At 37.4% G+C, this 144,179-nt stretch overlaps 2 protein-coding genes across 5 annotated transcripts; one reads left to right on the forward strand and one right to left on the reverse strand.

Annotated features, from left to right (window-relative positions):
• Window positions 1–1,840: 1,840 nt before the first annotated feature.
• On the reverse strand, window positions 1,841–54,425 carry ano10a (anoctamin 10a). Of its 2 annotated transcripts, XM_048152776.1 has the most exons (15): window positions 54,034–54,425; window positions 50,425–50,575; window positions 45,824–46,021; window positions 45,531–45,665; window positions 42,505–42,624; window positions 41,832–42,165; window positions 41,337–41,572; window positions 38,322–38,377; window positions 37,916–37,990; window positions 37,588–37,770; window positions 35,629–35,820; window positions 32,285–32,413; window positions 14,926–15,042; window positions 12,611–12,627; window positions 1,841–2,740 (listed from the first exon to the last, which is right to left on the reverse strand). In XM_048152776.1, exons 2-15 carry the CDS (start codon window positions 50,561–50,563, stop codon window positions 2,689–2,691), a joined length of 1,983 nt encoding a protein of 660 aa, XP_048008733.1. In that variant the 5' UTR covers window positions 50,564–50,575; window positions 54,034–54,425; the 3' UTR covers window positions 1,841–2,688. The 2 variants fall into 2 exon arrangements, with proteins under 2 accessions (XP_048008733.1, XP_048008734.1); XM_048152777.1 differs by lacking the exon at window positions 12,611–12,627 and having other exon boundaries at window positions 54,034–54,420.
• Window positions 54,426–55,225: 800 nt separating this feature from the next.
• Window positions 55,226–78,526, forward strand: abhd5a (abhydrolase domain containing 5a). 3 transcript variants are annotated; one of them, XM_048153062.1, is made up of 10 exons: window positions 55,226–55,342; window positions 55,740–55,820; window positions 58,343–58,428; window positions 66,489–66,861; window positions 67,914–68,068; window positions 72,001–72,112; window positions 72,427–72,613; window positions 75,578–75,682; window positions 77,470–77,498; window positions 77,605–78,526. In XM_048153062.1, exons 1-8 carry the CDS (start codon window positions 55,311–55,313, stop codon window positions 75,665–75,667), a joined length of 1,116 nt encoding a protein of 371 aa, XP_048009019.1. In that variant the 5' UTR covers window positions 55,226–55,310; the 3' UTR covers window positions 75,668–75,682; window positions 77,470–77,498; window positions 77,605–78,526. The 3 variants fall into 3 exon arrangements, with proteins under 3 accessions (XP_048009019.1, XP_048009018.1, XP_048009020.1); XM_048153061.1 differs by lacking the exons at window positions 77,470–77,498; window positions 77,605–78,526 and having other exon boundaries at window positions 75,578–75,730; XM_048153063.1 differs by lacking the exons at window positions 55,740–55,820; window positions 77,470–77,498; window positions 77,605–78,526 and having other exon boundaries at window positions 55,292–55,342; window positions 75,578–75,730.
• Window positions 78,527–144,179: the final 65,653 nt, after the last annotated feature.

Consider the following 144,179-nt stretch of genomic DNA (forward strand, 5'->3'; position numbering starts at 1 on the left):
CCTAATTTACTGCCTGCTTGTGCTGCCAAGGAGTTTCCAATAACCAAGAGCTTTTCAGGGGTGTCTCAAGTACACACTTCTCATCCAAGAACATGTCCAGCTTCAGCTTAATGGTCAAACACACTATGTGTTGTCAGTTGAGCACCTTGTGAGCACACAGACACGTTCTGCATATTGTCAGTGTCATTGCTGCTCAGTGGAAACTGCTGAGACTGCATCAGTCTCAGAAAGTGACAAGCTGTTCTTTAATTAGACTGAGTTGTAAGTTGGCTAGTCACACTGCCCTCAGTCCTCAGCTTTAGAAAACATCAAGTTATTTGGCTCCCAAAAACCTTGTCTTTTTAAATACATTTCTGTAATGTCAAATACAATTTTAAATAGCAGTCTCTATCAAGACAAGATGATAAATGACATGGCATAACACAATTCCCATATAATGGGATTCTTTCAGTTAAGTAAATGCATATATTTTGCAAGATATCTCATCATTTCCGCATGGCACTAACTGATTGGCCTCTGCTGATCCTGCAGCCAATGTGATTGCTCAACATTTAAGTAGTCTCGGTCACTGTTTGATGTAAGCTAGTTCTGCAGAGTTTCTCTGAAACTCTCCAGCTTCCCCAGCTCCACCTGTCTAGATCTGCTACGGGATTTATGTATGACACTGCAGCAGCGTGTCTGTACCTATTAACAGTAGCAAATCCATACTCGCTCTGCAGCAGCAGCGATAATCTACAACAGCAGCGTATGTTAATGACCAAATACATTAACACTGCCGTATAGAGGGTATGCATGTGGCGTCACCGTCGGCCAGAGTGACTGCGGTTACGCACACGTTTTCAACGTGAATGCCGCAAAATAACACACAAAACCCATCTTTGCAATTGACTGTACAAATACATTTGACAAGAAATCGGAGGTATATTTTTACAGACTGCCGAAAGCTAGAGACGAGAGAAGCAAATAGATCTCCAGGCAGCGAAATGTGGATTTGCAGACATTTTGTGTCAGTATGTTGAATTTTGAGGTAAAATCATACCCTATATATATTGTAGTTATATATTGTATTGACAGCTCTCAGTTAAAATTTTACCATCTTAAATAAACACTGACAAAAACTATACAGTATATACTATATAGTTTTAGGGCTGGCCGATATATATATATATATGTATGTGTGTGTGTGTGTATAACATTAATATAAGTGATCATCTAGATTTGTCTATATTGTATATAAAGAGTTCACGGGCAGATTTTATTTATGATTTTCCCTGACGTCGAAATCAGGCACATATAAATGTCAGGAAAAGTGATTCCTGGCTCTGTCAATATCCATGGACTACTAGATCTTTGGTAAGTGGAAAGGAACACAAACGAGTCCATCCTTTAGTTTAAACTGATAATCATTTGTTTTACTGTTTTATACTGATTCTCTCTCTCTCTCTCTATATATATATATATATAGAGAGAGAGAGAGAGAGAGAGAGAGAATTACTGTATATATATATATATATATATATATATATATATATATATATATATATATATATATATATATATATATAGAATTACTGTATATATAAAAAATTTTATTAAGTAAATGTGTGGAGAGAAAAAGGGAATAATCCAGAAATAATGTATAATTTTATGATACCGTACTTCAAAACCCACAGTCAGTAAAATCTAACTTTTTTTGATTAAACAACTGAAATTAGCGTAAATCAATATACAGATGGGAAAAGAATTTCAGGCCCTACATGTTATGCTGTTATTGTGAAGGACATGATTGAAAATGGACTAAATATGCTGTGTAATGGCAAGTATGAGCATAAGAGGAAAATAGCGAGAAAAGAACATGCTTTATTCAGAATATGCAGCTAATCATATACAGATAAACTGCAACAGCTGTTAAACATAAAACTTTTTCAGAATGACCTTAACCAGAATATGGGCTTCAAATCATAAAATGATGTGCTGAAATGTCAAAGAATAAATGGACAAGCAACACAATATTCCCACAATATTTCAGTGTTTTTCGGTAAGGCAGCTTCTGGGTTTATGACTGGTAGAGGACATCTTCTAAACACAAACCTCTCATCCCAAGTTCTTCAAGGATGAAGAACATGTTTCAATATTTAAAATGTTTATTTTCAGAGAGAGAATATTGAATATGGTTAATTCAAGTACAGCACAGGGTGCAGTGGCCGGACTCTGTAAACAAAAGCCATAACAGTGATGCTAAAAGGCACTGCTCTATCTTTGGTAGAACTCGGAGTCAATGAAACCAGTCAATTTCAATTCCTCAGAAAATTACAATACCTCTTTTTGTTTGGGATTTTTAGGCCCAAGGTGTGAAAATAACTTATAACCACCTCTTTACAATTTATTTTTTACAGATTCAGACATTAAAACAGGAATAAAAATGACCAACTTGGATTAACTTGGTAATTTGACCATATCATACATGCAGTGGATTCCCATCTTCGCCTTTCATGTCAGTTACCATTTTATTAACAAAACAATGTGTGCAACTGCAATGTCTGGAAAATATAATAAAAACCCTGTCGTATTCAATAAACCATTTTATGAATAGCCATGGCAAGGAGTGCATATTTAAAGTCAGTGAAATATGTAATACTAGATAGTTTACAGCATGTGTACACCTTGAGTACTTTCGTTGTGTTGCTGTCACATGTCACTCTTTCCTTGTATCTCCGGTCTCCGCAACTTCCAGTATTTTCTGAAAAGACAAACAAAATCAAAAATTAATTGTGGAACTTATTAGGACCCCAGACCAATATAAAATAAGTTTAAAGAGTTTACACTTTCTGATCTCAGATGAACACTAAAAACAAAAGTTCTCTATTAGCATCAAGAGTCCTATGAAGAACATTAATGCATCCTTTCCATTCCACAAAATTATTATTATTATTATTTTTTTTTTAGATTTTTAAAATGTTCTTCACACTAAGAAAAAAAAAAACAGTTACTTTAAGAACTGTTCTCTGGAAGGCTCTTTGAGGAACCAAATAAGGTTCTTCTACTGCATCGCTGTGAAAACCCAGTTTTGTAACCTTTATTTTTTAAGAGTGCAGAGGGTGAAAATAAAATCTAGGATGTTTGTGCACAAAAAAAAATATCAGAATATGATGTACAAATCTGGGGTATGTTCCCCTTTATCCATATAATCTCTTCTGAGAGATTTCACACAAATAACCAAGGCTTATATTCATAATCTTTCAGGTTTCATAATGTGAGAGAACTGATTTAGGCTGATTTAGCATCAGTTCTCCCTGGTCTAAACAAGTCTTACATGTTGGGATATAAAAGGCAAAAGCTGATCTTAGTTCAGCATACATACAGCCTCAGGCAGGACTGCGCTTCAAATGAGTCACGCTGGGTTTTCATTGATGGAGAGGAGCAGGGATGCTGCTATAGGACTATTTTGAAAGCTTTTTAACAATAAAAGAACATTACAGAAAGCTACTAAATCTTCTTAAAAAGACGATTAAAATGAACCCATCTACCCATAACGGATGTTTCTCTCTCTCTGCAGCATACACACCTCCCAGACTATGGCCTATACTGAGTTTCATTTAATCAATTAATTTCACTGCCTGCAGCAAACCAGAGCAAATTACATTCTCAGTGAAAAAGTGTTAGATGCAATTAACTTTTCAATCCAAAAGAGAGATCAATAGGGCCGGAGATGCTGACGCTGTGATTTTGTACGTGTAGGTTCAGTGAGTCCGAGCTCTGGTCTCCTCTGAGGAAACTGCAAAATAGCTAGACACCAGATTTAACGTCCCTCTGAATGTGGTGAAAGAAAAACTTCTTTCAATAATTAAAGAGGTCTACAAAACAGTTTTCACACCGTGGCCTCCAAGTCATATTTCACCGGAAAAACAAAATTAAATGTCAATTAAATATTTAAATAATGCCATCAAATCTCCTTCCAGTCTTTTCCAGTAATGTAAATAATAACAATAAGGATGGATGGATGGATGGATGGATGGATGGATGGATGGATGGATGGATGGATGGATGGATGGATGGATGGATGGATGGATGGATGGATGGATGGATGGATGGATGGATGGATGGATGGACGGACAGACAGACGGACAGACGGACAGACATTTGTACCTACAAGTAGTTTTATTAATGGTTTGTTATTATGTTAAAAGCATGCAAATTCCACAAATCCGATTAACTCTGGTAATTCACGATTTATTATGAGTGCAATGGATTTCAATCCAATCAATGTTTTACTCTAAAAGGGTAGTACTTCTTCTAAAACAATCTAATACTGAAAATGAGAATCGCCTCTTCCAAATTTCCCCTTTCTCTCAGATGCTGTATCTTTCTCGGATGCTCAAGGAGGCCGATTTTTCAGAAGCTCATCTCAGGAGACACTTTCCTTCAGGGCTGGATTAGCATTAACAACAGTGAGAACTGAAGTTCAAATAAAGGTGGTTGACACGCACCTAACTGGAGCAAATATTCTGGATTTCAAGGGAGGTCCTGATGGGCGTACTGGGATAATTGACGGGACATGTCAGTATTGATTATGTTAGAAGGAGGCAGGGTGGGTTAAAAGCTTTAAAGCTTCTACAACACCACCATACTATCACTCATGTTAACAACTGTGCTCAAATGCAAGTGCAAACTCGGGGTCAATGAATCATTGAACAGCTGTGAAGAATCCCTTCACCCTGATAAGATATTGTCTATATAGCCTAATCATTTATGAAAAAACCGTCAAGGTGCTCTCAGTTCCCTCTGTTCCAACACTGGCTATATTGAAAGAGTTGTATTGACTCAATTTTCCCCAACACCATGAAAGGTTAACAAGGGACATGTCACATTCTCATGGACTTCAGCAAGTTGACAGATTCCCTCAGATGACTGGCTTGTTCCACTCCCTGTGACGTGGTCAGGCAATGATGTGAAAACAGACTGAATCTGATGAGGTCCATCACGCAACTAACATTCTTTGACACCGGGGCTGGGCCAGTGCCCCAGGGCCTCAAACTATCAAGACTTCTAAAAGACACTAGTGCACAAACTATTGCCCTAGCATACACTGCACAAATGGGCCTGAAAACTATTTTACTTTAATGCTGGCAACTAAAAAATCGATTTTCTATAACTTTTTTCCTATTAATTTAACTGTCACTGTCACTTCCTGGGCTTGATCAGGCCTCGTCTGGGCTTCCTCTGGGCCAACGTCCAGGGACTTTACCTGAAAGGCGGAGTTTACCTGAGTCCGGAGAGGGTCAACACTGCTGCTTATTTCGCATGTTACATAACATCATACCAGGCTACCAGCTAACTTCAACATTTATAACATTTAAAACAATTTTCAGCTCAAAACTCACTTTCAGACACCAGCAAGTGTTTGAAATCCAATGGGGATCCTGATCACCTTATGAGGCAGAAATATATTTATATGTGATGCTAAAGGCTACTTATGCTAACCATTGGTTAACTATTGGCCCCACCCGGCACACTGTTAGCCCTGGCTCGCGCTGGCCCGACTAATGATTATTAATCGCCTTCTGCGTGTTCAATCCTGCTCCTGTAAAGAGCCCTTAGCTCCAACCCCAAATAAACAAACCTGAACCAAGGTAATCAAGGTCTTCAGGATTTCTAAAATCTTCCAGGGTATGTTGGGTCAAGTTGGAGCTAAACTCTGCAGGATGTGTGGTACAGTATGGTGTGATGTGTTGCATGTAGCCAGTCCCTCCAGGGGACTTCTTTATGATTTTCCGGCCTAAAATGGCTTTTCTCAAAAACTGTGCAATATTTGCTGCATTTTTTGTTGTTGTTTTGCAGTGAAAACCCAACAATAATCATAATGTACTTATAATTAGTGTTAGTGACAGCAATTACTGTAAATACTGTTTTGCATATTTACTGAAATTGTGGTTCAGATCTCCCATGCATAAGGCAATGATGACACCAGCATAGAAATACTCATTATTCCACTTTGCTGAAAATACACAATTGTGTTAGACTCAATTCCTGAATCATTATGTAATCAGACTACTGTTGATTTTATATAAATATTATATATATGTATATATATATATACACAGTACAGTCCAAAAGTTTGGAACCACTAAGATTTTTAATGTTTTTAAAAGAAGTTTCGTCTGCTCACCAAGGCTACATTTATTTAATTAAAAATACAGTAAAAAACAGTAATATTGTGAAATATTATTACAATTTAAAATAACTGTTTTCTATTTGAATATATTTCACAAAGTAATTTATTCCTGTGATGGCAAAGCTGAATTTTCAGCATCATTACTCCAGTCTTCAGTGTCACATGATCCTTCAGAAATCATTCTAATATGCTGATCTGCTGCTCAAGAAACATTTAATGTGTACAACTGTACAAAATATTTGTGTACAATATTTTTTTCAGGATTATTTGATGAATAGAAAGTTCAAAAGAACAGTGTTTATCTGAAATCTAATCTTTTGTAACATTATAAATGTCTTTACTGCCACTTTTGATTGATTTAATGCATCCTTGCTGAATAAAAGTATTCATTTCTTTAATTTCTTTTCAAAAAAATTAAAAATAAAAATTCTTACTGACCCCAAACTTTTGAACGGTAGTGTATAATGCTACAGAAGCTTTGTATTTCAGATAAATGCTGTTCTTTTGAACTTTCTATTCATCAAAAAAAAAAAAAAAAAATGGAAAAAAAAGTACACAACTGTTTTCAACATTGAAAATAATCATAAATGTTTATTGAGCAGCAAATCAGCATATTAGAATGATTTCTGAAGGATCATGTGACACTGAAGACTGGAGTAACGATGCTGAAAATTCAGCTTTGCATCACAGGAATAAATTACTTTGTCAAATATATTTAAATAGTACACAGTTATTTTAAATTGTAATAATATTTCACAATATTACTGTTTTTTACTGTATTTTTAATTAAATAAATGTAGCCTTGGTGAGCAGACGAAACTTCTTTTAAAAACATTAAAAATCTTAGTGATTCCAAACTTTTGGACTGTACTGTATATATATGTTCTGAAATGAGGCACATTTTTTATTTATTTATGAATCAATGTAAATTCATGCATTACTCTTAACGTTGACACATCTTCCTTGTTAAATGAACATTACTTTACATTACATCAAAAAAGAAACCAAATACAATTCTATTTTGTAACTTTACATTAACAATGTAATGTTCTATTTATCAAAACCAAGTCATCAAGTTAGTGTTTTAAGCATTTCTACATTCATACCAAAATAATATCTAAAGGCAATAATAATTTAAACAATATATTTTATTTGTGTATTGATGTTTTTCTTTTTAATAGTCAAGGCTATTTTGGATCATCGGTCATGCTCCGTAAACACTGTCTGTCACAGACACGAAGATGTATTTTTAATTTCACCAAGCTGATTGCACTAAACCCCGCAGTCAGAATGCTTTCAGTCCATTTCGAGTTTAATTTTGACGTGACATAAAGAGGTGATATCTAACTGGATGATCTGTTTACTTACTTTTCAATTAGTCTTCCCATTGATGCCATCATTTGTTCAGTCAAACTGATGCGCGGAACGCACACGTCAAAAAGAGGCGGGATTTATCGCACAAACCAACCATATCCAATAATAACCAATTACATCCAATCATAGCACGATGGAGACACTGCCTCCTCTCACGTGACTTTCTTTTTATAAGAGCATTGTCAGTGATTGCATTAACTTTTAAAATATATATAACCGGATGTCTTGGTGCTCCGTATTCTGTATTACTTTACAATGGAATTCACTGCAATGCAGAGAGATAGAATGCATGACACTTGAACACATATTGATTAATTTGTTTGGACTCTAAATTATGGATTTTTATTACCTAATTTGCTTTACCCCTCTCAGGTTAACAGTTTTTGTGGAAAAAAGACAAAAATGCGAGCTTGCTTGCGAAAAATTATGTGGAGTTTGCTTGATTTTGTATTAAATATTGTGATCGCAGAATCGCGAAATCCTGGAGGGACTGAGTAGCAGCTGGATTGCGCTGAATACGGATTTGCAAAAGGTGGCCATTGAAGCTTGAATTGCTCCAAAGGTAGGAAAATTCCTTATTGTGGAATTTACATAAGGGTCAGGAGGCATGATTAATTGCACTAATTTGTATCACATTATTTATTTTTATAATTACTCACATTAAATTAATGTGTTAAACTGACAGCCCTGGTTCTAAGATAAATGGCCTCCATCAATTAACAAATTGACATCGGTTGGAATAAAAACAAACCATTAACTCTCAGTACTGAAACGAAGCAGATCAAAACCCGGGACACAATATGCATGCATAACACAGGCTGCCTTTTAACAGGAGAAATGGATCTTATCAGAGCTTTCTGATTATGGATTACCCATGGATGGGAGCTGTAGACACCAACATCTTTTCAAGATGACCACATCTTTCCACTGCCACCTTGTCCAACCCATCTCCATAGGAGCACTTCGATTGACCTTAAGTATTGATGTAAAGTGAGATAATATACAAATGTGAATCAACACACAGTTGTTTCCGACTCCTTTCCCTCCGTCTTTGGAGATAGCGGGATGTTTAGTAGGAAAATCAGACAGCGCCCACGTTTCACTTATCTAATCACCTGTGACCAACACTTATCACAGGGGTGTCCAGTCCTACTCCTGGAGGGCCACTGTCTCTGTCTATTCCTATCAGCCAATCATACAGCTGTTATTGGTTAAACAGATCTCATTCAACAGAGCAAGAAGGCTAAAATCCGCAGTTTCCGTAATGGTTCCATGCTAGTGTTGGCAGCTTGGCCTTTTCCTGGAGTTCACCCCGGATCCTTTCCAAACACTGGCCACTAACAGGGGGTTTCCATTGCTGCCGCAAGTGCCGGCTATTTTCAGAGTCCCTTTGCCCTAGAGCAGTGGGAGCTTTTCTCCTGACAGCTGTCTTCACCCTCTCAAGCTGCTGAACACATGGAAATACAGCTAAATGGCGTCATGTGCTGCTTGCTCAACACTAGCACTCTCAAACCACTGGACCAAGTACCTCCCTGAAGTCCAGTAGTCTTATATCACCAACCAAACGCGCCGTTTAACTGCAGTCGGCACTTTTGAACTCTAACAGATCAGGACGAGGCCGCTGAAACGATTAGCTACCGTCCATCATCCTGATGGAGAGACTCTGGTGAAGACGCAGCGCCAGCACTGGCAGAGGGATGAGCTGGTGTCAGGTGAAGTCTGTGAGAGAGAATCGGAGGGGCAGAAGCCCAGAAACATCACGTCTTCAGTCATCCTGAAACATAATCGATATGTGTTTTACGACCTACGCTTCTCTGCTAAATTAAAAGAAATGTTAGACGGATGAAACTTCGATGGAGTCCCGCCTTCATCGCAGCTCGTCAGCCAAGTGCTCCATCATATCATTAAATGTGCTGTCTTGATTTCGCTGTGAGAATGGTCTTCCCTTTTCAGTACATTCCCACAGATCTTTGAATACACAGTCTTCATGAATCAAGATGGCCATCAAGATGCTTTCATGGCTTCCTTCTTGAATAAATTTCTAGGTATATTAATGAACGACCAGTCATTCCAATCAAATAGTTGAACACTGAATCCATCCATCCATTTTCCAAACCATTTATCCTATGGAGGGTCAAAGGTTGAAAACAGAATCATATTTTTTATTTTTCTGTTAGTTACTGCAGATGGAGAATCTCAATATTAGCTTACATATATTATAAATAATATTCAACAAGCTTCAGATTCATTCTGTGCATTGATGAACTTTCAAAAATCCATCACTCAGTTGTTTTGTTGTTAGCATAGAAACAATTTTTACATTTATCAGCTTTTGGAAAATTATCTTTTTATTTTAAGAATTCCACCCCCGGTTTCACAGCCTAGTCCCAGAATAAAATGAATGCTTGAGATGTCTTAACTGAAAGCCACTTGCACTGACTTATCTTAAAATATCTCCGTGCCATTGTTTTGTCTCAAGATGTACACCAGAAATTATTATTATTATTTTTTTTTTTTTTCTAAGGCATGTTTATAAAAGCTACCTAAATATCCTAATTGAACTAAGGCCTAATTCTGGCTTAATCTAAGCCGTGTCTGTGAAACCAGGCCTTAATGTTGGATGCTTGGTCACAGTGGGAAATTGCATCTTTAGCTGTGTTTCCACCGCAGGAACTTTCCCCAGGAACTAGGGACTTTGGGTGGAACTCGGTGTGTTAGGTTTATGCCAAGTTTATACTACAGGACTTTAAATGTCAGCAGATCACTGTGCTGTTCAGACTACATGACTTGCTGTGGAGTCTTGAAGTTGTTGTGGTGTTCACACTACGTAAATGATCTGGAACGGGGGATTACACACTACACGAGCTGACGACAACTGTCACCCAACGACTTTATTTGAAAATGGACATTAGAAAGAAATGAGATTAAATTTTGAATTAAATTTAAATAAAATTAAAATTAACCCTTTCACACATAAATTTAACATTAACATTGTTTCCTCCTTATGTAAATTTGATTTGTGCAAAAGACCTCTGAAGAACAGGCAAATCTCAACATAACACCGACTGTGACGCAACAGTCGGGATCATTAATATGTACGCCCGCAATTTTTGCATATATCAGCCCATGTTCAAGGCATTAGACAAGCCAGTATTAACGTCTGGAGCTGCACAGCTGAATCAACAGACTTTATGCAGGTAAGCAAGCAAGGACAATAGCGAAAAATGGCAGCTGGAGCGATAATAACTGACATGATCCATGATATCATGATATTTTTAGTGATATTTGTAAATTGTCTTTCTAAATGTTTGGTTAGCATGTTGCTAATGTATTGTTTAATGTGGTTAAAGTTACCATTGTTTCTTACTATATTCATGGAGACCAAAGCCATGTCATTATTTTCATTATTAAACACTTGCAGTCTGTATAATTCATAAACACAACTTCATTCTTTATAAATCTCTCCAACAGTGTGTAATGTTAGCATTAGCCCCGTTAGCCACAGAGCACTATCAAACTCATTCAGAATCAAATGTAAACATCCAAATAAATACTATACTTACATGATCTGATATGCTGCATGATGAACACTTTGTAAAGATCCATTTTGAGGGTTATATTAGCTGTGTAAACTTTGTTTATGCAATGTATTATAGAGTTGTGAGCTTGGTGGCAGGGAGCACGAGCATTTAAAGGGGACACGCACAGAATCGGCGCATTTTCAATTATGCCCCAAAATAGGCAGTTAAAAAATTGAATAAAAAAAAAATCTATGAGGTATTTTGAGCTGAAACTTCACAGACACATTCAGGAGACACCTTAGACTTATATTACATCGTGTGTAAAGGGTTCTAGGGCACATTTAATCTATAATGCGAGATGGACGCTGCCATGTTTGTTTGTGCTTTAGTTCAGAGAGTACTGTCAGTCAGATTTATAGGCTACAGCACGTGAATTCATCCATTTGTACCAAAATACATGTGTATCTGATATGAACAGACGTCGGCAAATTACAGGCTATTTGAATGGATTGTTATTACTGCTTCCATAGACATCAGTGTATATTTCATTGGCTGTAGCTCGTCGCGACACGTCACACCGCAGGATATCGAGTCGGCCGGCAGCTCCAGATATTTAGCATGCATAATTATTGTCTGGCATCGGTGAGGTGTTGGCGAGGCGGTGTTATAAGGGGGAGGGATATTTTCATATAGAGGACATTTGATTGGATGAAAATCTGTATAGTACAGGCTAAGTCTTTAATATCTTTTGGTCTGTTGGAAGAAAAAAGCTGTAATAGATAATACATATGAACTAAATGTCATTAAACCTTTTTTTTCATAGTGTTATTAAAAGCATACAGTAAAACTGTCTTATATTGCTACCTTTCACTTCACATAATGCTATTATAGCTATTGAAGGGCTTTGGGAGTTTTCACCTTCAGCCGTCAGCCTGATGTCAGGATGTCCCTTTTCATCGGCTAAAGATTAACAAGTCACATGGCATTTACAGCTTAGTCGATTGCCTTAAAAAAACCTATCTGGAACTGAGTGCATATGAGCGAAATGGCATAATTCAATTCAGATACTTCAGAGGGGTCCTGCACCAGCCGAGCAACTGCCATTGAGATAAATGAGAATGCTAATAGCACTCTCCAGGTATTATAAACCTCCTTGGCTTACATATTTATCAATGTCTGCTTTTCAGCAAATAAAGCAGAACCAATTGATATTCATAAGCCAGCTGATTTTATAATCTGCCCCCCACTATTTTTATCCCTACGCCAGTGCACACCAGTGTTGCGATTTGCTAAAACCAACACATAAAAATGCAAAACTATTAGAGTACTGCTCATAATGTACCAAAATTAATTGGAAACATTATAATCCACAGCATTAAGTGGCAAAGTGGGGCTGTATCGCACACATCTTATCTGCTGTTAGTGAAGGGTGGAAACACAAGGCCACATTAAGGATAGCACTGGATGCCAACAGCACACGCCAGCTCATTGTCATTCACAATCCAACTGTGCCATATCACTAGAGCCATGGCAACGGACTTACCGACCGAGGGCTCGTCTCTGCAGAAATAAAGCCATTGAATCCTGTTAAAGCGTGTCGATGCTGCCGCTTTTACAGACATTGTGTGGAATCATTATTAATACTTTAGACAATATATCATGCCTTTTCCTTTTTCAGAATAGGGACAGTGGTCTGAATTGTGAATCACTCTTTCAATATAATTGAGGCTGGCTAAGGTTCATATCCATAAACAATAAATTACTGACACCACCTACCTTGACCTTTGAATAACAATAAAAATCCATTTACGGATATGTACGACATCTAGCAAGGATAGTTAAAATTATTTACCCTTATCCTCATGTCATTCCAAACCTCTATGATTTTCTTTCTTTTGCGAAGCAGTAAATTTGATATTTTGATGCACGTTCCAACTGTTCGTGTCCAGATAATCAATCCTTGTAAGGCTTTGTTCAGAATACTACTTGTACTACAGTAGTTTGTTCAAAATCCTTCTTTGGTCTGAGTTTTTTTTTTAATCCAATGTACAGTACTATTCAAAAGATTGGGATCAGTATGTTTTTTAAAGAAAATAATGGGTAACGCTTTACAATAAGGTTCATTAGTTAAACATTAACATGAACTTACCATGAGCAATACATTTTGTTACTGTATTTAATAATCTTCGTTAACATTAGTTAATGAAAATAGAGTTGTTCTTTGTTTGTTCATCTTAGTTCACAGTGCATTAACTAATGTTAACAAGATTTTAATAATATATTAGTAAATGTTCATTATTAGTTCATGATAACTAATGTAGTTAACTAATGTTAGCTAATGAACCTTATTGTAAAGTGTTACCAAATAATATTTTTATTCAGCAAGGACAAATTAAATTTTACATGGTTAAAGAATGAATCAAATAAATGCCACACTGGTAAGCATAAGATACTTCTTTTAAAAACATTTTTAAAAATCTTACCGAACTCAAACTTTTGAATCGTAGTGTTCATTTATAAATTGTCATTCTCACCATACACTGTTTTTGAATGAAATTCATAGGGAACACAATTTACCTGTAAAAATGATTGCTGGGATTAGTTATCACAACTTAAAATTCAACATTAGAATAAGTAATAATGTGTTTTTTCAACTTAAAAAAGTAAGTATTAGTGCTTGAATTAAAATTTTAAGTTTAGTTAACTTTAGTTTAGTTAAGTTAAATATTTAAGTTATCTCAACAAATTTTAAGTTGTTATAACTAACTGCAGCAACATTTTTTACACTAACAAACAACAAATACTATAATATTACTGTATATGTATATTAAACATAATTATAATATGTGTATGTTGAACTAAGTCTCATAATTTACATTAGTGAGATGAGACGTGAGTGTAAGTAGATGTTTAAAAGGCTGTTGACTTTTATTTATTGCAATATTGAAGTGTTCTGTTTTATTTCAATTTTAGAAAATAAACATGCTTGCTTTCCTCACAAATTAACTATTTCTTGTTTTTCACTGGCATATCTCTTAGGTGTTGAGGACTAGTCCATCTTTGAGCCTACAGTCAGTACGAGTATAATACTTAAGTACTGTTAAAATCAGATAACTCTAAGACTTTTACTCAAGCCATATTGGAAATGGACACTTGAAACTTGTAATGGAGTCATTTTCGCAGCAAGGTATCTGTACTTTTACTCAAGTATGGTTTGCAGGTACACTTTACAACTCTGGTCATCAGTGTCAGGGTTTTTTTGTATAAGAAATTTACTACAATTATGTGTGCGAGTTCCTCTCCTACTGTTTGAAAAATTTATCACTGCATAATACATTCTGTCTCAATGCTATTTTTAAAAATAGTAGGCAGTTTGCTGTAAGCAGTATGTAAGTATTTCATTCCAAACATTTTTTTCTTCCCCCTCATTATTAATTCTGCTTGTCTGCTAAGGGGCAGACTGCAGTGTGTGTTTCTTTGTGAGTGACCTACTTCTTATTCCGCATACAAGGTGATAAACATCTGCCCAAATAGCTAAACCTCATTAGCAAAACACTACCTGAACACACACTGTATGTCAACAGAGCATCTCAGCATGTACAAAGGGCTCTCTGGATCATTTAATGATCAGAGAGCATGTTAATGTTGCTCTCTGCCTCTCTGAGCAGATAAATAATGGTTGCTGCATAACCACTTATGTTGATACAGACATGTGTTGTTGACTCTGCAAAGTCCACAGAGGCATGTACGCATGTCACTATTTGCACTGAAGTTACTTCCTGATGGGGATTGTCAAATGGATGGTCACATTTCCTGTTTACATGCTGCAAATACGTGCACATGTACAAATTTACTCACCCTTTTCTTTAGAGCTTCTAGGGAGTCAAACTCCAGCTTGGCTAGTTTGACTTGGATGTGTTTAGGAACATCTGGAATGACGAATGCCAGGATGAACTTGAAGGCCAGGAGAATATGCTGCAATAAACAGAAAAAGACAAGTTTTAAACACAGCTTTCAATTTCGTATGTAATTATAAGTGCTAATTACACCTATGATTTGTTTAACACATTCCAGACAGATCAAAGGCATTTAATGGAAAGGCTTTTTTATAAAGTGAAACCTCTTTTGACAAACAGAGACACAAGAAATCAAAAGGGAACATATTTCAGTCATACTGAATGGCTGGATGAACTTTATGGCTCTCTATGTGTTCAAAGGCCATATTAGTGAGATGAATGCTGCTGGCGGAGTGTCAACTGTCATTGCAGCTCCAGTGTATTAAATTGATCACCAGATGCCCACTGCCTCTGAAACTGGCTCACTATTCACCTTTGTGTGATTTAAAGAGATCTAAAGAACTATTGACAGTTTAAGCAAAGGTATAAATAAGAATTGCATACTTCAACCTCTTTTAATAGAAGAATGTCAAAGTTAACATGAAATGTTGATATTGCAGTGCACTGAATACATACATTTAAGGAAGTAGATGGGTTGCGAACAGGTTTCCTGTTGACTTACAAAAACAGGGTCATTTTATGTTGTCATTAAAGGGATAGTTCACCCAAAAATGAAAATTCTTTCACTATTTATTTATCCTCATGTCCACAGGAGTTTCATTCATCTTTGAAACACATTCCCCCAAAACTTTGATGCTTCAAAAAGTTCATAAAGACTTCGTAAAAGTAATTAATATTAATCAAGTGGTGTAATCTAAGTCTTCTAAAGAGACACGAATGCTTTATATAAATAATGAACACATTTAATTTTGGTTATTATTAATATATAAACATTGATTAATGCACATACACAGCACATCAAATGTTGCACAACTGTGCTTGTTTGATGCAACAATCCTCATTGGTTCTTGCAGAAGGTCAAATGTGCCCATTTGTTCTTGTATGTCAAGCAAGCATGTTTGACCCTCCATTTACCACATTTGATGTGCTCTGTATGTGTGCTGATCAATGTTTATATGTGAATTAAAGCCTAAATTAAATCTGCTCATCATATTATCGTGTCTCGAAAGTGTTGATTGTGTGGAATTTGTAGGGACAGAAATCTCTCAGGTTTCAGTAAAAATATCTTTATTTGGGTTTCAAAAATGAATGAAAGTATCATCAATTGAAAACAACATGAAGGCAGTGGTGTAAAGTATTTGAGTAAATGTAATTAGTTACTGTACTTAAGTACACTGCCCTACAAAAGTTTGGAAATGCCCTAGAAAAGTGGGGTTTTGGACAATATTGGCATGAATCCTTTTTAATTTGTGATAATTTTGCACTGATAAGGGACAACACAAACTAAAAAAACATATTTATTACATAAACAGTTTATACATAGAAAAAAATTAAATTTTTGATTCATCAAAATATCCACCATTACCAGTTATCTGACCTAAACTGGGTTCTAACTGGTTCATTGTATTCTAAACTTTATTGGCAATCAATTGTTGAAGCTATTAAGGTGTGCTGACCCAAAAATCTTTTACAAACCTGGGCCAAGTTTAAACCAGTAACCAGGCAACACAACTGGCAAAGGGGCATATGTATATATTGCCATTATTATGTAATCAAAATGAAAATTATTATTGCTGGTCTTCAATGATAATGTCAAGTTACTTTAATGTATTTGCACCAAAAAATGATAAGGATTTATGCTGATATCGTCCAAAACCACACTTTGCCAGGGGTGTTTCCAAACTTTTGGAGGGCAGTGTATATTTTTGAGCATTGAAGATATTAGCAATTTGTACTCTCTACTTGACTACATTTTTGAATATGTAAATGTACTTTTTACTCAAATACATTTGGATGAGTAATGCAATTACTTGTTACATTTTTAACTAACTTTTTCTGCAGCACTTTATTTCTGCTACAAAAGAAGTGATATCACCATCTACAGGGCATTTAAGGTACTATATACGCCTACGCCTTCCCTATTCAAGTTACGGAAAAAAACGAAACTGGCGCCGCGTTCGTTCCGTAAGTAGAATAGGGAAGGCGTAGAACATTCAGCGTAAGCGTTATGAAGAATGCGGAAGCGGAAAGTACGTTCAAGGCGATATTTTGTTTATAAAGCATAAACGGTTGTATTTTTTTCGAAAATGACCGATCGATTCGCTAGATAAGACCCTTATTACTCATCTGGTATCGTTTAAAGCCCTTGAAGCTGCACTGAAACTGTAATTTTGACCTTCAATCTGTTGGTAGCCATTAAAATCCACTGTAAGGAGAAAAATCCTGGAATGTTTTCCTCAAAAACCTTCATTTCTTTTCGACTGACGAAAGAAAGACATGAACATCTTGGATGGCATGGGGGTGAGTAAATTTATCAGGAAAAGTGTATTTAAAAGTGGACTAATCCTTTAAGTACTGTTAAAATCAGAGACTTTTACTCAAGTCATATTGGAATTGGTGACTTTTAATTTGTAATGGAGTTATTTCGGCTGTAAGGTAATACTTTTACTCAAGTATGGTTTTCAGGTACTCTTTACACCTCTGCATGAAGGTAAGTAATTGAGGTTGAGTAAAATCCTTTAAACATTTCTTAAACTTAGCATAGCTCTCATATAAATAAAAATAATACAAGTGATGATGGTCTACAAAATTCAATATAAAACCGCATCTGTCTTAAACTCTCTGTTAGTCAGCCATTGTTGACTAATGTGGAAATTGTACCAGCTCTGCTTTGGATGGAGCAGTTTAGCTCATATATCAATGAAAGTCAGAGAAAAGACATTAGCTAAAGCTGTGACTAATGGAGACAAAAGAACCCCTGGGACTCATGGAAGCAGATTTCGGAGAAAACCAAAACAAAAATCTGCTTTTCTTGTATGTGGATGACATAAAATTATGTCATTATATTATGTAGTGAAAGGCTGAATATTTTGATATTGGTTGGGAAATACACCAAAAGCTAAAGCGTTCTTTGAGACCCTTACCGTAACAAGCACATACATAAATATATAACGCGATTAAGGCTCTGAATTATAACACCAATTATCCATAAGTATGACAGCAACTTTAGCTTTATTGTGGTAGCAAACCACCCTTTCACCTCATTTTCATTCATATTTACCAGCCTAAATGTGTTCTCTCCACAGCTAATAACATGTTGAATATTTAATTTTAATATTCTAGACTTCATGAAATACAAAAGTAGTCACAGCATAATTAAACCAATCATATTTCGTAGAATGAAAATGATATGTTGACTAAATGAACTCAACAAACCTTGCCTCATCCTGTGCTCGACAAAAGTACGATAATTATTAAAGAGCAGAGTAACCCAGATCCAGAAATGGCTCTCTAAGAGCTGAGGATACAGTCTTAGGGCATCAGGTTCAGTGTTACTGCTGTGGTGGCAGAGGAAACCTCAGGACAACTGAACACAAGCGACTCGTCCTGGAAAAGTCTAAATCGGGGTAAATCTTATGGAGTCATGGCAAAGACCTTAAGAAACAAAGAAACTCGTAGAAATCAAATAATAATGGTGACATAAAACAAATTTTGTAGGCCTAAATGAAAGAAAAATCAAATAAAAATGTTTCACTTGTTGACAAATATCAAATATTTGCATATTAATTTGCATGAACTGAAAACTTTTACTTCTGAGAAATAATTTGAACGTCAATTAATATCAAAAACCTGCTGTTCCAAAACCTAGTGAGTTTGGCTTGCTGCCTACATAAGCCTTCTAAAGCAGCATTATAACTGAATCCTCATAAAACCTCGTAATTACCGCTGTAATTAGAGCACTTAATAATTTGAAATGCTTTACATAAGCAGCAATTTGTATGTGTACCACAAAAACATCATTCCTCAGTTAAGTTTTAATTTACACTGCTTCCATTTTGATGTTAGCATATTGCTAAGCTAATATTTGGATACGCTAATAAATAAATAAATAAAAATAACAGCATCTGCAAATATTGAGAGAAATTGTCAGCTTTAATGAAACTATGTATTTCTGTACTTTTTTTTAGTTTTTAATTAAATGTATTTAGAGTCAAAATCAAATTGAGTAAAAAAAAAAATATATTTTTAAGTGGTTGTGGCAATTTTTCTGGTAAATCTGTGTGACCAACTTGAACCTGATGCAAAATCTGCAAGCGGAAATGTTTCGGTAAATGTTCCCAAATCTTTAGAAAGTGGTTAAATGTCTAGGTAGGTAGCTCACTAGGCTTTGTAATAAAAATACTGTGTTTATATAAAATTTAAAGCAAATCTCCATCAGAAGCCTAAAAAAGCACTCTACGCTCAGTATTGCAGTCAGAGGTTTGAGAGCACTGACTGAATGATTCATCAGTGATTTATCACAACAGTACATCAGTAACAGACAAGCACAGTCTCCTGCAGGGCTCTGCCTAAAACAAGCTGAGAGTGTGACTCAAAATGATGTTGCATTTGAGCATGAACTGTGGAAAATGCCACCCTCTCTTCAGTCTGATTGCTGTCTGGGGGGGGATGTGTGATGCAGAGACTGAGAATCTCAGATCTGATATAATGAGAGAACAAAGCCCAGAATATTTTTGTAGTCACATTTTTCTCCAAGGTCTTTAACAAACAAATGTATAATGACTGCAGATGCACTTCAAAGTGCAGCAACAATACAAATACAGACGAATCCAAATACAAACCCGATTCCAAAAAAGTTGGGACACTGTACAAATTGTGAATAAAAACAGAATGCAATGATGTGGAAGTTTCAAATTTCAATATTTCATTCAGAATACAACATAGATGACATATCAAATGTTTAAACTGAGAAAATGCCATGTTTACCACTGTGTGACATCCCCTCTTCTTTTTATAACAATCTGCAAACGTCTGGGGACTGAGGAGACAAGTTGCTCAAGTTTGGGAATAGGAATGTTGTCCCATTCTTGTCTAATACAGGCTTCTAGTTGCTCAACTGTCTTAGGTCTTCTTTGTCGCATCTTCCTCTTTATGATGCGCCAAATGTTTTCTATGGGTGAAAGATCTGGACTGCAGGCTGGCCATTTCAGTACCCGGATTCTTCTTCTACGCAGCCATGATGTTGTAATTGATGCAGTATGTGATCTGGCATTGTCATGTTGGCATTGTCATGTCCTCTGTCTTCCCTGAAAGAGACGACATCTGGATGGGAGCATATGTTGTTCTAGAACTTGGATATACCTTCCAGCATTGATGGTGCCTTTCCAGATGTGTAAGCTGCCCATGCAACACGCACTCATGCAACCCCATACCATCAGAGATGCAGGCTTCTGAACTGAGCGCTGATAACAACTTGGGTTGTCCTTGTCCTATTTAGTCCAGATGACATGGTGTCCCAGTTTTCCAAGAAAAATTTTGATTCGTCTGACCACAGAACAGTTTTCCACTTTGCCACAGTCCATTTTAAATGAGCCTTGGCCCAGAGAAAATGCCTGCGCTTCTGGATCATGTTTAGATATGGCTTTTTTTTTTTGACCTATAGAGTTTTAGCCGGCAACGGCGAATGGCACGGTGGATTGTGTTCACTGACAATGTTTTCTGGCAGTATTCCTGAGCCCATGTTGTGATTTCCATTACAGTAGCATTCCTGTATGTGATGCAGTGAAGTCTAAGGGCCGGAAGATCACGGGCATCCAGTATGGTTTTCCGGCCTTGACCCTTATGCACAGAGATTGTTCCAGATTCTCTGAATCTTTGGATGATATTATGCACTGTAGATGATGATAACTTCAAACTCTGCAATTTTTCTCTGAGAAACTCCTTTCTGATATTGCTCCACTATTTTTCGCCGCAGCATTGGGGGAATTGGTGATCCTCTGCCCATCTTGACTTCTGAGAGACACTGCCACTCTGAGAGGCTCTTTTTATACCCAATCATGTTGCCAATTGACCTAAAAAGTTACAAATTGGTCCTCCAGCTGTTCCTTATACATACATTCCTTATACATACATACATACATACATACGGCCTCTTATTGCTACCTGTCCCAACTTTTTTGGAATGTGTAGCTCTCATGAAATCCAAAATGAGCCAATATTTGGCATGACATTTCAAAATGTCTCACTTTCAACATTTGATATGTTATCTATATTCTATTGTGAATAAAATATAAGTTTATGATATTTGAAAATTATTGCATTCCTTTTTTATTCACAATTTGTACAGTGTCCCAACTTTTTTGGAATCGGGTTTGTACAACAGCAAAATCCTATTATTAAAGGAGCTATAATATTAAAATCAACCAGAGAATCATTGAGAGTGCAAAATATGGAATAGAATAGAATAGAATAGAATAGAATAGAATAGAATAGAATAGAATAGGTAAACAGAACCCTAATAATAAAATCATATTATTAAAGGAGATATAATATCAAAAGCAACCAGAGACTCATTAGGAGTACACTGGAATAGAATAGAATAGAATAGAATAGAATAGAATAGAATAGAATAGAATAGAATAGAATAGAATAGAATAGGGAAACAGAACCTTAGTAATAAAATCCTATTATTAAGGGGGCTATACTTATCAAAAGCAACCAGAGACTCATTAGGAGTACACTGGAATAGAATAGAATAGAATAGAATAGAATAGAATAGAATAGAATAGAATAGAATAGAATAGAATAGAATAGGTAAACAGAACCCTAGTAATAAAATCATATTATTAATGGAGCTATACTATCAAAAGCAACCAGAGACTCATTAGGAGTACACTGGAATAGAATAGAATAGAATAGAATAGAATAGAATAGAATAGAATAGAATAGAATAGAATAGAATAGAATAGAATAGAATAGGTAAACAGAACCCTAGTAATAAAATCATATTATTAATGGAGCTATACTATCAAAAGCAACCAGAGACTCATTAGGAGTACACTGGAATAGAATAGAACAGAACAGAACAGAACAGAACAGAACAGAACAGAACAGAATAGAATAGAATAGAATAGAATAGAATAGAATAGAATAGAATAGAATAGAATAGAATAGAATAGAATGGAATGGAATGGAATGGAATTGAATAGAATAGAATAGAATAGAATAGAATAGAATAGAATAGGTAAACAGAACCCTAGTAATAAAATCATATTATTAATGGGAGCTATACTTATCAAAAGCAACCAGAGACTCATTAGGAGTACACTGGAATAGAATAGAACAGAACAGAACAGAACAGAACAGAACAGAACAGAATAGAATAGAATAGAATGGAATGGAATAGAATAGAATAGAATAGAATAGGTAAACAGAACCCTAGTAATAAAATCCTATTATTAATGGAGCTATACTTATCAAAAGCAACCAGAGACTCATTAGGAGTGCACTGGAATAGAATAGAATAGAATAGAATAGAATAGAATAGAATAGAATAGAATAGAATAGAATAGAATAGAATAGAATAGGTAAACAGAACCCTAGTAATAAAATCCTATTATTAAAGGAGCTATACTATCAAAAGCAACCAGAGACTCATTAGGAGTGCACTGGAATAGAATAGAATAGAATAGAATAGAATAGAATAGAATAGAATAGAATAGAATCCTATTATTATTAAAGGAGCTATACTATCAAAAGCAACCAGAGACTCATTAATACACTGGACTGGACTAGACTGGACTATACTGGACTATACTAGACTAGACTAGACATGTAAGAATTAGACTAAAGGTTTGGTCACATTTACCACTTTTCTGTAAATTTTCACAGGCTACATTCAGTAATTTCAATTGGAATCATACATTTCACAAGAGATTCATGTTGGTCACACATATTCAGCGCATTGACCAACAGAAAGCTGCTTGGCTTCTGTGTGAGCTGTGCTTCATGCATTGCTTCACTATTGACAATGGACAGTGGACCTTTTTTGCACATGAAATTTCACCGAAATTTTGCTAATATGAATACACAATATTATATTGCAATGTAATATATAACTAAATCATTCTGAGAAAGGAAAGGGTACAGCTATTGATTTGTTCAGCCTGTTGGTGACCAATATCATGTGTGACCAGTGAACTGGAGGAAAATGAGTGTCAGAGAGGTGTCAGAGTGTTTCCAGGCTAGCCGTCATCCTCTTTAAGACGTGAGTGGAACGGAGAGAGAGAGAGACAGAGAGAGAAAGCAAGGCAGCCAGTCACATCTGATCTTGCAGCATGTCAGACATGGTTAGGGAGTCATGGAACAGAACAGTCTTCAGTTAAACAGCTCTGGAAGAGCCTGTTAACATGAACACTCACTGGGTGGGGTGTACACAAATACACACACTCTCATTTTGACCGATTGCTAATTTAACCACTGACATCAAGACAGTTGCAGTCAAATCAGATTATATGAATTTGTTCTTTGAAACAGTCCCGTAGAAAGCTGTGCTGCAGACACTGGCAAATTTCACAATGAGAGATTCTTAGCTATAGTATAGTACAACAATAATGTCACACAATGTCAGATTACAAAAAACATGTGCCTAATAGTGTGCTGCAGGATGATGTATTTTTGTAGGCCAAAACCTGGAAATGAGTTAGCAATTTAGCACTTCTGGTTCCATCATCCTGACGTCAATGGGTTTTTGAATGGGTTTTTGGTCAAATACCTGAAATAAGGTCTGTGGTGAACACAAGCTCAAGATATTTTCATGTTTTATTCTATTACATAAAATACATTAGTAATGTGAATTTGTTTTAAAGCTTTTACTTGTATTGAAAAAGGTGGTTGCTAACAAGTGGCTAAATGAGATTACAGATTACCTATATTATATATATATATATATATATATATATATATATATATATATATATATATATATATATATATATATATATATATATATATATATATGAAGAGTTTGGTTCCAAAACGCAAAATCAGTATTGTATCAAAATCAGTATTGTATCTGGTCAGTATAGAAAAGTCATTTATTTAATTTTGCGCAAAATGCGATATCCGTCGTGTTATTCTGTCATGTTTTCTCACTTTCTTTCCAAAACGCGACAAACGCCATTCTCCTTTTTCTGCAGAACACGATATATCCGCTCATCCAATCACAGTGCACCATTCCATGCACTGTAAACAGTAATGGCGGCGCTCTGAATACACCCGGCATCCTAGTTTTCCTCATCTACTTTGTGCTTTGTGATCAACAAAAACAGAAAAATGAATAATTTTGACGGCATTGATGAACCTGTAGTGGTTTCTGCGGTGGGGAAGAAACATAAGTCATCGAAATGTAATCATTTACATGAGGAGATAAAAAAGATGAGGCACTCAAGCAGGGAGGAGGAAAAATGCCGGCTGCCGTGCGTTGGCGCCAGATACTCTTTAATCGGTAATGACAAATGGAGACATAATTAATTTATAACATTAACAAGATGACCTGTCATATGTGAATCAACTTACTTTGTTGTGTATTTTCAATATGAAAAATAACTTCTATATTGATGGATTTATTGCATTTTGGGGGAAAAAATTATCCATTTTTATAATAAACCTTTTAAAATCAAAATCTAGATTTGAATTTTTAATGTTTTTATAACCAAAAGATGCTATGTGAAAGTTTGAAAATATGAATGCCATTTCATCACCCTAGCTGGACTCTTGAACATTATATTGACGTGGCATAACAGCTGAGCGGCTCTGCATTTACTGTCGGGGTTGTGGAGGAGGAAACTCCAGCTATCATGGCCGCTATTCTAGAGTCTCGTCCCGTCATGGCCGCCATTCCTGAGTCTTGTCCTGTCATGGCCGCCATTCCTGAGTCTTGTCCTGTCATGGCCGCCATTTCAGATTCTCATCCCGTCACGGTCGCCATTCCAGAGTCTCGCCCTTTCATGGCTGCCATTCTAGAGTCTTCACCCAAGATGGATGCCATGCCAGAGTCCTGAGCCAAGATGGCCACCACACCAGAACCTTCAGCCATCACGGCCGCTACACCAGAGCTTCCAGCCTTCACAGACACCATGCCAGAGTCTCCAGCCTTCATGGGAGTCTTTAGCCGTCATGGACACCACGTAAGGATTCCTGGTCATCATGAGCGTTGCGCATGAAGCCATTAAGGCAACCCCTAGGTTTTTGAGACTGGCTTCAAGTCTGCAGGAAACACCGCTGATGTCGATGCGAGCAGCTGGTATCTCCACTCTATGGTATTTCTATGGAGGTCATCCCAGAGGTCATCCCAGAGTTTCCTCTGAACTTCGTGTCAGCACTGATGCGACCACTGAGGACATCCCTGAATTTCCTGTCTGCCCTGATGCGACCACAAAGGCCATTCCTGAACTTCCTGTTTGCCTCCACACGACCAAAGAGGTCGTTCTTGAACTGCCAGTCTGCCCTTAAATGACCATACAGGGCCAACTTGGAACATCCTGCTGATTCCTCTATGATAATCAAGGATCCCTTGAGCCCCCTGCCTGTTCTGACACGGCCCTTGTGGCCAACGTTAACCTCTCTGTGTTTGTTTCATTTGCACCTGATCAGCCATGGTGGTTTCCAGTTTCACCAGATCTACTGTAGTGGTCGTCCGATCCGCCATGGGGGTCTTCAAGCCCTTCTGCACTGCTGTGGTGGTCACCTGCTCCGATGTGGGGGTCTTCAGCCCTTCCTGCCCAGCCCACACCGCCCTGGCCGCCTGCTCTGCCTGCTATACCCAGCCACTTTTATTGCCTGCTCTGCCCTGGCCACTCTGCCCTGCCCCAAGGGGTGGGGCTATGTCATGATCCTGGTTTTGTGGCTTGTGTTTTGTAAGCACTTTTATGTTGAAGTGTATTCTTAGTTCCCATTGTTTCTGTGTTCACTTCCTGTTTTTGGTTCCTGTTTTGCCTTGTACCTTGCTATAGTTACCCTCATTAGTTCCCATGACATCAAATCACCAACACCTGTCTCTTGTCAGCCCCTTGTTAACCTGTCTATTTTAACCTCTGTGCTTCAGTTGTTGTTTGTCGGTCATTGATCCTGTATATGTCTTCCTGCCATTGCTCTCCTGCCTGCTCTTTGTGGATTACTCTTGTTTTTGGATTATCTGTGTTTGTTTTTGTTATTAAACGTTTGTGCTTGCATTTGGATTCTCACTCTGTCTCATGCCTGCTCACACGTTATAGGTAATGTGTGTATAAATAAATAAAAAAACTACAGTATAACTAATAAAAAGCTAAAAAAAAAAAAAAAAAAAGCAGTTAAAGGTGTTGTATGTGATTTCTCTAATGCGTTGTTGAACACTGTTGATATTTGAAATCAACCCAAACAAACATTGCTCCACCTCCAAAACTCACACACCAATACTAACCACCCTGTTCCGTGTCGGTCTCGAAACCTGGCCCAATCGCTGCTGGCATGTGAGGCAAATGCACTACCAATGACGCTAAACACCGCATTCTCAAGCGGGAGTCAGTGTGCAGTAGTTTAACTGCAAAACTCTCACTATCTGGCCACTGTTACACACACAATGCGAGTGGATGTCTGTTTATCACAGCTGACGCGCAACAAAATGCTTCACAAAAAATAAAGCGCAGATGATAAACGAATGACAAAGAAGCATAAAAAATGAACGCACAGTACACAAGAGTTACTACAAACAAGAGTTTGTTGTTAATTGCCAACAGAACAGCAGCTCCAGACAATCAAAACCCAGTGTTACTTACATGATAAGGAATCAAAGCAGCCTCCACATCTGTTTTCAGGCCTTCCCACTTAGCTCTCTCCAGCGCTGGAAAGATTTTCTAATATAAATGCGGGTCCTAAAGCACTTGCCCAGTCATAAACCTTCATTGCAGTGATATTCTTTTGAGCTCTTTTGTATTGTGTCCCATCTCTCGTTCTGCATTTTTTTTAATCTTATTTTCAAATCTCCCTCTTGCTCGTTCTCTCTCCTCGACCGTCATGCGCCCCCTTAATGCTGATTGGTTACACGTTTGATGTTGGTATCGGCCTAACTAACTTCCAAACAGTGTATTTGAAATAATACTGAGTCCACCTTTAAATGGATAGTGTACCCTCAAGATGTCCCAAACATGTATGATTTTTTTTTTTTTTTTTCCTGAATGCTGAACACAAAAGAAAATATTTTAAAGAATATTGGTAACCAAACAGTTGATGGGCCCCATTGACTTCATACAGGTTTGGAATAACTTTAAAGGAAGTAAATGATGACAGATTTTTTTTTTTATTTTTGGGTAACTTAGTAGTTAATTATTTGGTTAGTTAAAACATTACATTGTATTTGAGCATTGGTTCAACTGCAAGCCATAGTGGTGCTGTGAAGTGGTGAATTTGCCCCTAAACATGCAAAATGTTTGAAAAATCATTGTTTTGCTTTATTACATGTGTGCATGTATTTGTACACACTCTCTCTTTCTATCTCTCAGAGGTCACAGTCAACCATCAAGCTTTTCAGTTCTTCCTGATACTCAGCCGTCTCCTGTCACCGTGGCTACACTGTTGCCTAGTTACTGCTCTCTGAGGCATGTCATCGTGTAATTACCTGAGTATCGAATGGCCCAAAAATAGGCAGCAGTCATGGCTCTGAGAAATACCAGCAATGACACACACACACTCACAAACCTCTCTGATTCATTCCACCGTGAGCCAGTGACAATGCACACAAAAGCAAAGTAAAGAAGAGATAACAAAGCGAGGGAACATTTGAATTACCCATCATTCAAAGATGACCTTTGAGGACACAGAGATTATTTCTACATTAATCTTTTTTGGATGATTTTCTCATTTATTTGTTCATTCAAAAACAAATCCATGTTTTTCTATATTTAAATACCATCAGATCTACAGCATATCTGTTACAATGGCTCATACCTAGGGGGTTGAACAAACATTTAAAGTATTAAACTTCTAAATGTATAACTAATCCTGCACCGTTTGTGCTACAGACATGAATGATACCTCAAATCATGTGGCTGTTTAAGGAGAGATGCGTTATTACTTTTCAAAATGAACACACTTATGATTTTTGCTTGGTAGATGATAACCATACTATATCTGAGGTCCTGAATATGACAGAAATATGGGAGCAGGATTTATTTTAAATTTGGCGAGTGAGCAAGCTTGTTTCCCCCATGGAATAAAAAAAAACTTAAAAAGATAATTGCAACTTTTTATCTCTTAATGCTAACTATTTTTCTCAGAAGGCGAGATATAAACTTACAATTGCGATTTATGTCAGAATTAAGAGATATAAACTCTAAATTGAGAGTTATGAATTCAGAATTGCAGGATAAAAACTCGCAATTCTGACGTTTTTCCTCAAAATTCTGACATTTTTCTAGCAATTGCGAGTTAATATCCCACAATTCTGACTTCTTTTCTCAGAATTGTGAGATAAAAACTTGCAACTGCAAGTTATGAAGTCAAAAAATTCTGACTTTTTTCTTGTAATTTTGAGTTTGCAATTCTGACTTTATAATGTGTAATTGCGACTTTATATCTCGCAATTCTGAACAAAAAAAATCAGAATTGCAAGATGTAAATGCGAAATTGCGAGAAAAAAGAAAAAAAGTCGCAATTACCTTTTTTTTATTATTAAGTGGCAGAAACAAGCTTCCATAGCAAGCAGACATTTTCAAAAGTAATTATGAAGCATCCTGTTATATAACAATTTAATGCCGTACTATTGCCATGGTTTGCCAGTGTTTTTCTGCCCTAAGGAGGCCATTCACACAGAACACATTTTTGCAGTTGGAATGGAAAATGTGTTCTGTGTGAACAGACCCAAGACTCAAATTTTGAATTTTTTCCCCCGTCATTCCTGTGTTCACAGTTTCTGTGTTTATGTTGTATTCCGTAAATAAAGTATTTATGCTGCATTACCGTAAATAAAGCTCTGTATGCTTTTGAATCACTCTCGCACTACTTAGATACACCGATCGGTCTGCACAGCGCTGCTTCAAGTCGTACACACCTTAAATATGCAGTGGTCAGGTGGTACAGTGGCCATGTGGTACAAGTTGTAACTTTCAGAAAATTACGAGTTTACACATTGTAATTACAATATCTACAAGCATGTGAAGGCTTTTTACTGTTCAGAATCGTTATGGTAATTATGAAATGGTGTGAACGCTCCTGTAGTTCCTGTTTCCTCAGTAACCCCTAGGTTACTAAGTATTCTCTTGGTTTGCTACTAATGGTTACTTATTTAGCCCACCTGTGTCTTGTTTAGTTCCTCATTCACCCATCTAGCCCTGTGGTTCTCTTTAATTTGTCAGTTATTGACTTTATTTTACTAAAGCTGTTTTGCTGCTCTTCCCCTTGGATAATTATCCTCTTCTTTTAGGATTATCTTCTTGTTTTATTTAATAAAAGTTTTACACTTACAGTAGGTCCTCGACTCCAAAGTCAACAACTCAAAAGATATGTAATTTCACTCAGCGGCCATCTTTGAAAGTGCAGATCTTTCTTTGAATGGGGAAATATGAGTTCTCCAAAGCTGTTCACCAAATTTATGATTAAATTTTATATTTGAAATTAAAATCTAACAACTGTCTCATAAAGATGGTTTACGTTAAAATAGCATTAAAAAAAGCTTATTTTTCAGGCTAGACTAGCCATTGCACATGTGCAGTCCTAAGCGCGAGTCTTACAACATTGACTGTTTTTATAGCAATCAGAGCTTCTAACGGCAGCAATGCGATGACGATTGCTGATTAGCTCTTTTATTTAGAAGGCATGACTTATTCTGCCATATTGCACATTGCACTTTCTACAATTCATAATAATATGAGTGCACCATCTTTTTATATATAAAGTCTTTGACCCAACTCTTCCCTGCTGCACCGTGACAACTATGCTGCAATAATATGTATGATTTAATAATTTGTCCTGTCCTCCTCTCTTGGTATACTGTCTGACTGTATGATATTGTGTTACTACTTCTGAAAGAATCTATACATCACACAGTCCTCTGCAATCCATAAGAATCAAACCCTCCCCCATCCGTATATGCTGATCCAATGCCAATCCCTGCTCACTCCACTTAATGAACTAACAGAGTCAATAAAATATATAAAGACAGCCTTCAGAAGCGCCCTGCATAAAAGACAGAGAATGTGATTTGCTTGCTACTTATTGTGTGAGCTGTATGTAACAGACTTAAAAATGTGCGTGTACACAGTACAGTGGGTTAATGATAGAGAATCGTTATAGATAATAAAGACTGGAATCTTAAGGAATTTATAGGCGCTGGTTCCTTAATTCCATGAACAGTTGTTTTATCACTTTTGAGGAAGCACCTTGTCTGCAATATTTGTCCTTACTAAAAAATGACTAAAATTACTAAATAATAATAATAAAATACTAATGTTTGGTAATATGTTCTAAAATACATACTGTCATATGAAAAAAAGAGAGTCATTAATTTCACTGATTTAAATTAAAGTTAAACTGACAGCTTATAGAAGAACCAGCTCATGACCAGATCAAAATTTTAGTAAGTCACACTTTAGATTAGGGTCCAATTCTCATTATTAACTAACTATTAACTACCACTTTTGCCTCATTAATTACTCACCCTCATGTCATTCGTAAGATATTTAAGATATTTTTGCTGAAATCCGAGAGGTTTCTGATCCTCAAGAGACAGCAGCATAATTACCACTTTCAAGATCCATAAAAGTACTAAAGACATTGTTAAAATAGTCCACATGACTACAGTGGTTCAACCTTAATGTTATGAAGCAACAGGAATACTTTTTGTGCGCAAAAACGAAAAAAAATTTTTGTCAAAAAACGACTTTATTCAACCATTTCTTCTCTTCCCTGTTATTCTTCAACGTTGTTTACATTGTAGACACAGTGCAGAGCTTTCAGGTTTTACGGCAGAATGCCGACTTTTTGGGCAGTAAATAATGGTGCAAATACCAGTAAATTGTGTAGCACAAACATTAGTAAATCACCTTACATGATTCATTTAAATACTCTCCTCCCATAAATTTTGCGTCTGAAAGGGAAACTCCTGCAAATGCATATGCAATAAGGTCAGCTGCAAAAATAACTGCGTCCACACACTCTGACAGTAGTTTTTTTAATACCAAAAGAAGGTTTGCGCTGGTGCAAGCTATTAGTAAATCTGGCCCATAGATAGATTAGATGGATAATAATTTAGATGGATTTTTTTTTTCAGAACCAGTTCCACTAAAGAAAAAATACTGAAAACATATATGTACAGTATATACATACATACACACACACACACACACACACACACACCTCACATGTAACATCTATTGTTTGTACCATCCACGGTTGAAAGCATCATGACCCTCACAGGAAATGAATAAAACACGTCAGAGATATAGTGTAGCCACACATTCACCCACAAACACAGTTGATTTGAGCAGTGCACCCTGTGTACCCAGCATACCCGTATTCCACCAGCCCTAAACAAATCAATTCACACCAACCAGCAGGAGCGGACAAATTCAAACCAATCAATCTGAATTAGAACTTCAGATACAGAGTACATGAGGTGGCAACACTACTATTTGCTTTTGATTTAACATGCATATCCTCTCTGGCTTCAGTCAATTTGGATAAAGTTTACTTGATTTAATGTTGCAGAACGAAACAACAAAGCCACACACAGACCTGAATGACTACAGCATTTGCTTTTGAGGTTTGTAAAGACTTTTCTATTCCCTCAACACTCCTGGTTTTGAGTTTTATTTAAAATTCTGTCATGGTACACTGATGCTGTGCGTGAATCAGTATGGCCTAATTACAACTCCAGTGATTACTGCGAAGTTTAATTAGCGGAAAACAAGACATGGCACAATGAATTCCTCCCCAGATCCCCACCAGGTTCACACAGAATATCAGGAGTTCTATTTTTCTCTCTCCCAAAAAACACAAGTCTCTAGTGCGTTTGTGTGCGAGTGTGTGTTTCTCTCCATGCTTTGGGTCAGTTATTTTGAGTGGGTCTCCTGAGGCCAGCAGCAAAGCTTATCCTTTACTGAACTTCCTGTTTAATTCTGACGTTAACCCATATGGACTGGAGTTCCACAGTAGTGGGGTACTGGATTATTCTGTTACACAAACTGACAAGGTCTAACACACAATGTTTCTTGCATTATCCAAACCACCATGGCAGTTAAGGAAACAAGGACTACAGCCAAGTTTAGCACCCTTTAGCACTCAAACACAGAGGGAAAACAGCTCACTGATGCCACCTTATGGACCAATTGGGCCATTGCAAAAGGGGGTTATAGGTTACCATGTTGTGAGGAAAGGAGAGAATATGTTACCTCTATTGCCACCACAATGAGGATCAGCTGAGTCTCTGATTCGGGGAAGTACGCATGCACTTGTGGGGACAAACCAATCAAGGCACAGTTGGTCACCACGGCGATAATACTCATTGTCTCGAATGCCAACTGCAAGAAGAAAAAGCCCAAATGTTAGTTTTTTTTGTTTGTTTGTTTGTTTGTTTGTTTGTTTGTTTGTTTGTTTTTTAAGTGTGTGTGTGTAATAGTGCTACTATTGTTAATTAAAACTTTAATAATTTAAATATAGCGGAAATAAAATAAAATAGAAACATGGAATGAAAATCTTAATGATAAAATCTTAATGAAATGATAAACTTAAATGAAAAAAATAAGAAAAAAATAGAAATACTAAAAAAACCTAATAAAAATCATTAAGGCACAAAACAAAATTGCTAAAAATGTAAACTAAAATTAAAGTGAAAACTGAAATTATAAAAAAATAATAATAATAATAATATCATAGTTTATAAATAATACTAAAATAACACTGGTGTGTATACAGCACTGTTTAAATATTGATTTGACTGCATGTTTCTCATGATCATAAAGACATTTCAATCTAATAGCTTTAAATTCTTAAAATTATTTTTCATATGCATATAAGTGGACATTAGATATTAAGTGAGTTTTGTTTGGTTTGATGATTTTTGGTCACTAACAATTAATTTGACACTATTTTCTTTTTAGAGCTGCTTTACAAGTAGAATTGAACTCTGTTTGCATCATTGAATCATTATTTTCCTGTTTATCCATGTAAAGCTGCTTTGAAACTATCTGTATTGTATAAAGCTCTATAAATAAAGGTAACTTGAATTGATTAATTCCCAGTGCCATTCCATAGATCTGATAACTTCAAAATGTGGAAATAATACATAATATACTATAATAAACAGTGAATTTTGATTGATGTGATATCAGTGGTAAACAGTAACAAAGTTGGTCACATCTGTGTGAAAATAAGCCAAAATCCAGGAGAAATTATCTCTAGAGCTTGAGTGTGCGGTGGATTTTAATATTGACAAGTTATTATTATTGCAAAATTTCCTTGTTTTTAAAATATAGAATGACATAGTTTGTTGTGGTTTTCACTTGCTTGCGCACACACTTTATCAGTCATATCAACTGATTGTGAAAGTTCTGATTTTTGATAATGTTTTACTTCCACATCATGCATATTCAATGCCTTGCTTCCACAAATCTTCCTTATTGTCTAGTTCTGGCTAGTTTTAACTCATACATATTTTGAGCAGTAGGATGATGGAGCATATCAAATTTCAAATAAATAAGTGATGAGTTTTACATTTGATACTTCAGTAAATTAATACATTCAGTACTTTTGTACTTTTTACTCAAGTATATTACTTATATTGGTCCCACTTTATATTAGGTGGCCTTAACTACTATGTACTTACATTTAAAATTAATAATTTGATACCATGCACTTATTTTGCACATTCATGTTTTTACATTGTACTTATATTTAAAAAAACAAAACAAAAAAAAACACCTGCATGTAATTACATCTGTAATTAATTTCTGTAATAACATATATAATTACACTGTTGACTCATCCCCTAGACCCTAACCCACCTTTAAACCCACCCATACCAGCAAACCTGTCCCTAACCTTACCCATATCCCACCTCAATAGCAGCAAAAGTGTTTTGCAATACATTATGAACACAATAAGTACATTGTATTTTTTTTTTTTTAATGCAAGTACATAGTAGTTAAGGCCACCTAATATAAAGTGGGACCCATATATTTTTACAGTAGTAATATCTCATTAGGGCATTTGTGCTTTAACTCAAGTAGATGATTTGTGTACTTTGTCCACCACTGTGTGATATCAATTTCATATGCCTTTTTCTCTGAATATGAGCATAACTGAGTCAAATGTGCCTTTCACATGGTAGATAATGGTTTCCTGCACACAATATATTTTACCCAACAATGATGTTCTTTCACCACACCATGCCCTCGTATGACTTCAGATATCTGTGAACACTACCAGTCAAAAAAAAAAAGTTCTACTTTAAATAAGTGCTTTGTCCTTTGGCCTTTCTGGACCTTGTAAGACAAGGTCAGTATTAACTGCTGTTGTATGGAAAAGAGTTGCAGGAAGATATTCCACATTTGTTTGTGTTCCACAATCAAAACAACAGTATATGGACTAGAAGGGCATACAGGTCATTAATAAGAGCAAATAATGACAGAATTTTAATTTTTGGATGAAATTTTATTTCAGTTATATTAAAGGTACACTATGTAACTTTTGACCCTCTAGCAGTTAAAAAACTGCATGCATTTTGCAGAAGAGCATTGTTTTGGTTGTGCTTCAGCTCTAGGTGATTGTGTGGATGAATATGGTTTTCCTACAGCTCATAAAACATTCACTGCTAGACTTATAACCAGATATAACCAGTTTCGATGGAAAGGATCTCAAGCTGACTAGCTAAAGAATTTACTGTAGCTATACTCATTAATAGACAGTATTTCCTTGAAAATAAATCCCAGCACAGTGCTACAAAAAAAGGGCCATAATGAAATGACCCTCACAATTGATAATGCTTTAAAATGTTACATATGGCCATTTATATGTTCAATAATATGCTCATCTTTTGAGTAATAAAAAGGTCATCTCTGTGTCATTTTTACATTTTAAATCACTCAGTTCTCGCCATCTCCAACAAAAGCCAAGCCAATGTTGACCCTCTTTTTATCATGAGCTCTGTCGCATTCTCTTTTTGCCAGGAGACTCTACTCTGTTCTGTGTTTTTTAAAAAGGGTGATTCCCTGGAGGTTGGAGATTTAGGAGATTTTGCTTGTTGTGACAACTAACCTATGCCACTTTTACAACATACACAACTCAAAGTAGCTGAAGCACTTGTTCTCTGTTTACGTATGATGAGAGGTGCAATTTCCTACAAAAACCATCCCAATCGGGTCTAAAATATAAACACTTATAATAGGCTTCCCATAGTGAATCAGGGTAAGACAAAAGCACGTTTTGGAGAAGGATTTTGGACAAAAAAAAAAGTTACATAGTGTACCTTGAACGAATGAGTAGGTGTGGCCTAATTTTTGACTGCTAATGTATATTTATAATAGCACTTTTTTCTGGATTTGTTTTTAACACACATCCAGATGACAAATTCTATTATAATTATGACTCATATGGGCTATTATTGACTATTATAATATACTATTATTGAAGTTTATCACATTGTAGTCTCCCTTTTATAGCACTGTACATTTTTTCTTTGAAGTGCAGAAATGATCAGCACTTCTGGATGTGAGACTTTCTCATGCAGTTTTCTCACCTGCCACACCCCGATGTTCGCGGCTGGTTCTGAGAAGGGACGCTTGAAAACATGGCACATCTTGAAGGCGTCAGAGTAAACCTCGGTGATGTTGTTCAGCACCACCAGCACAGCAGCCAGCGGATACACACAGGAGAACAGGCTCACATAGCCGAACAACAGGAACTGCTCAAGGTAGTCGTCAAATGTGCCCTGATGATCAAAGATATTTCAGAGAGATTCAATTCTAAATGTCAAAGAGGGACAGAAAATGGTCACGTGAAATTAAATTATGACTGTTTTTGGTGCAAGAAACCAGTGGTGGACAGTAATAAAGTATTTTTACTTTGTTTCTGTATTTAAGTACACTGCCCTCCAAAAGTTTGGAAATGCCCTAGAAAAGTGGGGTTTTGGACAATATTGGCATGAATCCTTTTTAATTTGTGATAATTTTGCACTGATAAGGGACAACACAAACTACAAAAACATATTTATTACATAAACAATTTATACATAGAAAAAAACTTACATTTTCGATTCATCAAAATATACACCATTAGCAGTTATCTGACCTAAACTGGGTTCTAATTGGTTCATTGTATTCTAAACTTAATTGGCAATCAATTGTTGAAGCTATTAAGGTGTGCTGACCCAAAAATCTTTTACAAACCTGGGCCAAGTTTAAACCAGTAACCAGGAATCACAGCTGGCAAAGGGGCACGTCTGACTTTGACATGTATATATTGCCATTATTATGTAATCAAAATGAAAATTATTATTGCTGGTCTTCAATGATAATGTCAAGTTACTTTAATGTATTTGCACCAAAAAATGATAAGGATTTATGCTGATAGCATCCAAAACCACACTTTGCCAGGGGTGTTTCCAAACTTTTGGAGGGCAGTGTATATTTTTCAAGTATCAGTACTTTATCAGAGTATTTTTATTTTGGGAAACTTTAACTTTTACTTCACTAAATTCCAAAGCATAATTCCATGCTTTTTACTACATTTTATAAAAAACATGTTGTTCCTTGTTATTTTGAACTGAAGAAATTGTTACTTGCTCAGAGATGCGACAGCAGTGTCCGATTCAAGGTTCTTTCCAATCAATGATTCTTTTCAGTTAAACTAAATCAGTAAGATTCTTTTCAATTAAACTAAATTTCACTGAATGATTCAATGATTCATTTGTGAATTTGACCTATCCGATTTATATCTATTACCGAGTCAACACCTCATTGATTCAAATGAACCGATCAGAGCTCCAGCAAAGACAGCCTTTGCAATTCGGATGTCCACCTTGTTTATTGAACTGTTGTATAAAATCAATAGGCTATCACATTTGCAATCGTGCTAATATTCGGGAAAACAGCACTTTATAGCACTTTATATCCTGTTATAAATATTTAAAAAAAGAACTCATACAAGAAAATTTTTGCCCCATATATCTTGATTTTTTGGGGGGCATTTTTATTCATTTTGGTGGCATTTTTGCACTAAGCCCCTATTAATTTCCATTATGGCGGGGCCGGTTTCAAGCGAAATGTAAAGCTCCAGTCTCTAGCTAACAATGAATTTACAAGTCACAAGAAAGACCCAAGAACGGTAGATCCTCTGAGCTTGAGTACGTGCGAAACTGATGGGATGAAAAGTTACTAATACAGAATTTTAGGTTTTATTATTGTAAATGAAAATCATATTTAGGTTATGATTTTAAGTTGGCTGTGAACAAAATCTGCTGTTAAAGGACAAGCAGTTTAAGCATTGTATGAAATGCTTGAATGTGGACATTACTGTCTGAACAGGGAAGGTTTTAGGTAAAAACTAAACATCACATTAAAACAATGCAAATGAATGTCCATGTATCTTCCCCGCTTAAGTATATATATACTTATATACATAGATACATACATATATATGCATACATCCTAAGTGTTTGTTTACAAAATCCAAAATGATAATGGTTACTAGGACCTACCAGATAGGTGTTCATTTCAGTTTCCAGCTGAACTTGTTCCAGCAGGGGGAGCTCTTTATCACCCATCAGCCTCCTCATCCTCCTATGTGCCTTCTTGTTCCTCCTCCTCTGCAGCCAGTATGGCAGGAAGGCCTCCATCACTTGATTCAGTATTTGAGAGGTGATGAGCAGGGTGGCCAAACTCTGATGATCCACACACACACACAGGCAAGAGGCAAAGTTACTTCCATTTAAAATTATAATGCCCCTTTTAAATCATAGGTCATTAATTCATTAAACTTCACTTGATTTATTGTTTGTCCATGCAGCTGAGCTCAGAAATACTCACCTGCCTCAGAAGCACCATATCTTGCATGACAAAGGCAATATAGAAGAGAGAGGCAAAGCAGTTTACGAAGTTAAACTGGAAACAAACAACAACAACAAAAATTCAATAATTAAGACTAAATTTGCACTTTAGAAATCTGCCTCTAATGTTGCAAGGGTTCCCACACCTTAACCCAAAGCATTTCCACTACTATTCCTGATTACTGAATAAAGATTTATTTAAATGTAATGATATAGAGATGACTTTTTAATATTTCTAGGCCTGAAAATCACAATTTTGAAAATTAGTGGGAACCCTATATTGCAGGCAGAAATGTATTTACAAGAGGTAAAATATCAATGAATTAGTAAAACATGCTGTTATAAGACTATGAAGTATAAAAACACACAAAAACTTGAAAGCATACCACCAAAACCTTGAGCACGAGGTGATTTTGATATGATGACTCCAATCTGTGGTTTTCTGAACAACAAAATACATGGAATGGGAAACAATTTAATTTCAAGAGTAATAAATAAATAAATAAATACATAAATTAGAGTAAGGTATTAATAGCATTTATATGAAATTATGGCTAAGTCACACAGAAATATAATTTAGACCAGTGGTTCTCAACCAAGGGGGCCAGGGCACACAAGAAGGCATCAGCAAACTTCCAAAGAGGCAGCAGGATTACTTAAAAAGTATTTAAATTAATAAATTATTAATTAAAATTCATTATTATATTAAAATAATATTTTTATAAATATCTTATATATTAAAATAAACTCTAATCTAAATTAAAAATGTGGTCATGGTTATTTCATTTAAAATATTAAACAAACAAAAATGTTAATTATTACTAATTATATATATATATATATATATATATATATATATATATAAAATTATTACTAATTATATATATATATATATATATATATATATATATATATATATATATATATATATATATATATACATACACACAGTACAGTACTATAGAAAAGTCTTAGGCACGTCAGTATATATATATATATACAGTATTTTCACCACCCAAAAAAGGTTTTAAGGCAGTTATTTATATCTTTTGCTGTAGTGTGTCAATAGGAAATATCTGTTCACATTTCCAAACATTCATTTTGCCATTAATTGTAATAATCCAGTGAGATTTTTGAATAAACAATAAGACTGATAACAGCCGGTGCTCCACATGGAGATCAGAGCTCACCATCATCAAATCCGTCTGTGATTACATGAAGAAACATATGAAACTGAGACAAACCAAATCCAGAAGAACTGTGGCCGTGTCTCCAAGAGATTTTAAGAAACCTGCCTCCAAAGCTACCTGAAAAATGGTGCCCAAGTGTACCTGTACAAGAGCTGTCTTAAATGCAAAGGGTGGTCACACAAAATATTGTTTTGATCTAGTTAATATAAGTTAATTGATAAATAAAATCTATTTATAACAGTATTTTTTAAAAACATCCTCACTTTACAGCATTTTTACACAAGTGCCTAAAACTCTTCACAGTACTGTATCTTTGCAGGCAGGTTTCTTCAAGCATCTTAGAGACACGGTCACAGTTCTCCTAGATTTAGTTTGTCTCAGTTTCATCTGTTTCTTCATGTAATCACAGACGGATTTGATGATGGTGAGATCAGATCACTGTGTGGAGCACCGGCTGTTATCAGTCTTATTGTGCATTCAAAAATCTCACTGGATTATTACAATCAATGGCAAAATGAATGTTTGGAAATGTGAGCGGATATTTCCTATTGACACACTACAGCAAAAGATATAAATAACTGGCTTAAAACCTTTTTTGGGGGGATGAAAATACTGATGTGCCTGAGACTTTTGCACAGTACTGTGTATATATATTTAAAAAAACAAACAAACAGCTTTTTCATAATTACAGCAAAAAATTCTGTAATATCTTAACATGCTGAATATGGAGGGGAGGGGGGCCCTCAAATATTGTGATTTACATTTCTGAAGTACATTTTTGGTGATGTTCCTGGTAAAGACACTGTGGACACTTGTTCCTGCTTCAAAATTCTAATTAAAAAGCAAATTGTGACTTTATAGCTAACAATTAAAAATATATTTAATTTAATTTTGACTTTATACATTAATTGCTATACGTTAAATTTCACAACGTGACTATATTTCAATAGCAAGATATGACTTCATATCTTGTAATAGCAACATATCTCACAGTGTGATTTTATTTCATATTTTAAATTTGGTCACTTATTTATTTATTTATTTATTTATTTATTTTTTACAAAGATTACAAAATAGCGTTCAATTATTATTGAGCAAAGATACAAAAAAAAAAAATTATATATATATATATATATATATAAACTGAAATGAAGATGAGATAACACTGTATTTCGCTGGTCCACTTTAGACATTCTACTAACTATAAGTACAAGTCAACCAGTCATTAGATTATTAGTAGACTGTCTGCTTAATATCTGCTAACACTTTATTTTAATGCTCCCCCAACAGACATTCTATTGACTGTAAGTAACTTGGCAACTACGTGTCAACTTATTCTGCTAATCTGAAGTCTAAAGGCCCTGATATACTCATGGCGAAGTTCTTTTTCATTCTTCAATTTGTGGTAAAATGAAGTCCGAAATACGTGAGCAGTGGTATTGTACAGCGTTAGTAAACATGTCGCCTACACTGCTTACATGAATATGTGTGGTTTCCTTACATAACAACATTAACACAACAACAAAAATGACAGCAGTCAAGAGTAGTTAAGACAACATGAGCACGAGTTCAGAGATTCGACACTCCATTAAAGTAACGTCACGTTTATTTATATATCACTTTATACAATAGATTGTTTAAAAGCAAGCAGCTTTACAGTATTAAACATGAAAAGCCAGTGTCAGTATCTCTTTCAATTAGAATTACAACTTAATTTTCTATACAATTAACTATAAAGCAGCTCTACAGTGTGTTCACATTTTTACTCATGGACGTCTGACCTCGAAGGACTGAACAGAAGAAATGAAGTGGAAAACTTTTCCACGTCAAAGAAGGTGGAGCCTCAGAGCCACACCTACCTATTACGTAATAGCCATGGACCAATGGTAGTTTGATGGTGTTTACCAGCCGGAGCAAACTTTTCCGTAACGTTTGCTTTGGCAAGCTGTTTCAAACTCCCAAGATGAACACAAAAGGAACTTCGTTTTGGCCTGATTTTGTTCGAAACAACATCACACCAGATTGTTCTTTGATTTTGCTTGCATATCAGGGCCTTAATACCTAACCCTAACCTAACAGTCTACTAATACTGGTTGACATATAGTTGCAAAGTTACTTATAGTTAGTAGAATGTATAAAGTGGACCACTGAAATAAAGTGTAACCGAAGATGACAAAAGAAGAAAGAAAAGAGAAAGAATTTCAAGCTCACCCCAGTCTGTGAGAAACTCAGCAGCATAGCGATACAATAAGTTCATGATCTCAATGACCACAGCGTAGATGATACTGGGAACAAACATCAGAATGCCGGTTGCAAAGTTTGGATTTTCATGGTATATATTTATGGCCCAGTTCTCCATGTCAAAGTAAACCATCATCACGTAAAAGGACAGATACAGGCACAGCAGAACGAAAGGAACCGACACCAAATATATCCTCAATTGCCGCCTGTCATGGGAAAACAAACACTGTCAAAACAAATTGAGCATCTAGAACACTTTCCATATTTATCATGCTATTTGTTTGATGTTGATTTAGAATATGCAGTTGTATGTGTGTATTATTAAATGTATAAGTCTCAATTACTGTATGCTAAAGGTCTGAGACATGTAAACCAGGTTTTGGTGCTAACCAAAGTAGGCTATAAAAGATGTCCTTAATATGCCGTTTTTTCAGCCAAAATATAAATATACTTAAAAAATTGTACTTGGAGCTAGGGTAGACTGGTTCCTCTCGCCCCGTGACTGGATTAAACCCCAGAGCTCCATGGAATCCAGGCCTCGGTTCTTCAAATGCTTTTTTGCGGCTTAGCGTTCCCCACCCGTACGCTAACGTAGCGCTGCATCTCTTCCACACTTCCAGGAAAACCGTAGACCAAACCAGGTTGAAGACAGCAAACAGAACATACTTGTCATAGTCCTCCCAGTCAAAGAGGTAGTAAGGGATACCAATGAGGGCCATGGGTACCAAGGCAAACGTGAAATACTCCAGAAATCCAAAGTAGAGCGCCAGACCCTCACCAAAGTAATATCTGATGTCATCTATATCATGGAGGACACAAAGAGAACATCTTCAGTGAATATAGCACAACATTGGGGTTTGTGTATAATGACCTAAAACGCCCGTTTTTAAGATGGAGCAGGTAAAATTCTGCTTTACAGAGCAAGCAATCAACAGTTTTCTTTGAAATCCCACAATAATTCAAGAGAAGCAAAGAGTATCACACCCACCCAGCCACCAAATAAGACATTCAGCCATACTTATATAACCAAAATTCTTGTGAAATTCTTTTCACATTAAGTTATATCAGAAAACTGATATAAAGTCTGCAGTTGGGTTTAAAGTTCATGCTGCCAGCGCACATAGACAGAGTGACTCACCCAGTGGCTGGAAGGACAGTTTGATCTTTTTGTACCATGAGAAGGAGAGTCTCTTAAGGTCTTCTTTGTTATGGAGAGGGAAATACTGGACTAGGACACCTTTAGATTGCAATCTCCGCACTGAAAAAGAGTTTACCATCAAAATGTAACTTAATATTCAAAAATAATTTTAAAAGAAAGCATTGTGGGAAAAAACATGTGATTTTAAAAATTCTAAAGGATTAATATTTTTAAACAGCAAATATGATGGTTTGAATGGTGATATTTTTAATTATGGTTTGAACTACAGGTTTTTTTAAAGTCATACAAACTTTCTCTACTTACCCTGATAAATGTAACTTTTGAAAAATGTTTAAAATAATGTACTCCCAAATGAGATGAAGATGTCAGTGGTTTAAAAATGATGTTTTATTCTACAAGGGGAGGGTCTCTCACTCATGGGAGCCGCCATGTTGAGATAGCATGACCTGCCACATACTAACATTAACATTACTTTCAGCTGCATAATAAAATAATCATAGGTGATAAATTCATCAGGTTGCTCCACTGTATCAGTGGTAAGCCGAAATGTTTTCATTTCTGTCATATGATACATCCACACCAATAGGTGGCAGTATAAATTCAAATCATGTGGAAATCAAAATAAAAAAAAAAGAATTACATAGTATATATTACAAATACCGATACTTATGTTCCCTAATTGAACTCTATACTTGAATTTCAACTTTGAATTAAGTAAATAATAAACAAGTAATCAAACACATTTGCATCAATAATGTCAAATGCCATTGGTTAAAAGCATTTTCACCACTCTCCCCTCAAAAAAGGTGGAGCAACTTAGTACATTTTGAAGAAATTTTTAAAAATAAGATGCACAGATGAATAACACTCTGGAACATGTAAAAGGAGTCGATTTTGTTTTCAAGTTGACTTGAAAACCCAAACCCTTCACCCAAAAATAAAAATTATGTCATTAATTACTCACCCTCATGTCGTTCCACACCCGTAAGACCTTCATTCATCTTCAGAACACAAATTAAGATATTTTTGATGAAATCTGATGGCTCAGTGAGGCCTCTATTGCCAGCAAGATAATTAACACTTTCAGATGTCCAGAAAGGCACTAAAGACATATTTAAAACAGTTCATGTGACTACAGTGGTTCAACCTTAATATTATAAAGCAATGAGAATACTTTGTGTGCGCCAAAATCCAAAATAATGACTTTTTTTAACAATATCTAGTGATGGCCAATTTCAAAACACTGCTTCGAAGCTTTACGAATCTTTTGTTTGAATCAGTGGTTCGGAGCGCCAAAGTCATGTGATTTCAGTAAACAAGGCTTCGTTAGGTCATAAGTGTTTCGAAATTTCAATACTTCACTTGAAATTGGCAGTTTGATATGCAATCCGAACCATTGATTAGAAACAAAAGATTTGTATTATTTTGGGTTTTTTGGTGCACAAAAAGTATTCTCGTCGCTTTATAATATTAAGGTTGAACCACTGTACTCACATGAACTGTTTTAAATATGTTTTAGTAGCTTTCTGGGCATCTGAAAGTGTTAATTATCTTGCTGGCAATGGAGGCCTCACTGAGCCATTGGATTTCATCAAAAATATCTTAATTTGTGTTCCGAAGATGAATGAAGGTCTTACGGGTGTGGAACGGCATGAGGGTGAGTAATTAATGACATAATTTTCATTTTTGGGTGAACTAACCCTTTAAGATACACACTATTGTTTGAGGTAATGTTGTTAAATTGGGTTAAACTCATAAGAGCATTTTAATATAAAGAAAAAATTACATAGCAGATTTAATGTCACAGAAGATTTAATAGTGCAGTTCCTGTAGGGCTGCAAGATTAATAGAAATAAAATCAAAATCGTGATATGACTTAGTGCGAATATCAAATCGTTAAGGCTGCTATTTCATTAAAGGGTTAGTTCACCCAAAAATTCTGTTATTTATTACTTACCCTCATGGCGTTCCACACCCGTAAGATCTTCGTTCATCTTCGGAACACAAATTAAGATATTTTAGTTGAAATCCGATGGCTCAGTGAGGCCTTCATTAGGGAGCAATGACATTTCCTCTCTCAAGATCCATAAAGGTACTAAAAACATATTTAAATCAGTTCATGTGAGTACAGTGGTTCAATATTAATATTATAAAGTGACGAGAATATTTTTGGTGTGCCAAAAAAAAAAACTAAATAACGATTTATTTAGTGATGGCCGATTTCAAAACACTGCTTCAGGAAGCATCGGAGCATAAATTAATCAGTGTATCGAATCTGCTGTTCAGAGCGCCAGAGTCACATGATTTCAGCCATTGGCAGTTTGACACGCGATCTGAATCATGATTCGATACACTGATTCATTATGCTCCAAAGCTTCCTGAAGCAGTGTTTTGAAATCGCCCATCACTAAATAAGTCGTTATTTTGTTTTTTTTTTGGCGCACCAAAAATATTCTTGTCGCTTTATAATATTAATATTGAACCGCTGTACTCACATGAACTGATTTAAATATGTTTTTAGTACCTTAATGGATCTTGAGAGAGGAAATGTCATTGCTGCCTATGAAGGCCTCACGGAGCCATCAGATTTCAACTAAAATATCTTAATTTGTGTTCCGAAGATTAACGAAGGTCTTATGGGTGTGGAACGACATGCGAGTGAATATTAAATGACAGAATTTTCATTTTTGGGTGAACTAACCCTTTAAATAAATATATCCGTATTTCAGAGTTAAGTGCGACACTGTTCTTTCCCGTGACCAGCTCATGATCAGCCAGTGTTTGCAGTGTCTCAGAGTGGCTCGGTTCACAGAAAATATTGCTCCACACGAATTCCATCTCTACATCTGCTCTGAGTTTGGGTTGCTCTAATGTGCATTTGACAACGCAACATGCACCAACTATCTTCCCATACTTGCAATAGGAAGCGCTTATCAACATTAGAGAAGCTTTAATTGCTAATCTAGTGCAGTTGGTAACTTGGTAATACAAAGAAATACACTTACCAACTGATTTTCCAGGGTAGAGCTTAAGCTTAGGGTATCCTGGAACGTGCTCTTCAGTCTTAGCTCTAAGTGTGTCCAACTCATGTTTGATAATGTATTGACACTCCGCCTCACTGAGAAATGTTTGACCATCTCCTATGAGTACAACACAACAGTGTTATAGAACAACCAGGACCCAATCTATGTGAAGCCTATATGAGGAACTAAAATAGTTTTCTTAACATACTGTGAAAAAAACAATAAAGCAACACAGTATCATACTCTTCATATATTCATTTATAACTGAACCTCACCCTCAAAGTCTTTAAAGCTTTCTCTGTTGGCATAAGTGAATGCTCTCATTGTGTCATCTTGAAACTCCTTAAACAACCCAACATCCTCAGCTCCATTTAAGAGCCTCTGTAACGTGGAGCCCACCACAAAGACATTAGGATTAGACTTCTGACCATCCTGAGCTGGAAACAGTACTTGATCCACCAACAACTCTGCTCCTGTAAAAGAAATCAAAGTTTTAGGAACTGGTTATTTCTCAAGGTCAGTGTCCTGATAACTGACACGTGTATAAAATTGAAACTACATTTTATAAACAAAAGAAAACTCATTTGATGACAGATCATAATATGAAATATGTATATCAGAATCATTAACATGTAAGAGTGCCCTCTGTAAAGAAAAGGCAAAGTCTTCAAAATCTAGTCCTATCATGACATCTTTTGGAGTGTTTGGCATTGTAATGGATATGATAATGTTGATATGTTTGGTCTCGGTGGAATAGATCTGTTACGCTGCTGCTGCTGCAGAGAAAGTACGGGACTTGCTACCACCAATACATACAAAACGCACAAGTAAAGCAAGTAAAACATGCTGTTGCTGTACAATATCTTACCCATAGCAGATCTATACAGGTGGAGCTGGGGAAGGTGGAGGGTTTCTGAAAACATGCTGCACTCCGATAGCAAATGCTAACCAAGTATTTGAATGTTGAGCAGTGAGCTCATTGGCTGCTGATACAACAGCTTGCAAGCAGATTAAGTTAAAGGGATAGTTCACCCAAAAATTATCCCATGATTTACTCACCCTCAAGCCATCCTAGGTGTATATGACTTTCTTCTTTCACATATACACAATCTGCGATATATTAAAAAATATCCTTAGTCCTCCAAGCTTTATAATGGTAGTGAATGGGGAGCCACGTTTTGAAGTAAAAAATAATGCATCCATTCATAAAAAAAAGTAATCCATATGACTCCAGGGGGTTAATAATGGCCTTCTGAAGCCAAGCGGTTCATTTTTGTAAGAAAAATATCCATATTTAAAACTTTATAAATTCAAATAACTAGCTTCCGACGGACGACTGTTCGCAGAATGCGCAAGTCAACTTGCACCAAGTGAGTAATCCTCTGACGCGATGTATGACGCAGGATGTAGGAGTATTTTAAGCTTAGACGCCTCTCGTGGTTCAAACAAATTGGGCTGTGCAACAAATTTAAGTTCCTCTTCTCTTATATCGAAATCCTCCAAATCTTCTCTTTAGACTTATAATCCATGACCGGTGATTCGTTTTGCTCTATCCTCTGCGCCTCCGCATTCATCATTACGTTGTGCGTCAGGTCAAAGGATAATCTTCCGCCACAAATCGACTTGCGTAGTATGCGTATGGTCATCTGCCGAAAGCTAGTTATTTGAATTTATAAAGTTTTAAATATGGATATTTTTCTTACAAAAACGCATCGCTTCACTTAAGAAGGCCTTTGTTAACCCACTAGAGCCGTATGCATTACTTTTATGATGGATGGATGCATTATTTTTTACTTCAAAATGCACCCCTCCATTCAAAACCAATATAAACCTTGGAGGACTAAGGATATTTTTAAATATATCTCTAATTGTGTTCGTCTAAAAGAACATAGTCATATACACCTAAGATGGGTTGAGGGCGAGTAAACCATGAAAGAACTTTATATTTATGCCTTACAAAATGTACTCTACAAACGTCATGTAAGATGTATTAAATTTTCTTTTCACGTTTTTAGTTTTTAAAGGTTTTTTTCTAGGTGCCCTAGAATTGACAATTGAATTTACCTTGGCATAGCAAAATAATTAGAGTTCAGTACATGGAAATGACATACAGTGAGTCTCAAACACCATTGTTTTCTCCTTCTTATGTAAATTTGATTTGTGCAAAAGACCTCTGAAGAACAGGCGAATCTCAACATAACACAGAGTGTGACGCAACAGTCGGGATCATTAATATGTACGCCCCCAAATTTTGCATATATCAGCCCCTGTTCAAGGGATTAGACAAGGCAGTATTAACGTCTGAAGCTGCACAGCCGAGTCATCAGATGTTATGCAGATAAGCAAGCAAGGACAATAGCGAAAAATGGCAAATGGGGCAATAATAACTGACATGATCCATGATATCATGATATTTTTAGTGATATTTGTAAATTGTCTTTCTAAATATTTTGTTAGCATGTTGCTAATGTACTGTTAAATGTGGTTAAAGTTACCATTGTTTCTTACTGTATTCATGGAGACAAGAGCCGTCGTTATTTACATTATTAAACACTTGCAGTCTGTATAATTCATAAACACAACTTCATTCTTTATAAATCTCTCCAACAGTGTGTAACGTTAGCTTTAGCCTGTTAGCCACAAATAGGCTACTATCAAACTCATTCAGAATCAAATGTAAACATCCAAATGAATGCCATAGTTACATGATCCGATAGGTTGCATGACGAACACTTTGTAAAGATCCATTTTGAGGGATATATTAGCTGTGTGAACTTTGTTTATGCAATGCATTATAGAGTCGCGAGCTTGGGGGCGGGGAGCTCGAGCATTTAAAGGGGACGCGCACTGAATTGGCGCATATTTAATTATGCCCCAAAATAGGCAGTTAAAAAACTGGTAACCCCCCCAATATTCAAATCCATCAGTTACAACCCCCCCAATATTTCAACATGAAAATCACAGTAGATCAAATGAAAAAATATGTAGAATTCATTTATTTTGTAACAATAATTTTGTTTCAAATCAAATATGAGTTTGTCATAATAAATTAGACAAAAAAAATACTCCCAATGCGCGTCACACTTTCATCAAAACAACGCGAGTGGAGCTCTACTGTTTGAATGAGAGAGAGCGGGTAACACCAAAAAATGAATGTAGTTGCCCAGCCAACTACATTAAACTGCAGGTCCAAGAGGGACGTTAAAAAGAATAAAGCATGTAGGCTACTGAGAAGGAGGTATGAGAATGTTGTGTAATAGATAAGAACACTCCACATATATTTTAGCTTGCTAATCCATTGCAATTCAGCCATAACTATCAGTGTAACTGTAACCAGTTACCAAAACAGCCGGTAAGTTAGTTTATTTTTCAATACTGTCTGTAATTATCAATGACAAAAGTATCCACATCGATGTTTGTGTTCTTTCCTTAATTAATCTGACTTTTAAACAAATTGGCTAAATGAACGATTTAAGTAGCTCACTCAATAAAAAAAGCAAATCGCTGCCACCTACTGGCGGTTTCAATATTTAACATAATTTCTTTTTTTTTTTTTTTTAGAATCGCTCAGTTATGTTAGAATTTGATGATTATACATAAATTTCATAAAGTTTGATAGATAGATAGATAGATAGATAGATAGATAGATAGATAGATAGATAGATAGATAGATAGATAGATAGATAGATAGATAGATAGATAGATAGATAGATAGATAGATAGATAGATAGATAGATAGATATGGGAACTCGCACCACATGAAATTTTACAAACTGTACAAATCTTGCCTTGTTATAAAAAGGAAAGGAATTATTGGAATTACTGACCTTGATACACATTTATATTTATTCCTGTATCCTTACAAATAAGGAATATCACAAACAATTTGACATGCACCCAACAGGTCTAGTAAAAAAAAAAAAAAATAAGAAAGATGACCCTTTTTTCTTTTTCTTTTGATGGTCTCAGCAGATTGGGTCGAGGTTGGCAGCTCAATCCACCAGAGAACAGTCATGAGGGAATAATTTCCTGTTTTATGTTTTATTTATTTTTTTCTGCATGTTGGCTGCACCACGACTTTGATGTTGCAGACAAAGGGTGTGAAATATTACAGGCAGTTTTGACTATTATTATTATTATTATTATTATTATTATTATTATTAATAAATTAATAAATTATTCTTAGGAATTAACTAACCGTTGCATAACCCTGACATTTTTAACTTTATGCCCAAAATGAATTTTAATACAGAATGAAATTGTAAACATGCTCATCAAAGAAAAGGCATATTCAAGAAATTGTGTGCATAAATAAATGTTTTATTAATTTTTGATTAAATGAGCATAATGTCACTGAACCATCATCAGCTCTTAATTTTCATATAAAAACAGTTTTACATAATATGAGCTCATGTTACTGGTTTCTAGTATTGAAACATTACAGCATTACTTTATCATTTACTGCAGCTTGTTTGAGTACAATAAAAATTAAAGACAGAATTAGTAATAATATCTATTTAACATTGTAGTGTCCGACTATTTTAATTAACAAATACAGTCCTGAGCAGTTAATATGATACAGAGTTGTTCGTTTTTATCAGAACCAAGTGTCTGTGCATGCAATATGAATGAAGTAACTTAAGAGAAGCATGTATCTTTCCTCTACAGGCAGAATCTGATATTCTATGTCCGTGACCTCTGTGAAGGGCAGGGTTCACATTTGGTGGGTCACAGTGGTCGAGTAACACTGACGGAGGCCCAAAGGACAAAGAATGGACTTCAAACACAGACAACTTTAAAAGGCAAGTAGATATTTCAGAAAATGTTCAGTTCCTGTCAACCTCTATCCCAAGATGTAACATGCCAGGGGTCTCACCTCCATTTTGCTGCTTGTCTCTGATCCTGTTTAGTAACCAAGTGATGGCCTCTGCTTTAGTGTCATAAGCAAGCTCCAGGACCACCAGAGGGGTGAACGAAGAGACATCACTGTCAGAAAACGACAAGCCAAGTTGCATTTTTCCTGATCCCTGTGTTACACACAGACGAAGAGAGGCAAGGGGCAAAAAATTTATAAATAAAACATATCACTCTCCTCAAGATTCAGATACAGAATATACACAAGAAACACCACACATTTCACCCAGTGAACACCAAGCCTTATTTGCATCCATAACTGTTTATGGAAATATTTTCCTGTTACTCAGAGGACTCAGATGCAAATAGGTAATTCTAACAATTAGGTGCTCCAATAAAAAGTCATGCCACAAAAAAAAAAAGAAAAAGTCATCATGTCATGTGTATTGCTTAATGATGAAGACATAAACTGTATTATATGACTCACTATTCCAATATACTCTACCATTAACACTTTCATTTAGCAAGGATGCATTCAATTCATCAAAAGTGACAGTAATGGCTTATACACAGTTATAAAAATCAAAAAAATATGTTCTTTTTAACTTTCTATTCATCAAACAATCTTTAAAAATTACCTCGGTTTTAGCAAAAAAATATTGAGCAGCATAACTGCTTAAATTTTAAATATTTGTTGTGCACCAAATCAGTATATTAGAATGATTTCTGAAGGATCATGTGACACTGAAGACTGGAGTAATGATGCTGAAAATTCTGCTGTCATCGCAGGAATAAATTACATTTTAAAGTACATTAAAATAGAAAACAGTTATTTAAAAGTGTAATAATATTACTTTTTTTCACATTATTTTTGTCAAATAAATGCAGCCTTGGTCACCATAAGAGATAAAAAAAGCAATAACAAAACTGATAGAAGATGCTCTAAAGGAGCTGGTGTTTTTTAAGTATTGTACTAGTTTGTAAATACATATCTCGGTTCATTACAGTTCTTGATTCCACACTCTGCATTTAATTCTGACTGGCCAATTATGACATTGAGCAGTCAAATATTTTTTGTATTTTGTGTCATATGTTTGTATCATTTTTGTAACTCCATATTTCATCTGTCCATATAGCAACATAGCAGTGATATTTTCATGTCTCTTGTATCACTCTGTGGTCTCAATTTTTTTATACCCAAAAACCAGCCAACAGACCAGAGTTAACTTTGTGATGATAAGCTGACAAACTGTACATTATCTATTATGTATACAATGTCTTTATAGTGCCTATACTGTATGTATAAAGTGTGAAAAAACAATGAAATCAAAATATTATTCATATATAAATAAATATACATTCATGGAGTTGACATTTCACAAGACGTGTCAATATATAAAAGTCATCACTTAACAATTGACTCTTCAAATGTACATGTTGTAAATGTAAATAACAAAATCGAGCCTAAAATTAGAATCCAGTTTAAAGGGATAGTAGTCTATCCAAAAATTAAAGTTTCATTTCCCATTTCTGTCTTATACAATGGAAGTTAGTCAATGGGAACCAAAACTGTTTGGAACCAAAACTTTTCTACTGTAAATATCTTCTTTACAGTAGGTTTGGGACAGCATGAGCGTGAGTAAATAATGTCATTTATTACTCACCCTCATGCCGTTCCACACCCGTAAGACCTTCGTTAACCTTCGTTAACCTGCAAATTAAGATATTTTTGTTGAAATCTGATGGCTCAGTGAGGCCTGCATAGCCAGCAATGACATTTCCTCTCTCAAGATCCATAAATGTACTAAAAACATATTTAAATCAGTTCATGTGAGTACAGTGGTTAATATTAATATTATAAAGCGATAAGAATATTTTTGTGCACCAAAAAAACAAAATAACGACTTATATAGTGATAGCCGATTTCAAAACACTGCTTCATGAAGCTTCGAATCAGCAGTTCGGAGTGCCAAAGTCACATGATTTCAGCAGTTTGGCGGTTTGACACAAGATCTGAATCATGATTCGACACAAAAGATTTATAACGCTCCAAAGCTTAATGAAGCAGTGTTTTGAAATCGGCCATCACTATATAAGTCGTTATTTTGTTTTTTTGGCGCACCAAAAATATTCTCGTCACTTTATAATATTAATATTGAACCACTGTACTCACATGAACCGATTTGAATATGTTTTTAGTACATTTACGGATCTTGAGAGAGGAAATGTCATTGCTGGCTATGCAGGCCTCACTGAGCCATCGGATTTCAACTAAAATATCTTAATTTGTGTTCCGAAGATGAACGAAGGTCTTACGGGTGTGGAACGCCATGAGGGTGAGTAATAAATGACATTATTTTCATTTTTGGGTGAACTAACCCATTAAGGTAGATAGCAGATAGCTAGCCTTTCCAAGATATCTAGTTTTCCACTGCACTCCAAGAGAAGAGATCAAGAAGCTTCAGAAAGTTGGTTTGCTTCTTCATGGTCTGGCAAAATTGAATTCCACATTACACCAAAAAAAAACTTGGGAAGAATGTGAGATAATCAGTAAAAATGTTGAGGCTGAACTATAAAAGGAGTTTTCAACATAATAATTACCCAAAACATGTAAGCAAATCCACAAAAGAATGGCTCTGGAGCAAGAAATTTAAGGGTTTGGAATGGCCAAGTCAAAGTCCAGACCTCAATCCAATTGAAATGTTGTGGTGGGGTGTACATGCAAGAAAACCCTACAAATATGACACAGTTAACAATTATAAGAAAGATCTACAGTAAGATATTAATGTAAGCGTGTACTTATTCTCTTCAAAGTCAAATTTTCATTGTTATTATTACATTTTATTACACACATATTTAGAATATGCTTGAGTTTGCTTAAATTGATATCTAAAATGCAAAAAGCTTTCTATAAGGGTTAGGTTTGGGTAAAAGGTTGGGTTAGGAGATCAAAATAGCATTGGTTCAATATAAAAACAATACAAGTCAATGGAAAGTCCCCACAAAGGTACAAAACTATGTGTGTATTATATTATGTTTTTTGTATTTTGTGCCTGCTTTTATACTGCAAATTGATGTGATTAATAATGCATGTAGCCCATGTATCTACAAAAGAATTGCCTCTGCCTCTTCTAAAATGTAGAATAAACTGTTTAATAATACCTAATATGTTCTACACAATATCACCCATTTGAAGATGCATGCATCCTTGAATATGCAAAATGCAATTCAGAAAGAAAGAAAAAAAACTGAAAAGTAACATTGCAAAAAGGTGTGGCAAGAAAACTGAAACCTAAAGAAACAAAACCTGGAGGACCATCCCAGAGTTTCTGGACACGTCTCGGTAAACACAGCATGTGATTCTTATTACAGTAAACATGAAAAAGCACAATCTCTTTTCTGTGGCTCTTGACAGATCACTGGGCGGAGCTAAAAACACGCATGCCCGACAAGGAAACATACAAAGACGGGATATGTGTGATCCCAGTCACATTTAGGCTATAGGATAGCCTACAAATGCCACCCTTATTACCACTTTGCAAAGCTTAAATGCTCGTAAAATAGCATATTAATGACACAAGCCGTATATCAGGCCTGAAAACCCAGTGACATGTAAACTATGTCTACTCACAGTGTTGCAAGCGCGATCAGCTGTCCGGAACGCGAAACAGACGTCAGTCCTGCACTTCAGACGCCCATTTAAGCTATTTGATTTAAAAACCTTGATTGTGTTTGGGTATAATTCAAGTGTATGAGCCGGAGAGGTTTAAAGTTAAGGCTGACTTGAGTTCCTCCACGTCATCGAGATGACACAGCCCTAATTCTAGATCACACCCACCCACCGTTCAAACCTGTTATACAAACACATGAATGTGCAACTGTGAGTGATTTATCAACACTGATTTCATATTGCAGACATGAAACTACAGTAAATGCGCTTGAAATATATCCGCCGAGTTATTCGTGTACGCCATTATCCTTATTTTCTTTTTATCATCAAATAAAATAACAAGTTTGTGTATCAAACAATACATCTGCAGTGAAAACGACTTCTGAACTGTACATTTCACGCTGATAATTATCAGACAGCTGGGAAGACTAGATCAAAGTTCACTTTTGACGCTTTGTCACGTGATCATTGTTAGTGATGTACGAGTTTTGAGTGAATCACTCGTTGGACCGGTTCTTTGTAATGAACCAGTCTGAATTGATTCGCAAATCGTTGATCGTAGAGACCAATTTGTGCCGATGGTTCTACTAACGATGCTTTTGATTTGCGAATCAGTCTGAATTAGTCAGGCAACTGATTCACTGGCTTATTAAATGGGTCGGAACTCAGAAAGTTTTTTGAATTTCTGGCATCTTAATTTATCTTAAATTAGCTTGTGTGTAGTTAAACATATATTAAATCTTAAACAAATCTTAGTTTGTGTGTAAACAGTTTCACATCTACACTGGACATATGTATAACATCACAGCAATAGAATATGAATGTATAAACATCATATGAAGTTGTGTTTGTTTTGTGTCCTAGTAATAAATACGCTATAGTGATTGTCAGAAGCCCGAATTGGTTGTATCAAACAATTTGTTAAACTGGTTAAAACATAAATAAATAATTATTCTTATATATCTTATATGATTCTTTTACGCCCTCACGCGAACACTTCCACACATATTTTATTTATATTTTTTTCATCCCAACAGTTAATTCACTACCCTGCAAATGCTCCTGCTATCATTTCACTTGATTTTCTGTCCATTACTAGTCGAACATGTAGAAAGGAGACATTTATCGGTTCATTCAGACCGTTTTGTGAACTTGTTCAACTGATTCAATAAAAGATCCGACTCATAAGAACAATATGTTCACAATTCTCTGACTGAACAGTACACTGTGTTGAAAACATGGCCGAGGAGACAGTGTTAGCGGGCACGGGGTAAGTTTGACCCTTAGTCTACTCTAAACACACATTTGCATACAAAAAAGTGTAAATGTTGTGTTTTATATGTGCGTTGCTATTGTTGTCGTTTTAGTTAGTTGAATTCGTTTTTGTCTGCACACTGTAAGCGAACTGTTTGTGTACTGTCAGTGTTATTGAGCAATAAAACCCAATACTAGGTTGTTTGTTGTTAATGTAGGCTATTTGGTCACTTCTTAAAATTCCTTCTTAATTCTTACAATTGCCTGTCAATTCTTCTTTTAGTAATAAACTCTTTAAATGAATGCAATACTGATATCTAACTAATTATTAATTGCCTGCATTAGCCTAATTGTAATACAGTTATTACAGTATGTCTTTAATTGACAGCTCTTTCACATTCTCTTGGCTTTAGACTGGCACAGCGTGTACTGGTGTTACTTGGTATTCGTAGTCTCTTCTACAGTGTTTTCTGTTTCTTGGACAAGACACTGAGGTAAAATGTGTCCAAATGTAATTCATAAACTAACTCTACTAAGTGCCACTAAGTTTTGGTCACTTTACAGTGTTCATGTTATTAAGTTTTGGTCACTTTACAGTGTTCATGTTATTATATATGTACAGTGTAATTCTAATGAGCAACATATAGGGCTACTAAATGTGAACCAATTGGCAATTCTAAATCAAATGTAAATTTACAAAATCTTTTATGGAAAACTATTTGATTGTGCTTATTCTTCTTTGTCTTGTTCCTCTGCAAGCCTAATAGTGTTTTTGGTGGTTTGGCCACAGTGTCTTGGTGTTTTATTCAACATGTACTCTCTCCAAGTTGATTAAATAAAGTGTTTTGTCTTATAATAATATTTTTAGAGACTCTCATTAACTGTGTAAATCAGCAATATTTTACAAATGAATTAATCAATTTGATCATTTATTACTCATGAATCAGTCATTGCTCTTGTCATTGCTCTTGATGACCTCATGGTAAATTAGAGCAATTTCACAGTGCATAGCAACAGTCAGTTGTATAGGAAAGTACTGATTGGTTTTGGTTTCTATTTAATTTTGGGACGTTTAGCCCCTTTCTTGATATGTGATTATTTTGTTGGAATGTGCACAATTACATATACAGTATACAATATATCAATAACATAATATGTGTAACATGGACACTGTAATGTACACTGTTGTTATAATGTACAATGCTGCTTTGATTTTGCAGAGTGAGTTACAGTGGATACGGAAAGTATTCAGACCCCCTTAAATTTTTCACTCTTTGTTATATTGCAGCCATTTGCTAAAATCATTTAAGTTCATTTTTTCCCTCATTAATGTACACACAGCACCCCATATTGACAGAAAAACACAGAATTGTTGACATTTGCAGATTTATTAAAAAAGAAAAACTGAAATATCACATGGTCCTAAGTATTCAGACCCTTTGCTGTGACACTCATATATTTAACTCAGGTGCTGTCCATTTCTTCTGATCATCCTTGAGATGATCAGAACACCTTCATTTGAGTCCAGCTGTGTTTGATTATACTGATTGGACTTGATTAGGAAAGCCACACACCTGTCTATATAAGACCTTACAGCTCACAGTGCATGTCAGAGCAAATGAGAATCATGAGGTCAAAGGAACTGCCTGAAGAGCTCAGAGACAGAATTGTGGCAAGGCACAGATCTGGCCAAGGTTACAAAAAAATTCTGCTGCACTTAAGGTTCCTAAGAGCACAGTGGCCTCCATAATCCTTAAATGGAAGACATTTGGGACGACCAGAACCCTTCCTAGAGCTGGCTGTCCGGCCAAACTGAGCTATCGGGGGAGAAGAGCCTTGGTGAGAGAGGTAAAGAAGAACCCAAAGATCACTGTGGCTGAGCTCCAGAGATGCAGTCGGGAGATGGGAGAAAGTTGTAGAAAGTCAACCATCACTGCAGTCCTCCACCAGTCAGGGTTTTTATGGCAGAGTGGCCCGACGGAAGCCTCTGCTCAGTGCAAGACACATGAAAGCCCGCATGGAGTTTGCTAAAAAACACCTGAAGGACTCCAGGATGGTGAGAAATAAGATTCTCTGGTCTGATGAGACCAAGATAGAACTTTTTGGCCTTAATTGTAAGCGGTATGTGTGGAGAAAACCAGGCACTGCTCATCACCTGTCCAATACAGTCCCAACAGTGAAGCATGGTGGTGGTAGCATCATGCTGTGGGGGTGTTTTCAGCTGCAGGGACAGGACGACTGGTTGCAATCGAGGGAAAGATGAATGCAGCCAAGTACAGGGATATCCTGGACGGAAACCTTCTCCGGAGTGCTCAGGACCTCAGACTGGGCCTAAGGTTTACCTTCCAACAAGACAATGACCCTAAGCACACAGCTAAAATAACGAAGGAGTGGCTTCACAACAACTCTGTGACTGTTCTTGAATGGCCCAGCCAGAGCCCTGACTTAAATCCAATTGAGCATCTCTGGAGAGACCTAAAAATGGCTGTCCACCAATGTTTACCATCCAACCTGACAGAACTGGAGAGGATCTGCAAGGAGGAATGGCAGAGGATCCCCAAATCCAGGTGTGAAAAACTTGTTGCACCTTTCCCAAAAAGACTCATGGCTGTATTACATCAAAAGGGTGCTTCTACTAAATACTGAGCAAAGGGTCTGAATACTTAGGACCATGTGATATTTCAGTTTTTCTTTTTTAATAAATCTGCAAAAATGTCAACAATTCTGTTTTTCTGTCAATATGGGGTGCTGTGTGTACATTAATGAGGAAAAAAATGAACTTGCAAAAATGATTTTAGCAAATGGCTGCAATATAACAAAGAGTGAAAAATTTAAGGGTGTCTGAATACTTTCCGTACCCACTGTATATAAAGTAATTTGTCAAAGTCTGAGGCTTGTGTCCTCTGAAGTGTTATTTATTATTGTTGTTGTAAAGAACAAACATTTTCAGCCATTTTATTTTAGTTTCCTTCTAAGTGAAATAAGAATGAGAAGTTTACATTTAATTTTTTTGTAGGTCATGGCGGATTACCGACTGGCTGCCCTCCTGGTGCCCGACATCTCAGAGCCAACTGAAGGAGGCAGAAGAGAGGATGCTGCAGTGTGAGTAACCACCATTGTCAAATCAGGCTGGCCTTTCAAAATTTAAACTCCAACCGTTTCAAGATTTTGTTTGGTATTGCAAATTTTCTCTAGAGTTATACTATCAACATAATTGATATAATCAATATACAGTGGCAAAAATAAGTTTGTGAACCCTTTGTAAAAAAAAAAAAAAAATATCCGGAATGTCTATTTACACCTAGCGCAAATATCCCGCCTTGTTGGCAGAGGCTATTTACACTAACTCCGCTCACCATTGTCTGGTTGAGTGAGACAAAACTACAAAAGAAACCCATCTGATAACAGGAGCAGTGGTGTGGAGAGTAAAGGGGCATTCACACGACAACGTTTTCAACTAAAAACGAAAAACTTTTTATGCGTTTTTGCCATTCATTTAAATCTGGGTGCACACTGTGCGATTTATAATAGTCCTTTTACGATTATTGCTTGTCAGACTGTATGAACATGATCCTCATGTCACACTGTGGGATCTCAGCTGTCCTATATGTCAGACTGTACGACAGTCAAGACGCATTAAAACGGACATGCTCTTGAAAACTTGTCCGGAGATTTACATCATCAACCCACACACATTCGGTGACAGTGAGCTGCATTACACACAGGGCTGAAATGGTGGCTAACAAAGAAATTTCTAGCGTTAATTTTGATCACGGCTTATCTTGAGAAACGAAGACAATTTGTCGTAGGAGAAGTCACACTGCAGGACTGTGCGCCAAATCTTCTGACACTGCCAGAATTTCGTCAGAGGTAAAATTTGATCACAACGATCATTAATCGGCTGTCGGTGAACATGTCAAACTAGCGATCAAAGACTACAGATTGTTGCCTAGGATTATAGGAATCTTTTAGGATTCTCAAAATTGGCCTCAGACGAACAAATCATGGCCAAAATCGCACAGTGTGCAACCACCTTAAAAAACACAAACTTTTGAAAGCAGGTTTCAAAGTGCAAAGCGATTGTTTTGATATTGTTGTCATCTGTTGTACATCGTTGTTGTGTAAACGTACTCTCAGGCATGTGCCGTTATGCCCAACACATTGGTCCCAATAAGTTTGAATCCGCCTTTTTCCAAACTCATTCTTCTCCCTTTTCCTATCACATATCAGCTTGAAAAGGCATTTATTTTAAATAAAAATGAAGAAAATATACTGATTGCAGGCACTGGTACAAGTACATCAGTTTAAAGTTTTCCAAGTTTTCCAATGGATTTGGATGGATCACTGTGATATCTCTTTGTTTCACCCACTGCTGCTGAGGTCCTGAGGAATTTTTATGGCAGTCTCTGCCAACCTTAGGAAGTAGTCTCAAGATGGGTGAAGGACCAATGAGAAGTCCTGTCCTTCCCAGGCTTGGTACAATAGGTCTTCTTCTTGCCCTCTAATAGGTGTCTGGATGTTGCCCTTACATCTTTATCTGATGGCCTTGGACAGTTTGTTTGTGTTAGTCCACCAAGATCCAATCAAAAAGTAGCAAACCTTTGTCCGCTGTTACGGACAGAGAGGGGCCGGCCATAAACTAGGCCCTGGAATGTGTTGTTCCCTACAGTTATTTGTGTTGCAATGCCTTGAGGACAGTTTGTCATCAGTTTGTCTTATCAGTGCTGATTTCCATCCCATATTTGGAAGAAGTCTTATTCAAGCATTTCACAAGTTCCTTCAGTTCTTGTTCTTTTCTTGTCAGCCCATCTATGTCATCTGCAAAATGTTGGTTGATGTTGCAACCTCCAATGCTGACAGTTCCTGTATGGTTCTCCTGGTTCTCCAATGCTTCCAACATCATTCTCTCCAAGAAGATGTTGAAGAGCATCAGAGATAGGAAGGACCCCTACGGTGGTTAAAAACCATTCACCAATGGCGCCGTTTACAAGAAATGCACTGCTGGCACTGTTGTACAACTGTTAGGTGATGAGAACAAGGGCTGCATGCCACACCTTGTCAAACACTTTTTTGAAATCTGTGAAGATGTGATAGAGATGTCTTTGATATTGCTAGTACTTTTTCACAGAGAATACGTAGGTTAAAGATTTGTTTGACTGTGCTCCTTTCTTCTCTGAAGCCTGCTTGTTCCTTGGCAATGATGTTTTCTGCCTGTGTTTTCAGTCTGTTGAGCAGGATTTTGAGCATTACCTTACTGGGGTGATTGATGAGACTGATAGTACAATAGTTTTGGCAATGCTGAAGGTTGCTTTTCTTTGGTAGTGTTATTAACAGTGATTGTGTCCATGTGGAAGGCCACTGACCTGTTTGCCAGATCTTGTTGCAGATCTTAGTCAGCGTGTTGATGGTAATGCTTCCTCTTCCTTTGATGAGTTTGGTCAGGATGTTGTCGATTCCCTGAGCCTTCCCGTTCTTCAGTGATCTTATCGCTGCTTCCACCTCTTCATGGAGAATGGGGAAGTCGTCTTCCTCTCCTGGACTAGTTCCTACGAGTACCTCTGGGTCTCCTTGAACTGCATGGTTATAAATCTCAGAGCAGTAATCTGTTCACATGTCCCTGATCTCCTTTTGCTCTGTTAGACAATTTCCTGCATTGTCCTGTATACTGCTGACTTTTGTTTCCTTCTACTTGAGATCTTTCACAACTTCAAATGATTTCTTGCTGTTGTTGGTACTGATGCAGCCTTCAATCATTTTGCATTGGTCTTCAATCCTTTTTTTTTTTTTTTTTACTTTCATGCTCTTCTTGATGTTCCTTTTGGACTCTTTGTATTTGAGTCATCGATAGGGTTTCTTTCTTTCTTGTGCTGATGCCTTGTGTAACTGCTGAAGTATCTCATCAGTTGCCTGGAAAATCCAGCCTCACCACTGTACCAGCGGATGAGTCTGGTCAGCCATTGAATCAATTTGATTTCTAGGGCGGAGCAAATCCGAGCAAACAGGAAGCGGAGTAAACCAATCAGAGAAGGGCGGATATGACGTTAGCAAAGCGACAAGAGAGTCAGCAGTGAAAAGTAAATAATTAATGTGTTTTTGGTCATTTAAAACTGAATTCACGGCTGAATAGAACAAACTCTCGGGTCTCCCGTGCGAAATCTTTGTTGATATTGAAGCGACTTTCGCCGTACTAGAGTGACGCTGTTTGCGTCACTGAAATAAACAAATCTGATTGCACGGTGCGGTTTGGAGTTGACTCGAATCGCGACTGAGGGCGGACTGACTAGACTGATATATCTTGTAGAAGATATATCAGTCTGGCCTTGCCAGGCAATCTCATCAGAGAGCTAGGGCTTCAAATTGTGTCTATATTTTCACAGTGTTGCAGTTCCTGCTTCCATCATGGCTGATGAGAATTTAGCAGTGAGGGTCTCGATGTCTTCGTCTAAAACATACTTGAAGACTCAGAAACTTCTGTGACTTCTGGATCCTTAAGTCGTTCCAAGTCAAGCTTGATTCTGGGATTTTGCTTCCTCCAGGTCTTCTTGAGACTTGGAAGTTCATCATGACTAAGTCATGGTTGCTTCCAATGTCTGCCCCTGGAAAATTGTGGGTACTGGCTTGTTTTATTCCGCTCTTGAAAAGTTGTGGAATCATGATGTAATAGATCTGATTGTGGTGGATTCCATTAAGTGCATGCCATGTCCATTTACGGGAGTTCTTGTGGTTTCCCAGTCTGTTTCCCAGTATAAGGTTGTTATAGGTGGCAGACTCCAGTAGCCTTTATCCCCCGCTATTGTTCTTAGGGTTGCAAGCTGTTCTGCAGGTGCCTTTCCAGTCTGACTCTGCATCAATGCCCACCTTGGCATTTCAGTCACCGTGAATTATTATAATGTCTTTCTTTGGAGCATTGTCGATGGTACTTTGCACCTGGTTGCAGAACTCTTCTGTGTCTTCCTCACTGTAATACGAGGTGGGTGCATAGGCTTGGATGACAGTAATGTTAAAAAAGGTGTTCCACCAAGGCAGATGGTAATAGGCCTTCCTGAGATTGGTTGACAGCCTAGTACAGTATTCTTGCTGTCCTTATCTACCAGGAAACCAACAACAGTTCCCGCGGGGTCTTAAAAAGTCTAAAATTCTGAACTTTAAATTTAAGGCCTTAAAAAGTCTTAAAAATGGCCAGATTTTCATCCGAGGTCTTAAATTTCATTTGGTCATGTCTACATTTTTTTTACCCATTTCCAGAAACGCTACCTGCTGAAAGTTATTACAAAGTAGCAAAAAAGTAGCGAGTCGTAGTTCTTTCTGGGGTATATTGGTGTTGGTATACGCGGTGATAAAACTACAAATCCTGTGATAAATGCAATACCTGCCCGCGAAATACGTCTGCATCTCCTCAGAGTTACTTTCAACGAGACATGGCTAATCACAGCGATTTCTGCTGTTGGTTACAAGCGGTACCCAGCTCCATGTACGAGGCTCACTGCAAACTTAAAAAAAAAATCAATTAGGGACTCTGGGTGTGAAGGCGCTGGAGTCACACGCCAGAGTGGAGAAACACAAGCTAGCCGCAAAATGCCTTCAGCGGACTCGGCCAATTAGCCTCACCACTGCCGCCGTCCTCCTCAATGCCTGGTCCCTCCGGTCTCCAGCGTGTGGGATTACAAATTTAATAATCTGTTTAAGATCTGTTGATCCTACATACTGACATCACCTCACATTAATTGCTAAGGTGAAGTACATTGTATTTAGCATTTTAAGGTAAAGATGACCACCTCAGATGAATGATTCTGTTTAGCAAAGTTTCTAGCAAGAGTTTTCTGCCAGTTCCTGTTCTCTTTATTGTATGTCTAATGAGTCAGATTACTGAGATTCTCACCTGTTGTCGTTAATGGCTCTTGGAGCCCCTCTCCCATTCTTTGAATAGGTATGCTGATTGGATTAGGACTTGTGACACTCTAGCGTCTGGGGCGGGTTCCTATACCTGAATACTTCATTTGCATGCTTTGTTGTCTCCCTGGTGCTTTGTCTCTATCACTAAGCACTGCCCCCTAAAATGTATATAAACTTCAGTGTACACTGCCTTAGTCAGATTTTGGATGTCCACAGCGACGCACAGCGTGTTTCTCAATAAAGAGTAACTTCTGCTTCAAGAGATCCCAAAGTCTCCTGGTCTATGCTTCTGAGATTTCCAACAAGCGCAATATCATCGCAGCTACTTTTGGATCGACTGACACATCGAAAGCCGAGGTGCTTTGGATACTACACACTGTGACTAAACACCACTCATTTAATAGCAACAGTGAGATTAGCGATCTCTTCCAAGTGATGTTCCCTGATTCAGTAATCGCAAAGACGTTCTCCTGGGCCCAACAAGATCACTTATGTGGCTGGCGAGATTTGGATTGGGGGAGTTTATAAAGAGGGAACTGATTCGTACTCTTACCGGGCCGTATGTCGTAATGTTCAATGAAAGCCAAAATCAGACCACCAGGACCAAGCAGCTTGACGTCAACGTTTGTTTCTGGAACAATGGAATTGTTAAGTCGAGGTACCGAGGCTCACAGTTCATGGGACAGTACAGGACACACACACACACCAGATAATCCATGTTAGATAGATAGATACTTACCTCGGGATAATTAGAATATCTATCTATCGATCTATCTAACATGGATTATCTGATGTGTGTGTGTGTGTGCTACATTGGTTGTTACATGGGTTGGAGTAGCCTGTTCAATCTCTATTAGGCTATTAATATGCGGTTTTATAATGTAAATAAATATGAGATAATCTGTTTGAGGGCAAGTTTGTTTTAGCCTATTTTCATTTTGGGCCTATGGTTTTGGGCATTTGGCACGTTGTTGGGTGTGGAAGGTTGCCAATGTGATTGCTTTATCTGTAAATTAAATTAATGCTTTTTCAATGACTGTATTCATTGAAATAAAATGATTTTTTCAGAATTTCTTTGATTTGAATATTTTTTGGTAATGCGTAGTGTAGGTCTTAAATGTCAATCTTTATGGTCTTAAAAAGGTCTTAAATTTGACTTACTGAAACCTGCATGAACCCTGAACAGATGGCCTTCTTGGTGGAAGTCTTTCCATCTAGTTTCATCTCATGGGTTAGTTCTATACTATAATTAAAAGCAAAATATAGCTCCAAATGGCGATCCAATTCAAATTAATCTTATGATGCTGTTTTTACAGAAAAGTCCAACTTGAATCTTCACTGAAAGTTAGGGTTTGATGAAATAGGTTACAGCAACACACAGGTATTAAAAGGGCAACTGACTTTCAAAGGAAATCCACTCACTCTTACTGTTAGATTAAACGAGAAGTAAAAAAAAAAAAAAAAATACCCCGCTAAAATGTTTACTGTTGGAAGGAATATGATGATATATGTGGTGTAAATGTGGACTTTCATCTATATGGGCCTGGTTTCTTGGGCTGGGACAATAAATCATTGAATCGCGAATTGAGAAATGATTCTAGATCGATTCTGAGATTTTCTGAATCTGTTGCGATTCTCTCTCAAATTTCTGAGCTGATTCTGAGCTTAGTTTTTAACAGCAGATGGCACTACATGCTCTGCTCTCTTCCAGTTCCTTACACACTCCACTTGAACCGTCTATAAAATAATAACCATGCATCAAGCTCCAATAGTCGCGGAGCTTGGTCCATCACGGTCACCAGCATGTCCAGTTATAATGGTGCTAGTCCTGTGTTTCCAGTACCTTCCCGTATCATGGATGCCATATCAGTGTTTTCGGTCAGAGGCCACTCTTCTGCCGGAACTCAATTTGCGTACAGCTTTTTGCCGAAAGCTAGTTTTATAGTTTATAAAGTTTTGAAAATGGATATTTTTCTTACAAAAGCCAATTGTTTCACTTCAGAAGCCCTTTATTAGGACTAGTTTTATGATGGATGGATGCACTTTTTTGGGCTTCAAAAAACACCCCATTCACTACCATTATAAAGCTTGGAAGAGCCAGGATTTTTTTTAATATAACTCAGATTGTGTTCGTCTGAAAGAAGATAGTCATATACACCTAGGATGGTTTGAGGGTGAGTAAATCATAAGATAATTTTCATTTTGGGTGAACTATCCCTTTAATCTTTCAGTTGAAATGGCTGATAGTTTAGAATTTGCAGTTAGCATAATAAATTCATTAGGTATCCAATTCACCTTTTTTGTGCTTAGACCTCTAATAACAAAATATCAATATCCAGGGCATCAAGACACTGTTTGTCAAACACATCAACACATTCAAAATGTCTTTGAGCTCATTAGAGTAGGGTCTATCATTACTACATAGAGAAGAGTTTATTAATAGCATGTAGTCTACTTGGATGATATATAATTCAGACTGTGTTTGTCTATAATTGGGAATTAGATTAAGCTCTAATGCAGAAATCCAGTTGTTTTCAAAGGCTTCACAAACTTATTCTTGCCACTATATATTGATTTAGCCTTTAATTCAGTTTTATTGCTATCATCAATCATCAATCAAGGTATACACTACCTTTTTGGGTCGGTATGATTTTTTTAATAGTTTTAAAAGAAGTCTTATATGTTCACTAAGGCTGCATTTATATGATCAAAAACAAAACAGTAATATTGTGAAATATAATTACAATTTAAAGTTACTTTTTTCTATTTTAATATATTTTGAAATGTACTTTATTCCTGTAATGATAAAGTTGAATTTTCAGCATCATTACTTTAGTCTTCAGTGCCGATCTTTCAGAAATCATTCCAATATGCTGATTTGCTGCTCAGGAAACATTTCTTATCATAAATGTTGAAATATCTTTAATATCTTTGTTGAAACTTTGATTGATTTTTTTGATTTTTGATTTTTTTTGATGAATAGAAAGTTCAAAAGAACAGCATTAATTTGACAGAAATATTTTGTAACATTATGTCTTCACTGTCAATTGATCAATTTAATGCATCCTTGCTGATTAAAGTCTTTCTAAAAAAAAAATCTTACATATATAAAGAGAGAAGATAATAAACTTATAAGTTAAAACTTTTAAGTATTAACTTATTATTAACTTAGCTTAGTTGGTGTGTGTTTTCTGGTAAGATGTAACCTTTGCAGATACATTTTCTGCGCCCTTTGTAATAAAAAGAAAAGGTTTATCTATTTCTTTCAGACATCACAAGCAAGTTCTACAGGCAGTTTGTCCACATATCTGACAAGAATACACTGTCGACGTTGGTATTTAAGGGACCAGTGGAAAATAAAACCCCTCTGGTGCTGCTGCATGGATTTGGGAGTGGTGTTGGACTCTGGGCCTTGAACGTGGACTCTCTCTCTCAGCAGAGGCCCATTTACGCCTTCGACCTGCTGGGTTTTGGCCAGAGCAGCAGACCTCACTTCAGCACTGATGCCCAGGAGGCTGAGCTCCAGTTTGTGGAGTCCATCGAACAGTGGAGGGAGAAACTGGGCCTGGAAAGTATGATTATGTTGGGCCATAACCTTGGAGGATATCTGGCTGCCTCCTACGCTATCACATACCCTACCAGGTTTGTAACTAAAAAGAAGGAAAAGAGTTCAGCTTCAGCTAAATATTTAATTATTATGATCCTCTAATTGAGTGAGAGATTAAATGATGTGTAAGCACATGTAAATATCTACATTAGAGCAGAGTCTCTTTGATTAATTTACACATGTCATATTGATTGATGAATGGCTGTTGCATCTTCTTTTAAAAAATAACATTAAATCATTAATTTTGACTAATTCTGCTTATTTATTCTCTTATATGTAGAATACATTTTTCTCATCTGATTTGAATTCTTATTTCTTAAGTTAAATCCTGCCAAAACAATTAACACAGTATCGAAGCCAATTTTTTTATTTTATAGAATAAATATTGACATATGTATATTAGTAAATTAGAGCATTATGTGAACAAAGTGTTCTTTCCTCCATGGTCCATAAAAAAATATTTAAAAATTATTAATGTTATCTAATGTTATGTGAATGAGATAATATATTTCTGCATAATTCATACAGAAAAACAAATTGCATTATTAAAAACATGCAATAATGCATTTTTTAAATGACTCACTTAACATTCTTTGATCAACTTTCTTAAATTCAGATTTATAATTTGTCATTCTGTATCCTGTCTTACATTAATTCACATTTAAATCTGATTTCAAATCAGTCCCTCGATGAATAGAAACTCTTTTCTATGTCCTGTTGTGTTGTAACTGTGGACTCTGGATGCAAACCACTGTTTTTCACATCCTTCCTGTTTCCCCATTTCCCACAACCTTTCTGTCTGTCAGCAGTTTCAACTCAGAATTTGATTCTAAACTATTTTTGTTAGCATCCGATTTCAACAGCATTAGAGTTGCTGCATTTCCCTGAGTAGTTTCACTTCTATCTTGCCCACAAAGAATTTTTTTATTTATTTATTTTTTTGGTCTCTGGGTATCAGGATGCACAGATTTTTTGCAAAAAAAAAAAAAAATAACATTTGGTCAGTGTAACTCCATTTAGTTGTGATTCAACTGAAAATATGCTACAGACTTATTACAGTATGTCATTTTCTTTACCCACTGTCCAGAGTAAAGCACCTGATTCTGGTAGAACCGTGGGGTTTTCCAGAGCGCCCTAACACAGGAGACCAGGATAGGCCTATTCCTGTGTGGATCAAAGCTATAGGGGCAATGCTGAGCCCATTCAACCCCCTCGCTGGTCTCAGGTTGGCTGGACCGTTAGGTAAGATTTACTCTAATCCGAGAGTGCAAATCAAATGTAATAAAAATATTAATGAGAGAAAGAGAAATTACAGCTTAAGGCTCAAGATGTGCTTGTATATCTTAAATGATGTAGAACACCATTTGATAAAGATTGTCATTAATGAAACCCAGGGACAGATTTAGCCAAGACGTCACACTTTGCAATTTCACTGAAATGATTCACTCAGTAATTGGAGCATGTCTCTTATCATACCTTATACTTGTCTCATATCGCATACTTTAATCACATTACTTTCTGTGTATATGCTGCAGTAAAAGTGTTTTGCAAGAACAAATTGGCTTTGGCAAAAATCCTAGAGTTATCAAGGATCTGAAAATTTTGTGTTTTAAATTTCATAGATTAATATTAATGATGATGTTCCAATTATATTTTAGCATTTTAATATCTCATCTGGGATAATATTTAATTTCTCTTTTTCTCTTTTCCTATTTTCTACACTGATAATGTTTGTTCTTGTTGTATATGAATTTCAGATCATCCAAAAATGATGTCATCTCAGTGTCCTTGAGTGCTAGTTTAATATAAAATAGCCAGGGCACAAATTACCTAGTATTTTAGGAGTGGCAAAACCTCATACCCAGAAACATCATACCCAAGCCCAGACTTTTTTCACATTGTATGTGCTAATTTCTTAGGGAAATCTACAGAATTCTGTGGAATAGACATTAACATACCGAAAATTGTTAAACCGAGCTGAGTGTACTGTAGTATTATTAATAGCTGAAAGATGCTAAAAATTTAAGTAGCCAGAATATTTAATAAACAAACACAATAGTGATGTGCAGTGTTGGCTGGTGAGTTTTTATTTTTTACTTTTTTTTTTTTTTTTAAACGAAATCTGAGAACCCGGGTGTTTTTTTGTTTGTTTGTTTGTTTGTTTGTTTGTTTGTTTGTTTGTTTGTTTTTAACTGCTTAAAATGTCCTTTAAATGTAATCAAATTATATTACACATACACAGCAAGACAATATACAGTTGTGGTCAGAATTATTGGCACCCTTGGTAAATATGACCAAAGATGACTGTAAAAATAAATCTGTTTATTTTTTTGATCTTTAATTAAGAAATTAGCAAAAATCTAACCTTTCATTGAAGGAAAATAATTGAAAGTGGGGGGAAAATCACATTATGAAATAAATGTTTTTCTCCAAAACACATGATTGGCACCCCTACATTTTTTTATGAGTAAAATATCTCTGGAGTATATTCCCATTCATATTTACTTTTTTTTTTTTAGCACACCAGGGTGACCATGAACATGAAATTGTCCAGCCATGACTTCCTGTTCCACAGGAGTATAAACATGAGGAAACACAAAGGCCAAATTCCCTTAATCATTCATCACATTGAGTAAAACCAAACAATATAGTTCTGATGTGCAGCAAAAGAGCTTCACAAAATAGAAAGTGGCTGCAAGAAAATAGCTAAAGCATTGAAAATCCCCGTTTCCACCATCAGGGCAATAATTAAAGGGATAGTTCACCCAAAAATGTTTATCTGCTTACCCCCAGTGCATCCAAGATGTAGGTGACTTTGTTTCTTCAGTAGAACACAAATGATGATTTTTAATTGCAATCGTTGCCGTCTGTCAGTCAAATAATGTGAGTGAATGGGAACACAATCAATAAGAGTCGAAAAAACTTGCATAGACAAATCCAAATTAAACCCTGTGGCTCCTGACGACACATTGATGTCCTAAGACACGAAACGATCGGTTTGTGTGAGAAACCGAACAGTATTTATATCATTTTTTACCTCTAAAACACCACAATGTCCAACTGCGTTCAGCACTCGGTTAGTAAGGTCTGATCGCGCTCTGACAACGGAAGTGATGTCTAGCACTCATTGAAGTATATGCGCGAGACATCACTGCCGTTGTCAGAGCGTGATCAGACCTCACTAACCGAGGTCTGAATGCAGTTGGACATTGTGGTGTAACCGAGGACATCAATGTTTTCATTTTTGGGTGAACTATCCCTTTAAGAACTTCCAATCAACAAAAGATGTTACAAATCTGCCTTGAAGAGAACGTGTGTCTAAATCGTCCTAATGCGCGATGAGGAGGAAAGTTTGAGTGGACAAAGACTCTCCAAAGATCACAGCTGGAGAATTGCAGAGATTAGTTGAGTCTTGAGTCTCAGAAAGCCTAAAAAATGATTAAACAGCACCTACATCCCCACAAGTTGTTCAGGAGAGTTTCAAGAAAAATCCTCTGCTCTTATCTAGAAACAGTCTCCAGCATATTCAGCTGTCAGACACGACTGGAACTTCAAACGGGTCTGGCTTATATGGTCAGATGAAACTAAAAAAGAGCTTTTTGGCATCAAACCCACCAGATGGTTTTGGTGCACACATGGATAAAAAGTGCCCCATGCCCACGGTTAAATATACTGCTGGATCTTTAATGTTGTGGGCCTATTTTTCTGCTGGAGGTCCTGGACAGATTCATGGTATCATGGATTCAATCAAATACCAACAGATAAAAATTCAAAACCTGACCGCTTCTGCTATATATCCAATAATGGGCCGTGGTTGGATCTTCCATTAGGACAATTATCCAAAACAAACATCAAAACCAACACAAAAATGTGTCTCTGAGCACAAAATGAAGCTTCTGCCATGACCATCCCAGTCCCCTGACCTGAACCCTACAAAAAAAGAGTGTGGAGTGAACTGAAGAGAAGAAGCACCAACATGGATCTGGGAATCTGAAGGATCTGGAGAGATTCTGCATGAAGGAATGGTCTCTGATCTCTTGTCAGGTGTTTTCCAAACTCATCAGGCATTATAGAAGAAGACTCAGAGCTGTTATCTTGGCAAAAGGAGGTTGCAAAAAGTATTGAAAAAAAGGGTGCCAATAATTGTGGCCAACGTGTTTTGGAGAAAAACACTTATTTCATAATGTGATTTTTTTTTTTTTTCCCCACTTTCAATTATTTTCCTTCAATGAAAGGTTAGATTTTTGCTAATTTTATGAATTAAAGATCAAAAGGACAAACAATGCAGATTTATTTTTACAGTCATCTTTGATCATATTTATCAAGGGTGCCAATAATTCTGACCACAACTGTAATTTCACTTTATAATTTTAATTTATAGCTTTTACTCGAATGGTAGCTTGGTAAAAATTTTTTTACAAATATTCAATATTTCTATCAGTCATAATTGGGTGGTTGTCTAGATTATCAGCAGGAGCAGTTCAAACTAATATCACTTGTTTTCTACAAGGATTGGTTTATATACCAAGAGCCACCTCTGTGATGCTGAGAAAGTGAAATACTCCCTGGTAAATGGCTATTTTTTTTTTTTACCAATGAGGCAAAAGTCTCTGAATATGGATTGTGCCTCCCCCTCCCCCTCCCCCTCTACCGTCTCTGTCTCATCAAATTTGCCTTAGCACTGAACGGTTGTAATCACATTTGCAGATTCGGCTTGTTCACGGGGAAAAGCAGCAGAAAAGCAAACAACCGGTAGCTCCAATTCCAGTAATATTATGGTTTGCAGTGTTGAAATTACAAACAAGAACAAGAAATACACATTCTAAAGACATAACACAACAAATTTTATTAACATGAAATTATTCTCCCATTTTCATCTCAAAATTTTAAGTGGGCTGTGCCTCCCTTGCCTTCCCTGACTGGTTATGTGTAGAACTTTGTGAGTGATGGACATTCCAATTCCTTGGAAATCTGCAGAGCTTTCTGTCGAGTTGTGTAGGATTCTCAAGGGGACTGGACATTAGTCACTGACTATGGGAACATGTGACACATGAACTGAAGAATTAATGATAGGATGAAAATTTTATGAGTGATCCATCATTTTTGGATAGATCAATTTCAGGTGGATTTTCACTTTTTAGTTTTTTGAGATGTGTGTTTGTATTGCCCTGTAGGTCCCACTCTTGTGCAGACTCTGAGACCAGACTTCAAAAAGAAATTTGCAGTTATGTTTAATGACAATAGAGTCACAGAATATATCTACCATCTTAATGTCCAGAGTCCAAGGTACCAAACCTATCTATCTATCTATCTATCTATCTATCTATCTATCTATCTATCTATCTATCTATCTATCTATCTATCTATCTATCTATCTATCTATCTATCTATCTATCTATCTATCTATCTATCTATCTATCTATCTATCTATCTATCTATCTATCTATCTATCTATCTATCTATGTCTGTCTATCTAAAAAAATCTATCTCATTCTTTCTCTATTATGCTTTTGTTGTGAATGGCCTTGATATATGTCTGAATGTTGAAATGCTCATAACGGTCTGTTTTTTGTTTTTTTATTATGATCATAATATTTTAGCGGTGAAACAGCCTTTAAAAACATGACCATTCCGTATGGCTGGGCAAAGAGGCCTATGCTGCAGAGAATTGGCCTGATTCACAGCGACATCCCCATTACGGTGATCTATGGCTCACGCTCCAGCATAGATGGCCACTCCGGCAATTCAATCAAAGAAATGAGGCCAAACTCCCATGTAGAGATCATTGTGAGTTCTCCATTCACTGCTCAGTACACACTGCCACTCATAGAGACTTTTCATGATCTTTTAAGAGAACAGCTTGATGTATTATGAAACATACTGCAACACAGATGAATGCATTTGAACACATGGTTGCCACATTTACACATCAGTAATGAGAAAGCCAGACTGTGCTATTCCTGTCTTTGTGTAGCACCTACAACTCTGCATATCCTTCGGAAGGATCCCAATGTTACAAATGAGTGACTGAAGTTAAGCTTTAGGTTTAGGTTAGGCTTAAGGTTTTCATGCTTGAATGTTGAAAAACCTTATTTTTCACATATTTTACATGGTTGCAGCACCTCTTTTCTCAGTCTGACAGTAATGCTCTGCTTAGTTCTTGTCTCTATAAAAGCCTCTCCTTCCGAAATGTGCAGTGTGTTCTGATTGGTCGGCTGGATTAATATGTTGAGATTATTCAAGTATGCTTCATAAATGTCATTCCCATAACCACGTTAGATCCGGGGTGGGAAAAAAAACAGCGTCTCTTGGACATGCTGACAACACACAACACAACTCAACAAGACCTTTCCCCCTTTTTTTTTGCATATGCCTCGGCGGGAATTATTTATTTTCATGCTCAAAAAGTAACATTAGACAAAACATAATAGATCCTGTTTAACAGTTTGTGTAGCATATTGCTTTGTGATTCTTTAATAATGCATGTAGGATTTTCAAAGAGGCTATTATGGAAGGATGGGGCACTTAAATACTATTTTTGACAGTTTTGAAACAATGGTGTACGAACACCACAGCACATCTTAATCGGCATGCGAAGGGGATGATTCTTAAAGCCATTTTGACTGACTATTTTTAGCACAAAAAAAACTATTATAAGTAGACTTAAGGGGGAAAAAAAGATGCATGATATGACCCCTTTGGGCATGATGATAGGCAAGATATCCATTATGGCAGTGGTTCCCAAACTGGGGTACATGTACCACTGGGGGTATGTGAGGTGACAGAGTGGGTACTCAAACAAAATGCTGAGTTTTGCCATTCATTTAAAGGGGTGGTTTATTGCGATTTCACTTTTTTAACTTTAGTTAGTGTGTAATGTTGCTGTTAGAGCATAAACAACTTTTGCAAAGTTAGGACGCTCAAAGTTCAATGCAAAGAGAGATATTTTCTTTTAAAGAATTCTCTGTTTAAGGACTACAACAAACGGCTGATAGGGACTACAATGAGCTTCTTCCTGGGTTGGTGACTAACCCTAAAATTTACATAAACCCTGCCCCCGAGAACACGTAACAAAGGGGTGAGGCCATGATATTGCAATATAGTACGCAACACAAATGCATTAGCCTGTCATAAAAGCAAGATGACAACATGACAAATTATAACCGTAATTAAACTTTACCTGTTCTGTCTTCATGCAGCATATATTCTCTGGCTCTGTAGGATCTGACAACAGTTCCCACATGAGCGATTTATAGATTATCATGACAGAATATGCAATCAATGACTTTAAGATAGTTAACTCCACATCAGCTACATAAATTCATCAACTAACCATTCAGAAACATCCTGTTGCATTCTACATTGTCACTTCTTCTTGAGTCTCTCCATCACTGTCCGACTCTGTTGTCAGGTAACTGGCGCTGCAAACACGAGCTCTTGAAACTCCGCCCTCTTAGTAGGAGCACCAGCTCATTTGCATTTAAAGGGGGACACAAAAACGGAGCGTTTTTGCTTGCCCTCAAAAAGTGACAAATTTAACATGCTATAAAAAATGATCTGTGGGGTATTTTGAGCTAAAACTTCACATACACATCTTGTAAAAGGGGCATTATATGACCCCTTTAATTCTGTCCCACCTAAATAAAATAGCATTAAAACTGAGCATGTATTTCTAAAAGAAAAAATCCTGTAAAAGGTCAAATACATGACATACAATCAAATGACCATCTTTTGCAGTCAAAACTTACTGACTACATCCACACAAGCAGCGTGCATGTGATAGGTTGTGTGCAGAGTATGCTGCCTACATTACTGCCATTCTCATCAATGTACCTTTGTAAAAGTGGTGATAAAAGTGGGTAAAAGTGAGGAAAGAATCTGCGGCTTTGAATGAGTTGTTTGAACAAATCGAGTCAATGATTCAATGACCCATTCATAAATACAACCACATGTTTCTTTACTGAATGAATGAATGAATGAACGAATGAATCATTAAGACAGTGACTTACCGCCACCTACTGGCAGATTTAGTTAAATATTTAAAAGTATCACTTTTTTTTACCATCATTGCATATTTCTCCATTTATTTAAAACATTTATAAAGGTAATGTGCTGGAAAATCAATTTGAGGGGTCTCAAGTATTGTCCCTTAATAGAAAAGGTGTGATTGCCGCCTAAGTGGAAGAGATGGGGTATGCAGAAGAATGTTAAATGCCTCAGGGGGTACCACTCTAAAAAGTTTGGGAACCACTGCATCATGGGATTTCACAGACATTTGGAGCTTTGCTTGTATGACATAACTTCCACAAATAACTTTTTACTTCCAGTGGGAGGTTTTTTGCATAAATTCTAATAGATTATAATGTTGAGAACAAGCAGTCATGTAAGGGTACAATTTGTAATTGCTTGAGTTGGCAGGCAGTCCAAAAACAAAGGTTTTTTGTACAGTGAATGTGCTTGTATTCCAGACTGACTCTTTTCACCACCACAAAAACTGAGCTAATTATTCTAGTTCTGCAATGCCGTTGTGTAATATTGTGTCAAGTTATTAGGGAAGTTAGTTTTACACAAAGAGCCAAGTGAAAATATTGTATCATTTTATATCACAATCTGTGGCAGTGGTTCAAAATAAACACCTACAATTTATTATGGCACTTCTGATACACACTGGTTGTTTTCTTGGTATTCTTAGTCAGTGCCTGTCTTCTTTTAACTAATGTTAAACTTCTTATTTGCATGCATTTGTTTTAGGCTATAAGAGGTGCAGGACACTATGTGTATGCTGACCAGCCAGAGGATTTCAACCAGAAGATACTTCATGTCTGTGAAACAATAAACTGAAGAGTGATGATGAAGGTATTTTTCTTCTGGAACTATCCAAACATGGCTTTCTGCAGAGCTGTGTTTCTCCACATGCACATGCTCTCATGCATGTCAGCAAATGATCTTTGTTGGGTCCTAAATTGGGACCGGAGAGTTTGGAAGCCACTTGGTTTGATGTTTGATGTGAAACCAGATGTTTGTTTTGCACCATACTGAACTTTTTTTTTCTTTTCATGACACGTAATTATGATTATATATTGATGTGAAATATGAAACAAATGTGACAATTTTTAAATGTGTATTTTTAAAAAATCTGTTTATCTTTGATTTGGATATAAATATATAATAATAATAATAATAATAATAATATAATAATTGTTAATTATTATGAAATATATGGTAGATATACTAAGGTATTTATCAAATATTAGCTTTATTTAAATAAAACTATTAAGATGTAAATCTAAACCATAGACATAACTGAGAGCTATTATGCACTTTAATTAACTTAAATTTTCAAATAGTTTAACCATATGGTTAAAAAAGAATAAAAACAAAATTAATTCATTGTTATTATTAATTAATACATAATTAATATTTTATACACTTTTTTTTTTAGTTTAGTTTCAGTTCAGCTTTCATTAACGTTTATCAGAATCTGAGGCAGCAGTGATTGTGTTTTATAGTTTTTCAAAAAAAAAAAGCTTTTTTTTTGTTTTCTACCTCATAAAACTGTAAAAGTTTCTTTGTTAGGATCAGAAGGGAGGCAGACAGGTGGATCAACAGAAAGCATTTATATCCTCCAGCCATGCAGTTCACATGTAGCGCTTCACTAAACTGTTATGAGAAGATTTTCATGTAAGATTGCCACAAATTCCTCAGTGCCTCAGTTTCCAAAAATGTGAACATTTTGTCGTATCCTCAATCATTTAATCATTTAATGTCATTTATTACTCACCCTTATGTCATTCCGCATCCGTAAGACCTTTGTTCATTTTCTGAACACAAATTAAGATATTTTTGATGAAATCTGATGGCTCAGTGAGGCCTCTATTGCCAGCAATGTCACTGAAACTCTCAGGATCCAGAAAGGTACTAAATCGCATCAGTGGTTCGGAGCACCAAAGTCACGTGATTTCAGTAAACGAGGCTTCGTTTACACGATCCGAACCACTGATTCAAAACAAAAAATTCGTAAAGCTTCGAAGCAGTGTTTTGAAATCGGCCATCACTAGATATTGTTGAAAAGTCGTTATTTTGTTTTGTTTTTTGGCGCACAAAAAGTATTCTCATCGCTTTATAATTTTAAGGTAAAACCACTGTAGTCACATCCTTTCTGGATCTTGAGAAATTCAGTGACATTGCTGGCAATAGAGGCCTCACTGAGCCATCGGGTTTCATCAAAAATATCTTAATTTGTGTTCTGAAAATTAACGAAGGTCTTACGGGTGTGGAACGACATTAATAATTAATGACATATTTTTGGGTGAACCAACCCCTTAAGTCTTCAGCCAAAATAAAAGCAACATGTCTCAGGACAAAGTCGATATTCTGTAAAAGCATTCAGTGCTAAATAGGCATTTTTTGTAAAAAACAGTTGTTGTAGTATCATTTTTATTGTTTTGAATTAAATCGATGTCATAAAGATTTTGTAAATAACATTTGTTTGATTTAATATTTATCCAGGTTTGACAAATCTGTGGTAACTCAGATGTCTATTGTTAATTTTAATAATAATAAACTTATTTTATGAGTCTGAATACAGCTGCCCCCTGTCCTAAAGGCCTTGTACAGTAAAACACCCTCTTCCTATGACACAGCAGGTGGAAAACACTCTCCTGATTTGAAGGTCATAATTTATATTATACATTAAATGTATTTTTACCTCACTCATGGCATTGATAAATACTGTCCCTTACATATTTGTAACACTCTTTTTGACTCTCATTTTGCAGAAATTTTTAGACTGTCACCAGAAACTACTGATTCTTAATGAGACGAAACATGGTCGCAATTCTGAAGGTCTGCACATAATGTCTGTTCATATCCACAAGAGGGCACAATGTAACACTGCAGGGATGTTACCGCCCTGCACCACCCCCACCAACACACACACACACACACACACACACACACTCAGTATTATAGTCCATGCAGATAAAACACACACACACTTATTGACACTGACTATAGAGTCAATGCAGTTAAGCATCAAGGGCATGTTAAGCCATCATAACATCCGCTACATCAATAATATGACCCTCCAGCTCAACCCACAGGAAGCACTTTACAACTCCACTTCCTGTGCATGTGGTAATGCGGAATGAGCAAGAGTGCTTTACTGAATTAAAGTAAAAAGCACATTTGAGTTCTGTACGTGCTTTATAGTTTTATAGAGCATGGAGTGTTAGGTGTCATATTCTCGAATTGTGCATCACAAATCACAAATATTTGCTGATAATGGATGTTTGGGAAACCTGCGTTCCTAATATAATGGAACAGACCGTGTGTGTTAGTTTGGTCGATGACAAAAATGCATAGACAAGTGCATGCAATATTACATATTGTGTAATATCATTACAAATTTACAGTAGAACTGTTCTATTTTAATGTATTTTAAAATGGTAATTTATTTCTATAATGGCAAAGCTGAATTTTCAGCATCATTACTCCAGTATTCAGTGTCACATGATCTTTCAGAAATCTTTCTAATATTCGATTTGATGCTCTTCTTATAATCATCAATGTTTTGCTTCTTAATATTTTTGTGGGAACCATTATACTTTTTTTTTTTTTTCAGGATTCATTGTTGACTAGAAAAAGAAAAATGTATTTGAAATAAAAACCTTTTCAACATGATACATCTTTACTGTCACTTTTAATGTGTTCTAGCTGAATAAACGTATTAAGTTCTTTCCGAAATAAAATCTTGCTGACCCCAAACTTTTTAACAGTAGTGTACATTACCAAAGAAGCACATCTGCAATCAAAAGTCAGTGATTTTTCACAATATTTCTCATCAAATTCTTCTAAATTATCTGAGCTATGCTACTCACATTAATTTTGTAGCTGAAGGTTCTTTATAGTGAAAAAGGGTTCTTTTTAGATTATTAAATGGTTCTTCCCACTATGAAAAACATTATCCTTTTAAGAACTGTTCACTGATATGGTTCTTTGGGGAACCAAAAAATGGTTCTTGGCATCCCTGTGAAAAAACCCTTTTTAAAGGGTTAGTTCACCCAAAAATGAAAATAATGTAATTTATTACTCACCCTCATGTCGTTCTACACCCCTAAGACCTTTGTTCATCTTGGGAACACAAATTAAGATATTTTTGATTAAATCCGAGGCTCAGCGAGGCCTGCAAAGACAGTAATGGTACTTCCTCTCTCAGGATCCATAAAGATACTAAGAACATATTTAAATCAGCTCATGTGGTTCTACCTTAATATTATAAAGCGATGAGAATATTTTTTGTATGCCAAAAAAAAAAAAAGACTTTTTAATAATATCTAGTGATGGCCGATTTCAAAACACTGCTTCATGAAGCTTCAGAGCTTTACGAATCAAATCAATGGATCGGAGCACCAAAGTCACGTGATTTCAGCAGTTTGGCGGTTTGATACACGATCCGAATCACTGATTTGACTCAAAAGATTCATAACGCTCTGAAGCAGTGTTTTGAAATCGGCCATCACTAGATATTGTTAAAAAGTCGTTTTTGTTATTTTTGGTGCACCAAAAATATTCTTGTCGCTTTATAATATTAATATTGAACCACTGTACTCACATGAACCGATTTAAATATGTTCTTAGTACCTTTATGGATCTTGAGAGAGGAAGTACCATTGCTGTCTATGCAGGCCTCGCTGAGCCATTGGATTTAATCAAAAATATCTTAATTTGTGTTCCGAAGACGAACGCAAGTCTTACAGGTGTAGAACAACATGAGGGTGAATAAATTACATTATTTTCATTTTTGGGTGAACTAACCCTTTAACCTCTTGAGGCACACTGTCCCATCACTTTGTTTACCATGGTACGCATTTATAGATGAATACAATCCTTCGCACTTGGGTAAAATGTCCATGATAAGCGTCCACTGAAAAACATCCAACATCACTTTTGGTCCACAAAAGCGTTAAAAGGAAAATAATGATTCAGTGATGCAAACAGAATTCAATTCCGCTATAAAGCAGCTCTAAAAAGACATTATTCAGCTGAAATCAGTTCAGTGTTGATTCAGCTTGGTTCAATAACTGTGTAAAAGGTCATTCATTATGGAAAGAGTTCAATTCATCTTTAAATCAGAGAAAATGGTGATGTCATCATCCAGCTCAGTTCTCATCCAATAGTGTCAGTGCAGGCAAATGAATAATATTGCAGAATATTAAAGGGATAGTTCACCCAAAAATGAAAATTATATTATGATTTTCTCACCCTCAAGCCATCATATAGGTGTATATGAACATCTTCTTTCAGACGAACACAATCAGAGTTATATAAAAAAATATCCCAGCTCTTCCAAGCTGTATAATGGTAGTGAATAGTGCTCCTGATTTAGAAGTACAAAAAAGTGCAAGCATCCATCATAAAAGTAATCCATAGGACTCCAGGGGGTTCATAAAGGTCTTGTGAAGCAAAGCGATGGGTTTTTGTAAAGAAAAATATCCATATTTAAAACTTTATAAAATAAAATAACAGCAAATGGCCTACGCAAATGTTGTTTGTGCCAAAAGAGTAACTTCTGAAGCAATGTATGACGTAGGATGTAGGAGTAGCATAAGATTAGACGCCTCTCGTGGTTCAAACAAATAGGGCTGTGCAACAAACTCAAGCTCTTCTTCTCTTATATTGAAATCCTCCGATATTTCTCTTTAAACATTATTGTTTTAGACTTCTAATTCGTGACCAGTGTTTTGTTTTGCTCTATCCTCTGTGCTTCCGCGTTCATCATTACGTCATGCGTCAGGTCAGAGGTTACTCTTTTGGCGTAAATCAATTTGCGTAGGCTGTCTGCCTAAAATAAAACTAAAATAAGCTAGTTATTTTAGTTTATAAAGATTTAAATATGGATATTTTTCTTACAAAAACCAATCACTTCACTTCAGAAGGCCTTTATTAACCCTCTGGAGCTGAGTGGATAGCTTTTATGATGGATGGTTGCACTTTTTTGGATTTCAAAATCAGGAGTGCCGTTCACTTATAAAGCTTGGAAGAGATGGAATATACACAGTAAAATCCCCAGAGTTAAATCAGCTCTGCTCAGAGTACATATGGTCCCTCTCTAAATAGTGTTAAAGTAACACTTAAGCAGAGTTAAAGTTATTAAGATAATTAAGCATTTAATAAGGCTGTGACTGAAGACAGTTGTAGTTCTTGTATTTCTCTTTTCTTCAGTGATTCTGAAGAATCGCAGATTGTTAACAGCAGGTGTTCATCACTACTGCACAATCATCACTTAATTGCTTAATTATCTCATTAACTTTAACTCTGCTTTAGTGTTATTTTAACACTATTTAGAGAGGGACCATATGTACTCTAAGCAGAGTTGATTTAACTCTGGAGATTTTGCTGTGTATAACTCCGATTGTGTTCGTCTGTAAGAAGATAGTCATATACACCTAGGATAGCTTGAGGGTGAGTAAATCATGGGATAAATTTCAGTTTTGAGTGAACTATCCCTTTAAGTGTCCGCAATGTGTCCTCGTGTACTGTACATGTGTACTGTGTATATACTGTATAAGTGCAATTTTTATTGAAAGAACACCATGTATGGTGCACCTCTCGTAAATGTTTTATTGCATTTTCATATTGTTCATCCACCAGACTGCGTGGTATTTACCCAAGGCGTTGAGCTATTTAGTTTACTTTTAAGAACACCTGAGATGTGTCATACCACACACAGACACCACAAATTGCTCAACCTTGCGAGTTCATTACGATCTCCTCTCTGAGTCACACACAGATATGAGGTTAATCTGTGGGAGTGTGTTTTGCTGTCTTGAGGTACAGCACTAGAGCTATATGAGAGCAACAGAGAGGGAGGAGATGCAGTGCTCTATGGGTCGTCTCAGCATACGTCCGGAGGAGGTCTTCACACAGCCCTCGGCAGACAGGGCTCTGTTGGGTTGCTAGGAGACCAGCCTGGCGCCTATATTAGATCTAATTTATTAAATTCCCCCTTCTCTCACGCCGATTTCTCACCATCTCTCGGCTGTCTCTCTGTTTCTCTCTCTCTGTCTCTCTCTCTGCATAGGCTGAGAAAAGAGAGATATACAGCATACACGCAGTCACAGAACTGCAATAGTGTTACAGCGCCATGATGCACAAATTCACATGATGACACCACTTCCTCAGGGTTTTAGAGTATGACTTATTGTAGGCTACATTTTTATTTAAAATTGAAGTTAAATTAAGATCTAGACTGGACAGGACATTACTGTTGTTGTTTGTAAAGTTGGTATGAAATGGATATTCATAAATGGATGTTGTCCTTCATATTGTGAACGATTCATCCATGTTTCATTTTTTTTTTTTTTAAATTGACTGCATAATTTTTAATCAGAATGTCTTAGCTCAATCCCTGATGCCGGACTTTTTAAAATAGTTTAGAGCCCGTCCACGCATTTAGCTGTATAGGCAAAAATTTTGTCCAGCCTAAAACCACTATTTTTTTGAAACTGGGTCCCAGAGTGGATAGATCTTAAACCGACACCCTTGCGTTTTTGTGTGTACAGCCAATCCGTATATTTTGTGAAACAATGATGTCATCACCCCACGTCTCGACCCTTATCAGACACCGTGTCAGGTAAACCCTACTTTATGGGGACAAAATGTCCCCATAATGATGGCAATATCTAAAATCCTTGTCCTTGTGGGGAAATTTTTAGGATGTTTTTTGAAAATGTAAAAATGCAGAAAGTTTTCTGTGATGGGTAGGTTTAGGGGTATGTTTAGGGTCAGGGGATAGAATATATTGTTTGTACATAATAAAAAGCATTGTTTATATGGAATGTCCCCATAAAACATGAAAACCCAATATGTCACTGACCTCCCAGTCTATATTAAAGGAACACTCCACTTTTGTTGAAAATAGGCTCATTTTCCAACTCCCCTAGAGTTAAACAGTTGAGTTTTACCATTTTCAAATCCATTCAGCCGATCTCCGGGTCTGGCAGTACCACTTTTAGCATAGCTTAGCATAGTTCATTGAATCTGATTAGACCGTTAGCATCGCGCTCAAAAATGACCAAAGAGTTTTGATATTTTTCCTATTTAAAACTTAACTCTTCTGCAGTTACATCGTGTACTAAGACCGACCGAAAATGAAAAGTTGTGATTTTTTCCTGGACGATATGGCTAGGAACTATACTCTTATCCGGCGTAATAATCAAGGAACTTTGCTGCCGTACCATGGGTGCAGCAGGCGCAATGATATTAATAAGCTATGCTAAAAGTGGTACCGCCAGACCCGGAGATCGGCTGAATGGATTCGAAAACGGTAAAACTCGACTGTTTAACTCTAGGGGAGTTGGAAAATGAGCCTATTTTCAAAAAAAGCGGAGTGTTCCTTTAATGTATATCTCACATAATCTAACATTAATCACATCTTTTTTTAAATAACGAGGTGATCGCACACCAGAGCCAACATGGTGCCCAGTGAGGGAAAAAAAGGACTAAAATGGCATTCTTAAGGCCCAGCAGTAAAACTTCACAATATAACATTTTCTTTAAAAAAGAGACACAGAGAGAAGGATAAAATGTTTGTAAACCTCAGGAGGAATGCCTATGTAAGAGTCTGTTTGCTCGGTGTTCATGTGTCTATTCATTTATTTAGACCCTCATTAGTTAATGCCTCAGTGATTGCTTCCTGTGGTCCACAAGGAGCCAATTATTAGGCATCACAGACAGGAAATGACAGAATGTGGAATCACAGGAGGGATTTTAAAAACCAAAAATGTATGGATAGCAACTATAATATTCTACGAACATGAGTAGTCTCTTTGCATCTCTGAATATGATGTGTCTTGTGCAGCTGTGGATTTTTCATTCTGATTAATGAATAAACGAACGCAAAGTAAGGTCCGTGTTCTCATTTTTGCCTGTCACCTCTCCACAGCGTGACTGAGGCAAATTACAGGCAATAAATATCCCAATATTCTTCCTAAAATCTCTACAAACACAGCAGATGCGAGTAACATGAAAGGAACCTTGTAAAAGCTGGTGGTCTCATAATCAGTAAATGAGGTTATCGTGCTGAAAACATTTTGTGATTTGGAATCACAGCTGTATTTACGTCAAAAATATTGCATTTACAAATTGCAGAGCAATTTGTTCATCTTAAATCGATTTTCAAACAAAATAGCAACATGAAAAATTTTGGTAAGATGACAGTCATTACAATTACACAAAGCCATTAAAGGGTTAGTTCACCCAAAAATGAAAATTCTGTCATTTATTACTCACCCTCGTGTCGTTCCACACCCATAAGACCTTCGTTAATCTTTGGAACACAAATTAAGATATTTTTGTTGAAATCCGATGGCTCAGTGAGGCCTCCATAGCCAACAATGACATTTCCTCTCTCAAGATCCATTAAGGTACTAAAAACATATTTAAATCAGTTCATGCGAGTACAGTGGTTAAATATTAATATTATAAAGCAACGAGAATATTTTTGGTGCGCCAAAAAAACAAAATAATGACTTATTTAGTGATGGCCAATTTCAAAACACTGCTTCATTAAAGCTTCGGAGCGTTATGAATCTTTTGTGTCGAATCATGATTCGGATCTACGAATCGCAAACTGCTGAAATCACGTGACTGTGGCGCTCCGAACCGCTGATTCAACACAAAAGATTCATAACGCTCCGAAGCTTCCTGAAGCAGTGTTTTTAAAATCGGCCATCACTATATAAGTCGTTATTTTGTGTTTTTTTGCAGCACCAAAAATACTCTTGTCGCTTTATAATATTAATATTGAACCACTGTACTCACATGAACTGATTTAAATATGTTTTTAGTACCTTTATGGATCTTGAGAGAGGAAATGTCATTGCTCCCTATGCAGACCTCATGGAGCCATCGGATTTCAACAAAAATATCTCAATTTGCGTTTTGAAGATTAATGAAGGTCTTACGAGTGTGGAACGGCATGAGGGTGAGTAATAAATGACAGAATTTTCATTTTTGGGTGAACTAACCCTTTAAGAATAAATAATTTGTCTTTTTGGCAGTTAAATGAGAACTATTTAAAGAAAATGAGGTGCAGTCACACTAGACTTTGAGCATTCAAAATTTCTACAGACACCACAACCTAATACAGTCATAATATGATGTCACCCTCTGCATTGTCTTTTTAAAAACATATAATACAACAAAAATGTAAAAATATTCTCTAAATATCTTCTCCACTTTACTGCAACACTGAAATTCTGCAGATTTAAGGTCACGCCGTGACATATCAATCTTCTATTGGTCACACGCTCTTTGCTCCACTCTCATTCATCCCTCCCATCCATGCCAGCCCACGCCACCCCCTCCCCCCCGTCTATCTGATGTTCTCTGTGAGCATCGTTCTCAACTGAGGGCTGCAGAGAGGGTGTGGCGGAAATCGAAAGATCCCACTGACCTTAGTTTGTACCAGTCACTCCTCTCTTCCTTCTCTGCTAATGTCTTCACTGCTAAAACAACATACTAATACATCAAAATGAACAATTCTTCTAACTCTCACACGTTTCAAAACTTTTTCCTCTCTCCTTTGTCCTCCTCCTCCTCCATCAACCGTAAAAGCTGATGACTTTGCCACATTCTTCATAAATAAAACAACCATCAGCTGCCAGTTCTCCACACCTCAAACCGACGAACACATCTTAACAGCAAACACACACAAACGCCCTTCATTCTCTCCACTCTCGGAGACAGAAGTCTCCAAACTCATCCTTTACAATCACCTTACTACCTGTCCGCTTGATCCTATCCCTACTCATCTCCTTCAAGCCATTTCTTCTTTAGTTGTATGTGCGCTCACTCACATCATCAACACATCTCTTCACACTGGTACCATTCCATCAGCATTTAAGCAGGCTCGGATAACCCCACTGCTTAAGAAACCCACTCTAAACCCAGCAGTTTTAGAAAATTACAGAGCGGTATCCCTTCTTCCATTCATTGCAAAAACACTTGAGGAGTCTGCTTTTGACACAGTTAACCACCAGATCCTCCTGTCAACCCTCATGACAAAGGGCATCTCAGCAACCACACTCCAGTGGTTCAAGTCTTACATTTCACCCTTCAGGGTATCTTGGAGGGGTGAGGTGTCTAAGTCGCAACATCAAACTGGGGTACCTCAGGGCTCAGTGCTTGGACCACTTCTGTCCATCTACATGTCATCACTAGGATCTGTCATTCAGAAACAAGGCTTTTCTTATCACTGCTATGCTAATGACACACAACTCTCATTCTAGGTTGATGATCGACGGTAGCTGCTCAGTTCTCAGCCTGCCTGACAGATATTTCTTGCAAGATGAAGGACCATCACCTTCAACTCAACCTTGCTTAGAAAGAACTCTTGTGGTTTCAGCCAACCCAACACTTCATCACAACTTCTCCATTCAGCTAGGCTCATCAACCAAAACTCCTTCAAGGACAGCTTAGAGTTTTTGATGTGGAGTGATTGATGATCAGTTAAACTTTACAGACATCATTGCTAGAACTGCTCAATCATGCAGATTTGTCTTATACAACATTTGGAGGATCAGGCCTTTCCTATTACACAACTCCCTGTTCAAGATTTTGTTCTATCATTCTTTTAATTCAGCTAAAACGGAGGTGCCCAACCATTTTCCTGGAGATCTACCTATCTGCAGAGTTCAGATTCAACCCTGATCCAACACACTTGTCTGTAATTATCAAGTGCTTCTGAAGATCTTAATTATCTGGCTCATTTGTGTTTGATCAGGGTTGGAGCTGATCTTTGCAGGAAGGTAGATATCCAGGACCCCTGAGCTAAGATGTCATGCCATGTTGTATCAATCTTCTATTAGTCACGTTTTCATGTGATACGAATTCACAGGGCAGAGTTCACAAAACTTGAACTATGGAACTCAGTGAAATTCGCATGAGATTGTGTTTCCTGTCTTCTGCATTCGAATGCATATGATTGTAAGCCAATGGGATAAAAAGTGTTTGTGACTGTCCCTTTATCATTGTTCGACAAATTGTCACACAGTGATGTATCAATCTTCTATTGGCCACGTTTTCACATAATATGAATTTGCTGGGCAGAGTTCACAAAATTTGAACTTTGGAAATCATTGAAATTCGCATGAGCTTGCATTTCCTGTTTCCCACATTCATATGATTGGAAGTCAAATGAACGAAAGGTGTAGTGTGACCACCCGTTTATCATTGTTTGACAAATTTCAATTGAAATTTCATTTTAATAGTCAACATGACTGGGATTTTTGCAAGAGGACGAAAGATTTCCCCATACAGATTTTGCCATGGGATCAAGTCAGTCACTCGATTTTACTGTGTTGACCAACTTGATTTGAAAGTGCGATCACATTAGTAAAATTTTGCATCCAAAAAGGTCCATTGTCAATAGTGTTGCGATGTATGACCCTCTGCAGTCACCGTGATTTTGCCAAGTAAGACATGTTCCTGGATCAACATCTTTGTTGATCCTGGAACAACATTCCAATCAACCAATCAGATTTGTGGGACAAGTTTACCATTTATGACAATTTTAGGCTTGCAACCAGGGTTAGGTGCTTCTACATCAGTGTTATTCACCTATCTTTCCCCTCTGATTTTAGGGATAAGTTATGGGTAGGATTAGGTTTAGGGGTAGGAATAGGGTTAAGACTAAATTTTCAGACTGGAATGTTGTTCCAGGATTAACAAAATATGTTGATCCAGGAACATGTCTTACTTGGCAAAATCACGGTGACCGAAGCTCTGCACACAGAGAAGCCACTTTTAAACCAAGCTTTCTGTTGGTTGACACAGTGAATTTGCGCGAGCAAAATTTGTGTGTGGAACTTTTTAACCCTCATGCTAAACCGACGATTACACAGATTCCTATAGAAATGAGTGGATTTGCGCCAAGCAACGGTAAATGTGACCTTTCTTTAACAGAAACAGAACCCCATTCAGCAAATTACTTGTTCTAATATATCATGAAAAAGAGATAAATAGCATGTTGGTTGTAAAACTCCACTGCAGGGTATGAGAGAGAGCGAGAACAAAAAAGTTTTGGAAAGAATCGGTGATCAGACCCCTCGGGGTACAGCCATCTCTCTCCGTCAATGTGCCACTACTTCCTGTACAGCTCATGACACTCAGCAGGCCACAGCTGGAGCAACAGACAGGGGAGGAATCAATCTACCGTTTCTCTTCTGCATTCTCTCTTTCGCTCATGCTTGCTGTCAGCCCCTGGACTGGCTAGAAATGTGCTAAAAATACACCCGTGGAATAATAAGGTCTGAGTGCCATGCAAAGAGAGAGAAAAATCTATAAAACATGACAGCTGGTGTGAACGTGTATAGAGTGTTCCAGCTGCTGCTGACCATAACCTTCGGGTTGGGCGTTGTGCAATACGCCACTCACACGTGCTTCTTCTGAAATGCTGCACGACTGCTGACTGCCTGAAACCACTCAGGTGAGACAACAGCACTACCGTCACCATGGTTACCAGGACTTGCCGATGCCTGACAGCCCAACACTCGCTCACTGCATCCCTGCTGCACTAAAACATCACTCAGTGTGACACAAAGTGATTAGAACATTTCAGCAGGCTTTTAGAACTTTTTCTGAAAACATTACTAGGGATTTTTTTAAGTAATTTAAAATAAATACAATAGTACAGTAAAATGCATATTGCTTGTAGGTTTTACTATTGGTTGTTTGGCCATTACTATTAATAGTCACCTTAATTTCATTAGTCAACAAACTGATGGTCACAAGCCCAGACATTCAACTATAATTTAAATGAACTAGCTGCTACATACTGGCTCACCTAAAGTCATTTCAATTTCATTCTGAATTGTACAAGTCCAAAATAAGCGATATCTGAGTTACTTTTTAACATCCATTGCCACTTGTTTGACCTACTGATGTCAATTTGCAGTTGCGATCATGAGAGAAGTACACTGTAAAAAATGAATGTGATTTTAACGGTAAAATATTGTAAAAACGCTACGGGAAAAAAATTGTAAATAGGTTAACAGTAAGTTCCCGTATTATATACAGGGAAAAACTGTAAAAGCTCTAACCAGACATTTAGGCAATTTTCACAGTAAAATGCTGTAAAATTTTACAATTTTTTATAAGTAAAAAAGACAAAATCAATGTATAATTTACAGTCAAAATCTGTAAACTGATGTTCCCACAATTCCCTGTGTGACACTCCACATTTGAAAGTATTTTGTTTAAATAATCATGTTTCTTAATAGTTTTTTGTTATCAGTTATATACATTAGGGTTTTATGTTACATCATCTGTTGTTTAATGAATGTTTATTGCATTATTTAAGTATTGTGGGTTACCACGATGGTGTTTTGCATTTGCGTGAATGACTCTTTGCACCTTATTTTTAAAGGTACAAAACAGATTTTAGTAATAGTGTGCATTGTTGAATTTATTGGTTTACAAACAAATTTTCTTAAATTACAGTTTTATGTACAGTTTGTTCTGTAAATGTGTACAGCTGCCAAAATTATTTTGTAAAAACTACAGGAATTTTTTTTTTTACAGTGTATTAATAGCACCAAGTATAAATAACAAATACATTATTTAATTATTTACACTGCAAATTAAAGATGATTATAAATAATTGTAATTAATTCCATATAGTGGACTTCAAGTCAAGTCACCTTTATTTATTTAGCGCTTTTTACAATGTAGGTTGTGTCAAAGCAGCTTTACATTGATAACTGGTACATAATTTTGGCTACACAGCAGCTCTTAAAGAATAGTGACAATGCAGGCAGATCAAAGCACTGTTGGATATCAAATGTCAAGTCAAATGACTTCAGTGGGGTTTACCGGGTTGTAGGTCCAAATTGCAGTTTGAGTGTAGCTTCAAAGTGCTCTACGTGGTCCCAGACAAGGAATAAGGGTCTTGTCTAGTAAAACGGTCGTTCATTTTCTAAAAAAAATAAAAATGTATATACTTTTTAACCACAAATGCTCATCTTGCACTAGCTCTGCGAACCACACACATTATGTAATCAGCAAAGGTCATGCGTGACGTAGGCAAAAGTACCGATCCAGTGTCTACAAAGCGAACGTGCAAAGATTAAGCTAAATGCTCTTTACAAAAAAAGGTAAAAAATTGATATCGGACGATCGTTGAAGGAGAAAATTAGATGAAGTTTACCATGGTACTTCTGCCTACCTCACATGTGACCTTTTGACGTAATGAGTGTCGCATCACAGAGCAGTGCAAGATGAGCATTTGTGGTTAAAAAAATATATAATTATTTTTTTTTTTTTTAGAAAATGACTGATCATTTCGCTAGATAAGACCCTTATTCCTCGTCTGGGACCACGTAGAGCACTTTGAAGCTGCACTGAGACTGCAATTTGGACCTTTCTGCTGCTAGGTATATCCATATATTAATAATAATACTCAGTTTTTATAAAGTCTCTTATAATATGTTTAATTAGTTAGTAGATTAATAGATTGTAATATTTAATATTTTAAACTTGCATTTGGATCATCATTTGGGATCCATGATCTGCGTGTCAAAGCCTATGAATGCATTCCTCTGAACTACCTTGGCAAATAAACCAGCGTTCGTCATCTTTTTTTTTTTTTTTTTTAATTTAAATTAAAAGGTCTTGGCTCTGCCTGTGCTGTTTAGGCAGACAAACCCTGGCAGCTGCTCTGAATTAGAGCTTCCGTAATACAGCTGAGCTACAGATACAGCAGAGAGACTGAATATTTCCTCGTTTTGTGTCCACTGACTGTGCTGACCCCACGTAACGGAACAGACCGAACTGCTGAGTGGGCTACTGACAGTTAATATTCTTATGTTCAGGTGAGTGTATCTCTAGATACTTTTTCGTACATTACACATATGTGACTCCATTGCCATTTCGCATCTGAATGTCTTTTGCCACTATTGTTCTATGCAACTGTGTGTAAAATGAACGCATGGGTTGTTCCTGCCAAGCCAGCAATAATAAGGCTAATGCTTCCGGAGGAGTTGTCCAGCTCTGCATTAGGTCTAGATGGGCTCATTGATTTAGAGCTAAGAGGCCGGGTCGGACCAGCCCCAGCGATTACAAACACACACGGCATCCTGTCCCAAACCAAGCCTCTTATCTCCCCAATGCAATTACAGCTGGTGAGAGTGCATTTTCAGGAAGGGGGAGGGAGGGGTAATGAGGTCTCAGCTAACGCCACTCCTATAGACGGCCCTCAGACCAGCCGCCACACCCACGGTGCTCATGAGGTAAATCAGTGCATTACTGCATTACTGAGGGCGGAAATGCATCTATTGAAGTTTCAAGGGAGAGGGTGCATGTGGACGATAATGGAGTAATGCAGGGAGAGAGAGAGAGAAAGAGAGAGATATAGAGTGGCAGGAGATGAAAAGAAGTGGGATGAGAGAGCAGAGACAAAGACAAAGATAAAATACGTTCACACAGCAACAGAATGCTGTTGTCAGCAGTTCAAATTATAGGGGGATGACTTTTTTATCATAATGAAAGTAAAATTTTACTTGTTAAATTTACTAAAATATTTTTCGGATAATATCAGAGTTACCTTTCTTTTTCAAAATCATTATTTGCAGTTATAACCAAACAAATAATATATATATATATATATATATATATATATATATATATATATATATATATATATATATACAAATTTAATGTAAAACTAAAATTATGCCATTTTTTTCAGGATTATTTGATGAGTTCAAAAAGTTCACAAAGTTCAAAAGAACAGCATTTATCTGAAATAGAAAGCTTTTGTAACATTATCACTACCCACAAGTTTGGGGTCTGTAAGAGGTTTTTTTGTTGTTGTTGTTGTTTTGTGGGAAGAAATGAAAGAAATTAATACTTTTATTCAGCAAGGATGCATTAAATTGATCAAACGTATTTATAATGCTGCAAAAGCTTTATATTGCAGATAAATGCTGTTCTTTTGAACTTTCTATTCATCAAATAATCCTAAATAAAAACTGTTTTCAACTTTGATAATAATAATAAATGTTTTCTTGAGCAGCAAATCAGTATATTAGAATGATTTATGAAGGATCATGTGACACTGAAGACTGGATTAATGATGCTGAATATTCAGCTCTGCCAACACAGAAATAAACTGCATTTTGAAATATACTCAAATAGAAAACAGTTATTTTGAAATTGTAAAAATATTTCACAATATTACTGTTTTTGCTGTATTTTGGATCAAATAAATGAGGCCTTGGTGATCAGACTTCTTTTAAAAACATTAAAAAATGTTGTAAATTATTTATAAAATAATTTAAAAAAATTCAAAATCAATTTTGTAAAATCACATTTCTTTCTTTGTGGATGATAAATTGTTTCCCTGTGATTGTGATTCCTGTATAAGTACACTTATACTGCACATAAAACTCTTCTTTTACATTATTAAAATGTTCTATATAAAAAAAAAAATGCTTATTTTAAAACTGCTCTGAAAATTAGTTTGGAGAACCCAAAATGATGGAATCCCTGCTAAATGTTTTGGAACTGTTATTATTAAGAGTGAATTAAAAAAAAAATATATATATATATATATTTATTTATTTTATTTTATTTATTTATTTATTTATTTTTTCCCAAATCTGTGCAGGGTTTCTCTTATCAGTGAGTTGGGAGCAGGAAATTGAAAACTTTGTTGTAAAATCTCTGTTATTTCAATCCACTCACACATGCTATTCCAGACCAGTTTCTATATAGGACTATTGTCGTTGACAGAGAAAAAGAAACTATTTGATAGTCACTTTGCTATAGAAAATATGGTTGTCAATCCCAAATATTGACAGCATGATTGTAGTCAAAGAGATGAGTCAGGAATGCGACAGGAAGAGTCATACAACACATAAAAAGAGTGAAGAGACAGAGATGGGGCAAGCTAGAGGGTGAAAGATTTGAAAAGAGAAATGTAGGAAGAGAAAGAGAGAATAGTTGTGACTGATGAGATAATTACTTCAGGCCATTTCCCCGCTGCTTTGCATTATACAATACTGTGCAATACCGCAGCTAATCAAGTCCTATCATCTGATGTTTTTGGTGAATTGGGGTCCCCTCATCCAGTTTTACTCTTTTACCCAGTTTTACCCTATTTATGTAAACTACTAGTTTAGAGCTTCACATATTTCAAAGAACAAATGAGTTTAAAACTGTGCCACAGGAGGATGTTGTGGGTGGTTATCAAAATGTATGAATATATATGTCTGCAATAGACATTAGCAGATGATTTTCACAGTTTATCATTAATGTGATAATTCTGCATATGGATATTGCATATATATATATATATATATATATATATATATATATACACACACACACAATTGGGAATAAAACATGGTTAGCATCACTGACTCATAAATTAATTGAAGTGATGTGTACTCTCTTACACCTATAACTTTCATTGCAGTTTTAACAAGACGTGCAAGCTGCGTTTTTAATTGGACTGAAAGATTGCCATACCAAGCTTGCATCCCATAATTTAATAGACTAACTAAAACTGCTTCATAAAATAGTTGCATAATTCTCTGATTTACACCAAACAACCTAAATCTTCTTTAAAAATACAATCGTTGCTGGAACTTTGAACAGAGATAATTAATGTGGGCTTTCCAAGTAAATGAACAGTCAATGACCACACCTAGATACTTATAGGTATCCACCTGTTCAATTATATTATTATTAATGATTACTGGACTGTAATCAGCTAGTCTTTTTGGGTCCACTATAATTTCCTTAGTTTTTGAAACATTTACCATTAGATGATTTACATTATTATTACGGTATACATATGGGTTTTAGTGCATAACATTATTTATGCAGTGATCAGATTTGAGATTTTGCCTCTATAACATATCTTCTGATTAGAGGAAAGAAAACATCCAAAATACACTTTTAAGTGTTTTTTTATTATTATTACTCTTTATCTATTTGTGTATGTAGATTTCAACAAGTTAGATGTCTTTGAAGGCCATTTCTCAAAATGAGTTTATTGCACTGAGCCTGAAGTACTTCATTTCATTAGCACTTATAGACCAAAACTTTCAATTTTCACTTCAGTAGCACTTATGCACCAAACCTTCCAGTTCTATTCTATATTCTGAGGGCTTTACAGAGGGATTTGTTCATATATTTTTTACTTACATTTTTTCAATATATAGCTACAGGGCCGGCCCAAGACTTTATTGGGCCCTAAGCAGAATTTTATTTGGGGGCCCCTCGTTAGAATAACTTAAGATAAACAGTATCTTATTATATAAAAATAAATGTTAATTTACAAAACGCACAATATTAAATCACATACTTAAATAAAGACATAAAATGAACAGATCAGGTGGATCTGTAACAAGATAACAATAATAAATGTATTAACATTAAAGGAATAGTTCACCCAAAAATGAAAATTCTGTCATTTCCTCACTCTCAGGTTGTTTTAAACCTGAATGAGTTTCTTTCTTCTGTTGAACATAAAAGTTATTTTGAAGAATGTGGGTAACTAAACAGTTGCTGGTCCTCATTGACTTCTATAGTGTATTTTTTCTATTAAGTCAATGGGGACCAACAACTGTTTGGTTACCCACATTCTTCAAAATGTTCAGCAGAAGAAATAAGTTAATACAGGTTTGGAACAACATGAGAAAGAGTAAATAATAATTTTTCATTTTTTGGGTGAACTATCCCTTTAAGGATAAGCAGCAGCATGTTTAATATTAAGCTGCTGTCACTTTAAGACCTGCACGCATGTAACAAAAAGACACACATTCATTTTTTCTCAAATGATTACTTTAGACATAACCAACTGTGTTTATGTAAACCTAGTGAGTATTTGACAATATTAGCGCAATCAGACGTAATCGGGCGCTGTTTGCCAGGCTTTTAGTGTGCATGCGCTTCAAGTTTCTGCTCTTAGAAAAAGCGCATGTCAGAACAGCATATGAATGAAATGTTTAACCGGCAAGGCTTTAAAACATATGCAAATAATGAACTTTTGTGATTGTGAATAAGTGCAGTGTCCCGTGAGTGTAACTCTATTGCTGCGTTAACATGTGATATAGGGCTGCACGGTATTGGAAAAAACTGACATTGTGATTTTTGTTTTTCTGCAATATATGTTGCGATATGAAATAAATTTAACAGATTACTTGAATAGCTCTATTTGGAAAGAATAATTCTAGAACGATTGGGGTGATTTAAATGACATAAATGAGTGTTTTATATTTTTCAGGTAAGTATTCAGGTCCAGAAAATGAATAATCAAATGTAAAATAACACTGCATAGTCTTCACTGTATGAATTGAATATAATTAATCTGTTAAAGCAAATTTTCTCTTTGTATTTTGTTGTTTGTTAACATTCATGAAACAGAAAGCAGCAAGCCTGCTGTGACTTTAAGACACATCCGTTTTCTTTGTTTGCATTACCTAAGCCATAAGAAAATGTGTTTACAAGGACATTTTGACATAATTCTGCGTGTATATGTCCGTTCAAACACAAATATGCGGAACTGTTCTGAACGCAATTCGGTGTTCATGTGCGTCTGCGCGGCTCCGTGTGACAGGACCTAAACACGTGTAACTTTGGTTAATCATTGCAATTCCTTTGATATGACTATCGTGGATACGCACATCGCAATATCGATGCTAAAACGATGCATTGTGCAGCCCTAATGTTATATGAATGTACGTCGAGTTGTACAGTATTATTGGGACGGAGGCACTAGAACTGAAACTGATCAAGCTGTCATTTCATATGCTCTTGGGGGCCCCCTGGTGGCTACGGGGGCCCTAAGCAGCCGCTTAGTCCGCTTATGCCTTGGGCCGGCTCTGTATAGCTAGGCTATCTATACTACTTTATCAGATTATTATTTTAAGAATCTTTTACTTTTACTTCACTGTAGCACTAAAAGCATCGTACTTTTTACTCAACTACAGTTCAAAAACATATTGTTCTTCATTATTTCGAACAGAAGCTGATTCTTTTCAATGAACCTGTTGAATCGGTTCGAAAATCAAACTGAATGATTCATTCACGAATTGGAATGATTCGATTGCAGCTGTTCTCAACATAACATCTCACTGATTCAATGATCCAGTCTCCAGGTTTACTGAATTGTTCATGGCTGCGTCCGAAAACCTAGGTAGCTATCTTGCTGCCTCGCTGTCTTATAAGAGAATGACTTGTACGGCAGCGTTTGTGCATGAAGGCACCTCACGAAACTGATTTGCTCCGATGCTTCCTGGCGCAGTGTTTTGAAATCGGCCATCGCTAAATAAGTCGTTATTTAGTTTTTTTTTTTTTTTTTTTTGCCGCACCAAAAATATTCTCGTCACTTTATAATATTAATATTGAACCACTGTACTCACATGAACCGATTTAAATATGTTTTTAGTACCTTTATGGATCTTGAGAGAGGAAATGTCATTGCTCCCAATGGAGGCCTCACTGAGCCATCGGACTTCAACTACAATATCTTAATTTGTGTTCTAAAGATGAACGAAGGTCTTACGGGTGTGGAACGGCATGAGGGTAAGTAATAAATGACAGAATTTTCATTTTTGGGTGAACTAACCCTTTAATTTCATGTTCCAGAGATGATTGAAGGTCTTGTGGTTTGGAATGACTTGAGTAATTAAAGGCACAATAAGTAAGATTTTTGCAGTAAAATATCCAAAAACCACTTGGCCAGTGTTATATATTTTGTTCATTAGAGTACTTACAATATCCCAAATGTTTCCAACTGTTTGTAAATCATGAGAAAATCGATAACCAAGGATACGGGCAGTGATGGAAATAACGAAGTCATGAATAAACGGCGTTACTAACAGCGTTACTTTTTCAGTAATAAATGTTATCAATAACATATCAATAACAGTAATCAAACGAATTACCTTTTCCTCTGTTACAACGATGTTACCGTTACTGACAAAAAAACAAATACTATAATTGAGCTTCATGAAGCAGTTTTCATCCGAGTAGGCTCTCTCTCAGCCAGAGGATCTGCAAAGTTTTTCTCTGGTGTGTGTGTTGGGGTGGGACACATGCTAACTGATGGTGTGGCAAGAGATGATAGACCTGCAAAGCGTTTTGTTGTAAAGAAATAGTACAGGTTAGTCATGCACAAATATAATTTTAAATTGATAGTAATGTACGATGCTCTCTCTGTGTGTGTGTGTGTGTGTGTCAGAGCATGGGAGCGGAGTGTGAGCTCAAACCGCTCAAACCAAAATACCCTTTGTGACATGCTGGATCAAAAATATGTGAAATAATTTTTTTCTAGTCGACTAGTAGGCTAGTTGTTCATTGAAGCCATTAGTTGACTAATCACATTTATATTAATTTAATTTCTTAAATACTGGAGAGAATAACTCCAGATCACGCCCGCGCCTCCATGTCATGATTATATTGTCTGCTATATTTGCTTCTTATTTATTAAATACAGGCAATTGGTTGATGAAACATTTCATGATTAAAATTGAGATACAATTTTTACAAAACGAAATTCACTTTAAAGAAAAGCTTTCTACAAAACAAAACTTAAAGTACACATGAAATCAAAATTGACCTTATTTATTTTGTTAGCTCAAATTGCTAGTTTTGTGGTGAACAATTAATCTGTGAAAGTCAATCCACACACAAAAATTGTTTGGCTTCGTAATATTTAATCAAAATCTGACAATGCTCCTCCTCTCTGCAACGGTGCCCCTACTCTGATGACATCAGTTTGACGGCATGGGTTGAAATCGCTTAAACCACTCCCCTCCAACGGTTAGTCTGCTGTGAGCGAGAGATGGAGAGGTGGAGCGCTAAAGTAAAACTCTGCCCTCTATTCAATATTCTGTTTCACTTGGAAATACGTCACAACACTGGAGAAAAGTCGTTTGCAACTTCTGGTTCATGGGGACTTTAATGAAGTGGTCAAAATCATGTCTGACCCACTCCATGTCTCCCGATATTGCGCATCTTATGATATATCCTATCTTACTCATGCTGTTCATTTTCTTTAATGGCTACCAACACGTAGTACAGTAAAAAGAAATTTCATGTCGTGAGCAAGAGCGGATCATAATTTATTTTCAGACTTATATTTAATTTGGGGGGCATCCAAGTTATTTGACATAGGCTATTTATTATTTTTTTTTTTTTAAGTAACGCAATACTTTCCCTGGTAATTAGTTACTTTTATAATGTTATAATCATTATAATGTTTATAATGTCAGTTACTATTTGTGAGAAGTAACTAGTAACTATAACTAATTACTTTTTTAAAGTAACATGCCCAACACTGGCTACGGGATGTGTCCGGGAGTCGCCTGTCAATGGCGTCCTATCTGTGTTACCCTTGTTGCCGGTTTTATTTTGTAGAAACCACGGAAACACCAAAGATGCTTTAATATATTATATGTTTTATTAGACAAGGGAACAACTGTTTGGTTACATTTATAGACAAAAAAACGAATTATTGTTAAATAGCTCAATATGTTAAGTCTTATTGTTTATATCTAGTTTTCTTGATTTTCTGATACCACGCTTTTACCATGCCTTAAACCGCGCACACACTTAACGATTGTAAGGCCGATTATGAATGTAAATTGATACTTATGACTGATCGCGCTCAAACGCGTCCAGTCAAAGCCAGTTGCGTTCAGTCTGTGATTACAGTCGGTGTTCAAATTCCATGTGTGAGCATATAAATCGGCTCCAGTCAAAGGAGACAATCGGTATGTGTGTTCAGTTCAGTCTTAGAATGTTTCAGCGAATCGTTAGGTGTCATGGTCAGAATTATTGGCACCCTTGGTAAATATGATCAAAGATGACTGTAAAAATAAATCTGTATTGTTTATCCTTTTGATCTTTAATTCATAAAATTAGCAAAATTAAAACCTTTCATTGAAGGAAAAGAATTGAAAGTGGGGGGAAAATCATATTAAGAAGAGTACCCCTAGAGTATTTTATGAGTAAAATATCTCTAAAGTATATTCCCATACATATTTACATTTTTTAGCACACCAGGGTGATCATGAACATGAAATTGTCCAGCCATGACTTCCTGTTCAACAGGAGAATAAACATGAGGAAACACAAAGGCCAAATTCCCATAATCATTCATCACAATGAGTAAAACCAAAGAATATTGTTGAGCTTCACAAAATAGAAAGTGGCCGTAAGAAAATAGCTAAAGCATTGAAAATCCCCATTTCCACTATCAGGGCAATAATTAAGAAGTTCCAATTAACTAAAGATGTTACAAATCTGCCTGGAAGAGGATGTGTGTCTAAATCGTCCTAATGCACGGTGAGGAGGAGAGTTTGAGTGGCCAAAGACTCTACAAGGATCACAGCTGGAGAACTGCAGAGATTAGTTGAGTCTTGAGTCTCAGAAAGCCAAAAAATAAATAAATCAAACAGCACCTACATCCCCACAAGTTGTTCGGGAGGGTTTCAAGAAAAATCCTCTGCTCTCATCCAGAAACAATCTCCAGCATATTCAGCTGTCAGACACGACTGGAACTTCAAATGGGACCGGCTTCTATGGTCAGATGAAACTAAAGAAAGAGCTTTTTGGCAGCAAACCCACCAGATGGGTTTGGTGCACACATGGATAAAAAGTACCCCATGCCCATGGTTAAATATACTGCTGGATCTTTAATGTTGTGGGCCTATTTTTCTGCTGGAGGTCCTGGACATTTTGTTCAGATTCATGGTATCATAGATTCTATCAAATACCAACAGATAAAAAATCAAAACCTGACTGTTTCTGCTAGAAATCCAATAATGGGCCGTGGTTGGATCTTCCATCAGGACAATGATTCAAAACAAACATCAAAACCAACACAAAAATGTGTCACTGAGCAAAAATGAAGCTTCTGCCATGACCATCTCAGTCCCCTGACCTGATCCCTAAAGAAAATGAGTGGAGTGAACTAAAGAGAAGAAGCACCAGCATGGATCTGGGAATCTGAAGGATCTGGAGAGATTCTGCATGAAGGAATGGTCTCTGATCTCTTGTCAGGTGTTCTCCAAACTCATCAGGCATTATAGGTGAAGACTCAGAGCTGTTATCTTGGGAAAAGGAGGTTGCAAAAAGTATTAAATAAAAGGGTGCCAATAATTGTGGCCAATGTGTTTTGGAGAAAAACATTTATTTCATAATGTGATTTTCCCCCCACTTTCAATTATTTTCCTTCAATGAAAGGTTTTTGCTAATTTTATGAATTAAAGATCAAAGGGATAAACAATACAGATTTATTTTTAGTCATCTTTGATCATATTTACCAAGGGTGCCAATAATTCTGACCATGACTGTATGTATGTATATATATATATATAGTGTTTTTCATTAAACTATTTCATGCTTGTTATATTAATTATAAGTCTGGGTGCTGGCCACATGATTTAAGGTAAAATTTATTTCTGTAGCACAAACAGCAGACATAAATTTTCCTACAGTACTTATGGTTTGCTCAGATCTCAAAACCATCTAGGTATGAGCAAAAGTAGGCCTATAATAGTGATGCCCTAGCAAGCAAAACTAACAACATTTAAGGATGTACATGTCTATATGGTTATATTATAACAGAATATATCACTTTTCATGCATGCAAAAATTTATAAAGCACATATAGCCAATATATATGTGGCCACACCAGTACCCATAGATATCCTGACAACATTCCTTAAGGTCTTATTCGGCTGCCTCACACCATTTATGGCACTGATTTTCCTTTGTGCATTAAGGCCAAGTCTGTAACTGAAATACATGAATACATTCTGGCCTGGGTGTAAAAAAAATAAAGCCCCACTTGGTCAGCCATTTAGTTTGCTGAGTTCATTCAAACAACACTGATAGATACTAAAACTGTGAAACCCCACAACAATTCTTCACTATCTGTCAATAACTCACACTCTAAACAACCTCGCTCACTACTACTGCTTCAAATGAGGCACTGAAGGCTTTCAGAGTGCTAAATAAAGCTAGAGATGACTTATCAGAGGACTAACAGAATAAAAGCATATAAAAGGGAAAAAAATGTTGAGAGAAAAGAGGGAAAGAGAGATGAGCAGAGTTAATGAAGAAGGAGTCTTCCTTTGGCTGAGTGCTAGCCTTGCTGCTTCCAGTAAAAGCCGGCCGTCTTCACAATCAATAGCACCATAATTTCACTGCAGTAATTGCCGCTTATGTGGAGAAACGATAGTAAATCATTAGCTGGTGAGCCCAGCTATAGGCTCACGGGAGCTGGAGAGGAGATGGTGACAATCGCTAATAAGGTCAGCTGTGGCAGCTTAACACTTAGTGAAATTCCCATTCACTGAACCACCACTGAGTCTTTCTCACTTTGAGTAGAAAAAAATGACAGGCCACATGAGTGGGAGCAGAGGATTGAGCCTGATACATTATTGCTGCTATTATCAATGTGTGATTTCACAAACAAAACTGTGAGAATACATTGCAACTACAGTTGTGGTACTAATAGCAGACTGTTTTAATAACTGTAATTCTGTCATTAAAATGTTATTACTATAATTTCAAATTAAGCATGTACATAGCTGCTGTAACGAGGCGGGACTCAGGGTAGGATCCATCTGCAAGCTTTTATTAAAAGAACTCGTGGTCAAACAGGCAGGGGTCAAACAGTGGCAAACAGGTATGGTGAGAGCAGGCAGAATCGTAGTCGAGGAACAGGCAATGGGTCAGGGCTGGCAGATAACCATCACAAATCCAGGAAACAATAAACAGTCCAAAGGGCAGGCAGCAGAGTACCGTACACGGGGAACAAACAGGATCAGAAACAGGCAGACAGACAGGGTAAATAACGCTTAGAATTGTCACAGGAGTAAACAAGACCTCGTAAAGTGTGTGAGGGTGTGTGTGGCTTAAATAGTCCAGATAATGTGCTGCAGCAGTATGTGGCAATTGTGTTTGTTGTTGTGGCAATGTTGTTGTGTATCAATGCGCAAAGGACAGAAAGAGCAGGTGTTAAGATTTTCATTACATGACTTTAAAAGGCTTGGAATATAGTGTAAAGTGATATCAGTTTTCTATCTGACGTTCATCTCGATGTGGTGTTGAGTGGTGACACTAGGGGTCGGACTTGGAAGCCCCAATCACCTCTGAAAGGCCAAAGAAATTGGCGTGTGGAATTTTCAAATTGCTCAAGAAGGTAATGCTGGTTCTGATAGAAAAGTGTCCGAATACATAGTGCATCGCAGTTTGTTGTGTATGGGGCTGCATAGCCGCAGACCAGTCAGGGTGCCTATGCTGAGCCCTGTCCACCACCAAAAGCACCAACAGTGGGCACGTGAGCATCAGAACTGGACCATGGAGCAATGGAAGAAGGTGGCCTGGTCTGATGAATCACGTTTTCTTTTACATCACGTGGATGGCCGGGTGTGTGTGTGTCGCTTACCTGGGGAACACATGGCACCAGGATGCACTATGGGAAGAAGGCAAGCCAGCAGAGGCAGTGTGATGCTTTGGGCAATGTTCTGCTGAGAAACTTTGGGTCCTGTCATCCATCTGGATGTTACTTTAACACGTACCACCTACCTAAGCCCTTTCATGGAAACGGTATTCCCTGGTGGCTGTGGCCTCTTTTAGCAGGATAATGTGCCTTGCCACAAAGCAAAAATGGTTCAGGAATGGTTTGAGGAGCACAACAACGAGTTTGAGGTGTTGACTTGGCCTCCAAATTCCCCAGATCCCCATCCAATCGAGCATCTGTGGGATGTGCTGAACAAACAAGTCCGTTCCATGGAGACCACACCCCGTAACTTACAGGACTTAAAGGATCTGCTGCTAACATCTTGGTGCCAGATACCAGAGCACACCTTCAGGGGTCTAGTGGAGTCCATGCCTCGATGGGTCTGGGCTGTTTTGGCAGCAAAAGGGGGACCAACACAATATTAGAAAGGTGGTCATAATGTTATGCCTGATCGGTGTAAGTTGGTGAGCATCCAACACTCACTCAGATTTGTTCTTTGGAGCTATGTAGATGTCACCATTCAATCATTCCTTTCACCTTCACAGAGTTTGCTGTGAATCTGTGGCACATTTAAGCGGTATCTCCACCCCACGCACAAAGTGTAAGGAGAGTTTCCCCTGGGCGCTTCAGCTAAAGAGCAAAAAGAGCAGTTTTCCTCTAAAAGAGCAAAACGTTAGCGGAAGGTGTCTTTTTAAAGATGCCTTTCTGCTTGTGTATTTCTGGTTGCAGTAGATACTGCCTCGGATGGCCATGATCTCTGTCTCACGTGTATGGGTTGTAAGCACGCTAACACAGCTTTCGTGGATGGATCATGTCCTCACTGCGAGAACATGACCATGGCATCTTTGCATTTGCAACTCTCCTTTCTGGTGAAAGAGGGAGTCACATCAGATGTTCCTTGCGCTGGTCTTTCTGGAATCCATGAGGCAGCGTCAGCTAGCACTGAGGGCGATATGAGGGCAACAACGGGAGCATGTCTGCTGGGTCAATTCCCACAGACTGTTACGCTTGTCTCCCCGGGGGAGCTTCCGAGTGAGTTTGACATTACTTCGCAAGATGCAGCAGAGTTTTCATTCGGGGTTCCAGATGAGGATGTGGTATCAGCAGGCTAGAATGGAATCCTCCGTCCTGTCCTGAGTGCTCATGATTAGAAAATTGGTATTTGGGATCAGAGCGTGACTCACAGCCAAGTCCCGCCCCAGTGCCTTTCTTCCCTGAAGTACATGATGAACTCACAAAATCCCTCATACCCTCATTTCACTGCCTGGTCATGATTTGTGGGTTCATCCACCCTCTCTACCCTCGATGGTGGGGCGGCTAAAGGATACGTGGAGGTTCCCCAGGTGGAATATGCGATTGTGGTGCATTTATGCCCACAAAACGCCGCCACATGGAGGAATCACCTACTTCTTCCATCCAAGGTCTGTAAGTTTACTTAGCACCATAGTGGTGAAGGCTTACAGCACCGCTGGACAGGCCATCTCCGCCTTCCATGCCATGGCCATCCTACAGGTCCACCAGGCCAAGGCACTCAAAGAGCCGCATGAGGGTAGTTCTGAAATGGGATTGATGCAGGAACTGTGCTCTGAGACTGATTTAGCTCTCAGGCACGGCGTGGGCTCTCGGTCAGGCAATGTCCACCATGGTCGTCCAGGAACGCCATCTCTAACTTAACCTTGTGGAGATAAGGTACACTGACAAAGTTCACTTTTTTAATGCTCCCATCTCGCAGGGTGGTCTTTTTGACGATTCTGTTGAGGACTTTGCCCAGCAATTCTTGGCAGTCAAGAAGCAGACAGAGACGGTCCTCCTATTTGGGCTGTCCCTGTCACCTCGCGTCTTTATGAAAGTCATGGAAGCTGCCCTTGCCCCATTAAAGAAAGTGGGCATCCGCATTCTCAACTATCTTGATGACTGGCTCATTCTAGCTGACTCTCGAGATTTGATGTGCACACATAGGGACCTGGTGCTCAGACACCTCAGCCGTTTGGGGCTTCAGGTCAACTGGGAAAAGAGCAAGCTCTCCCCAGTGCAGAGCATATCTTTTCTCTGTATGGAGTTAGACTCGGTGGGTATGACAGCGCACCTTATGAGCGAACACACTCTGCAGTAATGCCGCTCAGAGTGATGCATATGAGCCCATCAGCGCTGGCTTCATTCCAGAGTCCCAAGATGGGCATGGCACCATGGCACGCATCGTGTGGCTATCGTGCAGATCTGTCATAGTTCGTTCAGCCCTTGGTCAGACCTTGCATTTCTATGTGTGAGGGTTCCCTTAGAACAATTATACATGCACATTGTTGTTACAACAGATGCCTCCAAGTTGGTCTGTGGTGCTGTATGCAATGGGCACACAGCTTTGTGCTCTTGGACAGGGCTTCATCTGCTATGGCACATCAGTTGTCTCGAGTTGTTTGCAGTACTGCTTGCCATGGCGGGTTACACTCACGTCCCATGTTGCAACTCACCTACCATTTCCTCTTTTAGAGTCAGCAGTGATTAAAATTACTGTGGGCCACTCACATTCCACATTAATTGAGCAGCAGATGCTTTGTCACTACAGGTGTCCCAGCCAAGTTTAATTGAGCAGCAGGCACTTTGTCACTACAAGTGTTGCTACAAGGAGAGTGGAGACTCCACCCACAGGTGGTCCAGCTGATCTGGAGTTGATTAGGCCAAGCACAGATAGACTTATTAGCTTCACAGGAATCCTTCCACTGTCTGTGGTGGTATGCCCTGACCAAGGCCCCTCTCAGCAAGGACGCACTGGCACACAACTGGCCCCGAGATCTTTGCAAGTATGCATTTCCCCCAGTGAGCCTGCTTGCACAGATGTACAAAGTCAGGAAGGACGAAGATCAGGTCCTGTTGGGTGCGCCATACTGGCCCACCTGGACTTGGTTCTCTGAACTCATGCTCCTGACGACAGCTCCTCCCTGGCAGATTCCCAGGCACAATTTGGCACCCACGCCCAAACCTCTGGAATCTCCATGTCTGGCCCATGGATGGGATGCAGAAGACTTAAGTGGAGTCTGTTTGCTAACAGGTGTGCTTCCCAAGGAGAAGGCCCACAGAGATGTGAAGTCGGGTTGGTGCTTTCCTTCTTGCAGGAAAAATTGGAGTGTCAGTTGTCCTCTTCCACTCTGAAAGTGTATGTGGCCAATATAGCAGCACATCATGACACAGTGAATGGTAAATACTTAGGGAAGCATGATCTGATCATCAGTTTCCTCAGAGGCACCAGAACATTGAATCCTCCTCTGCCACGACTCATTCCCTCAAGGGGTATCTCTGCGGTCTTGCTGGGCCTACAGAGAGCCCCATTTGAGCCACTGGAGTCAGTTGAGCTTGATGCCCTGTCTTTGAAGACAGTACTTCTGACCATGCTCATCTCCATCAAGAGGGCGGGAACCTGCAGGCATTCTCTGTCAACGAATAGTCCTAAATAATCCTAAAGCCCCGATCAGGCTACATGGCCAAAGTTCTCACCACCCCTTTCAGGGATCAGGTGGTGAACTTACAAGCGCTGCCTTGAGACGAGGCAGACCCAGCCTTATTGTTGTGTCCAGTACGGGCCGTGCACATTTATTTGGACCACAACCAGAGTTTCAGATGCTCTGAGCAGCTCTTTTTCTGTTTTGGAGGGCAGCAGAAGGGGAAGGCTGTCTCCAAACAGAGGTTGGCCTCCTAGATAGTGGATGTTATAGTCTTGGCATATCAGACACAGGGTGTGCCCTGTCACTTTGGAGTACGAGCACACTAGGAGTGTGGGCTTCAGCCAACAGCATATCTTTAGCAGACATCTGTAGAGCTGGGTGACACCTAATGCCTTTGCAAGATTTTACAATCTCAGGGTTTAGCCAGTTTGTCCCTTGTGCTGACAGGCACAAACAGGTAAAACTGCGGGCAACTGGCCGGGTATACTGCTCGCACACAACGCCTTTCCCCTCCCTGAGGTGATAACGTGCACTTCTCTGTCTATGTGAGTTCCCTAGAATGGTGAACCCTGGATTTATATTTCGATTAGTACCCTGTGGCAGTCATGATGCATGTCTCTCAGATCAGACCGTATACAGAGCTAAGTGCTCTATATGTCGTGGTTCCCTGTTGGTAATCACTTATGAAGTACTTTCCACTATACAGTTTCCCGAATGGGAAACTGAGCTCTATCTCTGCCGCCAGTCACTGCATTTGTACAGCAGTGACTCTTTCCATGTGTGGTAAATCCATGTGAGATGCTTCCACATATTAACCTCCCCATGGGTATTATATGGTCTCCATATTGTTCTTTCTCCTAGTTGGGAGGAAGAGTTCTTCCTCAGAACTCTGGTGTGCGCAGCTGTAGATTTCTCCTTGAAAAAGAAAAAGAAAACAAAGAACAGAAAAGGTCAAAGGAAATCCGCTGAAGCAACCTATTCTTATTGTACACTCGTCTTGATCACTGTGTGATACGTACAAATTATTCTAAGCTTACAAGTGTCACGGAACAGAATGCAGCAGACAGATAAGGTATATAAAAGCAGAGTTTATTCAACAGGTGATACTCAATAAACAGAACTGGATGCAGCAATAGTGAGTAAAGCAGTTCAAGAAAGTCTATTGAATGACTTAGCTGAAGATTGACTTGTATGTTCTTGCAGGTGAACACAAACTGGCAAGACGGGCACACAAAGGGGTAAGGAGCAGACAACAGAAGACTGGTGATGGAAGAGGTGAGTCAGCAGGTGAGTATCAGGCAGTTAGTCTGTACGTATAGAGAGATGAGACCAGACAACGGAGTGCAGGTAGTGAGGGCTTTTATGTGGTGACTTGATGAGGAGGGCAGGTGTGGTGAGTCAGTATTCCGGGGAGAGTGAACGAGTGAGCTATCTACTGATGATGGGCTGATTGGTGTCTGTGATGGTTGCAACTCCGTGACAACAAGGTGTGCAGGGTAGGTTATGCTGTCACGAGTGCAACTGTCAACTATTATGGCTTTTTCCATGGGGAATCCTAGTGTCATCACTCGATGCCACATTGAGATGAACAACAGATAGTAAACTTCTCGGTTACTATGGTAACCTCCGTTCCCTGATGGTGGGAACGAGACATGGTGTCCCGCTATAACGCTGGACTGGCTGGGACATACCTCGGCTCCTCAGCACAAACCTCAATGTGTATTGCATTCTGGCTGGCTTATATATATATGCATATGTCAGGGGCGTGGCTCTCGAGCATCATCAATTTGAGCAGCACTGAGCAGCTCTTGAGGTTCTTATCCAGTATGTGAGATGAAATCCTTGCTGGTGTAGCTGTGTTTACCAAATTTGATGAGGCCCACACTTATTCCTTTATGCTGTCCACTCAGTTGTTTTCAGCAGGAAAAGCTCTCTCTATTATTGCGTTGGTTGGTTATTTTCACAGCTAGAATATGACGGCTGCACAAATAGATTTTTAAATGCCAGTTACAGTTTTTATAATATTTCTTTATTTGGTATTGTAATTTCAGGGATAAAAAAAAATAATACAAACATAACTGAAATGCGCAACACTACTTATGTCTTGCAGGACATGGGACAAAGCTCCCAATTTCGGGACTGTCCCGCAAAATGCGGAACAGGTGGTCACCCTAATCAGAGGTGATTGGGGCTCAGATTGAAGTCCGACCCCTAGTGTCGTCACTTGACACCACGTCTCTTTCCCTCCATCAGGGAACAGAGGTTACCATAGTCGTTACATGACGTTCATCTCAACGTGGCATAGAGTGACGACACTAGGGGTCCCCATGAAAAAAGCCACAATGCTGGACTGAGTTACAAAACATTTTATGATGCTTAAATTGTGTTAGTCCCCTTTGTTGTAATTACATGGAAAAGAACAACCAGCATTTTTTTAACACTTCTACTTTTGTGTTCCACATAAAAAGGAAAGTCTGGGTTTGTAACGTCATGCAGGTCAGGTGGCTAAATTATTGCAAAATTTTCAATCCAAGAAAATATTCCTTTATATAAAACCTGAAATACTAAATTAAAAAACAAAAACAAACAAACAAACAAACAAAAAAATAATAGCATGCTTTCAAAATTTGAAATCATTGACAAGGTCAGTTTCTGTCTCTCCTTTTTTCTGGATATTTTTCTTATCATTTTGTTACTATATATTTTATTATCACTGTTTCTTGCATTAAACAGAACTTCTTGTGTGATAAATACCTGCTGTACAGTAATGCCCTCCAGAACACAATGTGCTCCAGGCTTACAAACTCTCTCATTTCTAGCCCTCAGTAGATTATAGAGGTGGTAAAATGTCCATTTACACAACCCGGCGGGGCATGCTGGGGGTAAGAGGCACACTGTCTATTACATGCTAATGACATCAGAGGAAATCTGATTTCAAGAAAAATCTGTGAGAGAGAGGGAGAGTGAGCATAAGGCTGCGGTAATGGCTTTATGATTGAGCCGGCTCACAAGTATCGTCTTCACACACGATAAAAGACCTCACACAAAGACACACACATTATCACACAGAAGCATATTCTAATAGTCATGATTTCCTGTGACACATTATCAGTGAATAAAACTGAAGAAAACCTGAAGTGTTTCAAAAACAATAAAGAATGTCATTACAAAACTCTTTTTGGATGATGTTTTAGGATGCCCTGTAAAAGTTTTAATGTGATTTTCTTTATAGTCCAATATTATTCCAAAATACTATTTTTCCCCCCATTTTTTTTTTTTTTTTTTTTTTTTTTACAGTAGTAATTGTCGAGTCACATTCATTTCAGAGCAGCTTCAAATGAATAAACTGGAAAATAACAGTGTTAATGTTGTAAAGTTCATCAAATTAATACATTTATTAATTATCATTTATTACAATTAAATGACAACTGATGAACAAGAGCAGGAAATGTCTGTAGATGCAGTAGTTACAGTGAAAATTGTGCTGTAGAATTACGATGATTGGCTGTATCTGCATGCACAAATAAATAATGTGGTTTCAATAACATGTCAAATCAGCAAAATATGACAACAATGTTATGGTAAATTTAGTGTTTTTAGACTGGCTGAGCTAATGCTGATGTGCATAATAGAACAGACCTATATCAAAAAGGCGACTGGTTCTTGTAATTGAATGGCAGAACTTCCATTCCTGTTGTTTCCATATCCTTTATGGCCTCTGACTCGACTCACTGTTGAGCCTAACAGTTTGATATTAGCATGTTTTTATGCTTACATAGTAATACACTAATATGCATAGAAGCACCTAGCCTACAAAAATATTGGGTAAAACATAAAACATAAAAATAATACTTTTAGTATTACATTAAATATAATTTTCTAAATAACATCCACCATATTGAGCTTGTTGTAATGCATTTAGGGATGGCCTTCTCCATGAAAGACATATTCAATACTACTTTAGCAAAGGGTACAAGATAAGAAACCCAGCATTTGAAACCTTTGTGTCGCCTATGATGCCTTAAAGTCAGCATGAAATGGAAGTTGCAATAGTCTTTTCTTCCCTATTGTGACATATATCTCAGTTAGACAGCTTCCCGAACAAGAAAAAATATAGGACGGGATTTGGTTTTGTCCATTGGGAATTGATTGGATCGTGGGATCATTGTGGTTTGCTGTTGAAAAGAAGAGATGTCACTGCAAGAGGGACGGGAAGCTATTTTGATTAAAGATTATGAGGGAACATTATTTTTTATTATTTTTTTTTTTTTTAAATGATGATGTGCATGGATAAATCATTTATTATTAACAAATACTGCAATATTCCATAAAAATGCTGTAATTGATGCAGTATGTGATCTGGCATTGTCATGTTGGAAAATGCAAGGTCTTCCCTGAAAGAGACGACGTCTGGATGGGAGCATATGTTGTTCTAGAACTTAGATATACCTTTCAGCATTGATGGTGCCTTTCCAGATGTGTAAGCTGCCCATGCCACACGCACTCATGCAACCCCATACCATCAGAAATGCAGGCTTCTGAACTGAGCGCTGATAACAACTTGGGTTGTCCTTGTCCTCTTTAGTCCGGATGACATGGCGTCCCAGTTTTCCAAAAAGAACTTCAAATTTTGATTTGTCTGACCACAGAATAGTTTTCCACTTTGCCACAGTCCATTTTAAATGAGCCTTGGCCCAGAGAAAACACCTGCGCTTCTGGATCATGTTTAGATATGGCTTATTTTTTAACCCATAGAGATTTAGCCGGCAATGGCGAAAGGCACGGTGGATTGTGTTCACCGACAGTGTTTTCTGGAAGTATTCCTGAGCCCATGTTGTGATTTCCATTACAGTAGCATTCCTGTATGTGATGCAGTGCCGTCTAAGGGCCCGAAGATCACGGGCATCCAGTATGGTTTTCCGGCCTTGACCCTTACGCACAGAGATTGTTCCAGATTCTCTGAATTTTTGGATGATATTATGCACTGTAGATGATGATAACTTCAAACTCTTTGTAATATTTCTCTGAGAAACTCCTTTCTGATATTGCTCCACTATTTTTCGCCACAGCATTGGGGGAATTGGTGATCCTCTGCCCATCTTGACTTCTGAGAGACACTGCCACTCTGAGGCTCTTTTCATACCCAATCATGTTGCCAATTGACCTAATAAGTTGCAAATTGGTCCTCCAGCTGTTCCTTATATGTACATTTAATTTTTCCGGCCTCTTATTGCTACCTGTCCCAACTTTTTTTGGAATGTGTAGCTCTCATGAAATCCAAAATGCGCCAATATTTGGCATGACATTTCAAAATGTCTCACTTTCAACATTTGATATGTTATCTATATTCTATTGTGAATAAAATATAAGTTTATGAGATTTGTAAATTATTGCATTCCTTTTTTATTCACAATTTGTACAGTGTCCCAACTTTTTTGGAATCAGGTTTGTATGTTTTTCAGAAATGTCGGTACAGGAATGTATTTCTAAATTAGCCTAGGTTGCAAATTTCTGTTAAAGCTTCTAATATCCTGGCATTTTTTGATGTGATGTTATAACTCCCAACTCCTCAATCTTATTTACAGCACACATCTGTCAGAATCATGAATGGATTTCTCTATTACAGTATCCTCTAATGTCTATTTTCAGGTTTTTGAGGACGCAGCAATCATTGCTGACTAACAATCATTTTTAACGCTAATGACAGCAGTGTCGCTTTTCCTTTTATTGCAATTACCGAACATGGGGAAATGTCCTCAGCTGAGGTTTCAAATTTGTCTATTTAATCCCACAACCGCTCTGAGAGAAACCTTATTTGATCTCTCTTTTCTAAGAGGATCGGATCTTTACGTCTCTCCGCATTCCAAGGTAACATTCTAATTTCCGTATTTAAATATTCATGTATGCAGACGAGGCAGTGTGAGTGCGTTTACACCTACACAGGGTCTGTGACAGACAGACGGTTTGTTTAACAATGAGCTTCCCCCCTGAGGGAGAGACAGGCTAAAGGGTGGATTTCGTTCTGAAATAGCAACATTAAGGAGGCATTCTGGGGCCACAGATGAGAAGAGAGTTTGATTGAAGGTTTGTCGTGGTGGGTGTGTGCGGGTGATGGTGGAGGTTGTGGGGGGTTGCAGGCAGCAGAGGCCGAGAGAACCGAGTGATGAGTACAATACCACCAGCAGGATTTATCCTGGATTATGATGAAGAGTCGGAAAACTGCACAGGCATGGAAAGAGATTTCTGACTCTCTCTCTTCCTATCTCTCTCTCCTTCTGCCTTCTCTCGTTTTTTTCCCTTGTCGCTGTTCGCTGGGTCAGCAGAAGCATTTGGAAATGAAATGGGTTTCTTTATGGCAAGTTTACAAGGAGTCTCTCCTTGTTCTGAAAGCATTTTTGGAGAACACTTAGAGTTAATTAAGGTCCAATAATTTGCAAATGGACTGTGGATTCAGATGCAGAAATTTTATACCCAAAGGTTTCTGCTGGCATACTGAGAGAGGTTGTTTTATAGTGGGGTTTTGCAAAAGAGATTGTCCCCACTCCATGTTGTCAATAGGATACAATGAAAACTACAGCATTAGACTAAATGTGATTATAGCCACATTACATTGGTGCCTGTTAGTCTTGCATTCCAGAGTGCATAACCAAACCAGGGCTGTCTCTTAAGTTGCTGTAAGCGACTTTTATCCTGCACCACCAAAACGCCACTCTTGTGGCGTTCTCACTTTATGTCAATAGAATCAGCTAAAGCCTTGGCAATCTCTTGATATTATCATCTGTTTGAATAGTGCACATCTACATGCAAATATTCAGTTAGTCATAGCGCCACCTGTTGGCAACAGGAAATGGCATGCTTACACTGTAATTCACTCCCTGAAACACATTTAAATACGCCATGAAGTACCAAACATTCTAGAAACATGTTAAATCATGCAACACTTGGCTAAGTGCTAATGTATGCAATTAACGCCACAAAACAGGAAGTTGTAACTCAGGCATACAATGTCCAATCTGTCCCAAACTTCACATGTTTGAGAACAGTCCTGCCCTGAACACATCTACATGACAATATTCAATTATAGTAATAGTGCCACCCACTGGCAACAGGAAGTGTGATGCACTACTAGTCACATACTAAAATATGCAATTGAGTGCTAAACATGCTACAAACATTCTAAAACATGCTAGCAACACTTAGCTGAGTGCTAAAGCATGTTATTATCGTTATGAAATAGGAAGTTTCACGTTACTACAGGAAATTACTATAGTAATAATAATATAATGGACTCCGCAATGCATCCGGGGGTGCTTCAGCAGTATTGAAGAACTTTCCATGTACACTAAACAGATTTTGACTGCTCAAGCATTTAGATCAAAAGATGCTGAAAGGGATAGTTCAACCCCATCCCCTAAAAATGTAGTCATTTACTCACCCTTATATCATTCCAAACTAGTGTTAATTTTGTCAGCTATTTTTAAATTTAGCCTTAGTCCTGCGTCAAATGTAATGTTTAGTTTTTATCATATTTATTCAACCTTGTTCTGTTTTTGTCAACTAAAAGTTGGGCATTTTAGTCGAGTTTTAGTCAACAGCTGTGTTTCCACTGCGGGGCCAAATGCGAGCATGCTAGTGTGTGGCCAGGCCAGTCGTGTTTCCACTGTCACTTCCAGGGCTTGAACGGGCCTTATGGATTCCTTTGGGCCGACGTCCAGGGGTTTTTGGCCCCCCCGAATACCTTGGCCCAGAGCGGGTCAACCAGAGCTTGAGGAGTGGTCATGTACAAAGGCAGAGTTTTAGAGTCAGGAGATGGTAAACACCGCTGCTCAATTCCCATGTTATTATGTCAGGCTGCCAGCTAACTTTAAATTAAGTTTTTTTTTTTTTTTTTTTAAACAATGTTCAGCTGAAAAATCCCTTTTCAGACACCAACGAGTGTTTGAAATAACTTCCTTGCGATCCAAATGGGATTGTGATCACTGTATGAGACATAAATATATTTATATGCAATGTTAAATGCTACTGTGGCGAGGGGGGCGTGGTTCAGCGAAGTCTGCAGCGGGAGAGAGAGGCAGATGGGAGGGGTTCGCCGACCCCGGGGCACGCCACCATATGGTCCTCCGCGAGATGGATGGCCGAGTCCAGCGACGTGGGGCGGTGGCACTGGACCCACTCGGCTGTCTTCTTCGGTAGCCGAGTGATAAACTGCTCCAGCACCACTCGATCGACGATCTTCTCCACGTCGCTTCCCTCAGCCAACAGCCATTTGCGGCAGGAGTCCCGGAGCTGTTGGGCCATCACGAAGGGTCGGCCGGACTCAGCCAGCTCGAGCGAGCGGAAACGCTGTCGGTGTTCCTCAGGGCTCCGGCCGACCCGCTGGAGGATGGCCCTCTTCAGGTCGTCGAAGACCAGGAGATTCTGGACCGGAAGCTGCTGTGCCGCTATCTGGGACTCCCCGGAGAGCAGCGGGACCAGGCGCATCGGCCACTGGTCCCGCGGCCAGCCTGACAGCTCGGCCGTCTTTTCAAAAAGGTCCAGGAATGCCTCCGGGTCGTCCGCAGATCCCATTTTGTTGAATGGCAGGTGGGCGGGCACAGCGCGATGTTCCGTGGCTTCCGGTCGAACCTCCCGGTCAATCCAGCTCCGGAACCTCTCGCGGTCCTCCTGCTGGGCTTGGACGATGACTTGAAAAGATCTTTCCTGATCTCTCCGCAAGTCCAGCAGGGCCTGATGTTGTTCCTGTTGTAGGCCCGCGAGGCTGCTGATAATCTCCGCAAATGGCATTCCGGAGGACGATTGCATGGCGGCGGCTTTCCTCTCCCTTCCCGGGTTTCGGCACCAGTGTAACAAAGTTCAATGTCAGGAAGGAAGAGGACGGGGTCAGCTTGACTACTGACTGCTTTATTTGGTTTTCAAAAATAACAAAACAGGTGTGCAGACAGGCACCAAAACGGTCCAATATAACATAAGAAACTCCAGCCAACAATTCCAGCATCCAGGAGGTAAGCAGTCAGTAGTCCTTCTCTCTCTCAGCCACTCCTGTTTCTCCTGGCGTTATATACTCTCTCCACGCCAATTACTGAAACAAGAAACAGGTGTTCGTCATTTGCATTTAACCCACTCACTCAACCGCTCGTCTCCTGCCTCTCTCTCCCGCTGCAGACTTCGCTGAACCACGCCCCCCTCGCCACACTACTTATGCTAACTTGAAGGCTACTTATGCTAACCATTGTGATAAATACACATACGTTTGTAGAAAGTTCCAGAGACTGCTTGAAGAATGTAGACAAATCATATATGATTATAATCGTACATTTATTTGGTTTCGTTTTTGTCTCTTCCCTGTGCCATTGACTAATGCATCTGCATATATGTCATAAAAACATGAACTCCGGTTAACTCATTACTCCTATTTTCTGTCCATGAGCTCCCTCTGTTGCTCTGGCTGAAAGGATAACAATATAGTGAGACAGGAGAGATCGCTCAAACCTCCTAAGATCATTCTTGTGATCGCAAATAAATGGAAGCAGATAAATCCGTGTTCTCTTTTTATGTGAAATGGTAAATACCTTTGATTCAGCATGATTGATGTGCACTCCTGGCACAAAGTAATAAATTGCTGTCATTGTGACATTTTTTATTTTACAACATTGGTCAAATATCGATGCTGGAATCTTAATTCTTTAAGTAAAGACCAAACGTTCACTTTTGTCATGCTCATCTATAGTTTTCATTCAGCTGGGGAAATGGTGAGGTTATGTGATGTTGTTATATGGATGCATGTTAAGGGCAGGTTTTAGGGTAGTGCTGGCCCGACAGTGGAAACACAACTTGATTTTGGCCTCGGTGCTCGAGGGGAAAAGTGATTAATGAAAACTTGCTGCATGCTGCATAATAGTTAAATTGATAAAAACGATTATGTTGCTCAAAATTATAATCACAATGATTCACAACCAACCCCTTCACCTACTATTGGAAATTTCCTACTTCCCACTTCTTACGTCATCGCATTCACGTGCTTTGTTGTTGGAAAGAACAAGAATCTTGGAGGACACCAGGTTTATTCTTTCCTATTTATTGGGAAAATCTTATTAAAACAAAAATGATATTTAGTGTCCCATTCATCGTCAACCAACATTCACCATACTATGTATTTCGATCAAATATAGGGTATTTTCGCTGTGTATAAAACATATAATATGCTTAAAAGGATTATTCATATGACAAGACGACAAGACAAGGCAATGTAGCTGTTGTGGAAAAAAAAAAAGAATAATACCAGTCACTTCCGCTCATCAATGAGGTTTGTTCTTGTGTGTCAAGCTCACATTTGAGTTTTTGTGTTTACCATATTTACCATATGTATGTGCATTGATCAAAGTTTATATGTGAATAAAATCTAAATAAAATCCTAAATTAAATCTGTTCATCAAATAAAGCAATCTTATCTCTTTAGTAGACTAAATTTATAGGCTCAATTTATATGGATTACTTTTACCATGTCTTTCTGTGAAAATTTTGGTTAAGTGGCCTTTCAATGGATATACTAAAATTATGAGAGAATGTTAAAAATTTGTCGGGTTTGAAACAACATTAAGCCGAGTAAATGACTACAGAATTTTCATTTTTGGGTGAGCTATCCTTCATGATGAAAAATATAAATTATTTGTGCCCAAATTTTTGACTGGTAGTGTAGGCCTATACAGTATTGTAATTAGTACAGTATAGCATGTAGGATTTCAAATGCAAATTCCTGCTTAAGCGGTTAGCTGTAATGGGATAGATCTCAAATAACTGTTGTAATAGACATAGCACCCATGATATCACTGACTGAATATAAACCTTTTATTTCCAGTTTAATTGCCATTGTAATGCAAATATGTGCCCTACGCCTGTGGTTGATCCAGTAAAACCCCTCTGTCTCTACGTATTTGAGTCTGAGTCTGGCTAATGTGTCCTCTCAGAGGCAGAAGCCTAACAGCATATTAACGAGCAGAGCCCAGTTTTAACCGGGCCGGGATGAGCTGTGCATGTGGGAGAGAAGAGACTCTGATGCTGCTTTATAGCAATTAGATGTTACGCTGCTGTTCCCTTCTCTTGCCATCCTCCTTTTTTTCCTCTCTCATCTCCATCCCCCCATTTATCTCCCTTTTCTTGCCTCCTCCAATGTACTTACGCCACAACCAATGTACTTATGCCACCAACACAGGGATCAATTTATCCTACTGAATGAAGCCTGTTTCCATGCTGTCCTCTCTAAATGCTATTTTATGTGTATGTTTAAGCTTATTTGTTGGTTGGCAGTTTTTGCATATCATACAATTTTTGAATGAAATTTAGATACCATGAGGATATAAATATGGACACTCACACACACACTCAAATACACTGTTTCTTTCTGTAGTTTTATGAGATAAATCGTTCAGCATTTCTATTTTTGTGACAATGTCCTATACACTGTACACTGTAAATACTGCGTCTGTGAAGCTTCTTTCTTTTAACATAATCAATGACATGGGCCTTATTCCCAAAATAGCATTTCCCTGTCAGCTAAAAATAGCCCGAAATAAAACCTAAAGAGGAAGCAAAGCCTGGAAGAGAGACCTGCCTTTGCGGTGCACAAAGAGCTCTGCTATTGATAGTCCTTTGCAATTGCAACTGTCACTATCTCTGTTCCAAGACCTAGCAAGACCTGGCTTCTAATGAGAAGACTGTTCAAAATGATATAACTGAATTAAGCTGCCACCTAAGATACCTCTAGGTAGAATCTAAATGCTTTTCTGTCCTTTGTGTAGAAAACAACTGTATCTATTTCAAAATCTAGTTCATAAAACTTCAGTGTAAAACAGACTGTTTTTCCCCAAATTTGTGTGAGCTATAAGGTTTTCTTATTAGGACATCATAGTTCAACGATTTAGTGTTTCCTGAAACCATAGATTCAACAAACATTCGCAGGCAAATTTGTGTGGTGTGAACTACAGATCTCAACCTGTGGTTAAAAGGATAGTTTCTTATTTTCTTGTTTCTATGTCATGTGGACTAGATTAGATCAGACTCTTGGGCACAATAAGCAGGTCAGTACAATAATTTTTTTTTTTCATTCCATATATATACAAAATGTGTATACGCACAAATTTTGTATCGAATAGGCGTTTCGTCCACACAGATCTGGCATTTTCGGAAGGGGAAACCGCTATTTTCTGAAACCGGGTCCCAGAGTGGATAAATCTAAAAACGATGGCCTTTGCATTTTCGTGTGTACAGCCAATCTGTATATTTTGTGAAACGATGATGTCATCACCCCACGTGTCGACCCTAGTCAGACGCCGCTAACAGCACAAAACAGCAACAACAACATTAAAGGTGCCCTAGAACCAGTTTTTACAAGATGTAATATAAGTCTAAGGTGTCCCCTGAATGTGTCTGTGAAGTTTCAGCTCAAAATACCCCATAGATTTTTTTTAATAATTTTTTTTAACTGCCTGTTTTGGGGCATCATTAACTATGCACCGATCCAAATATCACTAAAAATATCATGTAATCATGGATCATGTCAGTTATTATCGCTCCATCTGCCATTTTTCGCTATTGTCCTTGCTTGCTTACCTAGTCTGATGATTCAGCTGTGCACAGATCCAGACGTTAATACTGGCTGCCCTTGTCTAATGCCTTGAACATGAGCTGGCATATGCAAATATTGGGGTCATACATATTACGTAACAGTCGGTGTTCTGTTGAGATTCGCCTGTTCTTCGGAGGTCTTTTAAACAAATGAGATTTACACAAGAAGGAGGAAACAATGGTGTTTGAGGCTCACTGTATGACATTTCCATGTACTGAACTCTTGTTATTCAACTATGCCAAGATAAATTAAATTTTTGATTCTAGGGCACCTTTAATAGCATACTACATGCTTGTGTTCATGCTGCAGAAGCTACTGAGCCTAAAGCTTTATTAAAATAAAGCTTTATTTCTAAGCTTTACTAAAGTTTTGTATACAGCGCACAAGGTTTATGCGCATGCTCCAAGTCTTATTCTTTGTTTTTAGTGTATCTCTATTGCAGAATTACAGCATCACATACTGATCTGGCATGTATACTACATCGTTTTGAGTCATTTCAGTGGTTTCGTGTGTGCGTAGATATTTTTTGAGACGAGAAAAAAAAAAAGATCTGATAGGGTAAGTGCTAGCTTCGTGTGGACATAGCCTCAGTTTGTCATAAGAATTAAAGCACCATTTTTGAAGAAAGCTTAAATCAGTATTTGTAAATAAAGCATACCAGAGAACAAAAATAGTGAAGTAGTCCTCAGATGCCATGTTAATTATTTACACCAGTAATCTGACATTCATTTGATCTTGAACCGATTAATTAGCAGAATTTATTACCCTATTACCTGTAGGGCTGCAACAAACAATTATTTTGATAATCGATTAATCTGTCGATTATTAGAACGATTAATCGACTAATCATCGATTATTGCACTGATTAATCAGTAGGCTTTGTTCGATTATTCTACTTTAGCAATTAGTTAAAATATTGAGTTATACTGTACTTTAACTAGTAAATAAAACAAGGAAATCACTTCAGCTTTTAAAAGTGTTTTTTTAATCATTTTTAAGGCAACTGAATAGACCAATATACTATAAATATAAATATATAAATATAATGTAATCATTTGGGGGTTTTTGTGAAAAATGAAACAACATACATACATACACATATTACATATCATATATATGTGTATGTGTATGTGTATGTGTGTGTGTTGTGTATATATATATATATATATATATATATATATATATATATATATATATATATATATATACACACACACACACACACACACAAACTATCGAGTTTATGGTCATTGAATGGCTTTCCTGAGGTAAATGTTACATTTTGTGTGATATATTTGTTTGCAAGTTTTATTGACTTCTTTCTGCGGTTAAAACTCCGATTAAGTGATTACAGTAGAGATGGATTCATTTCAGTAAGTTCAGTAAGTACTTTTTGATGTTCATTCATGTTTATTTCGCGCTGTAATAGAGAGGAATAGGTTCACATGCCGCTTGAACCGAGGTGTTACAGCGATCTGCCACACAACGTTAAACAGCGTCACCACACCACAAGTATTGTTTGAATCCCGTAGTAATATTGACTGAATTTAAAAGCTTAGACTTAGTTTTATATCAAAAGTAACCTGATCTGTCGGTGCGTTGCCGTTGTCTGTGTCCTCTTTGCTCTGCGATGCATCTTTCACTGTGTGAGAAAATGAACGTGTGGCGTGAGAACAGTGAGTTTGAATGAGAGTTGGTGGCCCTGCATGACAGTATTCTGTAGTTATGCTAAACGTTATGTTTGTTATGTTTATGCTATGTTAATCTCCCACATTTCACGGGTTCGACGTCGTTTGCACTATGCTCTCCAAAGCACTGACTTCTTTTATTGGATTGGATCCCGGAGGGCTGCATTGCAGTATTGCGCTACAGCGCCCCACTGGTTACACCGCGTTATTGCAGGCCCTTCAAATAGGTCGTATGAGATCAAGAGACTATTCGACAACAAAAATATTTGTCGACAATTTTTTATTGTCGACGTTGTCGATAATGTCGACTAATCGTTTCAGCCCTAATTACCTGGGTGATGTCATTAACGACGGTTTATTCTGTATGCTGAATGTTGTTCGAAAGACTGATGTGCAACGAAGTTATATGGTTTCGGGAAACAGCCATGACTAGCTAGTTAATTTCTCCAACAATGCATCATATTATGGTAGATATTAAAATGTAAATGACTAGAGTATTGATTAAAAATAGTATCAGTCAACCCAGGCTCATAGGGAAAATGTGCCTGGTGACATTTCTGCAAATTGATATTATCTGAAATATATGAACATGAATGTGGCAACATTTTACTACGTTGGATGTTGTACAAATCACGGCAGTTCAGAAATGTAACGTCCGGTAATGTCCGCTAAAAGGTCAATACTCTATCACATTTTAAAATAACATACCACCTACACTAAAATCTACCCTAAACTTTTTATCTCACAAAAGCAAATGTGAGATAAAAATGCATTTTCTGAACCAACCATGCCATTTTAGCTTGCTCTAGTCTCTTTTGTCGAGCATCATGACTTGTACATACCTGAGCGCTCCACATCGCAACTGCAGTTATCAAGCAAGTTCACTTTTGGGGCAGATACATCATATTAAGTCAAAACCATAATATGTCTATAATTCATAATCAAAACTCAATGTCCAAAACCATAATACAGCCACAATTCATAATCTAAACTAAAATTCATCAAAAAAAAATGTAACATTGACATAGCATTTGACTTAAAAGCAGGGGTCTTAAATGTTTTTCAGAGCAAGGACCCTGAAAAAGAGAGATGGAGCATGGACCCCCGATACAAAATGTGTCAAACAGAACTACAAATTAAAGGATTAGTTCACTTTAAAATGAAAATTACCACAAAATTTACTCACCCTCAAGCCATCCTAGGTGTATATGACTTTCTTCTTTCTGATGAACACAATCAGAGTTATATTATTAATAAATGATGCATCCAAGCTTTATAATGGCAGTGAACAGGGGTAACAAATTTAAAACTCAAGAAAATGCATCCATCCATCATAAACATATTCCACACGGCTCCGTGGCTTATGTTTATAATAGATAGATGCACTTTCTTGAGCTTGAGCATTTGTGTAAGTAAAAATAAAGTTATAAAGTAAAATATTTAGCTTCCGCCAGACCGCCTTCTGTATTCAACTTACGAAGAAAGTGTAATGCCTATCGCAGTTCAAAATGCTTATGCTATGTCCTACGCCTTCCATATTCAACTTACGAAAAAAGCGTAACTGTTAGCTACTGGACAAATCTACAAGTACAAATTCACATTTAAACTTAATGGACTGTAAGATTATATTGAGTTTGAGTAAACTGAGTTGGTTTCACATCATTTGCTTATTTTTACTACAATCTAATGTCTTTGTTTTATTTATTTTGTCTGTATGAATATTTGCTGGAATCAAACTCTGTCAGACAGAATATAGCTGCAGCAATCTGGATTTGTCACGAAATCTGTTTTGTCAGCTAGTAGTCATTGTGTATGAAACTATTTTGATAGTACATCGCAGGACATTTGGATGTTATGAGGTAGCCTGTCATAGTGTTTTCTGTTGTTTTCTGTGATGGATGATGTATCCTGGCAGAGTCAATTTAAGTGGTTTCCATGTTGACTGTGGTGATCTGTTACCACAGTAGCTAGTTCCTAATAGCTATTATAGGTGGAGTAGCTGATAGAAATTCTATTTTTCACTATATCTGTCAACCCCCCCCCCCCCCACTCTCTAACTCTCTGTCATTGCTTTGCCCTCTTGTGATCATAGGGTGGAGCATGCCAAGTTGCTCTGCCAGGCTGCCATGTGCTTGGCACAGAGGAGAGCGCCAGTGAATCAGCCTTTTCTCTGAGCCGTACCTCCAGTACTGCAGTGGGAACCGCACGTACACACACACACACGCACACACACACACATAAAGTGAAAGAATTCAGGACAGTTCTGTTCTCTTTAATGCTTTATTTAGCAAAATCATAACACTACATAATGCTCTGTTTGTCATATTTGGGATTTAGCTGTAAACTTCTAACTGATGCGATCAAAACTGTCAGAAAATTAAACATTTCAGATCAAATGATGTTCCCTTCAAATGATGAAGTTATGGAATTCATGTTATCTTGAAAAAAGCAAAGCATTTGTGCATTTGGGTTAAGGAAATGAATTAAATTCAAAGGATTATTACAGGCCTGTCACTTATTTTTCAATTTTATTTAATTGCCCCATTCCTAGTTATTAACTTCATCGATATGAGTAATTTATTTACACAGTGGCCTGTTATTCAAAATAGCACATTTTCACAACTAGCAAATGAACTGTGATATGCAGATTACTGTAACTATAATAGAAGTGGCATTTTTATGATATTACATTGGTATTACTTTGTAATAATGCTGTAATTACATCAATATTTTGTAAAAATATTCTAATTATTCTACTATATATATATATATATATATATATATATATATATATATATATATATATATATATATATATATATATAGAGAGAGAGAGAGAGAGAGAGAGATCTTAATCAAATTATAGATATCTAAAATGATACAAGAACTAGAGCTAAAAATAAAACACTCATGGCCGTCTCTCAGGGGCAGCAATGAGCAGCCTGGTGTAATTTAGAGATTCATATTGATCTTTTTTAATAGAGAGATGATGAGGACTATATGTGCTCATGAATTATCCCTTGCTGATAAAGACACTTGTGCCAACACTTAATTGATGCTTGAAATGAGCATGTGTCTTTTGATAGGATCATGGATAAATGAGCAATATCAACATTTGTGGACCCACAAAATACTGAGCAAATGTTATTTCAGACACTTATTGATCTAAGTTATTTGCCAGACTTAAGTGTTGAAAGAATAAATTAAGTTTACCAAATAAGATTAGCATTAGCAGTTGGTGAATTTGCAAGATGAACACTGAATATGTAAAATATTTTAATCATTAACTTGAAGGAACCAAGAATGAGAATACACACACAAAGCACACACATGTGTATTACAAGCTAACAGTGATGTACTTTTACTTTGTATATTTTTCAGGTATCTCTACTTTATCAGAGTATGTTTATTTTAAGAAACTTTTACTTCACTACATTCCAAAGCATAATACTGTACTTTTTTACACTACTACATTTCATAAAAACATGTCATTCCTTGTTATTTAAAAATTAAAGAAATCGTCACCTGTTCGCGAGGTCCGATTCTTGAACAAGATGATTCTTTTCAGTTAACCTGAATTGATTCTCAAATCACACTGAATGTTTAATTCACGAATTGGACTGATCCGATTGCAACTGTTCTCAACACAGCAATTCACTAGCCAAGTTTCCATCCAGTTTTTGCTTTTTGTTATCGACAAAGCCAGTATGAGCAAAAAAAAATTTGTTTCCATCCAGTTGACCTTTTACCGAATAAATGGTGCGCGTGAGATGATGTCATCCCTACAAAAATGCATTGTCACATAAGTTTTCTTATATTGCTAAAAAAAATCTGTCCTTGAGCCGTTTTCACACATAATTTTGCATATATCGCAAACTCGTTGCTATCTTTTGAATATCCCAAATATTTGTAAAATGTACAGAGTAATGAGACAATTGAAATTCACCAGTAGGCTACTGCTTATTTTCACATATATGCCTAATGTTATTAAATTGGGTGTATTGAGAAGCTCGTCTGACAGGGCTTTACTGACTTTATTTGACGAAGCACAGGTTTGGACACAGAGCAGTTCATTTGTCCCGTATGAAAAAACATTTAGGGTCCATAAAAAGACTGGTACACTGAAATATTCAGTCTTTGCATATTGCAACAATCTTTAACGTCTTGAACAGTCAAGCCAGTCATGGACTGACGCGGCCTAGAACACATTCAAAGCAAAGGAGTTATTTGTTCTGGTTTCAGAGTTCAGTAACATCAATCCTATAGAACAGAAAACATAGAATTGCATAGAATTTTTTTTCAGGGACAGATGCAGCTGTGACCTAAAACATTTTATTTGTGCATTTAAGCTTTTTTAAATGGTCTGCGTGCATTAGCTAAACTGAGGCTTATTGTTACATAACATTTCTAAAATTCTATTAGAGCTTTTGGAGTCAAACACTTTATTTTCCGAATTTATCTGAGATAAAATTCTATAGACCTAATTAATAAATTGTCCTTATAAAATTATTTCATTTATAAGTGTCATGTTTGTGATTTTCATTTGTCAAACAGACTCACAATTTTATGACAGTACTTTTGTTTATTCAGATACAGAAGCAACATTTCTGTATTCTATTTTACCTTACTTTTTGTCAGCGTTGAGAACTCCAACAGTCTTCCTTAATTTGACAGACACCCCGCTTATTTTTGTCGAGATGCAGAGATTTTCGAGGCACTATTTTCCTTATGATGCACCTTTGAACTAGGCCTACAGAGAAACGGTACTTTAAAGGGGTGGTACATTATGATTTAACTTTTTTGACTTTAGTTAGTGTGTAATGTTGCTGTTAGAGCACAAACAACATCTGCAAAGTTACGATGCTCAAAGTTCAAAGCAAAGGGAGATATTTTATTTTAAAGAATTCTCTGTTTAAGGACTACAACAAACAGGAAAGGATAGGAACTACAACGAGCTTCTTCCCAGGTTGGTGACATCACTAACCCTAAAATTTACATAAACCCTGCCCCCAAGGACCAAAAAGGGGTGAGGCCATTGTAACACAGTTCATATGTACGGGAAGAAGGAGGCGGGAACCGGCGAACGTTCAACAAAACTTTAATATATAAATAAACAAAGAACAAAACGAAAGTAATGCCGGCAGACCCTCGCGGACGTCTGCCGGCCACACAAACATAATAAAACATAAAATAAAGTCCAGGCCTGGTCCTCTCTCGTCCTTCACTGTCGTCGCTCCTCCGTGAGAGACTCGAGGCCGGCGTGCCTCGCAGGTGATGCTCATTATCACTTGCGTCACTGGCCTCGCACCGTTCCCTCACGGCTCTCGCCCGCCCTGCTCGTCACATACCCCCATCGCCCCTCGCAGGCCGGGGGGTACTCCCGAGACTGCGCTCTACTCCCCCCCGGGGCCTGTCTCTGCGGCCGCAGCACCTGGGGGTAAGGACAGACGAGATGAGAGAAAGGAGACAGAAGCAAGGGGAGCGACAGGACGAGAGAGGGGAGAGAGGAAAAAGAAAAGAAAAAAAATTCTATGTCCGGCTCCCAGACACACTGCCGCTCGGTCCTCAGCCACGCTCGGTGGACGGCCCGATTCTCGACCGCCTCCTGGCAGCCGGCGATGGCTCCTCCGGTTCAGGGCAGCTGGCAGCGAGTCCGTCGTCCCCTGCTCCTCCCCTTCATGGCGGACGGTAGCAGGCTCCGACCCACGGCAGACGACGGCACTCCTCCGCTCCCTCCAGGACGGCAGCCACCCCAACTCATCCCAGGAGCATGGCATCCGGGTCTCCGTCCCACCTTTCACCAGGCTCCAGTACCACCGCCTCGGGCAGCCTCTCGCGGTCTTCACTCCCGCGCTGCCCGAACTCCGCAGCACCGCGATCCCCCTCAGCAGCGAGGGCTCTCCAACAGCATGTCCCTCCCGGGTTTCGGCACCAATGTAACACAGTTCGTATGTACGGGAAGAAGGAGGCGGGAACTGGCGAACGTTCAACAAAATTTAATATATAAATAAACAAAGAACAAAATGAAAGTTTTGGTCTGCCGGCCACACAAACATAATAAAACATAAAATAAAGTCCAGGCCTGGTTCTCTCTCGTCCTTCACTGTCGTCGCTCCTCCTTTTATGCATCCGGAGCTCCTCCGTGAGAGACTCGAGGCCGGCGCACCTCGCAGGTGATGCTCATTATACTCGCGCCGTTCCCTCGCGGCTCTCGCCCGCCCTGCTCGTCACAGCCATGTTATTGCAATAGTACGTAACACAAATGCAATAACCTGTCATAAAAGCAAGATGACAACATGAAAATTATAACTATAATTAAACTAAACTATACCTGTTCTATCTTCATGCAGCATATATTCTCTGGATCTGTAGGATCTTACAACAGTTCCCACATGAGCGATTTATAGATTATCATGACAGAATGTGGTATTCAATTACTTTAAGATATCCCACATCAGCTACATAAATTAAGCAACTAACCATTTAGAAAAGTCCTGTGGCATTCTACATATTGTCACTTCTTCTTGAGTCTCTCCATCATTGTCCGACTTCGGTTTGAACAAAAAAGGCTGAATAGTTTCTGATATTTTCAGTGAGTCTTCGTGAGGTAATCGGCACTGCTAACACTATGTGCTAACATGAGCTCTTGAAACCACGCCCTCTGTTTAGGAGCAGCAGCTCATTTGCATTTAAAGTGACACACACAAAAACGGAGCGTTTTTGCTTACCCTCAATAAGTGACAAATTTAACATGGTATAAAAAATTATCCGTGGGGTATTTTGAGCTGAAACTTCACATACACACTCTGGGGACATCAGAGACTTATTTTACATCTTGTAAAAATGGCATTATACCCCTTTAATTTGAGCAACACCATGAACATGGACTCTGCGTGTATAGTCTATTCTGTCATGTGACTACATTTATTTGTGTTAAGCCCTTTTTTTCCGACAAAAAGTGTTTCCGAATAATATTTTTTTTTGCGACATTTGAATAATCGACATAGAATTTATGCGCTAAAGATAAACGGGAAAAGATTGTCGACATTTGAGAAATATTAATCTACAAATGGCATTTCCATCAGCTATATAAACATTTTGAAGTGCTAAACCTTTAAATCCTTGGATGGAAACCTGGCTACTGATCCAGTCAAAGAGCGAGTCTCCAGAATCACTGAATTGTTCATATCTGACTCAAAATGAGCCAAGAACAGGGAGATCTTCAAAGCTTGAGTGTGCACAACTAATGGCATGAAAAGTAAGTTATTAATGCTGAATTTCAGTATTGATTATTGTAAATGAAAATCACATAGGTCATGTCAGTTATTTGTGAACTAAATCTGTTGTAAAAGGGCATGGGTTTAAACCCATTGTCTAGTTTATATTGTATGTTTTAAAACTTAAGAAAATACTTAAGTGCTTATACTCAAATGGAAAAGGCATACTTATATTTTACTGGAGGTAACACTTTGTTTCGATGGTCCACTTTAGACATTCTACTAACTATAAGTAACTTTGCTACTACATGTCAACTAACTCTCATTAGAGTAATTAACTCTCAACTACATGTACTACTTGTACTTATTCTACTAACCCGAACCTTAACACCTAACAGTCTATTAACAGTCTCTTAATACTCTAATGAGAGTTAGTTATCATGTAGTTGAAAAGTTTCAATGAATGTCTAAAGTGGACCATCGAAAATAAAGCATAACCAAGTAATATTTTATTAAGGTGTCTGTACTTTTACTCAAGAATTTGATTTGTGTACTTCATCCTCCACTGCAAAATAATGACACAATGGGCTGAAGTCATGTGCAGTGATCTGTAGTTGACTCATGTCTAGCATGATGATGACTGCTATTGGTCATTGCTTTCCAACCAGTCCTAAGGGAGCACTTGGCCCGGCTCAGTCTGGAAACCTGCACAGTATTCTGGGAAGGTGGCAGAGGAAAGGGAAAAAGGCTGAACAGAAGTGCTGACTCATTTTAGAGCTGATAAGGGGGAGCTGCGAGACTGGAGACATGAGTGAATGCAATTTCCTCCACGGCTCAGAGAAACACTCATTGGTTCAGCAGGGGTCAATAGGATGGCTGGTATGGAGATTGCACTTCCAGGCAAGTCCAGTCTGGACATTTAGACATTTACCAAACCCATCTCTGGTCGTTAAGTGCTTCTAACCATTCACTTGCGATCCACAGTCCTCTCCCTTTACAAACTTCCAGTTTTCTTCCTACGTAATGCAAACAGAATGGAGGCGTGAAAATAAACTCAACAGCAAATTTACATGCCCTATAGACATGTCACTCAGTAATAGTCCGTGTAAACGTGAAAGCTACCCCAGATCTTTATTATGACTCAGAAGATCTAAAGCAAATGCTAATGGATGCTGTCTGTTATGTAATTTCAATGAAACCCACTGTCCTGGAGGCAAAATGGAGTCTGTTAAGAAAATCACAGACAAAAGAAGCAACCCCAAGGGCACTGAATTCATATTTTATAGTACATCTGGTTATCATGGTGGGTGTATTTTTGCATTGAAGTGTAGTAGTGTATGATACATTATTACAGGTTTTTATATGCTTTTAACACCATTATATTAGAGAGGTATTACAGAAAATACTTTCACTTTCAAGTACGATTTGTGATTTTGATGATAGACAACTGGCCAGCAAATGTTGTTGGCTAATAATCGTGTATGCGAAACAAAGGGGTCTTTCTTATGTTTAGAATTACTGTTTGTATTATATATTATGTTTCTATGTATTTGCACATGAAAAATATGCTTGTTTAAATCTAGTATACGGCTGATACCTGATATGCAAATGGATATCTATCTCTGCCATCTCTGTTCCTGGTGCTGAGAAATGTACCATGTGACAAACTTTTTTGTGTCAGCAGTGGTGTAGATATCATAAAGTTAATTCAGTGACAATTAAAATTGTAAAACACTGCAGCATTGCAGAACACTGCAAAATATTACAGTATGTATGTATTACTATTAATCTGCAATCTAAGTTACTTTATAATGAACTTATTTAGCTACAGAGTAACATGTATTCCTTTTTTTAGTTCTTTCATATCAAGTTTTTGTTTTATGGGTTCCTTGCTCTTCTAAGCGATGTTGTTCTCATTAAAATTAATATTAAATCCTCGAAGGCCAGAAAGAAAACAAAAGATAGAAACCACAAAGTGATATGAGAGGCATAAAGATAACACTGGTATTTTGCTATGGACAAGGTTGAAATAGGGGAACACTTTATTTCGATAGTCCATTTTAGACATTTTACTAACTAAAAGTAACTTTGCAACTACATGTCAACTAATCATTAGAGTAATTAGTCTGCTTAATATCTACTAACACTTTATTTTGATGCTCCCAACAGACATTCTACTGACTATAACTGCAAGTAAATGTCAACTTACCCTAATCTAGCATGCTACTAAATGAGAGTTAGTAGACATGTAGTTGCAAATTAATGAGAGTTAGTTGATATGTAGTTACAAAGTTACTTATAGATAGTAGAATGTCTAAAATGGACTATCGAACTAAAATTGTAACCATAAACAGATCGATTGTGCAAAAATATTTGAATGCTCAATGATGCAGTTGACCAAATCATAAACAAATATTCCAGAGAGCTGTATAATGAATAAGGGTGTAACAGTACACAAAAATAACGGTTCGGTACGTACCTCGGTATTGAAGTCACGGTTTGGTACGGATTCAATATATCAGCATGAGGGAGAAAACTAAATATAAAATTTGCTTTTTTTCTTTTTTATTAAAGGTGCCATCGAACGTTTTTTTTTACAAGATGTAATATAAGTCTAAGGTGTCCCCTGAATGTGTCTGTGAAGTTTCAGCTCAAAATACCCCATAGATTTTTTTTAATTAATTTTTTTAACTGCCTATTTTGGGGCATAATTAGAAATGCGCGATTCAGACTGCGGCCCCTTTAATTGCTCGCGCTCTCCACCCCCTCCCGAGCTCTCGACTCTATCATTGCATAAACAAAGTTCACACAGCTAATATAACCCTCAAAATGGATCTTTACAAAGTGTTTGTCATGCATGCTGCATGCATACATCGGATTATGTGAGTATTGTATTTATTTGGATGTTTATATTTGATTCTGAATGAGTTTGATAGTGCTCCGTGGCTAACGGCTAATGCAGGGGTCGGCAACCCAAAATGTTCAAAGAGCCATATTGGACCAAAAAAACAAAAAACAAATCTGTCTGGAGCCGCAAAAAAATTAAAAGCCTTATATAACCCTTATATGAAGGCAACACAGGCTGTAAGTGTATATTAGCTATATTAGCCTACTATCAAAATGACTACGTAGGCTACAAATACATAATGAGGTATTCCCGAGGTATATATTTAAAAACTGCTGAAAGCTACAGAAAAAAGCAAATGGATTGGTGCAGTTCACAGAAACAGCTGGACTCCAGGCGGAGAAACATGGATTTGCATTTATCATTGTGTGTCAAATTGTTGGATTTTGAGGTAAAATCATTCCATATATATTGTATTGTTATATATTGTGTTGACAAATCATCAATTAAATATTTTCCATCTTATATCTCATAATTGTGTGTTTTAAAATGAACACTGACAAAAACTATACTATAAAACTATATATATATTAGGGCTGGACAATATGACGATATATATAAGTGATTACGCGGATTTAAACCTACCTATATTGTAGTTATATAAAATATTCACAGGCAGATTTGCTTTATGTGTCTCCCCGGCGTCGAAATCAGGCACATATAAATGTCAGGAAACACGACTCCTGGCTGTATGTCAATATCCATGGATTAGGTTTATTTGACAAGTTGTAAGAAACACTTTCGAGTCCAACCTTTAGTGTAATCGTTTGTTTTACTCGCATTTTCTCAGTTTCCCCTATTAAATCCAGTCATGCAGCAGGTTCTTTTGCCACTCAGTCCAGCTGAGGGAGCACGCTTTCGGCGGGAAAGTGACGTCAATGCATACCCTCGCGCCGCGCTGAAACGTGTGTCGCAGGCTATGACGCAAATCTTCGTTGACAGAAATGTTGAAATTTAATATTATACACATTTTTACAGCATTGGAAAACGTTAAGAATGTGTCATGTTTGTCCTCCTACAGAAACCATATGAAAACAAAAAATATTTTTCCATTTTCATACATTTTTGAAAAAGCTCCAGGGAGCCACTAGGGGAGCGCTAAAGAGCCGCGGGTTGCCGACCTCCGGGCTAATGCTACACTGTTGGAGAGATTTATAAAGAATGAAGTTGTGTTTATGAATTATACAGACTGCAAGTGTTTAATAATGAAAATAACGACGGATCTTGTCTCCGTGAATACAGTAAGAAACGATGGTAAATTTAACCACATTTAACAGTACATTAGCAACATACTAACGAGAGTTTACAAATATCACTAAAAATATCATGATATCATGGATCATGTCAGTTATTATTGCTCCATCTGCCATTTTTTGCTATTGTTCTTGCTTGTTTACCTATAGTCTGATGATTCAGCTGTGCACATCCAGACGTTAATACTGGCTGCCCTTGTGTAATGCCTTGAACATGTGCTGGCATATGCAAATATTGGGGGCGTACATATTAATGAGCCCGACTATTACGTAACAGTCGGTGTTATGTTGAGATTCACCTGTTCTTCGGAGGTCTTTTAAACAAATGAGATTTATATAAGAAGGAGGAAAGAGACTCACTTTATGACATTTCCATGTACTGAACTCTTGTTATTTAACTATGCCAAGGTAAATTCAATTTTTAATTCTAGGGCACCTTTAAACAGTGGTTTACTGAACAAATTGTGTCTCTGTCTTTAAATAAATTCACTTTTTCTAAAGGATAAAAAAATCTATATTCAGGGAACACTTGCTTGCACATATAACATTAAAGGTTACAATTAACAACAGAGCCTAAATTATTACAGTTTTTCTCAATTGCTAACACACAATTCATGAAACAATTCACCATTTTCTCACAACTATAAACACAATCTCATAACTACACACTAACTTGTACAAACATCAAACTTCAACGTCAAAATCAAATATTTCAGTCAAAAAATCAAACTTTGGGCTCAGATGACACACAAAACCTGCAAATACACGGACTACTTTCCAGCCCAGTGAACACTAGTGAGATCAATTCATAACACTGCAACAAAAATACCTCTTATTGGTATTTAAGAATAATTTGGTAGCTCGGTGTCTATTACAGTGTACAACATAAATGAAAGAGCGCAGATAAAGTAAAATACAACGAGCTTTAGGAAAAAATTATTTTCATTTCACTAGTGTAAAGTGATCTTACAGGAGATGAAAGTAGATAGAAGAAGAAAAGTTCAAAAACCAAAGAACTAAATATGAAATGTGTATGCAACACAGTACAGTATACTGTCAATTACAGTAATACATAAATAAAGACATAAATTCGCCATCCTCTGCACCTTCAGCCAAATTTCATTACAGTATACAATACTATAGCATTTCTTGGTCTTCTGACAAAAGACTTTCTCTACCTTCCTTAGGCAGTCGTATCTTAAAAATACAGCACATGAAAAAAGAAAAAAAGAAAAAAAATGGTTACAAATAAATTTGAGAATCACAAATTTGAGGGTGTACATGTGCTACAGTTTACTAGACACAGAATAGTGAAATTTCTCTCATATAAGTACTGTATGTGTAAGTAGTATAAAACCCTGTCGATGATTCTAGGCTGCAATTTCTAAAGCACATTCACCTGTGCTCTTGTTTATATTACCCCGATATCCCTAGATTCTGATTGGTGTGTCAACATTTTTGCTACTGAATGTTTACTGATGGATGTGTGCTATTAGAGTTTACATAGTGACACTTGAGTTAGTTATACTATGGGCTTTTTTGTGTAGAGTTTTGCAGAAATCATTAAGAAAATTGAAATGTGTGTGAAAATAAGTGAAATAGTTTTGAGAAATGTGTCTTTGTTTTGAGAATTGAATAAATGGTTTGGGAAAGTGTGTTAGCAATTGAGAAAAACTGTAAATTAAGTGTGTTTATTTTTAGATATAATAATCAACACTCAAATTTGTTTCTACTCCAAATCGATGTTAAAATATATTCATTTACACAGAGGCCATCATAACTTGTGTTCATGACAGATATATTTAAACATACATTAAACATATACATTAAATAATCAAGACAGGTTAAGTAAAATATAATGAATATATAGGCTAATATAGTGCATATATGTAGCGAAAGAGTTCATTTCTCTAACGAATTAACAAGCAGTGGACACTGAATGGCATTTCTGAGGTAAATGCTACGTGACATATTGTTTACAAGCTGATTCATTGATGTCTTTCCACCGTTGAAACACTGAGCGATTACACAAGACACGTTTTAGTAAATACTGTATTTTTGAACATACCTTCAGATGTTCCTTTATGTTTATTTCTGTAACTTGTATTAAAGAGGAAGAGATGATCACGTTCACTCGCGCTCCGCGCTGCCGTTTGAACTGAGGCGCATATACAGCGATCTGTCAAAAGAGCGACAAAACGGCACAATGATTTATTGTTTGAATTTTGCGATAAAATGGACAGAATTTAAGGGATGAGACTTTGTTTCTTATCGAAATTAACAAAACAAAGAGCTTATTGCGATTATTGGTGGTTAAAAGCGGTTAATCGACTACAACTCTGTATTCGTCGGTACATGTGTATACCGAACTGAAAGACGCGTACCGAAAATATCCAGTACGAATGTATGTACTGTAATAATAAAATATGCTCTGTCATATGCCTCTGACATGCACTCATTGCTATTCCTGTAGCCATTTCTCAACATTCATGTAAGTGTCATCATGTCAGACCATACTTCCATACATTTCTACAATTGTAGGTAGCCATTTACAAAAGAATAATCAACAAAAAATGTAGGAATTTGATTGATTTGTGATCCAATTGATTATTCATTGATTACAAAAAAGGGACGAGTCTGTTCATTCCCGTTGAAAGGATTTTCCTCCCTGTTTGTTTCTCTCATTTCTCTTTCTCTCACTCCCATCGTTTTTTCCAACTGCAGTGGAGTTTAGCTTTAAATAGCTGAGCTTTGACAATTGTCTGTGTGCTACCTACACACACACACGCGCACACACACACACAAACACATGCACGCACATACATCCTCTCATCCTACTCAGGAGCAGGAGGGTTGAGCTGGGCCTGAGACATCTGGGTGGATCTCAAACAGGCGTGTGGGCAGCCATGCATTTCAAGAGCCAGGGAAACTGACAGCCTGCTCTTTACTTTTCAATACTCTCTCTCTCTTTCTCTTTCTCTTTCTCTTTCTCTCTCTCTCTCTCTCTCTCTCTCTCTCTCTCTCTCTCTCTCTCTCACTCACACACACACACACACACACACACACACACACACACACACACACACACACACAGCCATACTGGAAATCAGTTAATGTTTATATCAGACAGCAAGGCACATTTAACAAGACCTCAGTGTATGATGAGCCTGGTGTTTGTGCTGGCTTCAGCATCTTAGTGGAAATAAGGAGAGTAAGTGGCTTTTATTTGATTATGAGAGGATAAATTCCCAGCAACCTCTATAACTGGACCATGATTCCAACTAAACCTACTCCATGAAGCGATAGTCAACACATTTAGTGCTAATTTGCAGGTCATATCCACACTACACAGCCACAAAGAGATAAATTGCTAACTCAGTGCCACTAGCAGTGTTGGGGAAGCTACTTTGAAACTGTAACTTGTTAAGCTAAAAGCTATTAACTCTTTCCCCACCATTGACAAGATTTTCCATCATTTATGACACCACACTTCCTCGCCATTGACAAGTTTTCCACATTTCATTGTCATACGGCTATTGCCTCTGCAAGCTTGCATTCATCTGCCTCCATATTTGACTGCAGCACCTACATCTTCAAATCCAATCAACAAATGATGCGTTTTTCTATTTAATTGTGACTTCAAGTAAATTATTCTAGTATCTGTACCTCATTGGAGTATTTTTATTTAGGGAAACTTTTACATCATTGCCAAAGCTTAATATCTTACTTTTTACCCCACCACATTTCATTAAAACAATGTTCCTTGTTATTTTAAATTGAAGAAATTGAGACCTGATAATTGTGTCCTATTCATGAAAGAATCGTTCTTTTGAGACAATTCCTTTCCATTCAATCGGTTCACAAATCACACTGAACCATTTATTATATTGAACTGATAAATGATCCAGTTGCAGCTGCTCAAGTGAATGACTCACTGATTTAATGATCCTTTTAGAGCGAATCTCGCTGAGTTTGTGCTATTCAAAATCAGCCAAGAACTAGGAGCAATTTGATTATCAGCTTGAGTCTGAGAAGGAATTTAACTGACGGTGTGAAAAGTAAGTTAATTATATTGAATTTTAGGATCCTTTAATGTACAAGAAAATCATGTTTAGGTTTTAATTTACTGGAAGTTGCATGTAAATTAAAAGGTTCGTTCACCTAAAAATGAAAATTCTGTCATTTATTACTCACCCTCATGTTGTTCCACACCCATTCATATTCGGAACACAATTTGAAATATTTTTGATGAAATCCAAGAGATATTGCTGACTTGTCCATAGACAGCAATATAATCAACACTTTTAAGGTCCAGAAAGGCACTAAAGACATCGTTAAAACAGTCAAGATGACTACAGTGGTTCAACCTTAATTTTTTGAAGCGATGAGAATACTTATTGTGCGCAAAAACAAAGCAAAAATAACAACTTTTTCAACAATCTCTTCTCATCCCTGTCATTATCCTTAAGTAGGTGAAGCAGTAAGCACTGTGAAGGTTTCTGTGTTTACGTCCAAATGGCGGCTCAGTATTGGCCGATGCTGTTTGTGTGAAAAGCACAACGCATATGCGTGTGATGCTGACGCAGGAACCAGCCAATAATGAGTAGGCGTTCTGACATTGAACCTGGAAGCGCTAAATAAAGTTTTGTTAAATAAAGTTATTTTTTTGTTTTTGCGCATAAAAAGTATTCTTGTCAAAGGTTGAATCACATCGACGGTTTTAACAATGTTTTTAGTACCTTTCTGGATCTTCAAAGTGTTGATTATATTGCTGTCTATGGACGAGTCATACCTCTCGGATTTCATCAAAAATATCTTAAATTGTGTTCCGAAGAAGAACAAGGGTCTTACGGGTTTGGAACAAAATGAGGGTGAGTAACTAATGACAGAATTTTGCGTTTTTGGGTGAACTAACTCTTTAAACAAAATCTTCAGTAAAATGCAAAGATCTGAAGCTCATGGTGTGATGTGCTTGTGTCTTTCATCCACCACTTTAAATCTACACTAAATACAAGAATCAAAACTAGAAAACATAATGATTTACTCAACTGCATCAAAAACATTTAACTAAATTTGGTCCCACTTTATATTAGGTGGCCTTAACTACTATGCACTTATATCAAAAAATAAGCACAGTGTACTTATTGGGTTCATATTGAATTGCAAAACATTTTTGCTTTTTTTTTTTTTTGAGGTGGGATACGGGTAAGGTTAGGGACAGGTTTGGTGGTATGGATAGGTTTAAGGGTGGGTTAAGGTGAATGGTATGGGTCAACAGTGTAATTATAAATGTAATTACAGAAATTAATTACAGCTGTAATTACATGCAGGTGTCTTTAAAATATAAGTACAATATAAAAACATGTATGTACACAATAAGTGGATTGTATCAAATGATTAATTTAAATGTAAGTACATAGTAGTTAAGGCCACTTAATATAAAGTGGGACCCTAAATTTAACTACAAAATGAAGATATGGGGACTGATGATGATTTACTGTATTTATTTGGTCTTTGAATCATTTATTTAGAGGAACCTTCTAAATGAATCGATTCACTAACATCAATCAGACCAAATATGATTATTGCCTTGGATCGCTCAGCCAAAAAGCTGTAAGTGTAATGCCCTGTGTGACAAAACACAACAACATTACATCTTGTTGTAAAAGTAGCTTGTTACTGGACAAACTATAGTGTTTCAAAAACAGTTCTTATGTCACGCTACTGGCAAATGTAGTTAAGTTTAGTAATGTTAATCTACAGAATTAACTTCTGCACACCACTGTATCTTTATATGATAAGCTATGGTGACCCTGATGTCCAGCCTTTGAGAACAAGCACCGGGGGTCTCCATCTTTTCAGAAGTGTGAGCATAAACATTAGCAGTATCTCTGCCTGCTCGGTGGGGGCTTGGGGCAGACAGATGGAATCTATTAGAAAAAGAGCTGGTCTATGGAGCTTGTGATGGCTTACACACACACACACAAAATACGCTCTATTTAGACTGTAACATTTGCCAAAGGGGATGTCACATGATGTAGTCAAATCAATGGAGCTTCCTCATTCGCCATCACAGGAGGAAATGTATATTCCCACATTCTCTTTCTTCTCTTCTCCATCTGTCTCCCTTTCTTGCCATCTCACTGCTATTCTTTTATTCACCCTCTATGATTCTCTTATAGATCATATATTGTAATAGATGATGTTTTTCATTCAAATGGTTCTTTGTAGAGGAAAAAATAATCAAAGATGCTGGGACTAGTTGTCAGTTTTTACTCCAGTGAATATTTTTCAAGCCCTTCAAGCCTTGACTATAAAAAGCTAGGTTACACTTTATTTTACAGTGCCGTATTTACATTGTAATTACTCAAATAAGTACTGAGTACTATTCATTAACTGCATGTACTTACTATAGAGTTACACTTAGTATTAGGGTTTGGTTTAGGGTTAGTTACTTGTAATTATGCATAATTTACTGTTATTACTATAGTAAGTACATGTAGTAACGTGTAACTACTGCACTGTAAAATAAAGCGTTACCAAAAGCTATTCTACTAAAAAATACAAAGTTTATTGAATACATATAAACTAATAGCGCAGCATGTTTCAGACTATGTGCGTCACAATATACAAGCTGTCACAATGGAACTTGCCATTAAACAAAACATTAAAAAGCAAAGTTATTTTTCTTTCATCGCTTAGGGATTAAAAATAAGTTGAAAAAACCTGAGCATGGGTATACTGTTATTTTTACAAATTTAATTATTTGCGCGAATAGATTACATACAAAGTCAATGTAAAGACGTGAATAGATGCAAATTTGTGGCCGGCGACACGAATGATGAGAATTGGGCAACATGATTGCCGTGAATACATAATATTTGCCTCAATGACGTCTTCTGTGTAAATTTCAAATACAGCGGGAAATTCGCATGACGTGTTGTCACGCAAGTCAATTAGCGAAGAGCTTATTGTCACGTCCGGTTTGACTTGTCTGGTTGTATCAGAAAATGGAAGAGAGCATTATTGTAGCCATCTAGACAAAAAAAGGAGATAGCTTGGAGAAAAGTAAGCGAGGAAGTTGGATGTGCGTAAGACACTCCTCATCGCACAATGTTTTTATTTGCCATACATTGCGTGAGTAATCTAGAGCGAGTAATGCAATGCGAATATTTGCTTCACTTTTGGTGCGCACACAACCATTAGTGAACATCGCGACGCCACCTACACTATGAATATGTAAATATGTGCTGTACATTTTGCTGTCAATAACAAAATAAAGACAACAAAAATGGCTGGTGAGAAAACAGTAGTCCAGAAAGCATCTGATCTCTGCAACAAGCTCTGCAATTCAGCACTCTAGTCAAGTCAGGTCATTTCATGAATATATATAGCACTTTATACAATATATTGCTTTAAAACAAGGAGCTTTTCCAGCATGTTCATGTTTTTAGTCGCGCCTGACCTTGATGGACTGAACAGAAGAAATGAATTGGAGAAAATGTCCACATCAAAGAAGGCAGAGCCTTAGAGCACACCTATTGCATAATTTCTATGGACCAATGGTAGTTTGAGTGTTAACCAACAAGAAAGAACTTTTAGAGAAAGTTATGCTGGGTACACACCACAAGATAATCGGACTGATTTTGGGCTGATTTCTCCCCTTCCGACAATCCTAGGTAATGTCCTGATTATCTTGATGGTTCTACAGATTATTTTATCAGATTTTCCTGTGGTGCAAGGTGTGTTAAGAGTGACTGAATCTGTTTGGAAGAACGTCAAAGCTGCCCCGATCGCGAATCGTAAATATTCAACATGTTGAGCGCACGCTCTGGAGATTATCACGTGAAACGAAACAATTTCCAATTAGAAAGCGAGCTGACAGAAGACGGAAGCATAACAAATGCAGTAATGGCGCAGCACAAAGTTAAATGGATTTGGACAGCAGAGATGGAGGATCAGATTGTTGATTTGTGGCAACACCACTGTTGTTTGTACAACGTGTCCTGTAAAACATACCAAAATCATTCCAAACACTATCATCACAATTTTTTCCTGCCTATTGTCTGCCATGTTTGTTCTAAAGTCTCGAGAGAAATCTAGGATTGTCTTCATGTTTGTGGTCTGTCACATTTTCAAAATCTTATAAGATTTTAGAAATCTTTTAGTGTGTACCCAGCATTAGCTTAGGCAAGCTGTTTCAAACTCTTGAAATGAACTCTGGAAAAAAAGATTTTGTTCGAAATTACGTCTCACCAGTTCAGTCTTCGATTTCACTTGAAGTATATCATGAAACACATAGCAAATAATGAAAAAAAGAAGAATGGAAAAGTTAACATACAAAAATCATTCACAAAAATGATTCTAATTTAAAGTGTCCCTATTATGGATTTTTAAAAATGACCTTTCATGCATTGTGTAATGTAGCTGTATGTGAATGTGAACAGACCGCAAAGTTGTAAAGCTGAAAGTGCATAAGAAATAAAGTTATTGTCTCTCAAAACCGCTTAAACGAGTCGTTTTTAGTTCGAATCCCATTTCACAAAGTTCACATGTCACAAGTTAACACATTTGCATAATGCCTGCCTACGTTCTGCCTGAACATCCCGCGAAAACTTGAAGCCCCAAACGCTGTAGCTCGTTTCGTGTGGATAACATGTCAACAAGATGCTGTGCTCTGCTCTGTGAAAGGATATTTGGTTTACTTTCACTTCCAAAGTGTGAGGCTGTGAAAAATCAGTGATTAAAGATGGGACAGTACCTGCTTTGGACCAACTTGCTCCTGAGAATCACAAACTACTAAGCCACTATTACCTAAACCTGTGTCCATTAATACAGATTGTCTGTCGTTCTTAATACTTTGAGTAATGATAAAGGCTGCTGGAGCAAGATTTGTTTGACAAACTTTAATGTTAAATCAGTCATTCAAGTTAGTGCTGGGCTAACGTATGCACCGTTATTGATACAGTTAATAATAAAGTTACCACATGTGCACCGTAATAAATTTGAAATATATACATCAGTTTGTTGATGGACATACAGTTATTAATGATGATAGTGAGGAATTACTTCTCATAATGTTCCTCAAACTGAGCAGTGTATCACTGAGAAACTCAAGTCGTTCTTGTGATGGAGGCTTGGGTTGAATAACTATTTCTTCTAATTTTTCATCATCGGACTCGTGCTCAGATTGATATGGTAAAATCGATGCCATTGTTACTATCTTTACAGTGTGTATAATTGCTGAGCTTTAGGAAGCATGCAGAGCTAAATCAGTTATGGTAATGGGCGTTTCTTTCCGACTTGCATTGTACACGGTAGACCAATCACAACAGACTGGGCCGTCTTGCCAATCAGAGACTCACGGAAAGGAGGGATTTAGAAAGACTGATTCATCCATCGAGTCGTTTGAGAATCATTGACAATGTGGTGATATGCAATGTATATTATGAGAATATGAAAGTGTTTTTTGACCTTGGATGCATGTAAACCTTTGTAGGAGACCTCCAAAACTAAATTAGGAACCTTTCAAATACCATAATAGGGGCACTTTAAAAGGATAGCTAATCCAAAAATGAAAATTATGTTATCCTTTACTTACCTTCATTTTGTTCCAAACATGTATGACTTTCTTTTTTTCTGAAGAGCACAAAAGAAGAAGTACGTTGGAATCCACAGTTTTCTTTACCATTGACTTCCATTATATGAACACCACCACCACCACCATTTCTCAAAATATCTTCTTTTATATTCCACAGAAGAAAGAAAGTCATACAGTTGGAATGACGGGTGGGTTTGAACTTGACAATGTTTAGGTGAACTGTCCCTTTAAAACTGTTTTGAGCTACAGTAGGTGTTATGAAACAGCTGCTAGAGAAAGCGCACATTTGTGTAATTTGTCTTTCGACTCCTAACCTCATGGTTATCTTCTCAATGTGACAATCAGCACTGGTCTCCCCTATATGCTCCATACATACCCAGTCTCTTGATTCCATCTGTCGCCTCTCCCTCTCGATCCCTCTCTCCTGTTAATTCTCTTCCGTCTTACTGTCTAACCTCACCACTGTCTCATGATACATCAAAATCAATAGGGCCATCACAAAGAAACGCATATATGGCCAATTTCCTCCCACCATCCCCCACATGCTTTTATTCTCCTGCATCCTTGCATCAAACTCCAGTAGTGCTGGCTAATCATATCCCCTCTGTGGCATGGCGAAGAAGACAGGAGGCAGACAGACGTTCCTATAGGGTGTGCCCACTGCCAAACCACTTGAAACAGCCTTCCTCTTTTATTTCAGAAACACCTCTTTAAGAGACTGAGAATGAACCGAGGATAGAAAGGCAATCTGATGGTGTGAATGAATACAATAGCCACCGGGTTCATGCACACATCCGTACACAGATGCATGCAAGCTCTATGGTGCATTTAAAATCTTGACATAGGGAGTATTAACAAGGTTAATAATTGTAAAAACACACACAAATATGCAAACGCACACACTGTTAGTGTCAGTACCGTGGGGTGGCAGCGAGGCGTGTAAATGTGTTCACCTCATTGGGGGTAGGGAGTAGAACCATATTCAGTCTCTATTTTCACACACACGCACAACAGTCTTTTACAAACACTTTTAGAAACACTTAAATCTTAAGCACTAACACATGTTAATTCAAACGTGTGCAACTCAAACCATTAAGATATACACGCAAAGCTCATAGGTATGCATGCACATTTGAAACGACTAGAAAAAGGCGTGAGAATTCAGCCACTATACATTTAAAGAGCTGACAAATTGTCCGTCAGTAGTTCACCGTTCAAGATTTCACGTTGTCAAACAACATTATATAGACAAATACTATTAAACACATTGCACTTGCCCTCCCACACCCACCTGCCAATCAAATCGCCTGTCAACGTGAGCCTTGATGGATTTTGGCTGTTTTACTGCAGGGATCTATGTCAATCAAACCTGATACAATACGCCCAACCGACTCGCATCAAATTATCTTTAGCGTGCTGCCCAAGGTGCTCAGATATGTCACAACACCCATGGTTTTATTTAATCCCAGGGATCAGTTTCAATCTCTATAATCCTGACTGCATACATGTTGAAATTTGAGCCCTATCGAATTCGGATTCGATAAGTTCTGGGTATGGAGATATGGCGTGAGGAACACTACCTTTTAATGCTGATCTCTCCAAACATTTTTCTGTCATTGATTTTAGTGACTGCTGAAGACAGTGATGGGTGATGGGACGGCTAATGTAGCTGTTCATGCATCTTCACACGCCGATCCGAGCACACGTTCCATTCGTTTTCCGACAGATAAATATACAACCTTCGCGAATAGAAAAGTGCTTTTAAGACGCTATCTGGTTTTCTTTTCGCTCAAAAGCCAAAGCAGAAAACCCCACCCAGCAAACCCAGATGCAAGAACGCAGCCGCACACAGTCGAAGCCACACATTCTGCGCACTGTAACTGCATTGACATGTCATTTCCTGCAAATCATGACACGGAGTCATTGTGTTGTTCAGACCCCAGTCAGTGAGTAAATAAAATGCTATAATAAAGCACGTAGTGAGAAACACAGCCTCCGTCATCATGGCGTCAACCCCTAGGCACATGATCCCTCAAATTAGTGCCATTAGCATTGATTTATGTTTGATCTGCTTGAGTGATAACTTACTGTATCATATAGGCAAGCTGTTTTTTTGTATGACAGACACTCACTTTCCAGTGCGCACAGTGACACTACTGTCATGTACACCAATTTTACCCCCACCGCAAGCTTACACATGCTGCTTCATCAGCTCACGCACAGCACGGCAGTGGTAGCGTGCTCATTCTAGCATGTCTCGATGACTTATCCTAATCCTTATGTCTTAGGCAAATACCAATAGCTGAATCAATCTCCAGTGTGAAGGCATTCCCCTTGTTTCTACTCTCTTTTTTTGCTTGAATTTTAATGAAGACAAGGCAGGAGCTCCAATCGGAAGGTGGGAGAGACCACTCAGAGTCAGACGGAGGGTGTCGGTGATGGTATAGATGGAGAGTGCTCATAGCTTCCTCTCTCCCTCCCCTCTTCCCGTTCCCCCTCTTGTCAGCACTCTCCCGTGGGTGGTACAACCTGGCAGATTACAAAACACCCCTCCCATGTGTCTCTCTACTCTCTGTGCCAGGGTGAGGCTACCGATCTCATTCTCCTGGAGCGTGTGAGTGTGTGAGTGGAGGTAGGAAGCAAGGATGGAGAAAGAAACATAGTTAGGGAACAAGGGCAAGAGGAAGGAAGTATGAAAGAGAGTGTGTGTGAGATCAGAGCTGGGAAGCTCACGGAAGCGATGGGACACAATCAACACCACTGTCTGCAAAGATCACGAGGGTATCCGAGGGGTAAGTAGAGGCGGCAAGCGTGCACACAGACATATATGTGCTACACACACTCACTGACATTGTCTATGTGTGTATGCTCTAATGCCTGAGGCCCTGCAGACCATACTTCCTTTATTTGGAGTGTGTGTCTTGTGCACACCACCGGTGAAAGTGCATGTTCTCTTTTTATAACGGTCTGTCACATTTTTGTGCTAACCTGTCCACTGTAGCGTCACACTAAGAACAGTGACTTCTCTGTCAAGCCGTGATGTGGACGAGGGACTGTCCCTTTGGGGGACAATGAGACTTTT

The sequence above is a fragment of the Megalobrama amblycephala genome, linkage group LG13 (assembly GCF_018812025.1).
Source record: "Megalobrama amblycephala isolate DHTTF-2021 linkage group LG13, ASM1881202v1, whole genome shotgun sequence".
NCBI classification, from domain to species: Eukaryota; Metazoa; Chordata; class Actinopteri; order Cypriniformes; family Xenocyprididae; genus Megalobrama; species Megalobrama amblycephala.

What these genes read in the sequence shown, in the direction of transcription:
- ano10a (XM_048152776.1), bottom strand. Translation starts at nt 50,563, where the DNA reads ATGCAACTTGGCTTGTCGTTTTCTGACAGTGATGTCTCTTCGTTCACC. An exon ending in AGACAAGCAGCAAAATGGAG is followed by an intron (nt 46,022 to 50,424) that starts GTGAGACCCCTG and finishes TTTCTTTTACAG; the next exon opens with GAGCAGAGTTGTTGGTGGAT. An exon ending in CTACCCTGGAAAATCAGTTG is followed by an intron (nt 42,625 to 45,530) that starts GTAAGTGTATTT and finishes ACTCTTTTTCAG; the next exon opens with TGCGGAGATTGCAATCTAAA.
- abhd5a (XM_048153062.1), top strand. Translation starts at nt 55,311, where the DNA reads ATGGCCGAGGAGACAGTGTTAGCGGGCACGGG. An exon ending in AGAAGAGAGGATGCTGCAGT is followed by an intron (nt 58,429 to 66,488) that starts GTGAGTAACCAC and finishes TATTTCTTTCAG; the next exon opens with ACATCACAAGCAAGTTCTAC. An exon ending in ACTCCCATGTAGAGATCATT is followed by an intron (nt 72,614 to 75,577) that starts GTGAGTTCTCCA and finishes CATTTGTTTTAG; the next exon opens with GCTATAAGAGGTGCAGGACA.